General features: G+C 40.4%; 2 protein-coding genes, 1 long non-coding RNA gene and 2 pseudogenes across 4 annotated transcripts; 3 read left to right on the forward strand and 2 right to left on the reverse strand.

Moving 5' to 3' along the window:
- Nucleotides 1-24,277: 24,277 nt before the first annotated feature.
- LOC118151995 (small nucleolar RNA U13) lies at nucleotides 24,278-24,375 on the reverse strand (annotated as a pseudogene).
- Nucleotides 24,376-45,881: 21,506 nt separating this feature from the next.
- LOC144581408 (uncharacterized) lies at nucleotides 45,882-68,360 on the reverse strand. Its single transcript, XR_013532138.1, has 2 exons — nucleotides 68,077-68,360; nucleotides 45,882-48,571 (listed from the first exon to the last, which is right to left on the reverse strand). It is a non-coding gene; the product is annotated as an uncharacterized LOC144581408 (long non-coding RNA).
- LOC118152001 (5S ribosomal RNA) lies at nucleotides 46,298-46,416 on the forward strand (annotated as a pseudogene).
- On the forward strand, nucleotides 47,942-60,393 carry TMED7 (transmembrane p24 trafficking protein 7). Its single transcript, NM_001204342.1, is given in 3 exon segments — nucleotides 47,942-48,408; nucleotides 53,214-53,459; nucleotides 57,153-60,393. Coding segments are annotated over 3 exon segments (675 nt in total). The 5' UTR covers nucleotides 47,942-48,216; the 3' UTR covers nucleotides 57,390-60,393.
- Nucleotides 68,246-91,863, forward strand: TICAM2 (TIR domain containing adaptor molecule 2). 2 transcript variants are annotated; one of them, XM_008991631.5, is made up of 2 exons: nucleotides 68,246-68,385; nucleotides 89,212-91,863. In XM_008991631.5, the coding sequence occupies exon 2, from the start codon at nucleotides 89,271-89,273 to the stop codon at nucleotides 89,973-89,975; it is 705 nt and encodes a 234-aa protein (XP_008989879.1). In that variant the 5' UTR covers nucleotides 68,246-68,385; nucleotides 89,212-89,270; the 3' UTR covers nucleotides 89,976-91,863. The 2 variants fall into 2 exon arrangements, with proteins under 2 accessions (XP_008989879.1, NP_001191272.1); NM_001204343.1 differs by lacking the exon at nucleotides 68,246-68,385 and having other exon boundaries at nucleotides 89,271-89,975.
- Nucleotides 91,864-119,036: the final 27,173 nt, after the last annotated feature.

Below are 119,036 nucleotides of genomic sequence, written 5' to 3' on the forward strand. Positions count from 1 at the left end.
AAGGCAAAGAAGAAAGAAAATCATGCTCCTGTTCCCAAAAGGAGAGGGCAAGGAGGCAGGAAGGTGGAAGGGAACTTCCTGGTGCTGCAGCCTGAATCTCCACTTGTGCTGCTGTCTTCCCCACTAGACTGTAATTCCAGAAGGGGCTGGAGATGGGCACAATGCCAGCCTCTCCCTTCTCTCCAGAAGTATACCCCAACCCTGACATTCACAGTAACTGCTTCTTTCAGTTCCTTTCTTTTTTTTTTTTTTGAGGCAGGGTCTTGCTCAGTCACCCAGGCTGGAGTGCAGTGGTGCAATCATGGCTCCCTGCAACCTTGACCTCTCGGGCTCAAGCGATCGTCTCCCATCAGCCTCCCAAGTAGCTAGGACTACAGGCATGCACCACCATTCCTGGCTAATTAAAAAAGAATTTTTTTTTTTTTTTTATAGAGACAAGATCTTACTATGTTGCCAGGCTGGTCCCAAACTCCTGGGCACAAGCGATCCTCCCTTCTCGGGCGCCCAAATTGTTTGGTGTTACAGGTGTGAGCCACCATGTCTGGTCTCTTTCTGTTTCTTTAGAGTAGAGCTGCCCTAGTATGCATCTCTAGCCCATAACTGTTCCCCAGCATTGTTATGTCTTTTAAGCCTCTTTCAATCTCCAGGTTTATTGGCTGGGTGAGTGTTCATGCCTATAATCCTGACGTGAGAGGATCACTTAAGTTCAGAGGTTTGAGACCAACCTGGACAACACAGGGACACTCCTGTTTCTACAAAAACTAATTTATTATTTTTTTTACTCCACCCAGGCTGCAGTGCAGTGGTGCCATCTCAGCTCACTGCAACCTTCACCTCCTGGGTTAAAGCCATTCTTCTGTCTCAGTCTCCCAAATAGCTGGGATTACAGACACATGCGACCACGCCCAGCTAATTTTTGTATTTTTAGTAGACCCAGGGTTTCACCATGTTGGCCAGGCTGGTCTCAAACTCCTGACCTCAGGTGATCCGCCCACCTCCGTCTCCCAAAGTGCAAAGATTGGCATCACGGGTGTGAACCTCTGTGCCTGGCCAAAAACTAAAATTAAAAAACAGACACAATCTACAAGTTTCTCCTCTATCCCTTTTCCTTTATTTATTTATTTTTCTCATTTTTTTGAGACCGAGTCTTGCTCTGTCACACAGGCTGAAGTGCAATAGCACAATCTCAGCTCACTGCAACCTCCACCTCCCGGGTTCAAGTGATTCTCTTGCTTCAGCCTCCTGAGTAGCGGGAATTACAGGCACATGCTACTACACCCGGCTAATTTTTGTATTTTTGGTAGAGATGGGGTCTTTCCATGATAGTCAGGCTGCTCTCAAACCCCTGACCTCGTCTGCCCACCTTGGCCTCCCAATGTGCTGGGATTACAAACGTGCGCCACCACGCCCAGCTCTCTCTTGTTTTTTCTGTGGATTTTGGAAGATGTGATGCCGTTGGGACCATAGCATTTCTCAAAGTCTGAATTTCCCTGGCACAGGTGAACCCATTCCCTTTTGTATTTGTGGCAAATTTGCACCTGGATTGATGCTTGCCCGATCACATTAGCGTTTGATTGTGCTGGTAATATTCAATGGGTGATGTGATTGATCTCTTATTGGTGGTGAATACTATACTATTGTCTCTCTCATTTTGTCAATTTTTTAATTAATTTTTTAGAAATGGGGATCTCATTTTGTCACCCAGGCTGGAGTGCAGTGACTCCATCATAGCTCCCTGAAGCTTCAAACTCCTGGGCTCAAGCAATCCCCACACCTCAGCCTCCGGAGTAGCTGAAATCATGCTACCACGTCCAACTTCTTTTTCTTTTTTGAGATTAAGTCTCACTCTGTTGCCCAGGATGGAGTGCAGTAGCATGATCTCGGCTCGTTGCAACCTCTACCTCCCAGGCTAATGCGATTCTCCTGCCTCAGCACTCTAAATAGGTGGAATTATAGGTGCCTGCCACCACACCCAGCTAATTTTCATATTTTTAGTAGAGATGGGCTTTCGCCATGTTGGTCAGGCTGGTCTGGAACTCCTGACCTCAAGTGATCTGTCTGCCTCAGCCTCCCAAAGTGCTGGGATTACAGGCGAGAGCCACTGCAGTGCACCTGACCAATGCCCAGTTTTTTGTTTTGTTTTTTTTTTTTTTTGAGACAGAGTGTCATTCTCGTCGCCCAGGCTGGAGTGCAATGGCGCAATCTCAGCTCATTGCAACCTCTGCCTCCCGGGTTCAAGTGATTCTGCTGCCTCAGCCTCCTGAGTAGCTGGAATTACAGGCACCCACCACCATGCCTGGCTAATTTTTGAATTTTTTTTGGTAGAGACGGGGTTTTGCCATGTTGGCTAGGCTGGTCTTGAACTCCTCACCTCAGGTGATTCACCAGCCTTGGCCTCCCAAAATGCTGGGATTGCAGGCATGAGTCACCACAGCCGGCCGGGCAGCATTTTTTTTTTTTTTTTCAGTTTTAGTTTAGAAACGGATCTGTGTTGCCAGGCTGGTCTTGAACTCCTGGCCTCAAGCAACCCTCCAGCCTTAGCCTCCTGAGCAACTGGGACTACAGGCATGTAACACCATGCCCAGCTTGAATTTGTCTTTTTAAAAAAGAGTGCATTGAACATTGGTGTAAACAGTCAGGATCACATACATTGCACTTCCCAATGTGGAATTCAGGATCCGTGAGAGCACCTAGATATTCATAAGGCACTTCTGGAATCAAAAGCTGAAAGGCTGCGTCCTGCAGTGGATATTTCCACAATTTCTGGGCTCCTGAGCATCAGGGCTGCCTCTTTCCACCACATGGGTTGGTCTGCAAACTAAGAAGAAAGTCATTCCTTAGATCCAGTCATTCTAATAGTGTTTTTGGATATTTAAATTTTATTTCATGATACAGACTTAAAGAAGGTAGGAGGGAAGAAAGAAGAAAGGGAGAAAGAGAAAGGGCTAGGCGCCTGCCTTACACCTGTAATCCCAGCACTTTGGGAGGCTGAGGTGGGTGAATCACCAGATCAGGAGTTTGAGACCAGCCTGGCCAACATGGTAAAACCCTGTCTCTATTGTAAATATAAAAATTAGCCAAGTGTGGTGGCAGGCACCTGTAAACCCAGCTACTCAGGAGGCTGAGGCAGGAGAATTTCTTGAACCTGGGAGGTGAAGGTTGCAGTGAGCCAAGATTGCACCACTGCACTCCAGCCTGGGTGACAGAGCAAGACTTTGTCTAGGTGGGAAAAAAAACAAAAACAAAAACAAAGGAAGAAATTAAAGGAAGGAGAGAGGGCTGGGGGAGGGAGGAAACATAGTCATAAGGATAACAACTTGTGTTCTAACTACTCTTCAGCTTCATTCATCCTTTGGTATTTATTATTTTTTTCTGTCTCTGAGATAGAGTCTCTGTCGCCCAGGTTGGAGTGCAGTGGCACGATCTTGGCACACTGCAACCTCTGCTTCCTGAGTTCAAGCCATTCTGCCTCACAAGTAGCTGGGATTACAGGCACACACCACCATGCCCAACTAGTTTTCGTATTTTTAGTAGAGATGGGGTCTCACTATGTTGTCCAGGCTGGTCATGAACTCCTGGAACCAAAGTGCTGGGATTGCAGGAAGGAGCCACTGTGCCTGGCCGAAACAATTCTTTTTATAAAAAAAAAAAATTTGTTAGTTTTTAAAATTATTATTTTAAGAGACAGAGTTTCATGCCATAACCCAGGCTGGAGCACAGTGCTGCAATCAGCTCACTGAAACCTCAATCTCCTGGGCTCAAGTGATCCTCCTGCCTCAGCCTCTCAAGTAGGTGGGACTACAGGTGTGCATCACCACACCCAGCTACTTTATTTTTATTTTTTTTAGACAGAGTCTTGCTCTGATGCCCAGGCTGGAGTGCAGAGGTGTGATCTTGGCTCAATGCAACCTCCATCTCTCAGGCTCAAGCAATTCTGCCTCAGCCTCCCAAGTAGCTGGGATTACAGATGCCCACCACCACACATGACTAATTTTTATATTTTAGTAAAGATGGGTTGTCACCATATTGGCCAGGCTTGTCTTAAACTCCTGATCTCAGGTGATCTGCCTGTCTCAGCCTTGCAAAGTGCTAGGATTATAGGTGGGAGCCACTGTGCCTGGTCGAAATTTTAAATTTTTTTCTAGAGATGCAGTCTCCCTATGTTACCCAGTCTGGTCTTGAACTCCTGGCCTCAAATAGTCCTCCTGCCTTGGCCTCCCAAAGCTCTGGGATCACAGGCAGGAGCCACTGCACATAGCCTAATTTTTTAAAAAAATATTGTGTTTTAGGTTTTGGGGTACATGTGAAGAACATACAGGATTGTTGCATAGGTACCTACATGGCAATGTGATTTGCTGCCTTCCTCCCCATCACCTATATCTGGCATTTCTCCCCATGCTATCCCTCCCCAAGTCCCCACTCCCTGGTCTCCCCAGTCCCCCAACAACAGACCTCAGTGTGTGATGCTCCCCTCCCTGTGTCCATGTGTTCTCATTGTTCAACACCAACCTATGAGCAAGAACATGCTGGGTTTGATTTTCTGATCTTGTGTCAGTTTGCTGAGAATGATGGTTTCCAGGTCCATCCATCTCCCTACAAAAGACACAAACTCATCGTTTTTGATGGCTGCATAGTATTCCATTGTGTATATGTGCCACATTGTCCCTGTCCAGTCTATCGTTGATGGGCATTTGGGTTGGTTCCAGGGTTTTGCTATTGTAAACAGTGCTGCAATAAACATTTGTGTGCATGTGTCTTATAATAGAACGATTTATAATCCTTTGGATATATACCCAGTAATGGGATTGCTGGGTCAAATGGAATTTCTATGTCTAGGTCCTTGAGGAATTGCCACACTGTCTTCCACAATGGTTGAACTAATTTACACTCCTACCAGCAGTGTAGTGTTCCTATTTCTCCACATCTTCTCCAGCATCTGTTGTCTCTGGATTTTTTAATGGTCGCCATTCAAACTGGCATGAGATGGTATCTCAATGTGGTTTTGATTTGGATTTCTCTAATGACCAGTGATAATGAGGTTTTTTTATATGTTTTTTGACCTCATATATGTCTTCTTTTGAAAAGTGTCTGTTCATATCCTTTGCCAACTTTTGAATGGGTTTGTTTTTTCTTGTAAATCTGTTTTAGTTCTTTGTAGATTCTGGATATTAGCCCTTTGTCAGATGGATAGATTGCAAAAATTTTTTCCCATTCTGTTGGTTGCCAGTTCACTCTAATAATTGTTTCTTTTGCTGTGCAGAAGCTCTGGAGTTCAGTTAGGTCCCATTTGTCTATTTTGGCTTTTATTGCCAGTGTTTTTGGTGTTTTAGTCATGAAGTCCTTGCCTATGCCTGTCCTGAATGGTTTTGCCTAGATTTTCTTCTAGGGTTTTTATGGTGTGAGGTCTTATGTGTAAGTCATTAATCCATCTGGAGTTAATTTTAATGTAAGGTGTCAGGAAGGGGTCCAGTGTCTGCTTTCTGCACATGGCTAGCCAGTTTTCCCAACACCATTTTTTTAAACAGGGAATCCTTTCCCCATTGCTTGTTTTTGTCAGGTTTGTCAAAGATTAGATGATTGTAGATGTGTGGCATTGCCTCTAAGGCCTCTGTTCTGTTCCATTTGTCTATATCTCTGTTTTGGTACCACTACTATGCTGTTTTGATTACTGTAGGCTTGTAGTATAGTTTGAAGTCAGGTAGTGTGATGCCTTCAACTTTGTTCTCTTTGCTTAAAATTGACTTGGCTATGTGGGCTCTCTTTTAGTTCCATATGAAGTTTAAGGTGGTTTTTTTCCAGGTCTGTGAAGGTCATTGGTAGCTTGTTGGGGATAGCATTGAATCTATGAATTACTTTGGGCAGTATGGCCATTTTCACAATATTGATTCCTCCTAACCATGAGCATGGAATGTTTCTCCATCTGTTTGTGTCCTCTCTTATTTCATTGAGCAGCACTTCGTAGTTCTCCTTGAAGAGGTTCTTTATATCCTTTGTTAGTTGTATTCCTAGGTATTTCATTCTCTTTGTAGCAATCGTGAATGGGAGTTTGCTCATGATTTGGCTGTTAGTCTGTTATTGGTTATAGGAATGCTTGTGATTTCTTCCTGTTGATTTTGTATCCTGAGACTTTGCTCAAGTTGCTTATCAGTTTCAGGAGATTTGGGGCTGAGATGATGGGGTCTTCTAAATATACAATCATGTCATCTGCAAATAAAGACAATTTGAATTCCTTCTTTCCTATTTGAATACTCTTTATTTCTTTTTCTTGCCTGATTGCTCTGGCTAGAACTTCCAATACTATATTGAATAGGAGTGGTGAGAGAGGGCATCCTTGTCTAGTGCCAGATTTCAAACGGAATGCTTCCAGTTTTTGCCCATACAGTATGATATTGGCTGTGGGTCTGTCATGAATAGCTTTTATTATTTTGAGATATGTTCCATCCATACCTAGTTTATTGAGAGTTTTTAGCATAAAGGGCTGTTGAATTTTGTCAAAGGCCTTCTCTGCATCTATTGAGATGATCATGTAGTTTCTGTCTTTGGTTCTGTTTATGTGGTGAATTACGTTTATAGACTTTTGTATGTTGAACCAGCCTTGCATCCCTGAGATGAAGCCTACTTGATGGTGATGGATAAGCTTTTTGATATGCTGTTGCAAGCAGTTTGCCAGTATTTTATTGAAGATTTTTACATCTATGTTCAACATGGATATTGGTCTGAAGTTTTCTTTTCTTGCTGAGTCTCTGCCAGGTTTTGGTGTCAGGATGATGTTGGTCTCATAAAATGATTTGGGAAGGATTCCCTCTTTTTGGATTGTTTGGAATAGTTTTAGAAGGAATGGTACCAACTCCTGTTTGTATGTCTGGTAGGATTCGGTTGTGAACCCATCTGGATGTGGGCTTTTTTTTTTTTTTTTTGTAGGCTATTAATTGCTGCCTGAACTTCAGACCTTGTTATTGGTCTATTCAGGGTTTCAACTTCTTCCTGGTTTAGGCTTGGGAGGGTACAAGTGTCCAGAAATTTATCCATTTCTTCCAGGTTTACTGGTTTATATACCTAAAGTTGTTTGTGGTGATCTCTGATGGTAGTTTACAGGAATATCACTTGAAGCCAGGAGTTCAAGACCAGCCTAACCAACATGATGAATCCCCCTCTTTATTAAAAATACAAAATGAGCCAGGCTGGGTGACATACGCCTGTAGTCCTAGCTACTCAGGAGGCTGAGGCAGGAGAAACACTTAACAAGGGAGGCAGAGGTTGCAGTGAGCAGAGATCATGCCACTGCACTCCAGCCTGGGCAATAAGATCAGAACTCCATCTCAAAAAACAAAAGTAATACAACTGCTATTTTCTGGTTATAATCACAAAGTTCATGTGGAAAAGCTAGGCAACATGAAAAATTACAGAGTTAAAGTTTTTTAAAAATTACCCCAAATTGGATCAGCAAATCTTTTTTTTCTTTTTTTCTTTTGAGACAGACTAGGTCTTGCTGTTGCCCAGGCTGGTGTGCAGTGGCACAGTCACAGATGACTGCAGACTCAACCTCCTGGACTCCCTCTGTGCTCCTGCCTCCCGAAGAGCTGAGACTACAGGTGCACACCCGTACACCCAGCTAATTTTTTTAAACTGTTTTTATAGAGGCGAGGTCTCACTATGTTGCCCAGGCTGGGCTTGAACTCCTGGCCTCAAGTGATTCTCCCACCTTAGCCCTCCAAAGTGCTGGGATTACAGGCATGACCTTATTGGAGACCAGGTCTTTACAGAGGTCATCACATTAAAATGGGTCATGAAGGGGGCCTTGATCCCATATAAGTAGTGTCCTTACTAAAAGGAAAATTTGTTGCCAGTTCCCATATAACTAGTGTCCTTACTAAAACGAAAATTTGTTGCCAGTAAACAAAAAAGAATAAAATATTTTTTTCTGGAGACAGGGTCTTGTTTTGTCACCCAGGCTGGAGTGTAGTGGTGTCATCACAGCTCACTGCAGCCTCAATCTCCCGGGTTCAGGTGATCCTCCCACCTCAGCTTCCTGAGTAGCTGGTGTGTTCCACCATACCCAGCTAGTTTTCTGTATTTTTTGTAGAGATGGTATCTCACTATGTTCCCCAGGCTGGTCTTGAACTTCTGGACTCAAGCAATCCTCCTGCCTCAGCCTCCCAAAGTGCTGGGATTATAGGTGTGAGCCACTGTGCCTAGCCAAAGAGAAATTTGCACACAGAGACAGACATGCATAGAAGGACGATGGCCACTATAAGTCAAGGGATGCCTGAACCAGGAGAGAGGCTGGGACGGATTCTTCCCCAGAGCCTCCGGAGGGAGCCCGGCCTGCAGGCACCCAACTTTACACTCCCAGCCTCCCAACTGGGCGACAACAATTTTTTATTTTATTTTATTTATTTATTTGTTGAGACTGGGTCTCACTCTGTCACCCAGGCTGGAGTGCAGTGGCGTGATCTCAGCTCATTGCAGCCTCATCCTCCCTGGCTCAAGCAATCCTCCCACCTCAGCCTCCCGAGTAGCTTGGGAGCACAGTCACAGGCAACCATGCCTGGCTGATTTTTTTTTTTTTTCCTGAGATGGATTCTTGCTCTGTCCCCCAGTCTGGAGTGCAGTGGTGCAATCTCAGCTCACTGCAACCTCCATCTTTCTGGTTCAGGCAATTCTCCTGCCTCAGCCTCCTGAGTAGCTAGGATTACAGGCATGCACCACCATACCCAGCTAATTTTTGTATTTTTAGTAGAGACGGGGTTTCACCATGTTGGCCATGCTAGTCTCGAACTCCTGACCTCATGATCTGTCCGCCTCAGCCTCCTAAAGTGCTAGGATTACAGGTGTGAGCCACCATGCCCGGCCTTGTATTTTTTTAGTAGAGACAGGGTTTCATCATGTTGGCCTGGCTGGTCTTGAACTCCTGATCTCAAGTGATACTCTCACTCACCCTCCCCAAGTACGGGGATTACAGACATGAGCCATGGCATCTGGCCTGAGACAACAAATTTGTCTTGTTTTAAGCCACTTAGTTTGTGGTACTTTGTTACATTATCCCCAGCAAAGTTATACCCAAGGAATAATCCATTTCACTGTTCTTTTTTTTAAGACGGGGTTTCACCATGTTGGTCAGGCTGGTCTTGAACTCCCGACCTCAGGTGATCTGCCCACCTTGGCCTCCAAAGTGCTTGGATTACAGGCATAAGCCACCATGCCCGGCCCATTTCACTGTTAAAGGACACAGAAGCTCCTGCCCGCGGTCGTTTCTGAATGTGTAATTAGGTTTTGGCCAGGAGCAGAGGCTCATGCCTGTAATACCAGCACTTTGGAAGGCTGAGATGGGAGGATCACTTGAAGTTCGGAGTTTGAGGCCAGCCTGGCCAACATGGTGAGACCCCATCTCTACACACACTCAAATATCAGTTGGGCGTAGTAGCACACACCTATAATCCCAGCTACTCAGCAGGTTAAGGTGGGAGGATTGCTTGAACCTGGGAGTAAGAGGCTGCAGTGAGCTCTGATCGTGCCACTGCATTGTAGCCTGGACAACACAGGAAGGCCCTATCTCTTAAACAAAAAGTGGGGAGAGGGGGCTTGATCTTGTGGTTTTGTTTTTTTTGTTGTTACTGTTGTTTTTGAGATGGAGTCTTGTTCTGTGCCCAGGCTGAAGTGCCGTGCTTCAATCTCAACTCACTGCAACCTCCACCTCCTGTATTCAAGTGATTCTCCCACCTCAGCCTTCCAAGTACCTGGGATTACAGGTGTGAACCACCACACCCAGCTCATTTTTGTATTTTTAGTAGAGATGGGGTTTCCCCATGTTGGCCAGCCTGGTCTCAAACTCCTGACCTCAGGAGATCCACCCACCTCAGCCTCCCAAAATGCTGGGATTACAGTTGTGGGTCACTGCACCTGGTCGATTTCATGTTTTGGCTGGGTTGGGTCTGGCAGGTGTATGGTTAATAAACCAGGTCTAAATATTTCTAGACTACCAGTGAGTCAGGCAGGCACTGACAGCAATGTTGTGGGTGGTGATATTGGCTTCGAGCATGGAAGAAAACAACGTCTCCTTTTTTCACCTGGACGGTGTGGACGAGCTGATCTAGGAGATAACAGGTACATGAGGCCCCATGTACATCCTGGGAAAGGGGATGCCAACTGCTGGGACCCCAGCACCCCTGCCACCACCCAGTCCACCCAGCCAGTGGCTCTTCCATGTACCTTACAGCTTTGGAGACATTCGCTATTCAAAGGAGAATGAATCAAGGAAAATACAAGGCTGGGGCACAATCTTGTCAAACATGGTAAGGTATATGCTTTGGTTTAAGAAAACCCATGGCTGGGCACGGTGGCTCATGCCTATAATCCCAGGACTTTAGGAGGCTGAGGTGGGAGGATTACCAGAGGTCAGGAGTTTGAGGCCATCATGGCCAACATAGTGAAACCCCATCTCTACTAAAAATACAAAAATTGGCCAGGTGTGGTGGCACGTGCCTGTAGTCCCAGCTACTCGAGAAGCTGAGACCAGAGAATCCCGGCAGGTGGAAGTTGCAGTGAGCCGAGTCCATGCCATTGTACTCCAGCCTGGGTGACAGTGAGACTCCATCTAAAAAATAAAAATAAATAAGAAATCTTGATTCTTCTGCCAGCAATGGGGTCCATGCCTGTAATTCCAGCACTTTGGGAGGCTGAGGTGGGCAGATCACTTGAGGTCAGGAATTTGAGATCAGCCTGGCTAACATAGCAAAACCTTGTCTCTACTAAAAATACAAAAATGAACTGGGCATGGTTGCATGTGCCTGTAATCCCAGCTACTTGGGAAATGGAGGCAGGAGAATCGCTTGAACCCAGAAGGTGGAGGTTGCAGTGAGCTTAGATCACGCCCCTGTACTTCAGCCTGGGGGACAGAGCCAGACTCCATCTCAAGAAAAAAAAAAAAAGACAACTCAACCCCCATTAGTCTTCTCTATAAGCAGGCTCAGAGGGATGGCCATGGAATTTTTGGTCAACCAGGGGCTTGAACACAACAGAATGTCTTCTAATACAGGTGACCACTATAAGGAATAAAACAGGTCAGGTTTGGTGGCTGTCGTCTGTAATCCCAGCACTTTCGGAGGCTGAGGCTGGAGGATCACTTGAGCCCAGCTGTTTGAGACCAGCCCAGGCAACAGGGTGAAAGCCCATCTCTACAAAAAATGTTAGTCATGTGTGGTGGTGCACCTGTGGTCCCAGCTACTGGGAGGCTGATGCAGGAGGACTGCTTGAGCCTGAGAGGTGGAGGCTGCAGTGAGCCACAGCTGCACCACTGAGCTCCAGCCTGGATGACAGAGTGAGACCATGTCAAAAAAAAAAAAAAAAAATCCCATTGTAAGGATAAAACAGGCTGAGTACAGTGGCTTGCAGCTGTAATATCTGGACTTTGGGAGGCTAAGGCAGGAGGACTGCTTGAAGCCAGGAGTTTGAGACCAGCATGGGTAACATAGGGGAACCCAGTCTCTATAAAAAACACAAAAATGTTAGCCAGGCATGGTGGCACATGCTTGTTGCCAGCTACTCAGGAGGCTGAGGTGGGAGGATTGTTTGAATCCAGGGAAGGTGGAGGCTGCAGTGAGCCATGATGTCACCTGTGCACTCCAGCCTGGGTGCAGTAGTACAGTCAGAACTCAGTGCAGCCTGCACCTCCACAGAGTGAGACCCTGTCTCAAAAAAAAAGGCTGGGGGCTCATGCGTGTAATCCCAGCACTTTGGGAGGCTGAGGTGGGCGGATCATAAGGTCAGCAGATCGAGACCATCCTCGCCAACATGGTGAAACTCCATCTCTATTAAAAATACAAAAAAAAATTAGGTGGGCATGGTGGCACATGCCTGTAGTCCCAACTACTCGGGAGACTGAGGCAGGAGAATTGCTTGAACACAGGAGGAAGAGATTGCAATGAGCTGAGATCGCACCACTGCACTATAGCCTGGGATTACAGGTGTGTGCCACCAGGCCTGACTAATTTTTGTATTTTAGTAGAGATAGGGTTTCAACATGTTAACCAGGCTGGTCTCCAACTCCTGACCTCAGGTGATCCTCCCACCTAGGCCTCCCAAAGTGCTGGGATTGCAGACATGAGCCACCATGCCCAGCCTGATTTTTTTCAAGTATTTAAAAATATAAAACAATTAAACATTCTTATGCAGCTCATGGGCTGTATAAAAACTGGTCAGGCATCTGTGTCTCCTGTGTAGATACTATATGCCATGGTTTCCAGAACTCTGGCTGGATGTTTGTTTGTTTGTTTGTTTGTTTGTTTTGAGACAGAGTCTCTCTCTGTTGGCCAGGGTGGTGGAGTGGCATGATCTCAGGTCACTGTAACCTCCGCCTCCCAGGTTCAAGCAATTCTCATGCCTCAGCCTCCCTAGTAGCTGGGATTGCAGGCACTACCACACCCAGTTAATTTTTTGTATTTTTAGTAGAGATGGGGTTTCACTACGTTGGCCAGGTGTTCTCAAGCTCCTGGCCTCAAGTGATCTGCCTATCTCGGCTTCCCAAAGTCCTGGGATCACAGGCATGAGCCCTGGCTAGGTACATTTAAGGTATAATGGCATAGGAGGCTGAGGTGGGAGAGTCACTTTAGGCCAGGAGATCAAGACTAGCTTGGGCAACATACCAACCAGAGAGATCCTATCTCTACAAAAAAAATGTTTTAATTAACTGGGCATGTTGGTGGTGCACACCTATAGTCCTAACTACTTGGGAGGCTGAGGCAGGAGGATCATTGAGCCCAGGAGTTCAAGGTTACAGTGAGCTGTGATCATGCCACTGAATTCCAGCTCTGAGACACAGCAAGACCCTCTTTCTAAAAATTGTAAAACATGTTTTGTTTTGTTTTCTTGAGACAGAGTCTTGCTATGTCACCCAGGCTGGAGTGCAGTGGTGCAATCTTGGCTCATTGCAACCTCCACCTCCTGGGTTCAAACGATTCTCCAGCCTCAGCCTTCCAAGTAGCTGAGATTACAGGCATGCACCACTGGGTCTGACTAATTTTTGTATTTTTAGTAGAGACTGGATTTCACCTTTCACTGGGTTGGCCAGGCTGGTCTCAAACTCCTGACCTCAGATGATCCACCCATCTCAGCCTCTCAAAGTGCTGAGCTTACAAGTGTGAGCCAATGTGTCCGGCCTTGTAAAAAATGTTAGTGGCATTTTGATTATAGTTGAATACTTCGAAAAAAGTCAAATGTGCATGCATATGATTATTTTTGCCAGGACTAGGGGCCAGGACCTTTTCTAATGCCTTCACCTTGTGTTCCAGGGCCTTGCAAACAATAGGTGCTTAGCAAGTGCAATAGAAGGCACTCAGACAGTGCTTGATGTGCAGTACATACATATCATTAGGAAGAACATGGGAAAATTCAGGGCAATTGATCAGGTTGACCCCATTGTTACTAAAAATCAGAGGAGACCAGGCCGTGGGCAGTAGCTCATGCCTGTAATTTCAGCACTTTAGGAGGCTGAGGCAGGTGGATCACTTGAGGTCAGGAGTTTGAGACCAGCTTGGCCAAGATGGCAAAACCTCATCTCTACTGAAAATATAAAAATTAGCCGGACATGGCGGCAGATGCCTGTAATCACAGCTACTAAGGAGGCTGAGGCAGGAGAATCGCTTGAACCTGAGAGGTGTAAATTGCACTTAGATGAGATTACACCACTGCAATCCAGTCTGAGGGACAGAGCAAGACTCCACCTCAAAAAAAAAAAAAAAAAAAAAAAATTCAGGCAAGACCAAGATATCTGCAGATAATGTACAGTGCCACTTTCCCTGTGCACTTTTCCTGCCTCTTGGTAGACAGCTCCTAACATCACCATGAGATCCTGGTGAAGGAGGGGTGGATACTGGGGTTGCTTGCTACAGTTTAATGAACCATTTTTCCCCCAGAGATAAACGTTCATCTTCTGTCATATTCCTTTGAGTGTTTTTCCAACCCCTGCTGCAGGCTGTTTACCCTCAGGGCACTTTTCCATAAAGCCACCAGGTGGCGCCATTGCTGCAGAAATGAAACAAACTGCCCCAAGATTAGAACACTTCTATTTTCTTTGAGCTGGGTGGGGTGGCTCAAACCTGTAATCCCAGCATTTAGAGAGGCTGAGGTGGGTAGATCACTTGAGGCCAGGAGTTCGAGACCAGCCTGGCAACATGGTGAAACCCTGTCTCTACTAAAAATACAAAAATTAGCCAGGTATAGTGATGCACGCCTGTAATCCCAGCTACTCAGGAGGCTAATACAGGAAAATTGGTTGGGAAGTGGAGGTTTCAGTGAGCCAAGATCGTGACACTGCACTCCAGCCTGTGTAACAGAGTGAGACTCCATCTCAAAAATATATATATAGTATTCCTAAGGACTGAGAGGGGAAACTGAGGTACACAGACTGGAGTTGGGGTGGGGCTTGGTGAGAGAATGGGTTCAAGTAACCTGTGAAGGACTCCCAGAAAGTCACAGCAACTTAAAAATCATTTATTCTACCTCCCACTTCCACATTTTCCAGATACAGAAACCAAAGCTGAGAGGGGGAGATAACTATCCCAAAAGCACCAGGTTGGTGGGGAGCAGGATTGCCAGAGAAAACCCCGGACATCCAGTGAAGTGAGAGCTTCGGACTCTCAGTGTATGTCCCAAATAATGCACGAGACTTAAACTAAAACCTTTTTCATGCTTTGTCTTCAAATATAACTGGGCTAAGTCTGACACCCCTCATGAGGGTGAAATGAAGATTAGGAAGATTATTAAATTTAATAAGCAAACATGCAAAATGAGGACAACTCTGTTCCCATTTTGCAGACAGGGGAATTGCACATTAGGGAGGCAACTTGCCCCAAGGCCATACTCACAAGCCTCAGAGTCAGGATTTGAACCTGGTCCTGATTCCAGAGGTCTCAACTCCCCCCAGTCCCACTTCTGTGTGTGCAAGTTCTGTCTTGACTATAAAACCCTCTCCCCATCATGTAAGTAGGCCATTCCCCTCCCTGACATTGATATTGAAAGACCCCATCTTCAGCAGGCACCTCCTGACCCAGCAGACCCCCATGAGCCCAGATCCCTGGGACCTGGTGGCTGCCCTTATCACATTCCCTGACTCCCCATCTTAGGACTCAAGTCTGACCCCCTTCAGGATCTGCAGCTCTGTTACAGGAAAGGGGACCCATTCCGGACCCCAAGGGAGGGCTCTTGAATCTCGTGCAAGAAACCACTCAGGGCGAGTCTGTAAAGTGAGAGCACGTTTTTTTTGTTTGGCTGTTTGTTTTTTGTTTTGTTTTTCTTTTTTGAGATGGAGTCTCACTCTGTTGTCCAGGCTGGAGGGCAGTGGGATGATCTCGGCTCACTACAACCTGCACCTCCCAGGTTCAAGCGATTCTCCTGCTTGAGCCTCCCAAGTATCTGGGATCACAGGTGCCTGCCACCACACCTGGCTAATTTTTATATTTTAATAGAGATAGGGTTTCACCATGTTGGCCAAGCTGATCTTGACCTCTTGACCTCAAGTGATCCACCCGCCTTGGCCTCCCAAAATCCTGGGATTACAGGTGTGAGCCACAGAGCAAGTTTACTCTTTCCTAAAGAAGCAAGTTTTTTAGGAAACTAAAGATAGAATGGCTACTCCATAGACAGAGCAGCCCAGAGGGCGCTGGTGCCCATTTTTAGGGTTATTTCTTGGTGACATGCTAAACCAGGAGTGGATTATTCATGCCTGCCCTTTTTTAGATCATACAGGGCAACTTTCTGAGGTTGCCCTGGCATTCGTAAACTGTCATGGCACTGGTGGGAGTGCAGCAGTGAGGATAAGCAGAGGTCACTCTCCTGGCTGTGTTGGTTTTGGTGGGTTTTGGACTGGCTTCTTTCCTGCAGCCTGTTTTATTGGCAAGGTCTCTGTCACCTGTATCCTGTGCTGACCTCCTATTTCATCCTGTGACTTAGAATGCCTTCGCCGCCTGGGAATGCAGCCCAGGAGGTCTCAGCCTCCTTTTACCCAGCTCCTATTCAAGATGGAGTTGCTGTGGTTCACACGCCTCTGGCAGCTGAGCCTCTTGGGATCTCCTGACATCCTGTCCCCTCTGTCCCCAGCTCCTGGGCCCCTCCGCCCTCACTGCCATCGCTGTCTTCCTGAGCTTCCTGCCTCTGAATTTCATCATCACCAAGAAGAGGAATCACCATCAGGTTTGGCTTTTGGGAAAGGGACGGACCAGGTAGGAAGTAGGGAGGAAGACACAGGCCCTGGTGTGGGCAATGGGGAGTGCAGAGCTGAGTGGGAGCTGGCAGGTCTGGTTTTGTTCTCTTGTTTCTGTGAGTTGCCCATTGTGCAGACCTGCCCCGCTCCTTCCCCATCGCATTGGATAGTGGCTCCTCCCTCCAGTGTTCAGGCTCCAGGCCCTGGGTCAATTCAATGCCTTTTTCTCCCGCACCCCATGGGCAAGCAGATTTGCTTGGTGTCACCTTGAAAATGCATTCAGCATCAAGGCCCTGGCTCACTCCCTTCTTCTGCCCCACTCCCAGCCACAGGAGACCTGTGTGAGCCGAATCCATTGCACCCTCCTCTGCTCAGACCCACAGCAGCCCCATTTTCCTCAGTCTGAGCCAAAGGCCCCACAAAGGCTGGGGGCGATGAGGTCCGCCCTGAGCTGCCTCATCACCCCCAGCCTCACCTTCCACCCATCTCCCTCCATTCCCCACCTCCCCCCCTTCCCCATCCTCACACCTGCCTGATGTTCACACATCTCTCCAGGCATCTGCTTTAGCTGTTCCCTCTGCCTGGACCACCCTCACTCCAGAAAAGCCTTGTCCCCTCCATCACTCCTCTGCAGTCGGGGCAACCTCCCTCACCACTGTCCTGCAAGGACACGGCTCACCCATCCCTCTCCTCCCAGCAGCTCCTCTCCTTGGCCTGTCCTAGGTTCGTTTTTGCTTTTCCCCAGCACTTCCCACTTCCTAAAGGATCCTGCAGGAAGCGCCCGTCAGGGGCCGATGACCTCGCTCTCCTTAGACTGGAAGCTCCACAGCAGCAGACTCAGTATCTAGTTAGTGCTCAGCATGTGGAAGGTGCTGGATAAGTGTTTGAGAACTGTGAAAGAATGGAGGGAGGGAAGAAGGGAAGGAGAGAGGAAGGGAAAAGGGAGAGGAGGAGAGGAGAGAGGGAAGGAAAGATAGGAAAGGGGAGGACAGAGGGAGGGAAGGAGGGAAGGAAAGAGTTGAGAGAGGAAGAGAAGGAATGAGGGAGGGAAGGAAGCAAGAGAGGGAAGAAAGAAAGGGCAGAAGAGTAGAAAGAAAAGAATAGGGAAGAAAGGAAAGAAAGGCAGGAGAGAGGGAGGGAGGGAAGGGGGATGGAGGGAAGGAACTTATTTCCTCTCTAGGCCCAGCTGTCCAATGTCCATCTGTCACCTGGACTGTTTATCCAGACTCCTCCGGGCACTATGTCTCATGCCTGTAATCCCAGCACTTTGGGAGGCTGAGGCAGGCAGATCACCTGAGGTCAGGAGTTCAAAACCAGCCTGGCTGACATGGCAAAATGCTATCTCTATTAAAAAATACAAAGATTAGCTAAGTACAGGCAGGCACCTATAATCCCAGCTACTCCAGAGGCCCAGGCAGGAGAATCGCTTGAACTTGGGAGGCGGAGGTTACACTGAGCTGAGATCACACCACTGCACTCTAGCCTGGTAACAGAAAAAGATTCTATCTCAAAAAATAACAAAAAACCTTCTCCAGGCAGCTGCCTTCTGATGATGCCCCCTCCATTGGTGAAACACAGGAGACCCCAGACTCCTGCCTGACCCTAAAATGCCAAGTGACCCTGCCTACACGCTCCTGGGCCACACTGAGTGCCCTCCTAGTCATGCTGTTCCCTGGGCCTGGGTTTTTGCCACCCCCTGTCTCAAAGCCCTCCCCTCCCTCTTCCCGGCTCCATCACCCCATCCTCTGCCTGCTCAGCACCCACATCCTAGTCATTTAACATGTAGCTCAGGCTGTCATCCCAACATTTTAGGAGGCCGAGGGCAGAGGATCACTTGAGCCCAGGAGCTTGAGGCCAGCCTGGGCAACATAGTGAGATCCTCAACTTCACAAAAAAATGTAAAAGGAAGAAAAAAATATGTAGCTCAGACATCGCCCACCTCCAGGTAGCCTTCCTGATGGCACCATACCCAGGTGGGCTCAGGGGCTGCCTCTGTTCTCCAGGCATCAGAGTCTGCCTCCCTGGGGCGATTGTCCCGGGTCAGCTCCTGCAGGAATCCAGGCACAGGATGACGGTGGATGGACCAGGACTGAGGATCAGAGACGCTGAAAGGCAGACAGCTCTGGGACGCACTTGAAGAGATCAATGGGATTTGCTGCAGGCTGGCTCTCAGGGTGTAAAGGAGAATTCTGGATGGCCCTGTCTTCATCTCTCTTCCCTCCAATCCCAGGAGAGCAAACGAGGCAGAAGGACTTGCAGGCCTGGCTCACCAGCTCCATCCTCAGAAACCCAAGGATCATCAAGTTCCATGGCTAGGAGGGAGCCTTTCTGGAGAGAGTCCTGGGCATCCAGGGCCAGGAGCTGGGCACCTACGGACCTCCAGACTCCTCTTCTCCATGTCGCAGGTGTCCTTCCAAGCATCTACATTTCTGGTGATATCACTCTAGTCTCTGTGCCAAGCAGGACTGGGGAAGGAGTGTGGGGGTCAGTGGGTGAAGTAAGTAGGATCCCAGATCCTACCACCCTGTCCATCAAAACCCACACATTCGGGATCCTGTTCTATCGGGGTTCCTGCTGTCTTCTGCATAAAGGAATTAATCACATGATTCTGGTGAAGGTGGCAGTGGCTGGTGAGGTCTGCTGTTCTGAGAGTTCCAGGCTTCTACTGAAGTGGAGAGGAGGGTTCAGGTGCAGGCGGGCTGCAGAGGTGGAATCCAGGGTCTGAGTGGCTTCCCTGCTGCTGGCCAGCAGATGTCCATGGCCACCCTGTCACTGACATGATCCTTGTCCTGACGTTTTGTAATTTATTTCCGATGGCTGTCAGACCAACCTTCCTGAAGCTGTGCTTTCAGAAGAATTTGAAAATGTTGGTACATAGGCCAGGCACAGGGACTCCGCCTATCTTCCCAGCTCTTAGGGAGGCGGAGGTGGCTTGAACCCTGGTGGCGGAGGTTGCAGTGATCCGAGATTGTGCTGCATCACTCCAGCCTGGGTGACAGAGCAAAACTTCATCTCAAAAACAAAACAAAAGGACCTGAATGTGATGGAGAGAATGAATCCAAGCTGGAAAATACTTTTCAGGATATTATCCAGGAAAATTTTCCCAATCTAGCAAAGCAGAACACTATTCAACCCCAGGTAATACAGAGAACACCACAAAGATATTCCTCAAGAAGAGCAACCCCAAGGCACATAATCGTTAGATTCACCAGGATCGAAACTAAGGAGAAAATACTAAGGGCAGCCAGAGAGAAAGGCCAGGTTACCCATAAAGGGAAGCCTATTAGACTTACAGCAGATCTCTCGGCGGAAACCCTACAAGCCAGAAGAGAGTGGGGGCCAGTATTCAACATACTTAAAGAACAGAACTTTCAGCCTAGAATCTCATATCCTGCCAAACTAAGCTTCACAATTGAAGGAAAAATAAAATCTTTTATGAACAAGCAAGTACTCAGAGATTTTATTACCACCAGGCCTGCTTTACAAGAACTTCTGAAAGAAGCATTACACATAGAAAGGAACAACCAGTATTAGCCTTTCTAAAAATATACCAAAAAGTAAAGAGCATCAACATAAAGAAGAATTTACATCAATGAATGGATAAAATAGCCAGTTAACATCAAATGGCAGTAACCCTAAATTTAAATCGACTAAATCCCCCAATCAAAAGATACAGCCAAAACCTAACGGTATATCCAAAGATACACAAAGACTCAAAACAAAGGGTTGGAGAAAAATTTACCAACCAAATGGAGAGTAAAAATAAATAAATAAACAAAAAGCAGGAGTTGCAATTCTCACATTTGATAAAATAGATTTCAAAGCAACAAAGATACAGTGGTAAAAGGATCAATGCAACAATAAGAGATCTTAATACCCAGATACATAAGACCCATAACGAGATTTAGACTCAACGAGACAGAAAATTAATAAAGATATCCAGGACTTCAACTCAGATCCGGAACAAGTAAACTCAATAAATATTTATAGAGTTCTCCATTTTAAATACACAAAATATTGATCTGCCATTATTAATACCCATTTTTAGAATAAAGCAATATTCCTGTTCTCTCTCCCTCTTTTTCTTCCTCTTTCTTCCTCTCCTTCTCTCCTTTTTTTACTTTGGAACTAACTTAGTTTTTCTATAGAAGTTGTAGAGAATCTTTAAAATAAGAATCCTTAACAAACTGTAGCCAACCATAGTTCTCTACCTTTTTAGAGAACTTTTGTTTGAGAGGTTATTTTCTATGTCATTCTGGAAGAGTACTCAGGACTAATGTTCACATGCTATTTGGGTTATCACAGCAATTAGTGTTCCTAGCAAGGGCTTACTAAAGGCCCTAAAACAGGGTTAACAATGAATTTAGTGCTTGGCAGGGAACTCCATGAACACAGAAGGAAGTTCCTGTTTTTGGGGCCTACCATCTAGGTGAGCCTCCTAGAATGTCTCACTCTTCCTTGCTTTGACAAAACAAGCAAAGTGAGTAAAAAAAACGAAAAACAAAAGGACCACAAATGGCACCAACACCTAGAGCCTTCATGTGCTGCTCTCCCCAGGAGTCCCCAGGCTCAGCCCTCATGTCTGTCACCTACACAGAGAGGCCTTTCCTGACCACCTTCTCCACCACCACAGCGCCCCTGCCCATGCTAGTGCACCCTACACCCATACCTTTCTCTTTACTTTTTTTTTTTTTTGAAGACAGTCTTGCTCTGTTCCCCAGGCTGGAGTGCAGTGGTGCAATCTCGACTCACTGCAACCTCCACCTTCTGAATTCAAGCAGTCCTTCCACCTCAGCCTCCTGAGTAGCTAGGATTACAGGCAGGTGCCACCACACTTGGCTCATTTTTTTTTTAGTAGAGATGGCATTTTGCCATGTTGGCCAGGCTGGTCTTGAACTCCTAACCTCAAGGGATTCATCCACTTTGGCCTCCCAAAATGTTGGGATTACAGAGGTGACCCACGGCACCTGGCTGCACCTGCTTTCATATTTATTCTTTGTAATGCTTTCCACCCAATGTGCTGTCTATGTTACTGGTTTGTTTATGGATGGCCTGTCTCTCTCCCCCTCATTAGAATGATGGATCCATTGAGATAGCAGCAACTTTGTTTCGCTCCCTGCTGTTTCCCCAGAGCCTGGAACCCTGCTGGGTATATGACAAACAGATAGTAGTTATTAGTGGAATGAATGAATGAATGGCCGGGTGCTATGGCTCATGCCTGTAATCCCAGCACTTTGGGAGGCCAAGATGGGTGGATTGCTTGAGGTGAGGAGTTTGAGACCTGCCTGGACAACATGGTGAAACCCCATCTCTACTAAAAATACAAAAATTAGCTAGGAATGGTGGCACATGCCTGTAATCCCAGCTACTCGGGAGGCTGAGGCAGGAGAATTGCCTGCCCCCAGGAGGTGGAGGTTGCAGTGAGTCGAGATCATGCCGCTGTACTCTAGCCTGTCAGAAAGAGTGAGATTCTGTCTCAGAAATAAATAAAAATAATTTTAAAAAAGAATGAATGGAAGACAAGAAGGCCTAGATAAAAGGAATAAGTTACAGTAATCAATAGTGCAAAGGGCAATTACTGTGAATGAGAATTTATTTGTGTATTTCAAGGTAGCTAGAAGAGAAGGATTTTCATGTTCCCAAAACAAAAGTTAAATATTTGAGGTGATGACTGTCTCAGTTACCCTGATTTGATCATCACATATTGTCTACAGCTGGGGTACCAACACCCCTGGCCACGGATCAGTACCAGTCTGTGGCCTTTTCTGTTTCTGTTTTTTTTTTTTTTTTGAGACAGAGTCTCGCTCTGCGCAATGGTGCAATCTCGGGTTAATGTGACCTCCACCTCCAGGGTTCAAGCAATTCTCCTGCCTCAGCCTCCTGAGTAGCTGGAATTACAGGCATGTACCACCACACCTGGCTAATTTTTGTATTTTTTGTAGAGACAGTGTTTCACCATGTTGGCCAGGCTGGTCTCGAACTCCTTTATTCAGGTGATTTGCCCACCTCAGCCTCCCAAAGTGCTGGGATTACAAGTGTGAGCCATCGCGCTAGGCAGTGTTTTGTTTTTTTGTTTTTTTAGACAGAGTTTCACTTGCTACCCAGGCTGGAATGCAATGGCGTGATCTTGGCTCACCACACCCTCCACCTCCTGGATTCAAGTGACTCCTGCCTCAGACTCCTGAGTAGCTGGAATTACAGGTATGAGCCACCACACCAGGCTAATTTTGTATTTCTAGTAGAGACAGGGTGTCTCCATGTTGGTCAAATTGGTCTCCATCTCCCAACCTCAGGTGATCCACCCGCCTCAGTCTCCCAAAGTGCTGGGATTACAGGCATGAGCCACTGTGCCTGGCTTACCTGTTAGGAACTGGGCAGGCAGCACAGCGGGTGAGCAGCAGGCAGGCAAGGGAGGCTTCATCTGTGTTCACAGCCACTCCTTATTGTTGGCATCACCACCTGAGCTCCATCTCCTGTGAGATCAGTGGCAGTGTTAGATTCTCACAGGAGTGCAAACCCTACTGTAAACAACACGTGCAAGGGAGCTGGGCTGCGTGCTCCTCATGAGAATCTAATGCCTGATGATCTATCACTGTCTCCCGTCGCCACCAGAAGGGACCATCTAATTTCAGGAAAACAAGCTCAGGGCTCCCACTGATTCTACGTTATGGTGAGTTGTATAAATATTATAATAATAGAAGTAGGCCAGGTGCAGTAGCTCATGCCTGTCATCCCAGCACTTTGGGAGGCTGAGGTGGGTGGATCACATGAGGTCAGGAGTTCATGACCAGCCTGGCCAACATGGTGAAACCCCATCTCTGCTAAAAGTGCAAAAACTAACCAGGCATGGTAGCAGGTCCCTGTAATCCCAGCTACTTGGGAGGTTGAGGCAGGAGAATTGCTTGAACCCAGGAGCAGAGGTTTCAGTGAGCCAAGATCACAGCATTTTGGGAGGCTGAAGTGGGCAGATCACCTGAAGTCAGGAGTTCAAGACCAGCCTGGCCAAATGGTGAAAACCCTGTGTCTAATAAAAATATAAAAAGTAGCTAAGTGTGGTGGTAGGTACCTATAATCCGAGCTACTTGGGAGGCTGAGGCAGAAGAACTGCTTGAACCCAGGAGGTGGAGGTTGCAGTGAGCTGAGGACATGTCCCTGCATTCCAGCCTGTACAATAGAGCAAGATTCTGTCTAAAAAAAAAAAAAAGGCAAGCCAGTTACAATGGCTTAGACCTGTAATCCCAGAACTTTGGGAGGCCAAGGTGGGAGGATCACTTGAGGCTAGGAGTTCCAGGTAAACCTGGGCAGCATAGCAAGACCCCACTTCTACAAAACATTTTTTAAAAAGTTAGCTAGGCACAGTGGCATATGCCTGTAGACTCAGTTACTCAGGAGGCTGAGGCAAGAGGATTGCTGGAGCCCAGGAGGTCAAGGCTGCAATGAGCCATGCTTGTGCCACTGCACTCCAGCCTGGGTGACAGAGTGAGACCCTGTCTCTCAAAAAAAGAATTCAGAGTAGAGAAAGGTATGAATGGTAAGGTCAAGCATGCCATGTCCCACATTTCCTGCAGCAGTCTTGACACACACAGCATGAAATCTGCATTCATTTCTTAGCGCTGCCTTAATGAAGTACCCCAAACTGTGTGGCTTCAACCGAGGTGTATTCTCACAGTTCTGGAGGCCAGGAGTCTGAAGTCAAGGGATTTTTGTTTGTTTATTTTTCCTGTGAAGGCTGTGAGGGAGGATCTCTCCCAGGCCTTGCTCCTAGACTCTCACAGCCTCCAGAGTTCCTTGACTTGTAGGTGGCCTTCTGTCTCTGTCTTGACATCGTCTTCCCTTTGTAGGTGTCTGTGTCCACACATCACCTTTTTATAAGGACATCAGGCACGTGGGATTAGGCTTCACCCTCATCATCTCAGCTTAGCTTGGTCACATGTGAGGAGCCTATTTCCAAATAAAGTCACATCCGAAGACCCTGCGGCATAGGGCTTCAGTGTCTTTTGGGGAGACACAGGACAATGGGTAACACTATAGATTCGGAAATATTTTTAGTTTGGGTTTCCGGGTTCTATTTTTTCTTTTTCACATCAGATGGGTGATGCGATGATATCATAGCAAGTTTTAAGGAAGGCGCATATCACACAATAGCATGAAAACCTAATTGTCATGCTTAGGTTTTGGTTGTTTAATTTTTATTTTAATTTTTCTTGAGGCAGGATCTTGCTCTGTCACTCAGGCTGGAGGGTAGTGGTACAAATGTGGCTCACTGCAGCCTTGACCTCCTGGGATCCAGTGATCCTCCCACCTCAGCCTCCCAAAGTTCTAGCATTACAGGCATGAGCCACCATGCCCAGCTAGTCCCTATTTTTTGTTTGTACCTTGTTCTTTTTACTCAAAAATATACCTTTGCAGCTGAGCATGGTGGCTCATGCCTCTAATCCTCAGTACTTTGGGAATCCGAGGCAGGATCACTTGAGGTACTTGAGGTCAGGAGTTCAAGACCAGCCTGGCCAACATGGTGTAATGCCTTCTCTACTAAAAATACAAAAATGAGCTGGGCATGGTGGTGCGTGCCTGTAATCCCAGTGACTCGGAAAGCTGAGGCAGGAGAATCACTTGAACCCTGGAGGTGGAGGTTGCAGTGAGCCAAGTTCGTACTACTGCACTCCAGACTGGGTGGCAGAGCGAGACTCAGACTCAAAAAAAAAAAAAGAAAAGAAATATACATACTTATACATACACACACAGACACACAGACACACACACACAGACATACACACACATACCCTGGCAATCTTTTTATATATCAGCATGCGCTGGTACAATTTAAATTCTATAGATTTCATTTAGATTAATTCTATCTAAATACTATTCTATTAAGTTCTACAATTTAAAAAAATAGACAATGCATTTAAATGATTCAAAGTTCAAAAGCTATGGAAGGGTACAGAACTGAGTCTCCCATATGGCAGCCAGTGGCATATGTGTTTACTGAAATCTAAGTGAGGCTGGGTATGGTGGCTCATGCCTATAATCCCAGCATTTTGGGAGGCTGAGGCAGGTGGTTCACCTGAGGTCAGGAGACCAGCCTGACCAACGTGGTGAAATCCCATCTCTACTAAAACCACAAAAAGTAGTCAGATGTGTGGTGAGCCCCTGTAATCCCATCTACTTGGGAAGCTGAGGCAGGAGAACATCTTGAACCTTGCGGGGCAGAGGTTGCAGTGAGCAAAGATCATGCAACTTCACTCCAGCCTGGGCAACAGAGCGAGACTCCATCTCAAAAAAAAAAAAAAAAAATCTAAATGAATTAACATTAAAGAAAATGAAAGATTTGGTTCTTTGGCTGCATGGATCACATTCCAGGTGCTCCACAGCTGCAGGTGGCCCTGAAACATGGTCCTCATTGCAGAAAGCTCTATTGGTTGGTGCTGGTGCAGCCTTAAAACCTCTCCCCCACCCTTCCTGATTTTTTTAAGCAAGTGAGTTGTGGCAATTCATTAAGCAGCATTTCCAGCTCTGACCAGAGGTCTCAAGCACCAACCCCGGCAGTCATACCTATGGAAAACACCAAGTCCTCACATGCCTCTCCAGGCCTCCAAGAGACCTACTGTGGTCCCAAAGGCCCCTTAGGGTACTGTCACTACTCCACTGTCTGTGGCAGGAGCCACATGAGGACAGTGAGAAGAGGAGTGGCTGTGGAATTTGAAGCTTCTAAGTCCTGGCCCCCAGGGCCTCAGGTGTCTTACCCAGGTGTGCTATTAATGTGATGTATTGCTTGGTGTTAACCTTGGCTGGCTGGCTGGGTCAGTCTGTCAGGTTTTGGCACTGTAAAACTGTTACTCTTTTGTCCCCCTTTCCATTCTGGAAGAAGTCACTGTGCACAGCCCACACTGATGGAGGAAACATCTTAAACTTTTATTTACTGAGTTTAGCGACTCTGCCTGTCACACCAGCTCATTCCAAGTACTCCATAGCTCCATGAGGCTGCCAACAATCACATTAGACAGCGCAACTCTACTCTAAAACATCAAGGAAAAGCAAGAACCCACACACCACTCAGGTACCACTGTACTATTGTTTAACAGTTTTCTGTAAAAAGGCTCACTTTTTTTTTTTTTTTTTTGATATGGAATCACTCTGTCACCGAGGTTGGAGTGCAATGGAGTGATTTCAGCTCCCTGCAACCTCTGCCTCCCAGGTTCAAGCAACTCTCCTGCCTTAGCGTCCCTAGTAGCTGGGATTATAGGCGCACACCACCACACCTGGCTAATTTTTGTTTTTTTAATAGAGACGGGTTTTCACCATGTTGGCCAGGCTGGTCTTGAACACCTGACCTCAGGTGATCCGCCTGCTTTGGCCTCCCAAAGTGCTGAGATTATAGGTGTGAGCCACTGCACCCAGTCACAGGGTTTTTAAGAAGGGAACTTGATATCACTACCTTGCAATGGCCCAGTATCAAGGATGGCCCTGGACATCCAGGAGGTAGAGCAGTTCTATTCCTCCACATGGGCTTTTCCAGCCTTCCTTTCTTCTCCTCCTCAAAAGCCTGAGGCATGTGGGAACCCCTTGGTCCTGGTTCTCTGAGCTCCAGGGTCCCCACTCGAGGGAACCTTCACCAGTTCACAACCAGTGTCACAGGAAGCGCTGACCCCTCCTGTGCCCCAGGTGTCTCTGGGCCAGAAAGCTGTAGATCTGTGGTTGCCAAACCTGGTTGATGATGAGACTCACCGGAGAGCTTTCTAAAAGCTTAGACTTTCTTGAGCCACCAGCATGTGGATCCTAATTAGAGATATGGGTAGGGACTGGGTTAAAAACAGCCCAGGTGGAGCTGATAGTTAACTACGTGCAGGAGTCCTACACACAGGACAACCAGGCTTAGCTGTGCTCTGGGAAAATTTTCAACTGCAAGTAATGCACAGCTGGCCGATGGAAGATCCAGGGCAGGCCCTGACTCTGACTCTTTTTTCTTTTTTGAGACAGTCTCACTCTGTGGCCGAAGCTGGAATGCAGGGTCACAATCTCGGCTTACTGCAAGCTCCACCTCCTGGGTTCAAGCGATTCTCCTGCTTGAGCCTCATGAGTAGCTGGGACCACAGGCGTGTACCACCATGCCCGGCTAATTTTTGTATTTTTAGTAGAGACAGGGTTTTGCCATGTTGGGCAGGCTGAACACGAACTCCTGGCTTCAGGAGATCTCCCGCCTCGGCCACCCAAAGTGCTGGGATGACAGGTGTGAGCCACCGCGCCTGGCCTGACTCACTTTCTAAAATGAGCAGTACCTGCGGAAGGAAAGTGTCTAGCTCGGCCATCTCCCAAGCTCACAGGATGTGGAATTAGGTGCTGACCGACCCTTTGGAGAAACTGCTTTCCTGTCCTGTGTGACCAGGAGGCTTAGTGGTCTGGTATTTCTGGGTGTACAGCCTCGTTGTTTCTTCCTTATTTTTCTTGCCCATGTCACATCTCAGGTCCCTTGGATCAGGGACAGAACTAGATTGTACCCCTCTGGGTGGCCGCTCACTACACCTTAGGACCAGGTAACTGGTTTAGTGAGTTTCAGGTTCACAGAGGGAGAGGAACTGCTCAGGATGGATCATCTCCTGAGCCTCTCCCATGCCAGATTGAGTTGATTTAGGTGATGAGATTTAGAGCAGATTTTGGAATCTCAAGTTGATGTTATAATGAGATGAGGCCTTGGGGCAGGGTGAATGTATTTTGTATTTGGGATAACACACATCTTTGGGGTCTAGAGGGCTGACTAGGTAGGTAGAACGTCCCTTCTCACACAACGATGTCCATGCCCTAATCCCCAGAACCTCTGGATATAGCAAAAGGGTCTTTGCAGGTGGGATTAGCAAGTGGTTTGAGATGGGGAGATTGGCCTGGAAACCCAGGTGAGCCCAATCTAACCACACAAGTTCTTAAAAGCATGGGATTTTCTCGGGTTTAAACAGGAACAATAAGGAGGAATCGGAGGTCCGAGAAGTCACCACGCCGCACAGGGAGCAACCATGTGTCTCTTTCACCTCATGTATACCCAGAGCCTGGAACCCAGCAGGTGCTTGGCCACAGAAAGGCGAATAAAGTGAATGTTTGTGGTTTCTTTTTGTTTTTGAGACAGTTTGCTCTTGTTGCCCAAGCTGGAGTGCAATGGTGCAGTCTTGGCTTACTGCAACCTCTGCCTTCTGGGTTCAAGCAATCTTCCTGTCTCAGCCTCTCCAATAGCATGAGCCACCATGCCTAGATAATGTTTTTGTATTTTTAGTAGAAATGGGGTTTCACCCTGTTAGCCAGGCTAGTCTCGAACTCCTGACCTCAGCTGATCTGCCTGCCTCAGACCCCCATAGTGCTGGAATTACAAACGTGAGCCACTAAAGTAAACTTTTAAGCACTGGATTCCAGCTAACAGCCATGTGGGTGAATTATTTAACCTCTCTGACCCCATGTCATCCTGTTTCTATGGATATCAGAAGTAACGGCAGTGAAATAACCCACCCAAGGCCATCCAACGAATGAACAGTGGGGCTGGCCCCACTGCAAGCCTCTCAGAACCCATCTGGTTGCCAAATCCAGCACCCCCCCAACCCCACCTCAGCTTGGCCACAATGGGCAGAACTCCTGGGTAGACAGGGGTGAAGCTTCTCATAGCTCGTTTCCTTCCTTTGCTTCATTCTGTGCCTTTGTTTTCTGGTGACTGGTTGGCATCCCATTTCCTGAGCACAGACCAGCAGGGGGTGCCAGTGCCTGTGCGGAGACCATCAGCTCCCAGAGCTGCCCTGGGGAAGAGCTGCCATAGGGAAGGGCCTGGTCCTGGCCACCCCCCCACAACAAAAGTGTCCTTAACGACAAGGGGCACCTACTGGTTCATAACCTGGCTCTGCAGCTGGACAGAGCCTCTGGACAAAGGACTTCATCTCCATGGTGGCAGTTTTGGGGACAGGGGAAACAGACCTCCCAGGGGTACGGGGACGGTAAAATGAAGCAACTCATGAGAGGGCTTGTAGCACAGTCCCTGGCACTTAATTCTTAGTTGAACTTCCATTCTTTTTGTTTTGTTTTGTTTGAGACAGAGCCTTGCTCTGTAGCACAGGCTGGAGTGCAGTGGTGCAGTCTCAGCTCATTGCAACCTCCATCTCCTGGGTTCAAACGATTCTTCTGCATCAGCCTCCCGAGTAGCTGGGATTACATGCACCCCCACTCCACGTCTGGCTAATTTTTGCATTTTTAGTAGAGACAGGGTTTTGCCATGTCAGCCAGGCTGGTCTTCAACTCCTGACCCCAGGTGATCTGCCCGTCTCGGCCTACTAAACTGCTGGGGTTACAGGCATGAGCCACTGAGTCCAGCTAAATTTGCATTCTTTATGAAGAGACATTTAGTCAGTCTCGAGGGACTCTCATTTCAGATTCTGCCCAAACCACATGAATCATTTTTTGGACTTGGCTGTCTCGCTCCTTTTCCTCAATGCTTTTATGTCTTTACCAAGTCTTCCCTCTGTACTTAAAGAGCACTCCCCAACAGTCTGGCCATCACCCTCAGGCCCACTATAAACTATACAGAGGGCCCAATTCAAAAGGCTCTCAAATGAAAGGGGGCTCCTTTCATTTGAAAACTGCTACAGGCCAAGTGTAAATTCAAGACACTGTGCCTTTGCTTGTATATTTCCACTGTTTTCCAGCCTAAAACTCAGCCAGTCCTAACATTGACTGACTGCCCATGTATGTTACATAAGATCCCATGCTGGGCAGGGATACTGAGATAAGTAAGACACAGTCACACATCACTGAAAGCACCTCCAACAGAGACAGAGATAGCAACAGATGATTTCAGAACAGCATATGTGCCTGTCTACAGAGACCCACTCTCAGGAGGGGAAACCTAATTCAGTTCCCAAGAACCTACCAGGTACCACCCTTCAAAGGAAGAATTGTCTCCACTTCGCAGACTGACTTTCAAAGCCAAAGTCAGACAGGAACAAGCAGGACTAGGACCAGACCCCAGGGACGGCTGACATTACTATCTCCCTATTGCAAGGAGGCAGAAGCCACTTGAAGATGTCCTTTTGCATGAGCTCCAAAATATCTACTAAAAGTAGGTCATTATGGCTGAAAATGCATTTTTCCTCTTGTCCTGCAGCTGCTCTATAGGTTTGGGCTGTAGTCTGATGTTCAGCAACACCAGCCCTAGCCAACTGCTGGCCAACAGATTGCAGGGTTGTGACCCTTGGAATTGGAAGGCATTCTACACACCATATCTCTTCCAGGTGATTTTTCTTGGCAACCATTAAACCACAAGCAACAGGCCAAGTGGCAGCTTCTGTGACGGCTCTATCCTCTGACAGATCACACATTTTTGAGTGCTGAGTTTGTGCCAGCTCCTTACATCTAAACTATATTTATGTTTTGATGCAATTAAAGTTTTCATTTGTTATGCATATTGACACCAAGATTTATGCTTTGTCCATGTATTTTGGTTTCCTATTTTTATCCATCCCCAGACTTGACATGGGCACTATGAACATATTCCATATGAACCAATCACAAAAGACCTGTAGTCCAAATAGAGATTAGCTACATTTCTTGTTTTAAGAACAACTTGTTAATGTTATGTAATTATAAATTTTTGAATAGACATGCTTTATACATAGGAACATACATATACATAAGCTAGCTAATATTTCATAATAAATTTACCAGAGATATGCAAGATAATGCTTCATTATTTTATAACAAGCTCCTTTCTCTTTCCCCTTCTTTCTCTAAAAAGAAAAAAAATAGCAATACTATAAAAAAAATAAGCTAAATTACTCACCATCCAGTGGTATTTTGCAATTCCTTAAAATCATCTATCTCCTTAAATCGAAAAAATGTTCACACCCAGAATATTCAAAAGAATGTGCTATGAGTGATAACCAAGGAGGAGGTCAAGAGAATCTTTTGTGCCCTGGCGCATTGGTTTCTTAGGATACAACGCTAAGGGCAGAGAGGACCACACTTACTTTTGGCACAAGAGTTAAATCTCGCCTATCACTTTACGGTTGCCCCTCACATACATCCTTGGTTTACCTCCCATACCCAAGTTTTACTCTGCATACCGTCTTCCCCAAAGATTCTCAGTTTTCTCAACTGTTTGCAGCTCTAGTTGTGTACTGTGGCAGGACTTGTGACCACAGTTCCTCAAAAAGAGCTTCATTGTTTGAATTCTGCCCCTGAGCTTTTCTACCTACTGCAGTGTTTATTCTTGCATTTAGTTCATGGGAACATGCTTTCTTTTTATAAATCAGTATAAAGTATTATGTGTGAGTTTAGGGAAAACACAGCTTTATGTAGTACCGTATACAGATGACATACCATTAGCTAGACCAGAGTTATGCAAGAACAACATGTTGTTATGTTTTATTCCCAAGTATGAAGAAAGCTCATGTGAGATTATTCTCTGCACCCTAGCGTTTTATCATTTTCACCTTTAACACATTATCTTGTCCTATTTCTTTTTTTTCCCACGTCCAATTTCTGAAGTGAATTTTCAAACCAAATATATATATGTATGTAGTATATGTATGTATATGTACATATACATACATATATATGTATAGATCATAATTCAGAAACTGTCTTTGTCATAAACTTATGGTTTAGCCTGAACAAAAGCTCAATAAATTCACCCACTTTGAAGATTAATTATTTCATCACATGTCACCAGTGAATGAGGAATATGAAAATGAAGGAGGCTCATTTTCATCACAAATATTATAGCCTCAAAAATAAAAGTTTACCCTATTCGTCACTAGAATTATGCAAATACACAAAATACAAAGTATCCACACTTATTATTGAATATAATATATGTCAAATTATTGGTGGATATTTTTCTTCCTCTTGCTTAATCAGCTGTATGCTGGGAAATTTATACATTGAGCAGATAACAAATGATTACCATCTGAGGATTGCCAACATATCAAACTTTCTTCTATCTCTTCAGAAAGGTCAGTGTGCAGTTGTCTAATCATATTGATATTCCGATGGTGATTAACATATGTTATGTAATCTTTCTGTGCCTTTCTTAATGGGATCAGATTCTATATCATACAAGTCACAGACTTTCAAAAAGCTATTGTGAGGGTAAAGCTAAAGACAACAAAAGAATGAGTCATTAGTCATCGGGTTTTGTTTTGTTTCTTCCACATATGTGTATCATATTCTAAAATGAATTAAGGTGGTCAATTTCCAGATGAAACTCTGAGCTCATGTTTTTACACTGTCTGATGGCCTGAATTTTCACAAGGGATGGTCTGTTATTTTGTCAGGATCTTTGGAGACACATTCAAGACTAATATTTAGTTAGCATAAATACCAAAATGCCCAATAATAAAACATTTTATCCATTTGTTTTAATCACAAGCCTCTTTAATCTAAATGATTATTACATTATGTTTCATACATATTCTGTAAAGATCAAACTGAGTCAATGTCTCTAAAGAGGAAAATAAAATTTTAGCACTATAAAAAAATCTTTACGGTCAGGTTTATATTCCTATTATGAATTTAAAAATATTTCTTTGCTTTAAGCAATATTACCTCTTTGAAGTCATTATTGTCCTCAAAAGAAGTAAAATAATTTTCTATTTTCTAGTTTGCAGAAGAGAAAAGTTAATAGTTTCAGAGAATCATTTAACAAAAAGATACCAAGCTCTACTAATTTAACAAATTATTCTCCATTAGACTGGAACTACTCAGGAGATTCCAATTAGAAAATGTCTTCATAGCCATTTGTCCACAATAGCCTTAGCTCAGCCTATGGTCAGATTTTATCCTTCTCATATGTTAAACTGACAATCAACCATCATTGAAGGTAAAATGAATAGTAATGGGCACCTTTTGACCACAAGACACCTAGACATGCTATTTCTTCCAAAGGGAATACCCTTCCCTTTTTTTTTTTTTTTTTTTTTTTTTAGCACAATCTATAGTCCTTAGCTTGCTTTTCACTTCCTCCTGGAAGCCTTCTCTGACCACCCTGACTAGGTCAGTAACTCACTTCCACATTAGATGCTCTCATAGCATCTATTTTGCATCCTATATCAAAATAAAGTTTAAACTGTAATATTAGTGAAAGCCTGAAGGGAACTATCTATTTACAAAATACATAATTTTTTACTTTTCCCAATTTAAAATTCCTCATCTGTAGCATGGGGAGGTTTTCTCTACAGCATGCTGAGTGCCATTTTAGCTATGAGGCTGCAGTCAAGTTGGAGGAAAATATGACCATAAGAGTAGACAGCCCAAAGCTATAGGCCTGGGAAATTATGGGAAGAGAATGAAAAAGGCAGGGAGCCCCAGTTCTTCTCTATAAGCTTTAGCTGGAAGTGTGGTAGATGAATTAAGGGGCAGATGCTCGTCCAAGTCATGTTTGGAGCATGAAAGAGGCAATTATCTCTGTTTCCCCCTTACCAACAGGGAGGTTTGCTAATCTGTGGTTCTATTGTGTAGCCTCATTAGACAGAGGGAGGGCTGAGATTAACTTTCCCAATTCTCTATTAGTTCCCAGGTGGCAGGACCCCTAGATTCCTATATAACACAGGGGACCCTGTGAAGAAGGCTGTGTTGAGAACAGGCAGCCCTAGAGGGTGTTAGCATGGGGAGGAGAGAAGCCACCCTGCTTCAGAGGCTGTGCAGTAGACCTCTTAGATCAAGGTCTGGATGAGGCACGTGGCAGAGATTCAGAAGGTCTACAGCACTGGCAACAGCCCAGGTGAGGCTGCAGCAGAGGCAATGCCAGGCCCTGACACAACTAGAAGATCTGGACCAGTGGATCACAAACTGAGCTCCACCAGCCCCTGGCGTCAGCCACTCATGCCAGAAGGGCAGGATGTGGCCAGCACTCAAGAGACACCACTGAAGACACTCCGGAGGACACTTCCTGGATTCAGTGATTTCCTCCTTCTGCTAAAGCAGCTGGTTCCACACCCAGACCTACTTTTAGAGGTCACAGGAAAGAAACAATGCTCAGGAAGACTAAGCATTTACCTAAAGAGGATAGCATACATGCATGCACGCACACACACACACAGACTATATAAACAGCTCTGATGGTCTACTTATACTATTTAAAAGAAACTGAAATATCTTTTCTTTTCTTTTCTTTTTTTTTTTTTTTTTTTTTGAGGCTGAGTCTCACTCTGTCACCCAGGCTGGAGTGCAGTGCTGTGATCGGGCTGGAGTGCAGTGGTGTGATCTCAGTTCACTGCAGCCTCTCCCTCTCGGGTTCAGGCGATTCTTGTGCCTCAGCCTCCCAAGTAGCGGGACTACAGGCCTGTGCCACCACGCCCAGCTAATTTTTGTATTTTTAGTAGAGATGGGGTTTCATCATGTTGGCCAGGCTGATCTCGAACTCCTGGCCTCAAGTGATCCACCCTCCTCAGCCTCCTAAAATGCTGAAATTACAGGCATGAGCCCCCATGCCCAGCAACATCTTTCAATTGGCACATCTAAGGTATCCTCATATCCTAGATAAGGTATTACCCAAGAGAATGAGGGGGTTCATGAGGAAGGCCAGAGCAGAACAGTTTCAGAAAATGCAGCAATTCTGCACATTTAAATCCAGTGACAGGCACTAGGTGAGTGCTGGGGATACAATGGTAAGTAAATGTAGAAAAGTCCCAACTCCCATGGGCTTGCCAGCTAGAATACGTTAGACTGGCATAAGACCAATAAGTTGAGAAACAATTAATGAGTTGTGATTGTGCTCAACGCCATGTGCTCAGGGGAAATTATCAGAATTAGCAGAGAGTGAAACAGGGGAACTCCATTCATTCGTTCATGTCATCTACCTAGAGCAGTCTCTACTCAGAAGCCTTCTTGCCTAACTCCTGCTGGTTAAAATTGGATCCCAATCTTAACGTGACTTGCTTTTACCCATCCAGATACTGGAAGTTCACTTTTCCTCCCTAAAGATTTGCAACAAGATCTGAAAAATTAAAATTAAAGATTTGCTAAAAGCAAATATAACAATCCTGATCCTCCACTGCTTAAATTATTACAGATTTATGTCTACTAAGAAGCCCCCTGTGATTACAGGAATACCAACTGCATCAAGCACAGGTGGGGCCCAGTTTTAGAGGCATTTTCAGACTGTCAGGGTAGTCTCAAGGGCTAGACAGGGGATGTGGTAGAATCAGCAACCCCTTCTTTTCTGAAATCCACGGAACAATCATTGCAGGTCTAGCCTTACAGACCCAGGAGCTGAACCAAGCAAGGGAACTCAGGAACCCCTGTATCTGGGCTGAGCAGGTCATAGCCTCACAGAGTCCCTTAGCCAGGCTTGTCCTGTTGTCAGTTCCTTTGTTTAAGTCAGTGCTACCTTTCATAGAACTGGAAGGAGGCTGCTCAATATGCCACTGTGCTAAGCTCATTGGTCAGTCTCAGCCTGTAACATTCTAGCAGGCAAGGTGAGTGGAGATATAGTAGTTATTGGCTAAACTTCTAGCATCTGGACAAGTCAGAGATTGGCTGCCCTCTTTGTACAATTGCCCAAGAGGTAAGAGTAAATCAGATGATTTAGAACTGAAGTATAAGGTAAAAATACATTTCAATCCTTTGTTTTTGTAAAATATTTTCCAAAAATTACTTTGGATTGACCATGTAACAGAAAGTACACAATGAGTGTTATAATCTTTGCGTTTATAATAAAAAATTAAAAGGTCACTGTTGTGTCTGCATGCATGTGGGTGTGTATGTATGTTCACATGTATGTGTCAACTAGACTGCACAAGTCACTTCAGAGAACATCTTTGTCTTGTGATTCTGAAATGTACCAGTCATGAGACATTCCCCTCCTTTACCCTGCCACAAGAGTGGATGCTCCAAGCTAGGCTTATCATATGCTCTGGAGAATCTGAATCTTGAGTGGGGACATAAGAATTGAAGACTGCTGGACCTGAGTCATCCAATGGGAATACTTAGACATCTGCAGAGTTACGTGGGGCTTCCCCAATTCTGGTCCTTCCTGAAATCAAGTAGTGCTTTGACTCGGTATTCTTTCAGCAAATACCCTGTTCAGCTTAGGTAAGCCAAAGCTGATTTCTATTGCTTGCAGCCAAGGAACTCTGACTAATCCAGCTACTGATACCAAAGAGTTAATGGGAGGCAATAGTGCCCCTGGGAAACATGGTGTTTTTAAAAGGACTGATCGTATTAATTGATATATTTTTTAATATCATTCCTTTTCTTCAGGTTAAGAAAGAAATTCCCAGATTTCCAGAGGACAGTCATGTTGGATTGGATCTATAATAAGGATCCCTGCCACTCACCCTCTCACTACTATCACAACAGAGTTCAGAAGCTCTCCCTTTTCTCTTGCCATGATAATTAGATTGATGTGACAGGAGCACTGGAATCACTAAAATGTGCTCCATTGGCTGTCCTTAATAACTTGGAAAAGCTGGTGGAGGAAGCTGCAATGAGACAAAAAGCAGTGAAACTTATGTGCAGATTCCAGGATGTGAAGGTGACAGTCCATCGCAGGCAGTGATGAGATGGCTCATCTCTGACACTTTGTGTCCTGTGCAAATCTCTGGTGTATGGGGGCAGGAGATTTGTTCTTGAAGGCAGTAGCTAATAAAGTGAAAGAAAGGCACTCTCAAATCTTAAAATTCTTCCCCCGACACATAACACAATACTCAGAGCCTTTCCAATAATTGCTAGAGCCTAAGGTTCCTGAAAACCAAACCCAGACATTAATTATTGGGCTACCTTATTACAATGTTGATTGAATTCAAAACTTCACTATATCTCGTGGGTAAATTAGGACAATCATCAAGAAAAATTAGGATCCTGAAAATTAGAAGAGCAACATTGGGCACACTCAGAGCCCTGAAAATCTTCTGAAATACTCACCACTGCTTGCCTTACCTATGATAGCTCACCTCCCTTGCAGAAGAAAGCTAAGAATCATACCCTAAGTCTTACTGTGGCTTGGCTAGTAACCAGAATTCAAAACAAAGAAAGTACAGAACAGAGTAGAAAAAAATAATAATAAGAGTTCCATTCACAAGGAATTGCAGGCATTTACTAATTTGTGCCATAAAAAATCTGCAGAATATTAATAAAAATCGATTTTGAAGGTTCTTGGTTTGGAAGGGAGTTTTTCAGATAGCTTATGTTTTGATGCAGATGTTGCCATTCACTGAGCTGGCTCAGGCAATCAACTGTGATTCTAAAAGTGTGCTGGCTGAACCAGCAAATACAAGCCTGCAATGAATGGCTCATTAAGTGACATTACAAGGCAGCAAATTCCTTTTCATGAGGTTGAGAAAGAAATTTGAAGATTTCAGAGAACGTCCATGCTGAACTGAATATGATGAGCATTCCTCCAATCCACCTTCACCACTCTGCAGCCCTGAAGACTCTCCTTTCACTCTTGCCATGATAATTAGATTGGTGAGGTCTGTCCTTAGTAAGCTGGGAGGGCTTGAGGGAAAAGCTGAGTAAAAATGGGCTCTCTGAACTCAGGGGAATAAAGAGGATCCCCCAGAACAGTGCCCTAAAGAATGTGGTTCTGCTAATTTGCAAAGGCAGCAGAGTGGGTTTGTTAATTAGATCTAAAGAAGGGGATAATATGCAGAGATTTCTTGTTGTGGCTAATTCGTGGGGTCTACAGGAATAAAACTGATAAGCAACCTACTAAAGTCCTTGATTTATACAATCACAGAACTCCAAGTAAAGTGAAGGCTAACAGAAATCTGCTCTTAACCTCCTCATTAGAAAGTCCCAGTTCATGCAATTCTAGACCTGAGTCAGTTTCCACACCTAGAATGTTATGAATAAAAAGATGTTGAATATTCTTGAGAAAGGCCCTTTCCACGATCATACTGCTAGCCTTCCGCCAAGGGATTTTTCACCCTTTACCTCGGAAACCATGCACTGGAGAAATAACTTTAATTTTGAAGATTATTATTTACTGACTAGCTAACACCAATTCTTGAAACCCCAAAGATTCCTATGATTCATCAGTCAGAGCACAGGTTCACAGTGCCTGCGGTGCCATAGAAAAATATGCGCGGTGGTTCATGCCTGTAATCCCAGCACTTTGGGAGGCCGAGGCGGGTGGATCACGAGGTCAAGAAATCGAGACCATCCTGGTCAACATGGTGAAACCCCGTCTCTACTTAAAATACAAAAAAAAATTAGCTGGGCATGGTGGTTCGTGCCTGTAATCCCAGCTACTCAGGAGGCTCAGGCAGGAGAATTGCCTGAACCCAGGAGGCGGAGGTTGTGGTGAGCTAAGATCGCGCCATTGCACTCCAGCCTGCCTAACAAGAGCGAAACTCCATCTCAAAAAAAAAAGAAAAATATTTGGTCTTTGTCCCTGGTTCCTGATGCAGAGTTCCTAAAACCCTTGGAATTTCCTGAGTGATAGGGGAGTTAGTGGTATCTTTTGTTCTAGTGAGGTAACTCTTGGTGGGCCTCTACATAGCTTCAAGATTGGCAATGGTCACCAGAAAGATTAAGTCTTAATTAGAAGCTTGGAACTTTCAGCCCACCCCCAAATCTCCTGAGAGGGCAGAGAGGCTAGAGTTATCCCCAGTGACCAAAAAGTTAATCCCCAGTGACCAAAGATGTAATCCACCACTCCTACATAATGAAAACCCCAAATGAGAAAGTTCAGGAAGCTTTCATGTCCGTGAACATCTCAAGGTAGCGGGAGGGCAGTATGCCAGGAGGTTTGTGTGCCCAGAGAGGGATACTGCTCTGTATCCCCTTCCCTTCTTTGCCCTATGCATCTCTTACATTTGGTTGCTCCAGAGTTTTATCCTTTATAATAAACCAGTAATGGTAAGTAAAGTACCTTTCTGAGTAATATGAGCTATTCTAGTCAAATCTGAGCAGGGAGTTGTGGGAATCTCCAATATATAGAGGGTCAATCTGAAGTACAGGTCACCCAGAACTTGTGTTGGTGTGTGATGTGGAAGTAGTCTTGTGAGACTGAGCTCTTTAACCCGTGGGAACTGACTATAACTCTGGGTAGATAGCATCAGAATTGAATGGAATTATTGGACACCCAGCTGATGTCAGAAAGTTGGAGAAGTAGTGCACCTCTCTAAGTTAGTCTTCACATGGCAGCCAGAACGCTCTTCTGACAAAAGGAGTTAGGTTATTCCATAGTTAACACTCTTCCATGATTCTGCACTGCCCTAGGAAAACGCCCAAATTTCCTACATGACAGTTCAGAACTAGTTTTCAATGTAATTTTGTGATCCATTCACTGATAGCATTTTATTTTCCTCTCTATTTCTTTTATCCTGGTGCTTTTGGCAAGATTTTGCTCAAGTATTTTTAAAATTTTTTTTTATTTTCAAAATATTTTATAAAATATTTTAAATATATTTTATAAAATACTTATAAATATATTATTAATATATTAAATTAATGTTTAATATTAATTAATATATTGTTGAATATATTTTTAAATATTTGGCTATAAAATGTGTTATTAAATGTAATATTTAATAATTACATATATTAAGATATTTTGTTATTTATAAAATATTTTAAATATTTTAAGTATTTGTTTTAAAAATATTTTATATTTTCAAAGAATAAAGTAGCTGTGCTACTATAAATCTCAGCTGAAAAAGGAACAAGCTATTATTAGTTCTTGGTCAGAAATATTAGAATGGGAGCAGCACCCCCTAGTGGCCGGCGTGGTGTTGGTGGGGTACGAGGGAGAGCTGAAAGGGAGCCAATGAATATGAAAGCCCACAGAGTGGTTTCAGGTTCACTGGCCATTTACAAGAGAAACTTCTTCCTCTGTTGCTCCCTACATTTTGGAGAATGCAAAACTGGTTTTCTTAAGGAAAGTGGTGTGTTTGCAACTGTCTTCAACTTCCATGTTAGATGTGGATTTAAAATATTGCCCCCTAATATTATGCTTATAATCTGAAATCTTTACAATGTTGAAGAATTTCTGCAAGAAGATGAGCAACATGGTCCAACTACAGAGGTTTCTGAGGAGCTAACAATCTAGTAGACTGGATTCCTGGCTTCCAGAGATTTCACGTTTTTAGTTTCAGCCATTGATAAGTGGCTTTTGAGGACTAGTGGCTTCTGACAATCTGTTCTTTTCTTGAGACACAAATATGATTTGTGTGACTGGCCAACATCAGGGTTTCCTTGTGGTTTTGCTTTCTATTCAATACACTATCAAGTAGGCAATCACTCTTAGTAAGGCTCTGAAAATGTCACATTAATTTTTAAACCTCAAATGCATTGCCTGCTGTAGAAAAATCATATCCTGTAGAAATACTCATAGATGTGGGAATTCACAAAGGTCTGAAAATGCATCCTTTGTGTATATCTTTGTGACCATCTCTTCAAATGGATTAAAGAACTGTGAAAAATAATGCATTGATATGTCTATTTGGCTTTCTCTTAAATATCAGGGACATCAGACAATTCTTTCCTATGGAGTAATCTGTGGGAGCTGGGTAAAAATAATAGGTATCTTCCACTTTCTGAATTTTCATCATCTGAAGACTGCAAACAATTTCTCTGCAAATTCACTCTGAATCAAAGCCTGCTATAATGAATCTGCCATGCATCTGGCAGTCAAAACATGTACATTATCTTTGATTTCTAGAGGAGAGGATGCAGACTACACTGCAGACCTAGTTCCAACCTTTTCCTGAGTGGATGAGTCCCTGCTTTCATTATTTAAATGGATTGTACATTATAGATATCATCTTCTCCACATTATTAAATTAAAATATCTTCTAGAAAATCTGTTCTGCAATCAGTTCCTGACTAACAGTGTTTTGGAGGCAGTGATAATTTCAAAATAAAAAAATCACAGAAGTTGCCAAGGTTTATACTGTGTGTGTGTGTGTGTGTGTGTGTGTGTGTCTATAGTTAAGGAAAATGTTGAAATTTGTTCAACTGAATAATCACTGTTTGTCGGCAGAAGAGGAAGAAAAAGAAAAGCAACCCTGAATATTCAATGCCCAATGTTTAAAAGATATTTTAGAACATGCACAGGGAAGAATTGATGTCATAAATGGCAATGATTATGACATAAGCAGAAGTATCACACTCTGCTTCAAATACCTATTTACAGGTACAATCTTATTATTGGGAAATTTATAACTGCAAGCTAAGGGAATGCTGTCCATCTTGAAGGATTGTCTATTCAACAATAGGCAATGGGGATTTATCCTATTGCTGCAGGCCATGCTTCTTAGTCATTGACTGTTGAGTGCCAAGGTGAGAAGACTGTTTTATCTGCCCCTCAGATTTAGACCTGGACAAACTTCTGGCATGTACTGTGTGACTTAACTCCTTCATTTGCTCATTCTTCCTCAAACTTCACCCATCACCAAACTGCTACCAAGATCACAACCCCCTTTCTCTCTTCCCACTACCAAATCTCACCTGGGCAATTGGAAAGTAATCCTTCCTTTCTTTACTTCTTTGCTTTCCTTTCTTCCCTTTTCTTCCTTCCCTTTTCTTTCCTTCCTTCCATCCATCCTTCCTTCCTTTCTTTACTTCTTTTCTTTCCTTTCTTCCCTTTTCTTCCTTCCCTTTTCTTTCCTTCCTTCCATCCATCCTTCCTTCCTTTCTTTCCTTCCTTTCCTCCTTCCTTCACTTCCTTCTTTCCTTTTCTTCCTTCCTTCCTTTTTTTTTTTGAGACAAGGTCTCACTCTGTCACTCAGGCTTGAGTGCAGCGTTGCAATCTCAGCTCACTGCTGCAACCCCCACCTCCTAGGTTCAAGTGATCCTCCCCCCTTAGCCTTCTGAGTAGCTGGGGCTACAGGCATGTGCCACCACGTCTGGCTAATTTTTGTATTTTTTGAAGAGAAGGGCTTTCACCATGTTGCCCAGGCTGGTCCCAAACAAATATTTCTTAATTGCCTTTTTTATCAAGTTATTTTGGTATGATGTATCTTTAACATAGTGTGTCCTTGTTTATTTACATCACAGTGCATGTTCTTTGCAGTATAGAAGGAAAACATAATTTATATCTGATACTGTAGAGTATCCTTGAGTGCTGCATATGAACATACCATTAATGAGTTAAGTGTTGAAGAAATGGGATAATTCGTGCTTTAAATGCTTATACTGTTATGCATTACTTAATGATGGACACGTTTTAAAAAACGTGTTTGTAGGCGATTTCAAGTTGTGTGAACATCATATACTTACACAAACCCAAATGGTACAGCCTACTACGCACCTAGCTACATGGTATAGCCTACTGCTCCTAAACTACCAACTTGTACAGTATGTGACTGCATTGAATACTGCAGGCAGTCGTAACACAGTAACAAGTATTTGTGTATTTAAGCATAGAAAAGGTACAATAAAAATATAGTATTATTTGTTTATTGTATGAGCAGTGGCTCCTACCTGTAATCCTAGCACTTTGGGAAGCCAAGGCAGGTGGATCATGAGGTCAGGAGTTCAAGACCAGCCTGGCCAAAATGATGAAGCCGGATCTCTACTAAAAAAACAAAAATTAGCCAGTGTGGTGGCACGTGCCTGTAATCCCAGCTACTCAGGAGACTGAGTCAGAGTATTGCTTGAACCTGGGAGGCGGAGACTGCAGTGAGCAGAGATCGTGCCACTGCACTCCAGCCTGGGGGACAGAGTGCTATGATTTTTTTTCTGCCTACCTTCTTTTGCATCATGTGTGACATGGTAAAAGCCCCATAAAACTGCATACCTCAACCATACCATGGCTTTCTGTTGAAACTGCTCTCTGTAACCCTGATGTGATAGGCAAGCAGTCCAAACCCACGTCATCTTGGCCCCTGCAACTATTAATAAGTATCTAAGGTCTGTAATTTCCACCCTATCCAGGCAGTGTGTAAACTAATGCTTATCTTGACTTCTGTGAACCACTTAAGCATCAATCGGAATGTCCAAAGTCCACAGGCCTCGGAATGTCCAAAGCCCCTCACCCTCACCCCCGCCCAGGAGGTGGTTTACAGCTTGTCCAAAGTCCACTGGCCCTCGGAAGGTCCAAAGCCCCTCACTCCTACCCCTGCCCAGGAGCTGGTTTATGGGCATAAAAGGTCTTGACAGCCTCCTTTCGGGGCCATGGGTTGGAGAGACCTGAGTCCTCCATGGCTGCCAGCAATAAAGACCCTGCAATTTGGCATACTTTTTTCTTGGTGTTGACTTTCTATGCTTTCTCTGGTACAACACGTGTTTGTAAGATTCTCCAATGTTGTGCTGTGTAGCTACAATATCTTCATTCTGATTGCAATGTTGTGGTCCATTTTACGAATATACCTACATATACCTACACTTATAGATATTTGGGGTATTTCCAGTTGGGACTGTTACTAGGCTTTGGCTTTCAGTATTCTTGTATATCTGTGCATGAGTTTCTTGAAAGGAGTGAGTCTCACAGTTTTTAACCTCAGAATCTTTTTTTTTTTTTTTTTAATTTTTTATTGGATTATAGGTTTTGGGGTACATGAGCAGAGCATGCAAGACAGTTGCGTAGGTACACACATGGCAGTGTGCTTTGCTTTTCTTCTCCCCTTCACCCACATTTGGCATTTCTCCCCAGGCTATCCCTCCCCACCTCCCCCTCCCACTGGCCCTCCCCTTTTCCCCCCAATAGACCCCAGTGTTTAGTACTCCCCTTTCTGTGTCCATGTGTTCTCATTTTTCATCACCCACCTATGAGTGAGAATATGCGGTGTTTCATTTTCTGTTCTTGTGTCAGTTTGCTGAGGATGATGTTTTCCAGATTCATCCATGTCCCTACAAACGACACGAACTCATCATTTCTGATTGCTGCATAATATTCCATGGTGTATATGTGCCACATTTTTCCAATCCAGTCTATTATCAATGGGCATTTGGGTTGATTCCAGGTCTTTGCTATTGTAAACAGTGCTGCAATGAACATTCGTGTACATGTGTCCTTATAGTAGAACAATTTATAGTCTTTTGGATATATACCCAGTAATGGGATTGCTGGGTCAAATGGAATTTCTATTTCTAAGGCCTTGAGGAATCGCCACACTGTCTTCCACAATGGTTGAACTAATTTACACTCCCACCAACAGTGTAAAAGTGTTCCTTTTTCTCCACATCCTCTCCAGCATCTGTTGTCTCCAGATTTTTTAATGATCGCCATTCTAACTGGCGTGAGATGGTATCTCAATGTGGTTTTGATCAGAATCTTTTTTTAAAAAATGTTTTAAAGACAGGATCTGGTTTTGTCACCCATGCAAAAGTGCAGTGGTGTGATCATAGCTCACTATAGCCTCAAACTCCTAGGTTCAGGTGATCCTCCTGCCTTAGCCTTGCATGTGCCACCATGGCCAGCTAATTTTTAAAAACTTATTATAGAGACAAGGTATCACTATGTGTCCCAGGCTGGTCTTGAATGCCTGGGCTCAAGGGATCTTCCCACCTCAGCCTCCTAAAGTGCTAAGATTTTAGGCGTGAGCCACCATGCTCAGCTGGGCCTCAGAACTGTAAAAATTGAAGATTAAATAAAAGTTTTTAAGTTAAAAAATTTCCAGTAAAGGTTATTGAGACATTTTAAAATATTTGATAATTCACTTAAAGTAAACAATAATCCGATTACACATTGCATTAGTTTCCTGAGGATCCCCGTTACAAATTAGCACAAATGTGATGGCTTGAAACAACAGAAATTTTTTTCTCTTAGAGCTGTAGAGCCCAGAAGTCTGCAAGTAAGGTATTGCCAAGGTTGATTCCTTCTGGAAGCTCTGAAGGAGAAGCTGTGCCAAGCAATTCTCCTAGTTTCCCATAGCTATGGGAAATCTTTGGTGTTCCTTGACTTACGAACATATCATTCCAATCTGACTTACGAACATATCATTCCAATCTGTGTCTTTGTCTTCAATATGCCATTCCCCTCCTCCCACCTTGCCTCCTGTATCTCTGTGTCTGTGCATCTGAAATCTGCCCTCCTTTCTCTTTATAAGGCGTATTAGTCCATGTTTATATTGCTATGAAGAAATACTCAAGACTGCATAATATATAAAGAAAAATGAGTTAAATGAGTTCACAGTTCCATGTGTCTGGGGAGGCCTCACAATCATGGTGGAAGGTGAAGTAGGAGCAAAAGCACATCTTACATGGCAGCAGGCAAGAGAGTGTGTTCAGGGGAACTGCACTTTATAAAACCATCAGATCTCCTGTAGCTAACAGGTAGTCTTTCTTATGGTGCATTATATACATCTCATGCATTATGAACACTAATAATGTTTTATGTGAAACAAATGAATGGAAAAAACCCACCCCCATGATTCAATGGTCTCCTACCTGGTCCCTCTCATGATACATGGGATTATGGGAACTACAATAAAAGCATCAAATCTCATAAGACTTATTCACTATCACGAGAACAGCATGGGAAAAACCTGCCCCAAGGATTCAATTACCTCCCACCAGGTCCTGCCCATGACACCTGGGGATAAGAACTACAAGATGAGATTCAGGTGGAGACACAGCCAAATCATACCATAAGGATACCAGTCTTTAGATTTGGGGCCCACCCTAAATCCCAAGAAGACTTCATCTTGAGGTCCTTAACTTAATTATATCTGCAAAAGCTCTATTTCCAAATAAAATCATATTCACAGGGGTGGAGGGGTTGAGACTTGGACATATATTTTTTAGGGGGACACAATTCAACTCACTGCACACATTTACATAAATACATATTTTAATAAAAATTTTTTCCAAATAAAAATATAGCAAGAATTTTTAAAATAAATCTTTCATATCTAGATTTATAGAAGAAGCTGAGTGCTCACTTCCTTTGATACTCAATCTGTTATGTTGTTTGGTTGAAATACATAATGAAAATCCAGCTTCACACAGATCATTACATTCTCTCTGAAAGGGTTTCAAGAGGCCTCTCAGGGTCTTCAGAGCAACAATTGAGAACCACTGCTCTAAACATATCCTCTACAAGTATATGTAAAGTGGAGTTTGCAGGTTATGGCTATATTTCAGGCTATTGTTCTGTGTGTACATATATTCTACTTTTATTAGATAATGGCACATTGTTTTCCAACTTGATTGGTCAATTTACGCTAGCAGTGTATAAGAGGTTTTGTTGTCTATGGCCATACCACCCTGAATATGCCTGATCTCATCTGATCTTGGAAAGTAAGCAGGGTCGGGCCTGGTTAGTACTTGGATGGGAGACTGCCTGGGAATACCCTGTGCTGTAGGCTTACAAGTAAATAAATAAAATAAGAGGTTTTGTTGCTCTATAATTTGATCAATATCTGTTATTGTTACTCTGAATATTTTTGCCTGTCTAGTGGTATGTAATGTATTGCATTGGAATTTTATTCATTCATTTTGTTTGTTCGGACAGCCATTTTATGTATGAAGAAACTGAGGCTTATTTAAAAGACCAGTGTTACTTGTCCCAGGTCACAGAATTGGTAAATAGAACCCACGGTTCTATTTTCGAATTCAGCCTTCTTCCCACTCACTAATACAAATGCTTCTGTTTCTGACCCAATTCTCAGGAAGGCTCAACCTCCCCTAGATCCCCTCCCAATAACTAAGGAATTTGACTACAAATCTTCTCCCTTTATTTCTCCACTGGAGGCTTTGGGCACTACAGGCGGCTGGAAGACTGCACAGCAGCCCTGCATCTCCCTCCCTTCATACCCCACTACTCATCCACCCCACTCTCACCCTCTTCACTCCTCTGCCTGCTTCCTATCCGCCTCTATTTCCTTTTCATAAAACCCTCTACTGACTAAAGCCTCATCCAATCATTTATTTAAAAAAGAATATCTAATTCGTGTTTATAATGCATGAGAAAAATGTATAATGCACCATAAGAATCACCACCTATTAAAACGATTATTTCTTAAGCTCTTCAATACAAATCCGTGGTGTGATTATGGGCAGTTACTCAATGTTTTTGATCCTCAATTTTCTCATCAGTGAAATAAGCATAACAATATCTACTTCATGAGGTTGTTCGAAGCATGGAATGACATAATATGTGTAATGTGCTTAGCACAGTGCTTGGTGATAAGGCGTACTCTAAGATGTTTAATTTATTTAACATAAGTTCATGTAGTGCTTGCTATGTACCAACCACTTCTAGGTATTTACAAATATTGGAACTTTGTAATAATTCTCTGTAGTAGGCGTTATCTCCACTCTACAAATACAGACTGAGGCAGACAGTTTAAGCAAGTGGCCGGAAGTCACACAGCCAGTACGTGGCAAAGCAGGGATTAAGCACTGCAGCAGTCTGCTCTTAGAATTCGCGCTCCTTGCGCGGTTGCTTCTCCCCAAATAGTTATTATTATTACATATGAGAAAACTCTGCAAATTGCAAAACGCTCTACCACCAAAGATTGGTGGTAGGGCAAAATGAGCCCTTTACCACTCCCTCGATGTTCCCCAAGCGCTAAGTTCCCAGTGGACGTTGCAGTGAGCCCAGATCGCGCCACTGCACTCCAGCCTGGGTGACAGGATGAGACTGTCTCAAACAAACAAAAACGAAAAAGTCAGTAAGTGGAGCGTAGTTACCCCCCGCAACCTCCAGTACCCGCCGCGGCCGCCACACTCCCTCTCTTCGCCTAAGCAGCTCTCCGCCCACGACTCTGACCCCGCCCCTCGTCCCAGGAGGCCGCAGAGGCCTAGCCAACGCCTCGCGGGCTTCCACGTACGCACTCCAACGCCTCGCCCGAAGGAGAACACATCCGGGTCACTAGAGCCGGTGTCTCAGGCTCCGCCCCTTCTCCCCCTCACAGGGGCTAATCCCCACTTCCGACGATCCCGGGCCTTTTCCGCTTCTCTTTCCCCTCCTCAGGTGCGCCCCTCTGAGCCCCTTGCAGGAACCCGGCGGCTCGCTCTGATCCAGAATCTCCCCGAGGCGCGTATCTGCTCTGCGGTGTATCTTTGCGGGGCGCACTCCGCTGAGGCCTGCCGCGCGCGGTGAGTCCGCGCAGACCTGACCTCGCGTCTCGCAGCTCGGTTGAGGCCGCCGCTGCCTTCTCGGGATGCCGCGGCCGGGGTCCCTGCCGCGCTGGGCTGCCGCCGCGGGCCGTTGGGTCTGCGGGCTGCTCGCGCTGCTGTTGCTGGTGCCGGGACCCGGCGGCGCCTCTGAGATCACCTTCGAGCTTCCTGACAACGCCAAGCAGTGCTTCTACGAGGACATCGCTCAGGGCACCAAGTGCACCCTGGAGTTCCAGGTAGCAGGGCCTAGCAGTCCCTGGGTCCCAGCTCGCGGCTCCAGGGTTGAGGCTGTAACTTGAGGGGATGGCCCTTTCCTGTCCTTGTTTCCGGATTCTGGGGCTGATTCAAAAATCGCTTCTAGGTAGCTGATGCCCAGAATTTGACTTTGCTCTTTTAAACCTTGAGTGAGAGATGTGAAGTCCAAATGTTAAAATACATGAATTTCAGAAATGCTGCTTCTAGCCTTTCTTTGCATTCTCATTTTCAAGGCCTATTGAAATTTCTCCCTTAAAAGATTCCCTTTAAGGAAAATTATTTCTACTCTATAGTTCCCAGTGTCAATCCCCTACTCTCTAATCCGCACCTCCAATTTAATTGGATTTGAAGTGCTGCCAGTGTCTAACTTCATTGCTTTTCAGTTTTACCAATATTAGGACTATTGGTTAATGTGGTCCCTGTCGTTGGAAGAGCTCCATTACAGGTTGAACGGCCATTTGCCAAGGGTGTTGTAGAAAGAATTTCTGTGATAAGTGAGAGGCCCCTTCTGATCTCTGGGATTATATAAAAAAGAAACTTTATTTAACAGAATGTGGTTTCTTCAGTTGGTTAGAACAGTGTTTACTGAGTTTCAATTTTGGTTGGTTGGCACATTTAACATTTGAGTAGCTATTGAATACTAGGTGCTAGTAATACAGAAGTGGTCAAAACAGACAGGATCACTGCCATCATTCATGATTCCCCTACTCTTCTTAACTGGTACCTGCTCATTCATCAGAACTGTGCCTTAAGAGCAGTAAACAGGATCCACAAAGGCTTCCTTTGGAAAATTATTTTCAGTTGAACTTGAAAGGATGGGCTGTAAATACCTTGGTAAGGGAGGAGGGGGAATAGCCTGTGGTAGTAGTGAACACTGAGAATTTGAGGGCCATAGAAAAAGGTCCAGTATGGTTGGGAATAAGGAGCTAGAGCAAGGGGTCAGCGGGGGCAGGCCAGATAGTGTTTTGCTGACCATGTTAAGGATTTGTTTTTCATGAAAGCATGGGAAGCCATCAGAGGGTTGTAAGCAGTTCAGTGATAGGACCAGAGTATTCTTGGTAGCTACATTGATAATAACTTGTGCATGTAGAGAAGTGGTGGTAAAATGTTGCAGAGTGGATGTGGAAGGTGGATTAGGAGGCTATTGTGGTGGTCCAGACAAGAAATGATAGTGGCTTAGAGGAAGGTGATAGCAGTGGGGTAAGTGAAAAGTGAAAGGATTGGAGAGAATGTAGTAGGTAGAATCAACAGGACTTGGTGATTATATGGCTATAGTGGGTCAGGGAGGGGAGGCCAGGGATGACCCTTAGGCTTACTTACCTTCATGGATTAGCACCAAGGAACAGAAAAGAAGATAACAGGAATTGTGATAAAAAGTGTAAGCCAAAATTTTCTTTGTTTGAATTTAATAAGCATTTCCTGGATTTTTATGTGTGCAGACTCAGTGATTAGTGATAAGGATGCTACTACAATGGCTAACAAATTAGCATATGTTATGTGTAGACAGTATGCTAAGCGTATCAGGTGTATTCTCAGGGAAGCTCGATATGAAATTGATATAGTTCTTATTCCTTTTTTACTGATGAAACTGAGGTTTAGATCGGCTAACCTTGGATAGATCCAAGGGCACAAAACTTAGAAGTAGCTGAATCAGTAATGCAGTCCCAAGTTAAATTCTTAACTTTATTATACTACCTCCCAGAGACTGACTTTCACTTCAGAGAGCTTACATAAACATATGTAGTCATATAACGTTAAATGCAACAATAAAGGTATACACTAGGTATAGCGCTGACAGAAGGATCTTAAGGGGAAATTCAGCTGAGGAGCTGATGTTAGAGCTGAGTCTGAAAGATAAATAGGAGTTCCTCTATAAGGCTGCAGTGGAGAGAAGAAAGGGCCCTAGGCAGTCATGTTCATGACCGTTCCAGCAGACCTGAAATTAGCCTGAGTTCTATTGCTAACGTTTGTGCATGGCATTGAAATACACTGAATAATAATAGTTTTGTGACTATAGTTATATATATTAATGGTCACAAAACTACTATTACTAGCTTTAATATAAAGCTGTTATAATAGCCTTGTGACTGTGAGTTCAAGGGCTTTGGGGACAGTTTGTCAACATTATTTATTGATAACAGTGAGATTGACGATTTGCTCCTGGTCTCAGTGAGACTACACTCCCAACCTAGAGTTCTGCTGTTGAGACTGCCTACATAGCAGGAATATGCCTATGTGACCGATAACATATTTAAAAAGGCAGTCCAGACTCCATTTTGGGTTCCCTGGTTCCAAGGTGTTTTCTTTCCACACCTGGGTGGTTCCAGATCTGAGACGGTATGTGTCTGGCCACAGACCTAACAGAGGGAAACAAAGGAGCCCATACCTGACCTTTTCAAACCTCTTGCTGTGAGACAGCCTTTGGCTGTGATGTTTTATGTTATTTTCTTGTAATGAATTTGCAAACACTGTCATTTTGAGTCCTGTGATTGTTTAGCAAACCCATTGAATTGCCACTGTCAGTGCAGGTGTAAAGCAAAGACTTATTCAGAGAATTTCTGATAATCTGGTATTTTAGGAACATAAAAAGAGTAACGGTGTGAATAAAAGAGGTTCTGAAATTACCTGGGAGGAAGAACAGAATAGTGTGTCATTGTTAACAGGCTTAGATTTTTCTGCAGGCCACAGGTAATTATCAAAAGGTTTTAAGTGATTCCTCAATGGGGAATGAGGAAAGATGAGATTGGCACCCCTCCTTCCCAGGAAACATTTGGCATCATGTTGGGAGAAGGGTAATACCTGCATCCGGTGGGTAAAGACCAGATATGCTGCTAAATGTGCCACCATGCACAGGACAGTACAGGCTCCTACAATACAGAATTAGTCTGCTCAAAATGGGAATAATGTTCTAAGGTTGAGAAACCCTGAGTTAGAGGCAGAAGAGATTGGGAAGTGGGAAGACCTTTTAGGAAGTTGTGGCAGTAGTCCTGTCTGGATTGTGGTTTAGGAATGCAGTGAATTTGAGAAGGGCAAAAAGATTGAGAGATTTATGTGATCATATGGATAGACAGGAACGCTTAGTTTGGGATGATCCTCAGTAAGTGATTAGACAGGTTTAAAGTGAGATTACTTGTTTTAATGTTTGATGGAAGAGAAGTAGGGTGATGATAATAAGTTCTGGTCTTATTCAGTTTGTATATATGTGTTTGATGATTCAGAATACAATGGTCAAGTATGACTATTGAGTACAGCAAAATGAAGTTAGTATTTTCACTTCATGGATAAAAAGTGAATCCCTATCCCTTTTGGTGAGGATGGGGATTGGTAAATGCCCAATTGATAAGACAGTTATATCAAAACATTTTATCTTTATATTAACATTTACATATTTTTACAGTTTCCTAAGTGCATAATTATTTTCATTTGATTATCAAAATGATCTGTAACATAGTTCAGTTAGTCATCATCATCTCTCTGAAGTGGGAAAAGGTCACATAGGTCACAGATCTTTCTTTTAAGTCCAAAGTTTGAAAACTCTGTTCTACAGACCTAGAATGTCAGTATGCTAACCAAGAGGGTTCAAGGTTGAAAATAATCTTGTGCTACCCAATCACATGGTGGTCTGGGAACCCTTCAACCCAATGTCTCTTCCTGATCATGTCTTTCACAAGTGGATACTCTCACTATACTCTCACTCTGTTTCTTCACCTCTCTCCACTCCCTCTTTCTTCCTCCTCAGTTCTTTCTCATATAAGGAAGCCTTTCTCTTTAATCCTTTCTCCCTTTTGTCTCTTACAATATTGTCCAGTGACCACAGGAAAAATCTCACCCTCCTCTGTTTGTACAGCCCAAATGGCTGGAATTGTAACTGATTAAGCATAAGCCCTTGAAAAATAGATCTACAGTTCTGTTCAGACTCATGTCACCTACCTCCAGCCTTCCTTTCGGTATATTTCCCCTTAATACAGGCTTTCCAGATAAACAGACTTGTTTGCTTTTATGTTTTTTTGTTTTTGCTTTAATCACAAGTGTTTCAACAATATTTAATCAGTTTTGTGTCTCCCTAAAACAAGGTTGTAAATGATTATATACTTTTAGAATAGCCCACTCCATTACTCATCTCATAGTGTAGTTCAAAACAAAATATGTATCAAAGTCCATATATTTGACTATAAAAGAACTTAAGAAACACAACCTATATGTAATTTGGCAGTAAAATGAGCCTAATGATAGGAGTATGCATGGAGTGTAATCCTAAAGATTGACCTACCTTATTACTTCACTGTCTGTCTGTGCTTGGATGATGCTAATAGTAAAGTGGGTGAGAAAATTTTCCCCCACAAAATATTGGAGGCAGTAAACTTAGAGGTTAAGAATATGACTTTGGAGTTCAAGTTCTGCCTGTGCCTCTTACTAGATAGTCTTGAATAGGTTGCTTATTTAACATCAGTTTTTCCATCTGTCAAATGAAAGGAAGAAAAGTCTCTTGTAGAGTTGCTGGGAGAATTAAGTGATACAATAGATCTACATTAATTAGCACAGTTGTCTGGCTAGTTCAAAGTGAATAAAAGTTGGAGGAAACTTGTTTAGTTTCTGTAAAGTTTAGTTGAAGTAAAAATCTCCTCCCAAGTTCCATCCACTGGTGAAAATCAAAAATGTAAAATTGTCCGTGATAGTAAGTCCTTTGCTCATTACTTTATTGCCATTTTCATAGGAAATCTGATTAAATCTGATTAATTTTTCAAACTTTTCACAGTGACTTTTTTTTTTTTTTAATTTCTTACAGGTGATTACTGGTGGTCACTATGACGTAGACTGTCGATTAGAAGATCCTGATGGTAAAGTGTTATACAAAGAGATGAAGAAACAGTATGATAGTTTTACCTTCACGGCCTCCAAGAATGGGACATACAAATTTTGCTTCAGCAATGAATTTTCTACTTTTACACATAAAACTGTATATTTTGATTTTCAAGTTGGAGAAGACCCACCTTTGTTTCCTAGTGAGAACCGAGTCAGTGCTCTTACCCAGGTAAATAAAAAATCAATATAATGTTGGTATATTTAAAATGAGGAAAAAAGCATAATTTAATATCATGCACTAACTGATGAGCATGGAATTTTGAGTCTAACAATCTTTAAAATATATCTTATTTGTTACATAGTAGGCATTTCACAGAGAACTATTATAGTGAAAAATAATGTGAAAGCTTCTATGAACTTTTAAGCGTAAAGAGAGAAAGAAGCATTAAAATACGAGGAAGTCACTAGGTAGAAACATCAATAGTAAAAGAAGTTTGGGAAGGCTGAGCAATGTTCCAGTCTTCTGAAGCATTTTGTTTAATCCCTGAAGGAATATTGCTGTCATACTCATTAGACTGGTGTAACTGGAAGCAAAATAATGCCTAAAAAATTAGTAGATAAACAGTACCACATGATAGCCTTTATACCATTACTTAGTGTTTCTCAAGCTGCTGTTAACAGTAACTTGTGCTGTAACTTTAGGTGAAATAGTGAAGATTAATGGCAAGTCATTTCACAAAAATAGTTATAAAAGCTAAATTCAGTTTTGTTTTGGAGAAATAGAGAAAGATAGTGTAAAAAATTTAAACCTAATGAACAGCTATTGCTTAGGTGATGAGGACTGTTGTATTTCTAGTTCAAATACAGCAAAATCCAAAATGCTTCAAAATGCAAAACTTTTTTTTTAGCTCCAACCTGACGCTACAAGTGGAAAATTGTATATCTGACCTCATGACACATTGTTGAGAATATCATATACAGTTGCCTTAAGGCTATATGTATAAGGTGTATATGAAATGTAATTGAATTTCCTGCCTAGACCTGGGTCCCATCACAAAGATATCTCATTTTGTATATGTAGACATTCTGAAATCAGAAAAAATCTGAAATTCAAAACATTTCTGGTCCCAAACATTTTGGATAAGGGATACTCAACCTGTGTGGGCTTAGATCATATCTAAAAGTACCCAATTAGGCATGAAAAGGAATTATTTACCACCTATTCGTTAAAACCTTAAACTGGTATTTTAGTGTTCCCAGGTTCTATTTAGTCTCTTGGCCAAAGTCATGGTGAAAGAGGCAGTTTTAAGAATGTGTATAAGCCTTAATTCATAAACCTGTAAGAATCAGCAAGATGTATTCAAATACTCTTAATTTTAGAAATGTTCTCTTTATTTTAAAGTCCTGTGTGAAAGACATTTTGCTTTGTAAAATGATGTTTCTTTGGGATCAGTACCTTACCCTGTATCTATTCCTTCATCTTACCCTGTATCCATTCCTTCATGAGTTTTAACTTATATAAGGCGGCTTACCCTAAAAACCTAAGTGGGTAAATATAAGAAATGAATGGTAATAAAGCAGTGAGTGTCACATCCATACTACATTTTTTATTTTTCTTAGTCTCATTTTTCTACTTTCAAAAAGCTAATGTCTGGTATAATAGGGATATTTATAAAGCAACTTTTCATACTTTAAAATTGAAAATTACCAGCTAGTAAGTTCAGAATAAAATTACTGGCTAGTAATGCAGAATAAATGATAAGAGTTTTACTCTCACCATTTTTTACCCATTGATAAAATGATGGATTTAGAGTAGGCAATGATCACCAGTCACTACTAAAACCATTAAGTAAAAGGCAGGTGGGGAACTTTTTAGTGAGTGGATCAGACTGAATGATCATTCACAAATGGAGAGATAACTAGACATTATGAGTCTTGTGATAATATGCAGTAAGAAGTACACAACACTGACTACTAGGCATTCCCACCCAGAACATTGAACCTGAATTCCATCAAGTCTCTAGCTCCAAATGCCGATTTACAAGACATACAGAGGATAAAGGAACAGCATGGGAATGCAGTCAGCAAAATCCAGAAAGTGAGAAATGCCACAGGATAGGGGTCCTCTTTCCCCCAGCTTTCTTCAGTAAATAGGTGGCAAGGAAAAAAGAAAAAAACAAGCAAGAAAGCCTAAAGATTAACGAAGACTTAGCCAGATGATTATGTTAACCTTACTTGTATTCTAATTTGAAAACAAATTTTGAGACAATAGGGGAAATCTGAACAGTATTTCCTGACTTTAAGGAACTGTTTTAAATTATTTTATGTGTTATAATACTATTGGGGTTATAATTTTAAAAAGTCTTATCTTTTAGAAATAAAGTATAAAAGTATTTGTAGCTGCAGTGATAAAAAATCTGGGATTTGCTTGAAAAATAATTGGGTAAAATACTTGGGGAATGTAGATGATTAGCCATGTGCTAATTGTTATAGACATGGTAGGGGTTCATTGTATTTTCTCATTATTTTTGGATATGTATGGAAGTTTTCACTATAAAAGTTTCTTTAAAAATCACATCTCAAAAGTTGTATGGATGCATGTAGTTTAATATCTGTGATTTTCTCTAATCCAGTAGTTCTTAACCCATACCCCATGGAGTTCCTAAACATTCTGCATTTGCATCAACTCCTTGCTTGAATGTTTACTTTGCAGGTGAAGAATCCCTGGGCAACATGTCATTTTGAGAATACAGAGAAAGCAAAGAAATGCTAGAAGCACATCTCTCTGTAGTTTCTTATCACAAATTAGAAATCATTTTAGCACAGTTTTGCAAAGTTTTCATTCCTAGGGACCCAAACAAAGTAAGGACAACAAAAACATTTGACTCTTCTAATAGGTTAATGCAGTTTGTTTGCCTCCTAATTTCTTACATTTTTAAAAAGCAGTTTTAGTAGAGTATTTTAATAATTATTCCTTTCATACTTTGGCAGAACTTTATTAAATGTTATTTTCTAATGTCTGTTTTCCTTAACTAAAATTAAGACAAACTTAGATTTGTTGTAAAAACTTAATACACAGTTTGCTGCATAAAATAATAATAAAACATATATTTTACCACTAGGATTAAGTTTGCAGCAATAGAAAAATATTAAACATGGTATACAGAAAAATTAGTCACTTAGCCTTTCTCAAAACAGATGGCATAATAAATGTATAAAAAGGCAAGCTGTTATCAGCTAAAGGCTCACAAACTGATTACACAGTGAAACTGAAACTTGCATCCTGTTGGGAACATACATATTGGTTTAGTTGACTGGCATGAGGGAAAAGGCTGATTTAACAACTAGATAAATATTATAAAAAGTTATTCCTATTCTGATATATCCCTTTCAGATTTAAAAGTTACCTAACGATTTTGATGTGGCTGTTTTAAATATAGTTCAAAGAAAACTTTGACTAATTCAGCTTTTTATTTTTGTACCAAGTTTTGTTTATTTTTATAGGTATTTTGGCTTTGACTTATATATTCTCATTATTGGTGAAGTTACTGCCATTCTCTTCCTTCTAATTCTTTAAAGAACTTGGGGTAGAAATTCTGTAGTCACCAACCTTAGCTGATAAGTATTTCTGCTATTGTTAGCTTAGTGTTCCATCTGCCACCTTACTGATGCCATGGCTGTGACATCTCAGTTGGGGAAAACAGCTGCTTCATGAGATCTCTAGCCTTAACAGTTGTCCTAGTGAAAATAAGTAGGAAGGTTTCACTGCAAGGACAACTGGCATGAATGTATGAATGAATGCCAGATTAGTAGCATGTTAATCAAAAGAGGAATTGAGATCAAATTGAAAAAAAAAGCTGAATATGATAGATGAAGTCTACACAAAGTATTGCACATACTGACTGAAAATATTTCTCTTTAGATGGAATCTGCCTGTGTTTCAATTCATGAAGCTCTGAAGTCTGTCATCGATTATCAGACTCATTTCCGTTTAAGAGAAGCTCAAGGCCGAAGCCGAGCAGAGGATCTAAATACAAGAGTGGCCTATTGGTCAGTAGGAGAAGCCCTCATTCTTCTGGTGGTTAGCATAGGGCAGGTATTTCTTTTGAAAAGCTTTTTCTCAGATAAAAGAACCACCACAACTCGTGTTGGATCATAACTACGTTTTGAGAATTGATGCACCATTGCCACTGTAATTGCTGTCTTCTAATTTAGGTACTGAAGAACTTAATATTGACAACATTTTTAAAACCTTACTCATACACTTGTTGGGAGGGATGTACAATGCATATCCCCAAACTGTGGAAAGGACACCTTTTTTTATTTGTAAAGGTGGAAAAACTTTGGAACTCATTTTGGGCTATTCATGTTAAATAATCAATACCAATGATCTACTCTGTTCTTGGTTGTTTATATCTACTCTTGGCACACTAAACTTTGGTATTTTGATTCCTTTTAACCATTTAAAACTACTTTTCTTATAGGTAGTTGATACTTTAAAAACCTTAGATTTAATGTCTACATGTTATGGAGGAACAAAATTGCCTTTTAATTGTTTATAAGAAAACCAAATGTGATGAATTGTAGCCCAAGCCCTGTTCTGCACTGTTCAATTTTATGGAGGAAAAAAAATATACCACAGGAATGCTAGTTAATATTGATACATCATGGTATAATTTATTTCTCACTAGCTTAGAAAATGTCAAACTTTTGCTTTTTGCGTTTATTCTATGATTTATAACCAGCTATGCTGTTTTTTCATAAAGGCATTTGTAGCACACAGAAAACAGTATGTTTGAGTAGCATAATAGAGTTTATACAGGCCTTAAAAATCAGACTGTTTATAACAGGTAGAAACATTACAGAATAATTTAAGACACTACAATGGGGGCAAATGAAATAGGAAAATTTTTGTTGAGTTCCCTGTACTCATTACATTTGCAGTGCTTTCACAAAGAAAAAAGGAGATATGTTTAATTTTAATATTTTAATTGGGTGGCTCTTGCCCTTATATGACTTTAATGTCTGTGAGTCATTCCCAGCTTTAATGAACAATTGTTAATATTAGTATCACATAAATGCTATACATTCTATCCTCATAGGTGTGATGCACTGAAAAGTTAGTTGCTTTCCTTTTTTTCTTATTTTTTGTCTTGCATATTTTATTTCCATAGTTTCTGGTTAGCTACCCTAAAGTGATTTAAAAATTTAGAATGGTATGTGTTTCCTATTTGGTAATCTTCATTGACTGTTCTTTATTTAATTAGTATTAAATAGTGCATATTCTGTACACTATAGAGTTTACATTGTGTTTGCATCTTATAACTTGTATAGATTGAGCTGACTGAAATAAGATTTTGTTCTGAGTATTATCTGATAGAATACAAGATGATTCAAAATTGTATAGATATTTAAAGCTTTTCTGCTGTTTTTTTTTTTTTTAATTGCAACTGCTTTTCTGCCATGCCTGTCTTCTCTACCCAAAGGTGATGAGTTCTGAACAAGACTGTCATATTGTAGAGACTTTGATATGTGATACCATAGAATACAGATTGGATAGCCATCCTACTTAACTTACCGTTACTGACTAAAGTTTAACTCTTAATTCTAAGGTATCTTAAAATGCATATATATATATACTTCTTGCATGTAAGAGCAAAACAAATTCAAGTTGTCATGCTTGGTAATTTCAGATGCCACAGTATAGCAGAGTGAACATGTTTTCAACCCTTTAATTTTTTTAAGATTTTTGAAGACCAAATAACTACTCTTTAAATAATATTTATCAATGGATTAAGAAGTAAGGTTTAAGATTTTTCAGATTTATCAATTTTGGTTATTGTATTGAAGTTGTCCTGCAGCTTTATAAGTGTCCCTGTCTATTTAAATTTGAGAGTTGTAAGCACTAATGTTAATGTGATTGATCAGCATGGGCATATGTAAAATGTCCTTTTCTGGTTGCGCCTCTATGCTATTGTGTTCAGACACTTACACCATAATTAAACAGTAAGGTAGAGCTCTTGCTGAGTTTGGCATAGATAGTGCACTCATTTAATCTGTACCTCTCAAAACTTCATAATACTAGAATATTACCACAAATAATTTTTGGTGAAACTGTTGAGATATATTAAAATCTTTGAAATCACTACTGTTAACCTGTTATAGAAAATAGTGTGGGCTGAGTCTAGTTTCTATGTAACTGGTTAAATTTTGATGGTTGTTTATGCTAAACTGGATATGTATATATAAATTAGAAAATACATACCTATCCAGACATAAATGCTAAGTAATGTTTTCTTCTTCCTCCAACTACATGATTTGTAGCTCATCATTTTTCTTTAATCCTTTCCTAATGTGTTACAGCAGTTTGAATTTCCCAGATATTTATGTTTGGACATAATGGCTCAGAATACATATTTGAACATCATAGTTGTATATATTTTTAAAGTAGAATAAATAATGGAAAGCAACTTGATATATAAGTTTATACTAAAATTTCAACTGTGTGAAGATACATTTTAAGGTATTACTTTGCTAATAATCTACCCATTTTTTTTTTTTCTATTAAACAAATGGTTTGTGGTTCACAACTTTCATCCAAGCTTGGTAATAACTGAAAATACAGTGGACTGAAAAGCAAATTTATTCTTTTAAATCTCTGTACTATGCATTTTTGTTTTAGTTTGTAAATGTGTAACATTTATAGTTAAATAGGACAACGCAGGCCCTATGACTATTGTTTTCAAAAATTAAATTAATATATAAATAATTCAGAGGGGTTTTTCATTTACTTTTGAAAACAAGAAATTTCTTTTAACAGGATTGCACCCACCAATTTCTTGTAGAATAAAAAAAAAATCTTTCAACAAACTGACTTCACTTGTTTCTGTCAGGATTTAAATCTTATTAAAGCTCCTTACAAACTTAAATCCTGGAGTACAGTTCTATAATGAGAGTGATTATTCATTTGATATTTTATTAAAATATCTGAAGGACTGTTCAAAAAAGAAAGTGAAAGAGAAATACCATGTCTATGCTGCCTAATTTTTAACCTCCTCTTTACATTCCTTACTGAAAGTTTGTGTAGTTCAAAAGCATTTAAATCATCAGTTGTCCAAAGAGGTCTTAATTATTAAGTAAATTAACTTTAGGTTGTATAATACACAGTTGTATCAGTGTTTTTCTTAATAATGTGGTCAGAGGGGACAGTCTGGTTCCTGGGCACAATTCTCTAAAAACAACAGGGAAATAACTATAAATAGAGGTTAACATTTATTGAATGCTTACCTTGTGCTAGGTGCTGTGCCGAGTATTTGTATTGACATATTTAATCTTGCAATGATTCCATGCAATAAAGATATTACTCCCATTTTATAGATGAGGAAACTGAGGCATAGAGGGGTTAAGAAATCTCATCTCACACAATAATTAGCAGAGTTTGAATATGAACCATAGCAGTCTGGCTCCAGAGCCCTCTTTCTCAAGCACTATGTAATACGGCCTTACAAAAAAACAATTAAGGATAGATCTCTGAAGGCTTAGCTATCTTGATTTCACTATAGCTCAGCAGTGGTTCAGTGCTTCGGCTTTGGAGTCACAGCCCAATTCAAGTCATGGTTGTGTGACTTTGGATTTTATTAACTATATATTTCTGTTTTCCATCTGCTGCTAAGGTGTTGCCATCTGGTGTAAGTAGAATGAAATGTTTATGAAACACTGAGGATCAGTGCCTAGCATATACAAGCACTTAGTAATTCTATTTTTATCATTAGTCTAATTCTGGTCTTTTGATCTTTTTTTAGTTCCTAAAGTCCTTACTATGACTTCTATTCATGTGGCTCCTATATGAAGAATACATGACACAACAATGAAAGTGTTTGAATGTCTGTCATGCACATAATGGTCTGCTAGAAGTTTCAAAAATTAATGATAGGCTGGGCGCGGTGGCTCATGCCTGTAATTCAAGCACTGTGGGAGGCCGAGATAGACAGATCACCTGAGGTCAGGCATTTGAGACCGGCCTGGCTAACATGGTGAAACCCTGTCTCTACTAAAATACAAAAATTAGCGGGGCATGGTGGCACCTGCCTGTCATTCCAGCTACTCGGGAGGCTGAGGCAGGAGAATCACATGAACCCAGGAGGCAGAGGTTGCAGTGAGCCAAGATTGCACCACTGCAGTCCAGCCTGGGCTACAGAGCAGGACTTGGTCTCAAAAAAAAAAAAAATGAGTAAGACAGTCTGACTGCCAGGAACATAACCTAGTTGGTATACATGGGATAGCTGTATGAGCAACTAATGTTATACAGGTAATGAAGCAGAATGGACTCTTAGGGTCTACAATATTTACAGAGTACTAAAGGAATAAAAGAATATGAAGTTTAAAAGACTTATTCCTTAGGGAGTTTTACATCATCTCCCCACAGCCCTGGTTATGTGACTATGCCAGTAATTGAGTGGTTTATCTCCAGTTTATGGATACGGGTATTAACCAGTCCCTCTTGCTACAGATTGAAAAGCATGTTCTTTAATTTTGTTAACAATAAAAGTGATATTTGATCTCCTGACTAACTTCTCCATCTCAGGAGTTTCCAAATTCTGGAGGAAAATACAAGGATGTTATCCTATTTTTATCATTAGGAAGCAGCTTCCTTGCTGAAATTTAGATACAGAAGTGACACTGGTCTGGCATACTCTTTTTAGTGCTGGAGGATTCCTAATGATCACTACTATCTTGAAAAGGCAACAGTGTAAGAATTTGATAAGTAATTGTTCAAATAACAAAGTCTGCCCATAATTCCATCATTCTTTTTGGTGCATTTCAGTTTTTATAGATATTTGTGCATTTTTTAAAGAAATTGGTATTGTACTGTCTATAACAAACTTCTACACTTTTACATTTGTGAAATTATATAGACGAGCATATTCAGGATGTACAATTTAATGAGAGGAAAAGTTATAAAACAGATACTCACATATCCAATGCTCAGGTAAAGAAATATAACATTGTGAATACTTTAGAAAGCTCCTATGTATTCTTTCCTGGTCAGTTTCCTGAATCACCTCAAGAGAGATAACCAATGTTCTGCTTGTAATGCAAATAATCTTTTCTTTGTATTTTTACCAGTTAAGTATACTAGTTCTCACATTTTTTTTAAATTTCTAAATCATCATAAACTGATATTTTTGTAAATACACAATCATGTACTTGAATGTACTGACACTGTCAGATTACTGTCAGCATTTCTAAAGTTTATGCATGCTTACTTTATGTGCTTCTCTCTCCATCAACCAATGACAGGTGATCAATATGGGATCAGTATGGGACCACATATGGAGTGGTACTGATGTCTGCATTCCTTAAAAGTAGTCTAAACAATCAGAAGTAAACATTAATAAAATTTAATAAAGTATTAAATTATATTTAATAAATAGAAATGTCACTTTTTTATGGCTTGCTGAACGTTTAACGTCATCCATGATGATGCATATGACTATACGTTTTGTTACTGTGTTTTATCATTAATATACCACCGTTATATATCTCTTCCATGAAGGCATTTGGATCATTCTGCCTTTTTTGCTATTTTGAACAAAGCCACTATGAACATCCCTGTATATATGTCAGGTTGTACATGTGTATGATCTCTTGAGAATACATCTAGCAATGGAATTGGTGAGTCATATGGGTATCTTTAAATTTACTAGGTAATACCTAACTTTGCCAAAGTAATTAATCAGTGCTTTCACCAGCAGCATTAGAAGGTTCCACATTTATAAAACTTTGGAAAACCTGTTTTTTTTTTTTTTGAAAGGAAAAAAAGGAGTGAAGAAGGAAAATCTGAGCTTGTAATGGTACCTCATTGTTGCTTAATTTGCATTTCCATGAGGTTATTTTTTTTGTACAAATTTACTATTTGGATTTCCCCTTTTTGCTAAGTTGCTGTTTAAGTCATTTGTCCATTTTTTAAAATTTGACTTTTTTAAGTTAATAAAATTCCTTCATGTACGAGAATACTTAATCATTTGGTTATAACTGTTTTAAATATCTTCTCACAGTTCTTTATCTTTCTGCTCCTAGTGAAATATATCCATGTTTTTCTCTATTTTTGGTGTGTTTGTGTCTTGTTTAAAAAATACTTCCCTTAGGTCATGAGTATCTTCTATACTGTGTTCTAAAATATGCGTAGTTTTGTTTTCTACTTAAACTGAATTTTGTTTTGTGGGTGAGGTAGGTATCCAGGTTCTTTTTTTCCCCCCCTCATTTCTTGAAAAGTCATCTTTCTCAATTGGTTGAACATGCCATTTCTGTCATCTATGAAATGGTCATATTTACATGCGTCTATTTCTGGGCCCTCTTTTATTCCATTGCAGTTTGCCCATATATCAGTAACACACTGTCGCAGCTTTTAAAAGTCTTGATATTTGGTAAAATAAGTCTTTTTATACCTTGTTCTTCAAGATTTTGGCTGTAATCAGTTCTTTGCATTTTTATACAAATTTTGGAATTTCAACAAAACAAAGTTGTTAGGATTTTGATTGGGATTGTATTTTACCTGTGAACAAATTCTTTATAATAGGGCATATTTTGGTGAGTTAATATCTTTCCATTGTATCTTTGAATAAAATCATAATTGTCTACATAGAAATACTGTATATATATACTTCGTTAATTTTACTTTCTTGTATCTTTATGTTTTTGATGCTTTCATTATAAATGACATCTTTTAAGTTTTTAATTTTTTGTTGGTATGTGGAAAAACTTTAATTTTTCTATTCAGCAAACTTGCAAAAATCTTTAAGTCTAGTAATTTATACATTCTTTTGCACTTTCTGTAAGTAATGATAGATTTGTCTGTCTTTCTATTCTCTCTTTACTTTTTCTTGCCTAATTACATTTGCAGGGACCTCCAGTATAATGTTGAATAGGTTATGTGTAGGCATTCTTGTTTTGTTTCTGTTTTCTGGGAATGCTTTCAAAGTATCCTGTAAGCATTTTATGGTATTTTTATTAAACTTAGAAATTTCCCACCTATCTTTAGTTTGCTGAGAGTTTTTTATAATCATAAATGATATCAAAAAGTTCTATTGAGAAATTATGATTTTTCTGCCTTTATTCTCTGAATATGGTCAGTTACATGAACTGGATTCCTGTTGTTAAGCCAGCCTTTTCTTCCTAGGGTAAAAACAACCTGGCATGATGTGGTTTATTTTTAATAGCTGGATTTGTTTTAAGATTTTTGCTTAATATCAAGCCTGGTTTAGCCTTATAAAGTGAGTTGGAAAGTGGCTTTCTTTTCCTGTTTTCTGGGAAAGGTTGTATATAATATTTATGTTGCTTCTTCCTTGACTGTTAGGAATTGTAGGTACAATTAGAAATTGTAGGTAAAGTATGCTTGGGGTCTGGTGTCTTCTTTATAGGATGCTAATTCAATTTTTTTTTTATTAATAAGGTTCGGCTTTCCTGTTTCTTATGTAACATTGGTAAATTGCATATTCCTATGAATCTTTCCATTTCATCTACATTTTCAAATTTATTAGTAGTGTGTTTTTCTTGTATACTTAACATATGCCAGATCTATAAGGATGGTACCCTTTGTATTCCTTATATTGTAACTGGGATTGTTTGTATCTTTTTTCCTTGACTAGTCTTGCCAGAGGTTTATCACATTTATTATAAATTTTTTGAGCCAGTATTTTTGTTTTTCTTTTTTGTTATATTCTTTTCTGTTTTATTGATGTCAGCTTTTTCTTTCCATGTTAATTTGCCATATTGTAGTGGATGGTTAGCTCCTCAAATTTTCGACTTTCTATTCTCATTTACATATTTAAAGCTATAGATTTCCATCCAAGCTATTTTATCTCTTATGTTAGTTTTCTATGCTGGGTAACAAATTACCTTAGATTTACTGGTTTATAACAGCATAATTGTATTATCTTACAGTTTCTTGGGGTTAAGAGTCTTGGCATGGCTTAACTGTCTTCTGCTTAGGGTCTCACAAGACTGCAGTGAAGTCAGCTGAACTGCATTGTCATCTGGAGCTCACAGTTCTCTTCTAACTTAATCAAGTTGTTGATAAAATTTAGTTCCTAGAAGCTGTAGAACTGAGGTCTTCAGCTACTTAGGGCTGCTCTTCTATATAAGCAGTGCACAACATGACTGTTTGCCATTCTAAAGTCAGCAGAACTTCTGACTAGAATCTGTTTCAGAGAAGGCCAGAAAGAGTTCACTTGGTTAGGTCAGAATCACCTGGGATAATCTCCCTTTTGATGAAGTCAGAGTCAACTGAATAATCACTGCTGTGATGGCCACTTGATAAATGGGCCCATTAACCAAGGCCTGGGTTGGCTGGAGAAAAAGACTGACATCCACCAGACAATTCATCTTGTTCCCCTTATTGCAAATTTCCACCTGATGCATCCTGTTAGGCACTTATGTGGCACATGAATATATTAACATGATCTCACTACTCCAAGAGGCTTATCTTTAAGTCTCATCAACAGATCTTTTACACATTTTCCATTTCGTTTTTCCAAGAACCTAAAAGCTGGATGATCTATTAGACACTGCCTGTAAGTCAGTATATTTATCAGTTTGTCAGGTCATCCCCTCCTTTCTTGAATGGGAATAACCAGGTTTATAGCTAGAAATTGCCCACCAGGAAGATTCCCTGTCCCCATATCAATGCATGGATCAGAAATTGTCTCACTTCTAAATGTAGAAGGATTGATAGAGCTAAAAAATTACCACCTGCCAATCATTACAGTACTAGCTGATTCAGGCAAGAATCACTGATGGATGTAAAACTTAGTGGGTGAAAGTGTGCTGAACAGAATTCTTACATGGTCTCACAGTATCTCCCCATAAATTGCTTATAAATAACAGAAAAATAGTAACTTTACATTGAAGAAACGTGGCCGCCAACCCCTTGATCAAATGATCAATGTTCACCTCACCAGTAAAAGGACAAATCAATATCATGTACTTTGTGACATGATATGCTGAGAAAAACAAAGCATCCCTTCTATGCTATTCTAATGCATAACCTAAATCTGATCAAGGGAAAACATCAAAGAAACTCAAATTGTGTAACATTCTCCCAAATAAATGTCCTGTACTTTTCAAAAATGCCAAGGTCTTGAGTGGCAAAGAAAGATTAGAAGAACTGCTTCATACTGAAGAAGGGTAAAGGGACATGAAAATCAACACTACGTGTGTTCCTGGACTGGATAGTAGACTAAAATTTAGAAAAAGTTAAAAAAAAAAAAATTGTCTCACTTCTTTACGTATCTATCAGTCTGCCAGATTAGACTATAAAATCTCCATGAGAACTAGGGCTGTGTCTGCTGTTCACACAATATCCCTAATGCCTAGCACATTAGAATGTAATCTAAATATATGTAGCATAAGTGACTGATGCATTTTCTTGAACATTTGGAGAGAAAATGTTAAGCAATTAAACTTGCAACCAATTTAAGATATTTTTTAATACATGTGACTATATTATGAAGAACAATGAAAAATTTCGAGCAATTTAAAAGAAGATGGAACACTTCAAGTAAATTTGCCCTTGACACTAGTGACTTCAGGTTCTTTAATGCATGTGACCTAAGTGGTGAATAGGGAAGTACATATTTATGGAATCTGTCATGGGTGGTATTTGAGTGGAAAAGCTTGAAAAGCATTGATTTTGCAGGGTTGCCAGAGAAAGAGGAACGGCAGAGGAAACTGAAGAATGTTACCAAGCAGGATGGAGCATAAAGGCAAAGTGGGGTTGTCAACATCAAGGAAACAGAGTGTTGGAAGACAATGGTCAACTTTGTCAATCACCAAAGAGAGACTCCCAGGGAAAATGAGGGCAACAAAAGTATCAATTGGATTTAGGAGGCCACTGTTTACCCAAAGAGTTTAGGTAGAATTGTTGGGAGGTGGAGCAGTTGGAGAATCAACTGTGTGGATAATGAATTGTGTTGGTATGGTACATAATAAGGCATTTCTGACTACATTGCAGCAAACCGAGTAATTACGACCTGAAGTGCCTTTCAATAAGCCCTCCTGTTGTTGGATGGGGAAAGGGAGGAAATAATCCTTAGCTTTACCTGTACTGTGTTTCTGAGGCTCAGGTATGGACCTTCATTCCCAATTTATTACCCATGGTCTCATATGAGATTCAGTAACTGGGTCTCCTTTGGCCCAGTAGAGATTGCCTGAGAATTAAAAGGGGAGGGAGATTTCTGAAGTGGGGCTCTTAGATTATGACTAGAATTGGGTGCCTGAGGCAGCAATGGTAAGATGAAGTTTGGGGCTTTATAAGGCTTCTTGCGCTTTATTTACCTAATTGCTTTTTTGTTCTCTCTTGATTTTCAGTGGCGTTCCAATCTGTTCGGTTGTGGAGAACGAACCTGAAAAAATGGGATCTTTCCCAGGGTAGTTTTTGGGAGCAGGGGCTGATGTGCTGCACACCCTAGTCGGGTATGGTTCGCTGCGGTAGTCAAGTGAGAGAGCCGTAAAGGGACAGGAAAAGTCATTAGACAGTCTCAGGGAACCAGGAGAGTCTCTGTACCTCCGAAGGGTCTAGGGGTTTGTCTGGTCTGTAAGGGGCAAACACGGTGGAATTCCTTTACAGACTTTTCTGGCCCTTGACGTCCGGCTTTGGGGTACATGCCAAAGAAAAAAAAAAAGCAGGGAGAGTCCACTAGCCTTGGTGACAGTTCCCCATTGTGGTTTCCCCTCCTCCACCCTTCTTTGCGAGCTCCTTCCTTCTGCCGAGTGTTCCTGCCACGTTAACCCCTGACCCGCAGCTGTACTACCTCGGCCCTCAGCGCCACGTCTCGGGTGGGGCCTACCTTGGCAATGCAGCAGCCAGCCCTCGAGCGACCCCTCGGGAGCGGCGGGGCAGGTGCCGACTGCAGTCAGGCCTGGTGAGCGAAGGCCTCCAAGGCTGAGGCAGCGCGTCTGCAAAGGCGTGGGGCCGCCGACTCACGAGCGAACTGCTCTGCGAGCGCGAAGGTGTGCAGGCTGCGGTGGCAGCGGGGACGGGGTTGCTGCCCGCCGCGTAAGAGGTGGCCCCAGCCTCAACGCCCGGAGCAAGACGCCCACCGCCTGGTCGCGCTTCGCCGGAAGGGAAGACGGAAAAGCCGCGCGCTCACCAGCAGGCAAGTGCGGGGCTCTCGGGTCAGGGCGCGGGGTGGTCTGGGGGCCAGGCCGCTCACACTACTTTCGGAGCCGAAGGAGAAGGTGCAGGCGCTGCTGTCCCCGGGGGGCCGGCCCGGCCTTTCCATCTCTTGGCTTACTCTGAAGGGAAAATCCACACAGCTGGCTGCCTTTTTGTTTCATTTTGACTAGAAAACCCATTTTTGAAAAGACACCTCAGAACCATAAGCAAATAGCCCAGAGTCTTAAATGCTCTAAAGAGTCTGTGTCAGGCATGCTGAGCCAGTGCTGGAGTCTTCTGCATGGGGTTTCCTACTTGTTTTTTTGTCCAAAGCTAATTAAATAAAAATAATTTGGACTGGCAGCTGTGACCTAGTTTTCAGTATATTAGTTAGGACCTCTCCAGTTTTCCACAATAGTAATTTTTTTTAAGAAAGTATTTAAAAATATTCTTACATTTACTATTTTTTTTAATTATCCTTTTAATTTTGGGCAACAAGGGTGAGAAAGGCTACATGATCTGGAGGTAAAAATACACCATTATATAGACTTGAACTGTCATCCCCTGAACCCATATTGCACGTATACAAAGTAGGAGAAATTGTCTTTCTCCAAGTGTTTAGTGTTCCTTAGATTAGCGAGGAATATTAAAAACAAGCCTGATGGTAAGATGCATTTGGGACTTTTGTTTAAAATGCATACCCCCCACCTCTGAAAGTTTTAATTTGGTAAGCTCGATTTCCAGAATCTTTATTTCTTTTATTATTATTATTTGATTTGATTCGATTTGATGTTCTGGGATACATATGCAGGACCTGCCGTTTTGTTACGTAGATAAACGTGTGCCATGGTGGTTTGCTGCACCTATCAGCCCATCAGTCCTTACATTTTAATATTTTAAAGTGGTTCATTACAAATCGAGTTAAGCAACTCCATTTTATATCTCGTTCAAATCAGAAAATAGATAAGCAAGTATAGGATATTGACACCTACATTTGAAGCAAAGTGAATGTGACATGTACGTCTTACAGTATGGGACTTGAAGTATAAACCATGTTTACACTGTTGAATCATGTACACCTATCTGTTGAGTCATTTGTTCCTTATGGTATTCTTAAAACCTATTAGTTTAACAAATATGTGCTGTTAAATCTCTTGTCTTTAATCCTCCCTAGTCCACACTTCCCATTCTAGGTCCCGCTACACTTCTTTGCTTCTCTTTATAACAAATAAAAAATCCTCTCTGAAGGATTTGCCTCTAAGTCTCTATTTTCATTTCCTCTGTTTCTTCCTACCTGCTCTCATCTCTACCTGCATTTTGTCCCCATTAACCCCTACATGGTCCTGACGTTGCTAATGACTACAAAATCCAATGTCTGTACACAGTTCTCATTTTTCCTGACCCCTCAGTAGCATTTGATCACTCCCTCCTCCCTAATATTCTTTGTTCTTCACTAATGTTCTTCACTAATATTCTTTCTCCTTCAATTGGCTTCCAGGTTACCACATTCCCCTGCATTTCATTTCACTTCATTGTGTTGCCAGGCTTCCCCACCACTAAATGTCAGTGTGCCACAGAGTTCAGTTCTTGGCCATACTGTGTCCCAAGGCAATTTCTATCCCAAGCCATATTCCTTGGCTATAAATATAACATCTATAAGTTGATGGCTTCCAAAATTTTATTTCTAGCTTTACTTCTCTTCTGAGCTCCAGATGTGTATATCCATCTGTTCACTCAGCATCTCCACTTGTAAATCTGATAGGCATTTAAATTTAGTATGGACAGACAGAACTGATGCCACACCCATCAAGTCCTCCCTCGGTTTCCCCTCAATATCTCAATAAACTGCCTCAGTTACTGCCATTCAAGTAGGCTGGAATTCTAGGAAATAACTCTTGACTTCTCTTTTTAGGTCAGACCCTGCATCCAAGCATCCAACAAAGTCTGTTGACTACCTTAAACAGAAGATCCCAAATCTGCCTACCTCTCCCTTACTCTCTAAGCTAAGCCACAGTCCTCTCCTACCCACATGATTGAGAAGTCTTTGCTTCTACCCTTGCTCCTCTATAGTATTTTCCAAATAGCAGTGATTTTTGTCATACATACTCATTTCATTCCCTTCAAAACCTTCTAGTGGCTTCTCATCAGAATCTCACACACACACACACACACACACACACACACATACACATACACACACGACTTACAATGGCTTTAAAGCCCTGTGTGATCTAGCCTATGACTACTTCTCTGAAGTCATCTGACTTCCCTCTCACCCACTCCACTGCAGTAACACTGATTGTGCTGCTGTTGCCTTTGCCTGCAGCAGGTCTCTGCTAGACCATTGCTCACTGTACTCCCTCACTTCTCTGTTAGCATGCTGCCTCGGGGGTTACTGTGCTATTGCAGCAAGATCATTTTTGCTGCTGGCCCTGTGGAGCGGGTTGCTATTAAATACTGAATGCTACACTAGTACTCCATGGAGCTTATGGTACCTTTAAAACATTGTTTGTTACTGGAGTTCTCTGATATTAAAAATGCACAACCATTTTTCTTTTGAGCCTCATTTTGGTAAGATAGACAGTTTGCCTTTAATTCTGTGTTTTTATAGAATCTCTTCCTGACTTGAAGATTTGCCCTTTAACATCAGTTTTCATTTTTAGATACAGAAAATGGAAGAAAAATATCCAGTTTATTGAAAAGAATATGTAATAATATTTGCTGGAGGGGGGCAGTTACTTTGCCCTCCTCACCCCTGCCAGTTGGGGCAATAGGAAATAGGAAGCAATAATCTAACATTTGGAGACTCTTTGAATGGTACCAGCAACAGGTAGTTTATGGAAAGAAGAAAAATAAAGAAGTTTGTTCAGAGAATAATATATAAGTTTTTAAGTCCTGTAGTGACTAAGCCAATATCAGGGTTGTCAAGATTTCATAAGATATTACATAAATTCAGTTTGTGTTTGCTTTTTTTTTTTTTTAAGACAAAGTCTTGCTATGTTGCCCAGGCTGGCCTTAAACTCATAGACTCAAGCAGTCTTCCCACCTCACCCTCCCAGATAGCTGGGACTACAAGCACATACCACTGTACCTGGCTCCAGTTCTCTTTTGAGAAGTATGTGGAAATGAAAAACAATATTTTTATCTTTATGAAGAGGTGTAGCAACTAAAAGATTGTTTAATTTATAATCCTTCTCATTTTAATCCCAAAGAAGTGGTTCTGTTATCAGTAGCATATGTACTATCATCCCTTCTTTTACAAGAAAGGAAGACAATTTTTCTCATTTCAAAATTAGAATTTAAGATACTTTAATAAATACTTTCAATATAAGATTAAATAAAATAATACGTGGATTTGGAATATGGAACAAAGAGAAGAGTAGGAGGGTGAAGCGGAAGCCAGGAGTGAAATTATTAATAGTATCAAAACACCTGCCATAAGCTTGTGTCCACTGGCCAGAGAGCACTCATTAACCTGGAGCTCCCTAGCAACTAAGTGAAGAGATAGGGTCCATAAGATGAAAAAGCAGTGCCCAGGTGAAGATCAGATAGAAGCATTTTTTTAAATGTTTACTTGCTCAAGGACCAATTTTAGGTACTATGAAGATGAATGTTCGGTCCTCTGGTACTTAGAATTAAGAAGAGTATTGGAGAAGCCCTATTTGGTTTAGAGTTAGCAAACCCATGCTCTTAGAATATTTACATATAAATAAAAAACAGATGAAATCAAGTTAAACCTGGAGATAGGCTAAACTCATTTGGAATGTACAGATAGATCATGTAAGGAAGACATTTACCAAAGGTGTTGGAAAAAATATACATAGGGAAGATACTATTTAAATGGAAATCATATTAACATTGATATTTAAAAATATAAAACCTAGAAAATAGATTTTTATTTACTAAAAATCTATTTTTTCAGATTGTATGATCATTGTTCAAAAAGGTGAACATGTATGTGTATATGTGTGTACATGTGAAGAACATATGTGAGTTCACATATATATGAAAGACTATACATATATACACATTTATATATTCTTATGCATATACCATTCACAGAGTATCAGTGTTAACTCTTTGGTATTCACTTGGCCCTTGAACAACACAGGTTTGTATCATGCGGGTCCCCTCATATGTGGACTTTCTCCAACCAAACATGGATTGAAAATGCAGTATGCCAGGATGCAAAACCACATACAGAGGGGTGACTATTTGTATAGGCAGGCTCTGCAGGCTGACTGTGGGACTTGAGTGTGCTTGGATTTTGGCATATGCAGGGGTCTTGGAACCTCTGGAATCAGTCTTCCCTATCCCTAAGTATAATGAGAGATGACTGTACTTCTTTCCAATCTATTTTCTCTGGATTTTGTTTAACAAAGCTGAGATCATATTCCATATACTATTTTATAGACAGTTCTTTTGACTTTAATTACATTTCATTTTTGTGTCATGAGAAGCATTTTCTCATGTCATTAAAATTTTAAGATTCATAAACATTTTTAATGGTTTAATAGGATTCAATCATATAATGTGACATAATATTGTCATTCCCCAGTTTGGGGATATTTTGATTTTTACCTCCAATGGAATTTTGACTGACTTATGATACTACATACAAGATCTCTTATGGTAATAAAATATAGTCATATAACTCATACTTCAAATTTACAAAAAAATGTCTCCATAGATTGCATGATAAGAGAAAGCTAAGCAGTTTGAGAAACTGACAAAAAGGCCTGTCCACCTAGACAACGGGGAGGGGGGAGCTCTTTAAAAGAAAGTAGCATTTATTCAGAAATGGGCATTGAAGTGGAAATATGTGTGCCATAGTAAACTGTGTGTACTCAGAAAAGTAAAGGCAGGCAAAGATTTTTAAAGTAAAGATGAGGACGTTTACATAATTGTTTTGAGATAATTATTTTTGGCTACATGGACAAATAACAAGGGTGGCACCAGTCTGAAGTTGGACAGGAAGTTGCTGGTCAGATGTTCTTGCAGAAGTATTTTTTGTATAGGACTGTGATGGTATTTGTGCAAGGTTCTAGTTTTTGCGGAGACTTTTTTTATAGTTCTGGTTACTAGGCATATGTGTATAAGAACCTTTCCTTCATGGCCTTTCCTGGCTCTCTGATTATCCAGTTTTTTAACACTAGTGGACTCCATTTTGATTCTGACAACTCTCACAGACCCATGAAGACCTATGTGCAGGGAGCTGGAGGAACAAACTGGAAAAAAGCATAAGATTAGGTTGAAGCTGAAGGAGTCAGGCTATGCAGGGTGTTATTTGCCATATCAAGCAATTTTTATACCAAGCACAGTAAGAAGCCAGTGCAGGGTTATAAATGGAAATAACTCAGACAGATGTTTTGAAATATCATCCTGGCTGTTGAGAGGAGAATGGGTTAGACTGACTGAAACAGGTGACCAATTAGGAGGCCATGCAGAAGACCAGGGTAGAGACATTGATCTAGAATGAAAATGTGCTAGAAAGAAAATGAAACAATTTGAGATTGTCTTTTAGGATTAGATACACAGGACTCGGTCATCACTTGGAAGTGCAGGAATAGGAGAGTAAGAGGAAGGTTTCATTGATACCCCAGATTTTGGGTCATGACAGGACAAATGATAATGCCTCTTACCATGATGGAGAAGTCTGGGAAAATGAGGTCGAAGCTACCTTCCAGGCCAGCAAGTAAGACAAATTAAGAGTGCTGTGCAATACTTGTTATAAGAGATGTGAACCAGATATTATGTGTATACAGAGGATGAGTACTTAATTCAACTTGGAGATAAAACGAAATGCAATTCTTGAGTAGTGTCTTGAATCATAAAAAGGAACTATTCACGTAGATGGTTGGGGAAGGGTATATTCTAAGATGGAACATGGAGGCAAGACATGACATTTGGAAAAACTGTAAGTGAGTGTATATTGGCACTCTGAAGAGTAATATGGTAGGAGCAAATGTTATGGATAAAAGGAGAGATTATATCCTAGAAGGCCTAGAATGTTATTCTAGTAAGAGAGAGTTTTTCTTGAAGGCATTAGAATATTATCAAAGGGGTCTTTAAGCAAGAGAAAAACAGGATCAGTTTTCCATCGCAGAAAGATCTTTCTAGAAATGTTGTAAAGAGGAAGAGACTGGAGGCAATGAAACCAGTTGGATATTATGGGAATTTGTAATCATCTAAGGAGGAATAATATAGGTCTTGAACTAAAGCATACAGAGAGAATGGAGGGAATGGGAAAAGAGACAGATACATTAGGAGACAGAGTTATGAGTAGGACTTAAAGTTTAGTGGGTGGAGTTGTGGGGTTTGTTTGAATGGATGGAAGAATATGAGAATGATTTCTAGGTTTCTGTCTTGATAGGTAGAAAGGATATTAATTTCATTGGCCAAGGCAGAGAAGATTGAAGAGGAAAGACAGATTGGCTGATTGATTGATTGATTGATTGATCCATCTGTCTGTCCATCTGTCCATTTGCCTTATACTTATTTAGTACCTATTACGACCCAGGTACTATTAGGTTGACCCAGTAAGCAAACTTTGGTCAACAGAGGGAATGACTGTACCAAAACCCAGTTTGATATCTGTCACTCGTATTAGTTCTTGTGGCCCAGCCTCCATTGGAATCATGTCAAAGTAGTGTGCAGAGTTAGGGGTGCTACAAACCTAGAGAAGGGAGTGCTGTTTGGAAACAAGTCACAGGCCGAATTGAGTCTGTATTCATCATCTCAGATGGGGATGAGCTTGTCTCTTAAAAAAAAAAATCTCCTAAAGTCATGATATGCCTTTAGCCATCATTTATTTCAGTTCATCCAATTGTTAGTCAGTCCTCCCTTCAGGCTGCAAGGGTATTTATGGTGCCTTCTTAATGCCAAAGGATTTTCACCAATTTCTAATTGCCTGCTATTTGTATCTTTTTCTTGGATCATTTCCTGAAGGTACTTTTAGCCAAAACATCCCTCATATATTTTTTTCTAACAGGTCTAGCCCCGGTCACTTTTATGTAGTCATTATGTGTGAAAACTGTTCACACGCAAATGACATTTTGGCACACAATATAAGCACCTTGTCAAACTGCCATTCAGACTGATGAAAACTTAGTAAGTTGAATAATGTTGTGTTTTCTGGCTAAAAGCCAGTGACAAAACTTAGTCTCCTAAACTGACTGATCTACTAGCAAAAAATATGTAACTCCACTATTTTGTATTTAAACAGACATACTTACATACATTTATTTATTTAAAATTATAAAAAAGACATCTAAGACAAACAGTGCTCCCATGAATTGGTATTGCATAGGAAAGCACACAACCGTATGTGTGTTTGGGTGTATGTGAATCGGTATGTATACATACATATACTTTTAAAGAACCATATGCAAAGATGCACAAATTCAGTGTAATTTTAACACAGAATTGGGATCATACTGTAAGTATTTTCATGTATTTTGATTTGAGCATTAAAAAAAATAAGTAGATAATGTTATAAAGGTCATTTCAGTCAGAAGAAACACATTTCAGGCATGTGTGAAGTTACAGAGCTGAAAAGGCTGGGCATCCTGGAGGAAGAGAAAAGACCAAGCATGATACTCAAATTTTTGGAAACGTTTTTATGTAGTAATAACATAAAACACAAAAGTGCATAGAGCAAAGTATGTAGTTGAATAAATTAAAAAACAATCACCCATGTAACCATTTTCTGGTCCGCATTTTTCCCAAAGATTGTGTTTTCCCACTACTCTGCAGTACCTCTCTTGTTGTATATCAGGTGTCCGTAAATGTGTGGATCTGTTTCAGAGCATCTAGTGCCATTCTATTAGCAATTCGTCTAACATTTTGCCATATCACATTGTCTTCATTGTTGTAACTTTATAGTAAGTGTTAATGCCCAATAAAGCAAGTCCTCCCATCTTATTCTTCCAAGTGTAAGACTGTTCTTACCCTTTATATTTCCTTAGAAATACTGGAATTGGCCGGGCGCGGTGGCTCAAGCCTGTAATCCCAGCACTTTGGGAGGCCGAGGGGGGGCGGATCACGAGGTCAAGAGATCAAGACCAACCTGGTCAACATGGTGAAACCCCGTCTCTACTAAAATAACAAAAAATTAGCTGGGCGTGGTGGCGTGTGCCTGTAATCCCAGCTACTCAGGAGGCTGAGGCAGGAGAATTGCCTGAGCCCAGGAGGCGGAGGTTGTGGTGAGCCGAGATTGCACCATTGCACTCCAGCCTGGGTAACAAGAGTGAAACTCCATCTCAAAAAAAAAAAAAAAAAAGAAATACTGGAATTGAACCTGTAAAACCCAACTAACAAAGTCTTGAGATTTTGATTGGTATGGCATTGAATATTTAGATCAATTTAGAGAGAATTGATATCTTTACTATATTAAATATTTCAAATAATGAACATGATGTATATGTGCATTTATTTAGTATTTTCCTTTCATATTTTATCTCACTAATATTTTGTAGTTTTCTGTGTGGAAATTTTGCCCCCTTTTTTGGTTAGATTTATGTCCAACTATTTGATATGTTTTGATATATTGAAAAATGACATTTTTTTGTAATTTTATTTTTTATTTTTGTTACTGTATTCAAAAAAATCAATTTATTTATGTTGATCTTACAGCATTACAGCATCCAGTGTTCTTCCTAAACTTTCTTATATTTTAGTAGTTTTGGTAATTTATGAATTTTCAGATGATAGAAGTCCCTTTTATTTCCAGTTTGCTAAGAGTTTTTATAATGAATGGATATTTAATTTTATGAAAAGATTTTTATATTTTATTGTCAGTGTGATTACTTACATTGGTTGATTTCTTTTTTTTTTTTTTTTTGCAACAGAATCTCTTTCTGTCACCCAGGCTTGAGTGCTGTGTCGGGATCTTAGCTCACTGCAACCTCCGCCTTCTGGATTCAAGTGATTCTCCTACCTCACCCACCTGAGTAGCTGAGATTACAGGCATGCACCACCACACCTGGCTAATTTTTTGTTTTTAGTAGAGATGGGGTTTCGCAATGTTGGCCAGGCTGTTCTTGAACTCTTGGCCTCAAAGTGATCTGCCTACCTTGACCTCCCAAAGTGCTGGGATTACAGGCATGAGCCACGACACACAGCCATATTAATTGATTTTTATTTGTTAGATCAACCTTATATTTCTAAAATAAACCCAACTTGGTTGTGATGTATTATCCTTTTTATAAAAAGGATCCATTTCTGTCATATTTTGTTTATAATTTTTGAATTAATAATCATGATGAGTTAGATTGATCTGTAATTTTCCTTTTTGTAATATTCACATCAGTTCTTGGTGTCATGGTTATGCTGGCTTCATAAACATGAATTGGGGAGTATTTCTTCTTTTTTAATCATCTTGTTTTATTATGTTTTTTCTTTACATATTTGATAGACTTCCCTCGCTACCATTTAAACCTGGAGTTTTCTTTGTGGGGAAATTTCCAGTTATGAATTTATGTTTTTAATAATAATTGAGAAAGAAGATTAGGAAAAATAGCTAATGAATACTGGACTTAACACCTAGGCAATGGGATGATCTGTGCAGCGAAGCATCTTGGTACACATTTACCTTTGTAATAATCCTGCACATCTTGTAAATGTACCTCTGAAGTTAAAAGTTGAAAAAAAATAATTGAATTCAGGTTATTTCTTCTGTTTCTGTTTCTAGAAACTTATCTGTTTCTAGGAATGTGTTTATTTCATCTCAGTTTTTACTTCTTATTTATGGTCGCTTATAATCTTTTATTACATTTTAATGTCTGCAAGATCATCACTGAGGTTCCATTTTCATTTCTGACATTGGATATTTGTGCTTTCTTTCATTGTGTATGTGACTGTAGATTAGCAGCTATTTTCTTTCAGCACTTTAAAAGTATCATTATTTCTCTTAAGAAACATTCTTATTGTTGCATCTTTGAAGGTAATCTATTTTTGCTTGCTGTTTTTAAGACTTTTTTCTTTGTCGTTGGCTCTTAGGAGTTTTACTGTGTTGAAGCTAGATGTGGTTTTCTTTTTATTTATTTTCCTTGAGGCATATAGGACATTAAAAAATGTGTGATTTGATGTCTTTCTTCAATATTGCAAAGTCTTCACATTATCTCTTAAATTACTACTTTGGTTTAATTATCTCGCTTTTCATTTGGGACTCCAATTTACACATATTTTTTATACCTTCTAATTGTATGTTGTCATGACCTGCTTTCTTGTATTTTCCATTCTTTTTTTCCTCTGCTATATTCTGAAGCATTTTTTTCTAGCTTGTTTTCTAGTTCATGAGTTCCTTCTAGTGATCTAATTTAATGATAAATTCATCCATTAGTTCTTAATTTCAACTATTATATTTTTCAATTTTAGATTTATTTTTTTCTTAAGTTTGCAGTTATTTGACAAAATTCTCCATCTTTCTTTCCTTTGTGCAATCACAGTTATTAATAGAAGTTTGAAATCCACATAGATTTATTTCTATTCTTAGCTGCTTTGCTGGTTTTCTTGTTTTCTTCCAGAGAGGATTTAATTTTTGCTTCTGCCAGGTTCCTGGTAGCAGTAACAGTCTGTGATCACTTTAATCTGATTTCAGCAATGGGGATTATTAAAAAGAAGGATTATATTCTTGGGAGGATCAATCTGTTTTTAGATCACCCTTACACCTAGGGTATAGCTTTCAGGGTCCCAACCCAAAGCACATGACTGGATCACACATTTGTCTCACTAACCATGAGGGGCTGTCAAAAAGCACAGCACTCGCTTTCCTTTTCTGGAATTGGAAAACACTCTAGGAGGAGAGTCGTCTCTGGGTTTCTGTCTTCTGGATTTGGGTTCCATAATTCTTTACTATGTCATTAGTTCTATGTGCTTCAAGCCTTTTATATATGCATATATATATATGGTCCAGCTTTTCTAGTTGCCCTCAGCAGTAGCATTGATCCAACTTACCTAGTCCACCAGTACTAGAGGTGGAAGCCGCAAATAGCCAAATTTGATATTTAAAAAACAGGCCAAGAAAGAGCATTTAGTAAAGGAGACTGAGAAGGAGGAGATGAGAGAGAGAGACAGAGACATGATGCTATAGTTAAATGGATCTTGGGAAATGCCTTTAATGACTTTACAGCCATAATAGAGAATTAAAGAACTTTTCATAGGAGTTACTTCCTCTTTCCATTGTAGCCTGTATCTTTGGAGGAGAAAGAAAGGTAAGATGATGGTTCTAAAGGGAAGGATATTAAATAAGTACAACGTGTGAGTAAAAGCAGGAGAGCAAAAGTAGAAACAGAAGAACCTGATACATCTTAAAGAAAACTGATTGTCAGCAGCTCAGACCTCTGTATACATCTGTATGCTAATAGATAAGATATGGATGGGTAATAAAGAAAGTAAACTTGAGTTTTTAATACAATGTATCCCCTGAAAGGATTTTCCTTGTTAAAAAAAGAAAAGAAAAACCAAAGCAATATAGAAAATGTACATTAATATTGCTTTCTATCAACAAGACAACCAACTTGTACAGAAATTTCTGAATCCAGGTATGGGAAGCACTATGGAAAGTTTCATGTTTCATTTATTGATAGTTAGAAAATGGTCCTTTGTCTACTTTGTAATCCTTTCTGCTTTTCATATTACATGTAACACATATGTCATGTTTATATTCATGTAATTTTTTCTTTTTTGAAATAGTGCCTTGCTCTCTTGCCTAGACTGGAGTGCAGTGGTGCAGTCATTGCTCACTGAAACCCCAAAATCCTGTGTGCAAGTGATCCTCATGCTTTTTAAATTTATTTATTAAATGTTCTTTGTAGTCATCGGGTCTTGCTGTGTTGCCCAGGCTGGTCTCAAACTCCTGGCCATAAGTGATCCTCCCAGCTCAGCCTCTCAAAGTACTGGGATTACAGGCATGAACAACTGTGCCAGGCCTTATATTCAGATAATTTCTTAAAATGCACATAATTGCTCATTTTAAAAATCCAACAAAATATATTTGGATTGATTACTTTCTATTCTGATTGAGTCAATGATTTATGTAATAGGGATGATCAAAAGCTATCTGTTTGGCTATCTTTCTAAAGCTATAGAATTCTGTCAGTCATATATTTGGAGCTGTCTAATTTATTCATTCAAAGGTATTTCTTGAATATGCTAGGCTCTGGGGGAGACAGTGATGAATAAGACAATTTGATCCTTGTTCTGATCAAGTTTACAGTCTGAAGGGAAAGATGAGAAACTAAGCAGATAACCATACACATAATTAATTAATTGTAGTTTTGATTAGTGCCATGAAGGAAAAATACAGAGTGCTAGGCTTTGATAGATCCCATAACTCTAACCTTTCTAATGCAAGATCTAATAGCTAGAATGAAAAGTATAGGTACTGGCTTACTCTAACTGTAAATAAGTGCCAATAGGTAATATTTGATAATCCTTTTATTTAGATTGGGCCTTTGCCATCCTTATTGATTCTCTGCAATCCCCTAAAGAAAGAAAACAAATGATAGCTGATTCTGAAGAATGTTATTTCAATCTAAGATCAAGTTGGACTTAAATTCTACTCATCTTACTCCTGAAAATACTTATTACTTTTCTTGGGATTTTTAAATATTCCCAGTGTCTAAGAAGTCTAAGAATAGTCTACATGTTTCTTATCTGGCTGCCATAGATCTGTTCTGCTGTGTCCTGACAGCTTGGCAGAGCTTGGCACTCCTATGCTGTAGTTGAGGGATCAGCAATCTTTTTCTGTAAAGAGCCAGTGAGTAAATATTGTAGGCTTTATGGGCTATGTGGTTTCTGTTGCAACTACTCAATTCTGCCTTTGTAGTATGAAATAAGCCAGAGACAAAAATGTCAGTGAAGGGACATATCTGCCTTCCAATAAAAAATTATTTACAGAAACAGATAGTAGAGTGTGTTTTAGATATTATATCGATCACAGTTTAGTTGTGAACAGAACTTTGTTAAGCCAAAAGGTAAGTATTAAGAGGTATTACGAGATGTACAGTATCATTGGAAAGCTGAAGAGCTGCACTCTAGGTTGGGTTTCTAGACACACCTCTCAAAGCCACATAACAGACTTGTCTACTGGCCTGGGGCTTTTGGCACACTCAGAAGCCTCCTGCCAAATCAGGAAGCAGCCAGCTCCTTAATTACACCAACTCTACCAGAATTTTAGCCAGCAAAGGAATTGCCTCATGTTCAACCTCCTTGCATATTAAACTCAGACATGTAAATACATCTGATTGGTTAACTTAGATTACATTTAGGAAACCTAGCATTGAGGGTCTGGGAGATAAAAGTGTTTAGTACTTGTAGTATAGGAAGAACAGGAAGATACAGTAGAAAGAGACTGAAATAAGTTTTAGATGAACAAATCTTCAGAACACTCTTTTGGCTAATTAACATCATCGACACCCTTCTTTTCAAACCTAAACCTCTAGACAACAGCAATAGCTATGATGGCATAGCTATGATAGCTATGATGGCATGCTATCTCCCAATATAATGCAGCTCTCCTTCGTACAAACAGAAGTACACTCACCTTCTCTCTAAAAGGTACAGCCTGAAGTCCATTAGGTCACTGTATCATCTGTAATGTTCATCACAGACATTATCCTGCTACCCAGCACACTCAGGAGTTAAGTGGCCTGTTCCTATTCACAAAAGAAGCAGTGGTAGAGAGACAGAGCAGTGCCCAAGAGGATAAGAACTTAATTCTAAGAAGCTTCCACACATATATTTCACCCTCTTTCTTTTTACTAACAAATTCCCTTCAGTTCATAAGCATTCCAAGTATCTCTTCTCTTAATGAAAGCCTCTCCTGACCCTGCATTTAGTTGTGACTATTGGTCTCTCCTTTCCCTCTCAGCCAAGCTTTTCCTCTGAATGTCAAGATGTTAAATGCAGTGGGTGCTGACTTCTTGGCAGCCATGGGTGCTGACCACTGCCAAAGCACTGTCCTCCCTTGGCTTTCAGACCCCATTCTGTGTCTGATTTTCTTGCTGCTTCCAGCTCACTCCTTCTGCTCCATTATGGGTCCCTCACCCTGCATATGCACTTCAGTCACTGGTTCTGTCTTTAGCTCTCTTTCCTCTGTTTTCGCTACCTATTCTCAGTTACTCACATGATTTAAGCAAGAACCTAACTTGTATCCCCAATCCGAGATGCTCTTTTATGCCCCAGATCTACATGTTCAAGTGCCAACTAGACAACTGTTGGAGGCCATGGGCACCCAAGCTCCATAGGTCCCAGACTGGATTACTTGGTCACCCCCACCCCACCTCATCCTGATTATATTACTTTTCTCAGTGAATGGCACCACCACCCACCAAGTTACATAAGGCACAAGCTTGGGAGGCATCCCTGACTCTTCTCTCTCTGCCACCCCCATTACCTACTATGTGTCTTTGTCATCACTACCACTTCCTCATTTTGGGGCTCTGCTTTCTCACCTAGACTATTGTAGCAGCCTCTTTTTTTTTTTTTTTTTTTTTTTTTGAGGCAGAGTTTCACTCTTGTTACCCAGGCTGGAGCGCAATGGCGCGATCTCGGCTCACCGCAAGCTCCGCCTCCTGGGTTCACCATGCCCAGCTAATTTTTTGTATTTTTAGTAGAGACGGGGTTTCACCATGTTGACCAGGATGGTCTCGATCTCTTGACCTCGTGATCCACCCGCCTCGGCCTCCCAAAGTGCTGGGATTACAGGCGTGAGCCACCGCGCCCGGCCCCTGTAGCAGCCTCTTAACTAACTGTTTTCCCAGTCTAGGATCTTCCAGTTCTGTAGCCTAGTTTCTTTACAAATCTAAACTTCCAGACAACAGCAATAGCTATAATGGTATGCTGTCTTCCAATAGAATACACATCTTTTTCACATTAACAAAAGTGCACTCACCTTCTCTCTAAAAGGTACAACCCAAAGTCCCTTAGGTCACCATATCATCTGTAATATTCATCACCAACAATTTTAGACTATTTTAACATGCATGAAGTCAGATCAGATCACTCCCATTTAATACCTACCAGGGGCTGTCTGTCTGCCAACATGTTGAAAGCCAAAGTCCTGAGCAAAATGCTTTAGCTTCCTTATACTCATTTAATCTAATTTACCTTTCCATTGCTTTCACCACTACCTGCTTCCTCTTTTACCTCCTGCTCTGTGGACTTGAGCCATAAATGTCTAGTGCAAAATGATCCTAGCATACAGCACTTTGCTCTCTGGTACTTCAATATTTTTTCAAATGCCGCGCCCACTGCCTAGAAAATGCCCACCTGTCTTTGTCTTGATAGTGTGGAGTGTCTCCTGCTGCAGATGGCCCTCCTGAGTGCTTTCATGGCACCTGATATTCTGTATAAAGCACCTGTGTAGTCAGTCCTAATTGTCTTGTCTAATTGTCCTGGCTTCACATCTCTAAAGCCTAGCATATTTTGTTGCAGAGTGAGTTTCCAGCAAAACATTTGTTAATAACGGAAACATTTATTAACAACGAAACTTATTAATTGAACTCAGGAATTTTGATTTTACAAATATTTGCCACAAGATGGTGCTGTTCAGATATGAAAGAAAAAGGCTCTCCAAGGCTGAAGAGTTCAGTACTATGTGAAATTATTTTAAATATGTTAAGATTTTAGTATTGCTACATTCATTGGTCACCCTACTTGAGCAGTCATAAGCATTTGAAGTCTGTTAAACACTTTTCCTCTTGAATTGTTTTCTTTCCTTAGCAGCTAGGGTTTTCTCTACTGGTTTTCTATCAACCTTCCTGACTAGTTCTTTCTGCCTCCTTTGCTGGCTCTTTCTGTTCTTTTTTTTTTTTCTTTCCAACACTCTACTTTTATTAATGTTTTTTGTTAATTGTTTATGAATTGTGTGTTGTCATTAGCAGTAATAAGTAAAAGTGACTAACAAATTGCCATAAATCTAACCTGAAGACAGATCATCAACTATCAAAAAATCATTCACTGCAGGAAAAGTTAATAATAATGACAACAATAACTCTACCTTCATAATGTTGGAATACCATAGAGCTTGGCCTTTCTTTTTCTATCTATACTCACCTCCTTAATATTCCTGTATAGTCCTTAATGATCTCATATTGTCTTTTTCAAATACGATCTATACAAAGATAAAGGCCAAATATGCATCTCCCCACTGGATCTTTCCCCTACACTCCAGACTCTATATTCAATGCCTAGTCACATCATCAGCAAATCTTCTCAGTTCTACTTTCAAAATATGCCCCAAATTTATCCACTTCTCACTACTTTTACTGCTACCATCCCAGTTCAAGCCATCATCATTTTTCCATTGGGTTTCTGCAACAGGCTCCTAACTAGTGTTCCTGCTTCCACCCTTGCCTTCCTGCCTTCTATTTTTAATGCAGCAACCAAAGCGATCCTATAAAAAATAGTCAGATCATGTCATCCCTCTGCTCAAAATCCTCCCCTGGTTTCTCCTCTGGGTTATCTCCTTCTAGGCTACCCTTTGCTCCCTCCAGCTCCACTGCACCCGTTTGCTGTTCCTATTTTTTCCTAATAGTGTTTGGATCCTTGCTTTGTCTACAGCCTTCCTTTTATCTAATTCTGTTAATTTATCTCATCTTTAATATTTTTGTTTCACTGATTACATATTCTTTTTAATACCTTCTAGAGCAAGGTTACTTAAAGTGCTTGTTCATGATATTCTAAGAAACATGCCCCAGAATGTAAACCATGCTGCTTCCTGCACTGAGAGTATCTTGCTAACAAAAAAATGTCAGCTGAACTAAACAGCATACTTAACTGCTATAATTAATTTACATCCTGACATAATCTGCTTATCTTCTCATTGGTAACACTTCAGAGAATGGAAACTTGTTCAAGGACTACACTTTGAGTAGCACCATCCTAAAATATAAAAATTTGTTGTATAAATTTTTAGCTTCTTTGTTATATATTTCATAACAATAATAGTTGCTAACATTTATTGAGTACTTACTATGTGCCTGCACCATTCTAAGCCATTTTGATCTTCGTAAAACCCCTAAGGATAGGCACTATAATTATTTTACAGATAATGAAATCAAAGCATAAATGTATTGATTAAGTTGTACAAAATTAGTTATTTTATAGCAGGAAGGGGATTTACACTCAGGCATTCTGATTCCAGAGTGCATAGTCTTCATGAAATGGAATTTTAAATCTGTTTTTTGTATGCTTTCTTGTTTATATTCTTTTATATTTCCTGTAATATTTTGCATATTTGCCATAGCACATTTGCCATGTTTTTTTTTTTTATTCCTGTCCTGTTTAATATAGAGAATTCTATTGAGGTCCTCTTTTGCATAGATATAAAGTAGATACATAGATAAGGTTCCTTCTTATCTCAGACCTATTGATCTTCCCTTCAGAACTTTAGTTTAAGGGCACCATTTGGATTGATTATGTTTCTTCACATTTCTGTTGCCTGAGGGAATGGATATGATTCGCTCTGTCAGACTTTGGTCAATATTAATTGATAGTTTTTGTCTTATGTCTTTTCTGAAGCAAGGGATAGAGTTGGGGTGTCATTCTATCAAGTTATAAGTTTAAAAACAAATGACTCAGCCCTACAAGAGATTAATTTGACCAAATGAATCACTGTTACAAGTGGAAATCCCATTGGGGGAATTGTTCTATAGATAAACTTGCACGCAGATGAAGTGCTTTTTGTATAGAATTATCCATTACAGCATAGTTTGTCCTAGTAGTAGAATGGAAGCAACTCACATATCTAAGAACAGGAAGTGATTATGGGATAGCCACATGCTGCAAGATTATGTAGTTGTAAATAAGAGGAAGTTATCTATGTGCTGTTATGGAAAGCTTCAAAGATATGAAGGGAAAAAGCAATGTATACTAATGTTTATCCACTGCTGTTTGGCATTTATATGTCATATATACATATGAATAATGATACTGTTTTTGAAACGGAAAGAAAAACAAGACTATTCTTTCAAAATATTCTTATTTTGATTCTTGGGAAATTTTTGAAAAAAGGGAAAGAAAAATAAGAATATATATTCATAGAGAAACAGTGGAAAGATGCAGGAGGAACTGATAAAAGTGGTCACTAGCAGGAGACCATGGGGATAAGTAACAGGATGGATGGAGACATGTCACCACCTTTTTTAAAAAAAAGTAAGTGAAAATATGTATACATACACTTTTTTTAATTCTTATGAACAGTGGTCTCATGTGCATGTCTCCCAAGTGGCACCCTCACTCTTCTCCCATTTAGCTGAGACAATAAGGTGAAACCTGAATTTTTTAAGCCTGGTGTTCACTGTCCTGCTGAAGGAGGAGGACTTTAAAGGAAGCTTTCCAGGATTCTTTTAGCCAACCTTCCCCAGATTTTCTTCAGCATGCTGTGCCTTTCCTTTGTTCTAATAGAGCCCCTTTTATTGATGGAGTTAATTGGCCCACAGTGAAGCACAGTCATGTCCTCTTACTTCCTCCCCATCCTGAGAACCAAAGTGCACTGATGAATCCTGAACATCTCTCCATGTCTGAGTCACAGTGGTGGTGGGAACAGCACAACTTTCCATATCTTGTTCTCTTGGCAGCCTCCTTACTCCCTCCCTCCAGATTAGAAGGTTATGGTGAAGTTTTATAAACGTTGCCACCAGCTTTTTTCTCTCCATCTGATTTGGTGGGTAACACTGCTTGGAAGTTGGAACAACACATCATAGATTTCTGAAGTCTTTTGCTCTTTTTTGCTAATTGGTATTTAAGAAAAATAAGTCGAAGTTGTAATTCTTTGTTTTTATTTTAAAAGATTTTGTGATCTGCCTTGACATACTATCTTACCCTAGCAGTTTTTCATATTGTTTCTAAATAGCTGTTATATTCCTTCAAATGCACTTATCTGTACCAGCTAATGACTAAGATAATGGTGTTGAATTCAATGATAAGTGTAAATCATCTTAATTGACAGAAAATAAATGCCTCTGGATGGTTTAACAATTGTTTTCTTATTCAGGGGAAACTTCTTTCTACAACTTTGCATAGCAAAACCTTTTTTTTAAATAATGCAGCAACAAAAGTTAGCAGTGAATCCCATTCAATGAAGAGAGTCCAAATTAATGTGATTTTATTATTTTGGATGTATGCATGTCACATTTTAGAATTCTTAAGCCTTAGAATACCTCTTGGCAATTAGCACAATATACCACAGAGCCAGAACCTAAAGTACAGAGAGTGAATGTCAGCAATTTCCTCACTAGTCAGATGCAGCTGCAAACATTTACTCATATATATATTAGAATGAAATTCTCTATGTTTTTTTCCCTTGGTTTTTGTTCCCATGACAGTTTTCACCACTTTTGTTGAACAGTGTTAATAATTGAGTGTTAAACCTCAATTATTTAGCATTTGTAGCCATGTTACTTATGTTGTTATGAATGTTATTATAATTTCTTCTTGAGGTCTGGCCTTTGCCAATAAAGAGTAAGTAAAAATGCTCTGGAATATAGCCTGTGGCTCACATTTGACAATATGAAACCTATATTTATATATTCTAAATGTTCTGTCTTTTGATAAAAAAAAAAACTGCCATTTGTGGTGGGGGGTTATTAGGAATATCGCCAACATTTTCTGAAGTTATTTAAATTAGATTCATATAGTGTACTTTTCTTTCACAGTTGATCTAGTTCTTCTACTCCGAATTTAGAATTTTTTTTAAATAAAAGAACGAGTCTAGGCCTGGAATGGTAGCTCATACCTGTAATCCCATAACTTTGAGAAGGTGAGGCAGAAGGATTGCTTGAGCCCAGGAGTTCGAGACCAGCATGGGTAAAATGGTGAAACCCCATCTCAACCAAAAAAAAAAAAAATTAGCTGGGTGTGGTGGCATGCACCTGTAGTCCCAGCTGCTCCAGAAGCTGAGGTGGGGGTATGGCTTGAGCCTGAGAGGCAGAGGTTGCAGTGAGCTGAGATCATACCACTGTACTCCATCGTGGGCAACAGAGCCAGACCTTCTGAAAAAAAAAATATTAATAAATAACAACAACAAAAGAATAATCATACTTTGTTGATTGTTGAACTATAATCATTCTTTGTTGATTTTACTGGAGAAAGTCTCAAGTCTTTGTTTCTAGAATTCACTTCCAAACAGAGATGTTAATTTTTCCCTAGGTGAATAAATATATTTTTTTCAGTAGTTCCAGGATTCATTGGAAAAAGATATTTCTTACTTTTCACACACTCTTATTATAATTGATTCTCCATTAGTTCCCCATCAACACAATGCCTGACTCTGGACAAACAAAAAAACTCTGAACCTTTCAGATCTTCCATTTATGCTAAGTCAGTAGAGATGCTGCCAGTCATTGTTAGGATATTTGTGTTCTATTTTGTTTGTCCTTAATACAAAAATGTATTTATGCTTAATATTTAAATATTCAGTTTCCTTAGATTTTTGTTTCTAGTCTACATGGTAATTTGATAATGGAGAAATTAGATTTAAACTGCATAAAAAGTTAGAGTGTTATGTTACCTATCACGAAAATACCAACGTAATTTATTTTAATCTGGAGGTTTGTAATGCTAATATAATACCATTTACATTTTCTGAATGTCTCCTATTATATTAAACTGTACCCTTTAGTTAACACACCCTTTGCTGCCTGTGATAGCCCTTGTGAAGCTCACAAAAGACTAGTAGTTTAGCTTCCCAATTATCTGTTTGTCATTTATTTATTTGGATCTGTATATTATAATCTTTTTGAGCTTTTCAGGTTGAATGAAAGTTTCCATTTTTTATGTTTTGATTAAATTTATAATATTCTTCTGCTTTGTTACTTTTTAGATTGAAAAGAAATGCTGAGAAATACATAAAGTTTTCCTCTTCTGCTTTGGATATTTATAATGGGTATCGGGAAGTCTAAAATAGATTCCTGCCCTCTTTCTCTCTCTTGGGGTAAAAGGCACAGTGTGGATACAAGTCCAGGATACCAAGAGTCAGATTCCAAGAAGTCTAAAGATCTGTCCTTGTGTGATGTTGCTGAGCACAACAATTCAACAGAGGGGCCAACAGGAAAGCAGGAGGGACCTCAGAGCATGGAAGAGATGCTTGAAGAAGCTGAAGAAGAGGTGTTCCTCAAATTTGTGATATTGCATGCAGAAGATGACACAGATGAAGCCCTCAGAGTCCAGAATCTGCTACAAGATGACTTTGGTATCAAACCTGGAATAATCTTCGCTGAGATGCCATGTGGCAGACAACATTTACAGAATTTAGATGATGCTGTAAATGGATCTGCATGGACAATCTTATTACTGACTGAAAATTTTTTAAGAGATACGTGGTGTAATTTCCAGTTCTATACATCCTTAATGAACTCTGTTAACAGGCAGCACAAATACAACTCTGTTATACCCATGCGGCCTCTGAACAACCCCCTCCCCCGAGAAAGGACTCCGTTTGCTCTCCAAACCATCAATGCCTTAGAGGAAGAAAGTCGTGGCTTTCCTACACAAGTAGAAAGAATTTTTCAGGAGTCTGTGTATAAGACACAACAAACTATATGGAAAGAGACAAGAAATATGGTACAAAGACAATTTATTGCCTGAGATGAAACATAAAACACATGGCTGGCTCCTGTTTTGTAAACTAAATGATTAATCTTCACTTGAGAAAGCAGTTTCTAGGAAATGTTTAAATAAAAGAGAGTCTTATCCTTACAGAAACCTATGGAGCACAAGAAAGATAAATTTCTGCAGGACAATCTATAAAATTGTGGTACTTTTTGATGAATCAGTAAACATTACATTGTCAGAGTTTCAAGAATTTTTCTTTCACAGTTTTCCTGGTTCATGGATATGAAAAAGGAATTCTCAATCCATATTCCTCATATTGAACCTTGAACAAAAACTTGTATGACAGACATTTTAAAACATGTGGTAACACTTTTATTCTCTGAATTTTGATCTCAAAGGACACAGACAAAAATGGCCCCAGGAGATTTGACCATACTTCCTCTTGAGGCACCTCTCATGGATGTTGCAATAAGCATTCGGATGCTATCACCTAGAAATATGAATTGCCAGAATAGAACATTTAGCATGTTGAGTGTTGATGCATATGAAATCAGAAACAGATGTGAGAATGGTGGAACTTTTTTAAAAAAACTCAGTCAAATGTATTTTCTGCTGAAATCTGCATATTCGGAGACATTTCCCACCACCAATTCACAGCTCATTTGATAGTGTGGTAGTTAGGGACTTCATGGAGTGGTGTTCAGACGTCCCCTGGGGCTTGACGCTCTTCATATTAGTCATCATGTGTAACTAGGGCTTTATTTGCAGAGTTTCTAAAAGGTGTATGACTGTATGAGTGGCCAGATGTTCACTTTTAAAATCAATAACCACGCTTATGGAAGCTTTAAACAAGTTTCCCTCACACACAATTCTCCACTCAGGAAGTATTTCTCATTTAGATCTTCAGAGTAGCCTGACTGTGTGCATGTGTGTGTGCAATGGGTTATTTGTAAAAACTTGGCAAAGAAGGAGATGTATTTTATTACCTCCTGCTCTAGAGCCCCATGCTCCTAACAAGCCAGAGGCCCCAAACAGGTTTGTTTCTTTCCTCCACAGCCCTTCTGCCCATCTGCCCATCTGAGATTGACGGAGTCCACTTCAGATCAGGAATGGGGTGGAGAACAGGTCGTGTCATGTAATGAGAAAAGCACTCTTTGGGGTCATGAGACCCGGTTCTAGTCCAGTCTCTGCCACTGAGGATGAATGTGACTGTGGACAAACTATTTACCCTTCTTTATCTGTGAAATGAAAGGACTGAATTGATGGATCTCTGAAGGCCTTTGTCCTCTGTGAGGATGGGAAAAACTAGAGACCACAAAAGGGAACAAGCAAAAAAGTTAGGATTTGATAGTGTGATATATAATAGTTGCAGAAGGCTTTACATATGCTTATAATGAAAAGATCTTTGTATATTGACAGCATAATTGATTTTTAATGCTGTTATTACACTTTTAAAGTCACAGGAAAAAATATACATGCTTCCTCAGGTTTTCTTAAAAATACCTTTTTATAGAGATCCTTGAGTAAAGATATTTTGCTTAATTTTTTTCTTCTTATCCCCACTTCTGTATCCCCTACCAGTACTGGGATCTGCACACATCTTTTTGCAGTTCACCTCTTCATATCCATGAACCAAAATGTTCTATGAGGAACATGCAAGTAAGTCAAAGCTCCTGTTCCATTAGTACTTATTAGAGGAGGAGATTGTTTTCATTGCATAGTGACATTTTCTTTGCCTTAACATTCTGATACTACTCCCTTTTTCAGTTTTCATAGTAAGTATTCATTTTTCTGCAATAATGCTTCCTGTAAATCCAATTTTATATACTAATAAAACATGAAGTGCCCAACCTTCTTGCCTGCTAAACTTGAGGCAATTGATGCTAAATGGTATTTTTAAAATAAATGTTTTTATTCTTTACTCTTGACTAAACTTGTTTATTTTCAATTCCAATGAAGATTGTGGAAAAGTGTTTTGAAATGAAGCATTGATTCATTTCATAGAGCACCAGATATAATGTCTCACCCAATCTGGAGTTCCATATTTTTTTTATGGTGAAGAAAAGTGTTAAGTGCTGAATTCTGGTATACATTGAAATTATTAATGGTAACAAAACAGCTAAACTGAGGATGAAAATAGGTAAAGGTGTGGGCTTCATCATGTGTTTAAATGTATGTGTACATATGTGCATGCACACACACATCTAGGTACATATGCATATCAAGAAATCTGGGAAATTCTGCACCATGCTGTGGAACTTTCATTGTGAGTACTCTGTAGGCCTTATTGCCCACCCTGGAGCTTCACAGGGGAGAACCTGAGTGGAGCCTTATGTATCAGTTAGGAAAACCCCATGCCACATGGCCTAAGCCATAAGATAAAATTATTATCTGACTTAATAAGAGGTCTGTCAATGTATAGGGCTCAAAGATGTCATTAAAAACCCAGTCATATACTGAAATACTATTCAGTTCTACAAAGGAATGAAATTTTTATACATGCTACAACATGGGTGAACCTTGAAAACATTATGATAAGTAAAATAAGCCAGACACAAAAGGACAAATATTATATGATTCACTTATACGAGGTAAATTCACAGAGACAGAAGAGAATTTACCAGGGGCTGCAGGGAGGGAGGAATCGGGAGCTATTATTTAATGGGTACAGAGTGTCTGTTTGGGGAAATGGGTAATGGTGATGATGCACAACCTTGTGAATGTACTTAATACTGTTTAATTGTACACTTAAATATGGCTAACATGATAGATTTTATGTTATATATATTTTACAATACAAGTTAAGTATCCCTTATCCAAAATGCTTGGGACCAGAAGTGTTTTGAATTTTGGATTTTCAAATTAGAGATGCTCAACTTGTAATTTAAAAAAAGAAAAGGTAAAAAAACAAACCAGGTTCTTTCTATCTGTCGCTCTGCCATTCTCTGAGTTTCAGTTGAGCCCCCTTCCAAGTTGTAGCCTTGCTGCCCCAGTGTCACACACCGTACAGACATGACAGTGTCCAGCCTAATAAGACAATAGAAGTGATTCACTCAAATGGGAAAAAAACCCACCACTGCATTATCAAAAATTGTTGATCCCCAGTGATAATAAAGAGCCATCTGATTCCCAGCTGGTTCAATTATTTTAAAATTCTCCCTACCTCTACCCTGAGTGGACATCTCCCAGCCTCCCTACCTCCCAACATCTTATTTCTGTGAGTCAGACTAGCTGGATTTGAATTCCACCTCTGTCCTCTATAAAGTATATTCTTAAGCAAGACATGTAACATTTTTGAGTCTTAGTGTCCTCATCTAAAAATAAAGATCATAAATACCTCCCTGAAAGGTTATTTTGAGGATTAAATGAGCTAGTGCCTCACATATAGCTACCATATCTATGCTACTAGAACTATTTTTGTTGCCTACACAGATTCAATCTGCAGCATGGGTTGGCGGGGAGGATACATATGCATTTTTACATGCCCACAATCCTATTTTTGGAAACCTCGCAACTTGTAAAGAATAGATTTTAGACAAAGACAAAGGAAGATGCCAGGCCTTGTTTTCACGTGCAGTACAGTGCCTAGTCAGGCACTGAAAAGCAGAAGAGCCCCCTTGATCAACAAGAGATGTGTGAGCTGTTGATGAGAATGAGTGTGGAGGAAGCTGGTGGCATGGAGGATGCAAGACCATGGTGCCATGATTCTAACAAGTTGTAAAAGTTGGGCCATAAACTAGAAAAGCAGGAAAATGGAGTCTAGAAGTGCCAGCTTTGAAGGCAGTTAGGAGGAAGAATGGTTCAGACCTGGATACCTTCAGCAGAGTTTTGTTGCTTGTTACACTCAAAAACGGTGGATCAACTTTGTATTCATTTGATTTTGGAGGGCAGGGGGGGTAACCCATTTAATTTAGCTCTTTTCTTAGCAACTCCCAAATAATTTTGCCTCATTTGGGAATAGGCTGGATGAGTTTAGTTATACTGTTCCCCTTGGGTTGGGTGGAGAAGGGAGTAAGAGTATCACTAATCTGCTCTGCTCCTTTCTTTCCTAACTAACTTGAGGACTGCCTTGAATTCAACAGGCTGCTTGCTAGGGTTAACCCTTTCCAGCACAAGTCATGGATGTTTTCCACTTCAGTCCCTCATCATTCAATTGTGCAGATCCTAACGCATTGGTTGGCAATACCGCCTCAGTGCATAGGAGGTAACATTAGTCATAGGAACAACTTCCCTGGGCCCTCTCATTTGCAACAGCTCATTCCTAAGCCCCAATCCCAGTTGCTGATGGTGGATGTTTTTCCAGCCTGGAAAGCTTAATCACTTCCTCTCCAGTAACAAATGCATAGACTAGATTTCACTGAGCTATCTGTCTGCCCAGGAAAGGACCCTGCAAGAAAGAGATCAAAGTGGTTTTCACAGTATTGTTACAAGGGAAATCTGAGTTGGGGCCCAAGTCTCCAACGATGTAAAGTGGCTCAATATTAGAATCTAATTCAGGAGAATCATTTCAGTGCAGACAAAGGATCTCAAGTCCTTTATCTGTACATTTTGCAGGTAAAAAAACCTCAGTGCAGGCCAAGAAACAACATGTTATGCTGTGGAGTCAGGCTATTCCCAACTGTAGAGAAAGTCTATTGATCCATGACTGCGGTGCGGCTGGCCCCAGGGCCAGTGAGAAGCTTTTGCCATGGCTGCCTTGCTGGTGAGCTGGGATTCTGTGTGTTTGGCCTGAGCAATCTGTGCTGCCTCTATGGCTTTCCTCCTCTTCACAGTCTTCTTACGCTGCCTGGTCTTAGGTCACCTGCGGAGATGTCACAGAAAGTGACTGTACCCTCCATGCTTGTGGATGGTCTGAAGGGCAAGGAGGAAATTTCAGAAAGCTGTCAGGCAGCTGATGAAATGAAACCACAGCATCTGGAAGTCGATGCTTACCTCCTTAAGCCAATGACTAGAAGGAATGAACAAGAGAACTGGTGTTGTCCATGGACCTGATGTTTTTTATGAGATTCCAATTCTTATGAGATATTATGTATATAGCTCTTGTTCATATATATATGCCATGTGTGGCAATCCTCTTGTCAATTAACATTAAATTTGGATTGAGGTAAGTAGTACCTGAAAGTGCCATTAATTAATAACTCAGAGCATAAAAATTATTAAAAGCTCAACGAGTTAACTTGTGGAAAAAAAGAAAGACAGTTGCTCTCTCTTCTCCTTTGCCAATGAAGCTGCTCTCACAACTGTTTACTCCAACATCGATACTCCTTCACCGCACCCTTCTTTTCTTGCGTGATAAAGGATTTTTCTGGGGAAATCATTTCTTTAGCTAGTATAACGCTCCTCTCTTTCTCTTCACACAGAGTGAGTTCTGAGTCATTTTACTCTGAGGTGAATAAATAGGAATGCTTTTATTAGCAAATAACAGGAATCTGCATTTAAGCAGATTCAAAATCTAATTAGAGTGTTCCTTCAAGCTGCCTACTCAAATTACAGGTTTAAAACAAGAAAATTCGTTTTCTCTATTATTTGTAGGGGAGCTCTACAAACTAGCTCCTCCCAGAAGTTTCCCATGTATATATTGGGCAGGACACATAATGAGCTTTGCAGATTTCTGTGTATTTTATGTGTATTTATAAATAATGCTATCACATTAAAATGTTCCAACATTAGATTCTAGTGCTGGTTGCACAACTCTGCACATATACTAAAAACTATTGAGTTGTACACTTGAAATGGGTAAATTTTATGGTATGTAAAATATATCTCAATAAAAAACCTAAAAAATACTCTCAAGCAGAGACTACAGTAAAATGCTACAGTGATTTGAAAACACAATTTAGCAATGACTAGTAATGTTGAAGATGGGCATATCTTATGAATCTAGCAATTCTACCTCCGGATTTGTATCCCAAAGAAACTCTCTCACAGGTACCTAAAGAAGTAAGAGTGAGAAGGATGCCTATGCAGCATTATTTGTAATAGATGAATAACGGGAAACAATCTAAATGGCCATCAGTAGAGGAATGCAGGAATACATTATGGTAGGTTCATGCAATCAATACTGTAGGGCATTGAAAATAACTAAGAAAGCTACATATATGAAGATGGGTAAATTTCTAAAATGTAATGCTGGGGAGAAGCAAATTATAGAATAATATGGAAAGTTTGATAATATTTATATAAAGTTTTAAAACATACAAAACAGCTCCATATTTTTAACGGATACTTATACTGGTGATGGTATATTGTTTTTCCATGCTCTCCTGTATGTTTGAAAAAGTTCATAATCATTTTTTAAATTAGCATATACTTATAGTCTTGTTAAGTACTGTAAAAGTTTCTTACACATGCAATGATTTGGGGAATTAAAAAATGAAGACTGTCAATAGATTGAGAAATACGTTTCATTTTTTATCATCTACTATGTTTGGCACTTAACTTACATTATATCTAGTGTTCCTAAGATTCCCATGGGGCTAGTCTTACAGTGTCCAATACTGGGCCAAGAAACAGATGCTAGAGATATAATACATCCAATATCACAGGCTGGTAGATGATGGAGTCATTAAAATATCCAGTGGCCTGGCTCCAAAGCCTGGTAAGTCTTAGGCTTCATAATGCTGGTTCTCAATGTACCTGTCTGCTCTTCTCATGGTGGAAAAATTAGGAGAGGTCAGTAGTACAAAGAGAAAACCACAGCAATTTCTAAGTGAGAAAGAAACAGCATGGTGAGGCTGCCATAATTCTAGCCTTCTTTGCCTAGTAAGAACAACTCATAACAGAGAGTCAGGAACTACGTGTCCTAATTCCACTGTGCTGCTGTGGAGCTAACTTTTCTAATCTTCACTTTCCTCCAGAAGACTCAAAGTATTGCAGTAGCTGATTTCTGACTTTTTTCTAGTTGTATGATTTTTTTTTTCCCGAGATCTAAGAACTAAGGTCTCTGCCAATTCTAAAATGCTTTCCTTTTTCTTGTTGTACTTTCTTTGCTTCAGCTTTTGAACAAGCATCACTCAGCACTTTTGTGTAACAAACTTTCTGACCTTTGGAAATGGAAATGATGCTTTCGTAGTACATCCTGTCTATGTCTAGAGTGAGAAGAAGATGGCAGCGTCATTTAGCTCTGAACAAGAAGTCCACTATGTTTGGCATAGTAATTTAGAGGGTCATCAAATACTCTTGTTTTGTTTTGCTTTTCGTACTTTATTTGCTCATACTAGATGACGCAAATGTGAAATGAAACACTGCTTTGATTTAGAGGGAGGAAGAAACATGGGGGTCATTATTTCAGGAAAAATGTGTTGCTTAGCTCCTGGATGCATGTAATCATGTGTTTTCCTGTATTTCAGAACAAAGATGGTGTTTGGCAATATAGGAAACATTGACCAAAGGAAACAAATGCAGACATTTATATACACTGTGATTTGTGAGTTTCAGGATGGGATAGAGCTAGCAAAAATTATGTTTCACACTTAGATTTTATGTAAAACTACTACGATATTGAAAGCCATATGTTTTAATGAGAGTGCAGCCTGTGCAGCCCCATTATCTGGGTTAATTTTAGTTGTACCATTTATTTGTTTGGTAACTGGTCAAGGTTAGTTAACCTTTCTATGCTTTCAATTTGTAAAGTGGAAATCATAGGGATGACTACCTCACAGTGGTTCTGAAAAGTGAGTTAATAAAGTACTCAGGACAGGGGCACTCAGTAAGGCATTCTTAGAAGTCACTTTCATCCTGACCTTGCCTATTATTCAAGGCTGACTGCTAAGAGACTAGTTAAGCAATTAGATCCAGATCTTGACAGTTTCTCTATTTTTTCCCTTCAAGGCCATATGTGTTACTTTCCTCTAATAAGTTTGCCTAAAGCCGAAGAACAATCCTTCTACCACTTAAGGATAAATTTATTGCTTTTAACTTAAAAAAATAAAAGATCTCTGTAAGGATGTGCTCTGTCTTATGGTGGGCTTCATCTCTACTGCCTCCTTCTCATTGCAGTGGCTGATGCAGTCAAGCATCCAGTCACTGGTGCACAGCTGAGAGAAAACTCAGGGCTGGTGTTCTAAACGGGGTGACATAAGGATCTGTAATCACTGACCCAGCGACTCCAATACTGTCTTTGTTTCCCTGAGTTTTATGTTTGCCCAGAACTGGAAGGCTCCCAGCTATTCATTCACCAGTTCTATGTGTGTGCTGTAGTAGCTTCTCTGTTGCTAGCAACAAGAGGGAGCTGAGGACAGCTCTAGGCCTGATTTTAGCCGCCAAGGAAATTCTGGCACTGTTAGTGCCCTGCTGCATGGTTGGCATGAACAGTAGAGAAGCTGGACAACAATTGAGGACTTAGGGGAACAATAGGTCCTGGTTATTTTATTAGCCTTTTGCTGAGATATTTCTTTTAGTCTTCTTTGGACTGCCTCATTAGGACCCAAGCTATTTCTTGTGGTTATAAGGGCCTACTCAACTTACAACATGTAATTTAGTTCTATTTAATTAAAAAAATAGTTAATATGTTCAAATGCTTTGAATTCAGAGTAAAATGCAGCAACCTTGTTTCCATTCTCAAAACCATTTACTATTACCAGCTCCTTATGAGTTCTGCCAAGATGCCTTATGCATATACAGTCAATAACATATGTACATATAGTATATACAAATCTACACATGCCCATCTGTTTCAGAGGTCATCCCATACCAATCCATGAAGAACTTTTTCATTTCATTCTTCTTATTGACTGCCTAGTACTCAGTTGTTTCCATGTATTATAACTTCTTTTAATGAGTCCCCATTGATGGCCCTGTTTCCAGTCTTTTGATATTACAGCACCCCTGTAACAAGCAACCTTGTATGTGTGATATTTTGCATATGTATAAATGCAAAATTTCTTTTATCTTATGTCAGTAAGATAAAAGCCTAGAAGTGAACTTGCTGTGTTAAGAGCATGTGGATATGAAATTTTTATAGATACTCCACAAAAGTTGCATCAGTTTACGTTCCCACCAGCAATAAATGAGAGTGCCTCTTTTAGAAGAGTGGTCACCAAACTTCACCAATCTAAAGGTAAAAAATTATATTTCACCAAAGTTTTAATTGGCATTTTTTAAAGACATGAACATCTTTTTATATGTTCAAGAACCACTGACTGGTATTCCCTTTTCTTTGAAACATCTTTGCCCAAGTTTCTATTGGATTATTGGTCTTTGTATAACTATTATATGAGTAGGAGCTTCTAAGAGTAGGGTCTCTTTATGTGTTGGATAAATTAACCTTTGTCTGTGATTTAAGTTGAAAATATTTTTCTCAGTGCTGGTTTAGATTTTGCTTATGGTAGTTTTTCCCCATGGAGATATTTTTTATTTGGAAGTAGCAGAGTTTTTCTCTTATCTGAGGTTTTTTTTCTAAGTTTTATAATATGTTTTAATATCTGAGAAATCTTGTTCATCCTTATTTCTTCATTTTCAAAATTTTTTATTTCTATACTTGCTTATTTACTTTGCATATAAATGTGAAATATTAATTTTAATATATTAATATGCTTACATTGCTACAAAAATTCTTTTAATAGGGCTGCATTCCATTTACAGCTTAGCTTAAAGAGATTTAATATCTTTATGATGCTGTGTCCTCCTATCTAAAGACATCTTATGCCAAAGGGCAACACAGATATGCCATCTCTGGGTGCTTTTCCAAAAATGCAAAGCTTTTGTATATGTTACATGTGCCAAATGTTTAACGCAGGCCTTGTACTAGTGTACCAATATATTTTACTTTAGGACTTGAGGAAAAATTTTGACACTGTATTGCAGCTATATCTCTAAAGTTAACAGTAAACATTTCTAATTTAAAAATATTTATTAAGACCCTTAAAATATATATTATAGTAATTATTTTCCAAAGCAAGAAAACTAGAGATATGAAGAAAGCATTGTATACAAGTGCTTATATTATTTTTAACACAATAACAAAAATTATAAATGATGTAAATGCCAATAGTTGAAAATTTGGTTAAATTATAGTAATCCTTATCTTGAAATGCCTTTCAGTGATTCAAAATTTTTTTCCATATTTATTGACATAAAAATTCTAGCTATAATGTTAAGTAAAAGTATAAGAAACTAAAAATATATTTAGTATGGCTTGAATTTGTTTTAAAAAGTTGAATGTGTATATATTATGTGTGTTTGAAAAAAGACAAGAAGGTAGTAAACCAAAATGTTAGTTTTAGCCATCTACAATGGTTGGATTGGGACAATTATATTTTTTTCCTTCTGTTTTGTTGTACTTTCCAATTTTTCTACAAGAAACAGCATTATTTTATATATACATAATGAAATTCTAAAACATTAGCTTACATAACAAGGTTGTGTTTGAATAACAGGCATAAGAGGTGTATTGGTAGTTTAAAAATATAGTATATTGCCAAATCAGAGCAGCCTACAAATGCTGGATGTTTTCTTAATTTTATTTATGCTACAGCTGCCCTTCCTAGGGAAAAGCTTAGTGAAATCATCGATTCATTAATGAATGGCTGACATGTAAAAATATAACTTTAAAAATAGTGGCTTGTAGAGTTTCTTTTTTTGAGACGGAGTTTCGCTGTTGTTACCCAGACTGGAGTGCAATGGTGTGATCTCGGCTCACCTCAACCTCCGCCTTCTGGGTTCAAGCAATTCTCCTGCCTCAGCCTCCCAAGTAGCTGGGACTACAGACGCGCACCACCATGCCCAGCTAATTTTGTATTATTTTAGTAGAGACGGGGCTTCACCTTGTTGAGCAGGATGGTCTCGATCTCTTGACCTCGTGATCCACCCTCCTCGGCCTTCCAAAGTGCTGGGATTATAGGTATGAGCCACTGCGCCTAGCCGAATTTTTTTAAAGAATTTTTTAAAATGTGCATAATTGGAAAGAAATTATTAGACAGTTTTATTATTTGCAAGTAGCATAACTATACAGTTCTTGTGAAACAAAACTAAGTAACAAAAAAGAGAAATAATCCATTGTAATTTTACTGTCAAAGAAATCTTTAGCCATATGTAAATGAGCAAAAAGTTAATTCTATGATTGCAATATGGATCATGGGCAGATGAGAACATCAATATGTCTGCCCCGTTTTGACTGCCGCTGAAATATCTATTTTACCTAAAGCAGCATCTGCTTCCCACAGCGTGTTTATTTGCTCTCAGGGTGAGTGTTATAAACTGGCTGCTATTAATCCTGTGCTGAGGAGTTATGTTTCCTTTCCTCAGACACAAGGAAACTGGAGAACTTGAAATCAAATATAAGAAATGCACATTTCTTTTAAGTTTGGTTTTATTCAAAATGTTTCTAGAAGGCATTGTCCTCTTATTCCAGGAAGTATTTTATTACTGAATTTTAAAATGTTATTCCCGAGTTTTTAAAGTATTTCAGTTTTTAATACACATGTATTTTTCTGGAGACTTGGACAACGAAATGCTTGAAGCTGAAAATTTGTTGACACCTTACTATAAATTTTAATGAATGAAAGTACACTAAGGTTCAAAATGAAAGAGGTTTATGTAATAGTAGCCCTTCATTTTGGAGTTTGGGGAGAATAAAAAAACTTTTTTTTGAAAATATATAGCTGTTTAAATGCTAAGCCTGTCATGATAGACCTTCCTGTATAATATATTTGTAATCAAATGTTTTTCTGGAACATGATGATTTCTCTAATATTGAGAATAGAATTTATAGCTTCCAATTGTTGCACTATAGTGCTATTCCTACTCTTACCTACAGCTTCATGCAAAATATTTTATTGAGCACATACTATGCATCATTCATTGTGCAAGAGGCTGAAGATATAAAAATAAATAAGACATCATCCCTGCCTTCAAGGTTCTATATGAGTGAAAGATGAAATCCAATTAAGAGTATGGCCATAGTAACAAAGTGAATTCCACATACCAGGTGTTATAAAAGATGGGAAAAGAACTGAACAATGACCTAGAAGTTTCATACAGTGGGTGACATTCTCAGTGGAGTGGGGTAATAATGTTGCTCCTGCTGAGTGATGATGATGACAGCAGTAATAACATATATCTACATATACATCATGAATATATGTCATGAATTTAATCATCACCATTCTTGAATCAAATAGATAATACAATAATTTCTTTTTACAAATAAAAGATCAAGGTCGCCAATGAAAAGAGGCAGAGTCAAGATATAAACCTGAGTCCATCTGACTTGGAGTCTAAGCCCTTAAAGAGTTTGGGCATTGGAATTCTGCAGAGCTGGATTTGGATTCTAGTACCACATGTTCTAGCTGAGTAATTGTTGGTAAGTTACATAACTTCTCTAAGGTTCAGTTTTCTCCTTTGTAAAATGAAGATAACAGTTGCACCTGTGCATGATGCCGTTGGCTTCCTACCTAATAGTTACCCCTCCTGCCCTCTTTACTACTTGCCAATAAATTCACCTCCAATTACTATGGCTAAAAATTCCAGATCCTCATGATCCCAGTTGCCTTTGCAGCTAGGGCCTGAATACAACATGACATAGTCCTCGCCGATGGGATCCAAAGGGGGAAGTCAGCAGAAGAAACATTTCCTCTCTAATAAAAAGAGATGCTAGAAATCTGCTTTAATTACATATGGTCATGTGAAACCTGATACTACTCAAGCCAACTTTCACACTAAAATGGAAATATTGTGAACACACTGAGAATAAACTGCAGAAAAATGGTAAGTAAAGGAGTCTTTTTTGATATCACTGAGCCAATAAAATCATGGAATTATGTGAAACAGTAAATTTTCTTCAGTATTTATACTACTCTTAATTGAACATTCTGTTACTCATAGGTGAACCTATATAGTGAGTTTTAGATGAGCTAAATTGCATAAAGCACTAAGGATAATACTGGCATATAGTAACTGCTTAATAATAGAGGCTATTATAATATTCTTGGTCAAAGTCATCTAAGCATGGTGTTTATTTTGTAGCTTTTGATCATTATTAGTAAGGAATTCTTGCATTGCAATAAGGAAATACCTGAGACTGGGTAATTTATCAAGAAAAGAGGTTTAATTTGCTAATAGTTCTTCAGGTTGTACAAGCATGGCTCCAGCATCTGCTCAACTTCTGGGGAGGCCTCAGGGAGCTTTTTCTCATGGCAGAAGGTAAGGCAGGAGCAGCAGGAAGGGTGCCACTTACTTACCCAGATCTCATGACTACCCACTAACTATTGGAAAGATAGCACCAAGCCCAAAGGGATCTGCCCCCATGACCCAAATACCTCCTATTAGGCTCCACCTTCAATATTAGGGATTACAATTCAACATGAGATTTGACAGGGACATATATTCAAACTGTATCATTCTACTCCTGGCCCTCAAAATCACATGTCCTTCTCACATTGCAAAATACAGTCATGCCTTCCCAGTACCCCAAAGACTTAACTCATTCTAGAATTAACTTAAAAGTCTAAAGTCTCATCTGAGTCAAAGCAAGTTCCTTCTACCTATAAGCCTGTAAAATAAAAATAAAAGTTATTTATTTCCAAGATACAATGAGAGTACAAGCATTGAGTAAGCATTCCCTGTTCCAAAAGGGAAAAATAGGCCAAAAGAAAGGGGCTTCAGGCACCATGAAAGTCTGAAACCCAGCAGGGTAGTCATTAAATCTTAAAGCTCCAAAATAATATCCTTTGATTTCATGTCCCACACACAGGGTACACTGGTGTAAGAAATGGACCCCTGTAGCTTTGCAGGGTTCAGCCCCCAGAGCTGGTCTCACAAGTTGTTGAGTGCCTACTTTTCTAGGTGCAGGGTGCGAGCTGCCAGTGGCTCTATCATTCTGGGGTCTAGGGGATAGTGGCTCCCTTCCCATGGCTCCAATAGGCAGTGCACAGTGAGGACTCTGTGTGGGGGCTCCAACCCCACCTTTCACCTCTGTGCTGTCCTAGTAGAGGTTGTCCAAGAGGGCTTTGCCCCTACAGCAGGCTGCTGCCTAGATACCCAGGCTTTTCCATACATCCTCTGAAATCTAGGCAGAGGCTGCCAAGCCTTCACTCTTGCATTCTGTGCACCCTCAGGCTTAACACCACATGAAAGCAGCCAAGGCTTACATCTTGCACCCTCTGAAGAAGCAGCACAAACTATATCTGGGGTGCTCTGAGCCAAGGCTGGAGCCAGAGTGGCAAGGCTGTGAGGAGCAGTGTCCTGAGGCTGTGCAGGATAGCGCGGGTCCTGGTCCTGGTCCTGGTCCAGGAAACTAGTCAGTCCTCCTAGACCCCAGGGCCTTTAAAGGGTGGGGCTGCCTCTGCAATCTATTAAATGCTCTCAAGGCCCTTTCCTCATTATCTCAGTTACTAGCACTTGGCTCCTTTTTAATCATGCAAATCTCTCTAACAAGTTGTTGCTCCATAGTGTGCTTGAATTTTTCTTCTGAAAAAGCATTTTTTTTTCTCTGCCACATGGCTAGGCTGCAAATTTTCCAAACTTTTATACTCTGCTTCTCCTTTAAATATAACTTTGAACTTTAAGTTATTTCTTTCCTTCTGCATCTGAGCATAGGTTGTTAGAAGCAGCCATGAACATCCCGAATGCTTTCCTGCTTATTAATGTCTTCTGCCAGATACCCTAGGTTATTGCTCTCAAGTTCAAACTTCTGCATATTCCTAGGACATAGACACAATATAGCCAAGTTCTTCACTAAGCCGTAAGAGTAACCTTTGCTCCAGTTCCCAATAAGTTTCTCATTTCCATCTGAGACCTCATAAGCCTGTATTTTACTGTCCATATCACTATCAGCATTTTGGTCACCACCACTTAACCAGTCGCTGACAAGTTCCAAACTTCCATCATCTTCCTGTCTTCTTTTAAGCACTCCAAACTCTTCCAGCCTCTGCCTGTTACCCAGTTCCAAAGTCACTTCCATATTTTCAGGTATCCTTATAGTAATGCCCTACTTTTGGTACCAACTTTCTGTGTTATGCCATTCTTGCATTGCTATAAAGAAATACCTAAGATTGAGTAATTTATAAAGGAAAGAGGTTTAATTGGCTTATGGTTCTGCAGGCTATACAAGGATGGTGCCAGCGTCTGCTTGCTTGGCTTCTAGGGAGGCATCAGGGATCGTTTTCTTTTTATTTGAGACGGAGTCTCTCTCTGTTGCCCATGCTGGAGTGCAGTGGCATGATCTCGGCTCACTGCAACCTCTTCCTCCTGGGTTCAAGTGATTCTCCTGCCTCAGCCTCCTGAGTAGCTGGGATTACAGGCACACTCTGCCACGCCCTGCTGATTTTTCTATTTTTAGTAGAGACCGGGTTTCACCATGTTAGTCAGGCTGGTGTCAAACTCCTGACCTCATGATCTGCCCACCTTGGCCTCCCAAAGTGCTGGGATTACAGGTGTGAGCCACTGCACCTGGTCAGGGAGGTTTTACTCATGGCAGAAGATGAAGCAGGAGTAGGCACATCACATGGTGAAAGCAGTAGCTAGGGACGGGGGACAGGTGCCACACACCTAACAAGTCAGATCTCACAAGTACTCACTTACTATTGCAAGGATAGCACCAAGCCACGAAGGATTTTCCCCCCATGACTCAAACACCTCCAATTAGGTCCCACCTTCAACACTGGGGATTGCAATTCAACATGAGATTTCGTGGGGACCAATACTCAAACTATACCAATCATCATTTCTAAATTTACCAAATCTGAGCATATAAGTAATATATAAATCAAATAGTTGATGCTGTTTGGCTTCTCAAGAGATTAAACATAATGCCAAGTAATATCTAGATGAGTTAGCGCAGAGCACTGAACTACTAGGTGAGCTGCTGGGTCAATCATTAATTAGCTTTGCAGATACACTCAAGTTATCAAGTTTTATAACATATATTAAAGAACTGTAGGCATCTACATGAAAGAAACTTTCATTTAAAAAAATTAAAATAGCATACAATTGACCACTGAAAGCACACAGGTAACTGAACAAGGTGGGTTTATTACCTGTTGCAGAGAGGGAGACTATGGAACACCTCAGTAAATGGGTATGAGAAGAAACCAATTATAGGGCTGGACTTTGGCAAGGTAATTTGGGGAATTTTCTTAGTTGGTGAGGGTTTGTTCTAAATTAGAGACTGTAAGAAAGCAGGGGTAACTGTATATTGGGTATATCAATAAATCTTATCTATAGGCAGAGGAGGTTAGAATGAGTGTAAAGTCGCAATTGGTTAATAAGTAGTAGTCAATTATTTTGGCCAAGAGAGGAGACATTTTATATTTTGTGGATTGTATTTTGTATTTTTTTTTTTTTTTTTTGGTGTATAGACCAAATTATGAAGAGTCCTTATTTTGTCTGGTTTTATCATGGTGTTAGAGTAATCTTGTCTGTAATTAGTATTCTATGTGATGATTTATGCCTAATAGGAGAATAATATGGCCTAGTGTAGGGTGAGCTTCTGAATGTCACGGACTGTAATTTTTGTTTTCCTTTCATTGCAAAGTGCGACAGTATAAAATGCACATCTGCGTTTCTCTATGTATTGCCATATTTCAAAATTCAGATTTAAAAGCAATAAGGTGATGGTATTTTAATATAAAGGAAATAAAATACGGTTATTTTTATTAATGGTCCTCACTGGGGGAAGTGCTGTAGTTCTCTTTGGATGATTTAAGGAATTAGACTAAGAATACCACAAAATAGCAGAAACATGTTTCCTCAAAAGGCATAGTCTTAGACTGGCTGTATCCTTCATGGTGGTACAAATAAAAGATAATTTCTACCTTATGTTTTAGTCATTCCACGATTAACTTTTGGCAATCAAATCCCAATTATATTTACTTTTTAAAAAAATCTTTTTTTTAAAATATGATTGTTCATGAGGGAAAAAATGTAAATTAAATTAAAAAAATATTTTGACCATCCTTGGTCTCTCTTAGTATCTATTCATATTCATATATTTTTTAAAAAGATCATGGCAATAGCATCTAAATGTACAGGTGATAAGTTATAAATGAACTTCAGTTGTGTTTCAGTTCTAGAAATATTTGAATGCCATGTGACCAGTTGAAAAATAATAACAAACCATGTAGACATAGATGTAGGGATAATAAGAGCTGCAGTGTTTCTGAATTGCTAGCTGAAATATACACTACATAGAAAAAGTCAAGGAGACACAGTAAAAGTATTTTTGTAAATGCCATTTCTGAAAAAGAAATTTTAAGATAATACTTAGATGATAACTGGAACTACTGACCCAAGATAGGCACAAAACTCTCTCTGCTTTATGATATATCCATGATGAAAAGCAAGATGAGCAATATTTGGAAACTTGCTCTTCTCCAACATCCTGATAGACAGGCTCTAGTGTGAAAACAGAGGGAGCTGTATCTAGGCTAATGACTTGTTTCTGTGGATCTCAAGATGCTTATCAGTAAAAGGTAAAGGTGAAAACACTTGCTGTGGTTCTCAAACTTTATTGCATATCAAAATGACCCAGAGGGTGTGCTAAGACACAGCTTGCTGAGCCCCACCCCTAAGAGTTTCTGATTCCTCAAGTCTCAGTTAGGGCTCAAGAATTTGTATTTCCTAGTTTTGAGGTGATGCTGATACCGCTGGTATAGGAACCACACTTTAGAAAACATTACTCTATTGGAAAAGGAATTATTTAAAGCACTACCTGTTGAACTCCCTGCAAGGTGGGTTATATGTTCTTCCTTTTAGGACTAATCTTTCAACATGCTGAGATCAATTTGAGATGGCCTGGTGGATAGGGTTTGGCTGTGTCCCCACCCAAATCTCTAATTTTAGCTTCCATAACTCCCATTTGTTGTGGGAGGGAACTGGTGGGAGATAATATAATCATGGGGGTGGTTTCCCCCATACTGTTCTCATGGTAATGAATAAGTCTCAAGAGATCTGATGGTTTTATAAGGAGAAATCCCTTTCATTTCATTCTCTTTCTTTCATCTGCCACCATGTAAGATGTGCCTTTTGCCTTCTGCCATGATTGTGAAGCCTCTCTAGCCACATGGAAGTGTGAATCCATTAAACTTCTTTTTCCTTATAAATTACCCAGCCTCAGCTATCTCTTTATCAGCAACATGAAAACAGACTAATACGCCTGGCTTCAATTCCCTTCTTGTTGCTGGTGCCCTAAGTCTGTTTCCTGGACCTCTTATATAGAGCCTGAGTCCTAGATGCTAGTCTTCTTAGGCTGCACCTTCTCTTGGGCTTACCTACAGCCTGCCTGCCCTACCCACATGACTTGCAGTGCCTGCCAAGCCCCCTTCTATCTGCACCAACCATTCTTGGCCTGCCTTGTTCTATTATCATCTAAGTTCCTCATGAAATTTATTGTCTATAAAGCTCTGATTTGTTTCAGTTGCATTGCTGTGATTAATATAATGAAGTAGAATCTCTGTTGGGTGTTCAAGGAAAATAAAAGTGATTTGATTGAGTTTTAAAGCTGGAATATGTGAATTATTAGTGGTTAAATTGTAATAACTAATAGGACAATGAGCAACCGATGATTTGAATAGTAATTGACGTCCACTTATATGGTACATGCATTGAAATAGTCAATAAATATTTAGAAATTATAATTCCTTGCTTTATAACAAATTATTACAAACTTAATGGCTTAAAATGACAGCCATTAATTAGCTCACATTTCTGCCAACATCTGGCATAGCAGTGCTGGGCTCCCTGCTCAAAGTCTCAGAGGGCTAAAATTGAAGTGTTAGTGGGTTACATTCTCCACTGTTGGCTCAACTAAGGGACAGTCAATCAGTCTGCTTCCAAGCTCATTCAAGTTGTTGGCAGAATTCAATTTCTTGTGATTGTAGGACTGAGGTCCCTGTTTTCTTGCTGTCAGCTGGGGATTACTCTCCATGCTTGGAGGCCATTCCTTCTCATAGACTTTCTCATAACATGACAGTAACAGAACCCTCTGAGTTCATTAGGACAATCTCCTTTGAGTTTGAATCCCTCTAATTTTATTTACCCCTCTGCTGCCATGGTCCAGAGAAAACTCTTTGCTTTTAAAGGGCTCATGCAATTAAATTTGGTGAGTCTAGTTGGATAATTCCTCTTTTGACATATAACATAACATACTCATGGGGTTGATATTTCATATTTACAGGTTCCTGTCACATTCAAAAGCAAGACAATTGTACAAGGTTGAGAGTCACTGGGACAGAATTCTGCTTGCTACTGTCCACTCCCTTACCCCCAATAATCTACATCTGTTACACACGCAAAACACATCCCCTTCTAAGTTCCCAAGGGTCTTTTCTCTCTATATCGTCAGTTCAAAGTCCAAAAATCTTATCTAAACATGATCAGCTCCAAAGTTCAAAATATCATCATCTAAACAAGGTGTTGATGAGGCTCTTGGTTCTAGTTAATTCTGGACACAATTCCTCATTATTTATGGACCTGTGAAACTAAGCAGACAAGTTACCTGTCCCACACTGCCAACATACAATAGTGGAACAGGCATAAGATGACAGTTATGGGCATTTAAGTTCAAAAAGGAAGGTACAAATAACATCAGTTCAAAGAAGTTTTGGCATCTAGTGGTACCAACTCACTGGACTTCAAAGCTTGAGAATAATTGTCCCTGACTCTGCTTCATTCTCTAGGCTCTTGGCTTTCACCACCCAGGCTTTTGGTTCTGCCTTTTGGATGAGGGTCACTGGGGGTCATTCTTAGAATTCTGCCTACCTTAGCAATGATTCTATTTTTTGTGTAGTGCACATATCATATGTCTTAAAGAATTCATGGCAGATACATAGAAACATGTGATATAGTGACAAGTATGCTATAACTCAAATGTTTATAAAGCTAATGAAATGATACTGCAATTTTTAAGCATGATGATATTAACCACCATATGCCAGATTATGAATAAGTCTTTTGGTTATTCTCTAGCAGTGATCTCATACTCATAAGGGATGAGTTCTAAAACTAAGGCACCTCCTTCGGTAATGGTGATCTCATAGATGATTATCTCAATAATTAAGCATGAGGAAATCAAAGAACTGAGAAAAAAGTTGACAATAAATTTCTTAAACCAAGTATATTAGGGATCTTTTAAGCTAAGGTTTCTCTAAGAATAGTTAAGTGTCAACAGTAAGAAAAAGCCAACCAGATATCACTTGCAATTGGGTAGTCAACTTCTTAATATAAAATGAATCTTAATACAAAAGGGATCCCTAAGACTTAATCTAGGTAGAATGTCCAGTATGGGGAAGACTGCTCCGGGGAATTTTGGGAGTGGCATTTAAATCATGCAACCTTGGATACCACTTCAGTGTAAGGCTATTTTGGACAAAGTCATGAGAAGGCTGACATGACCAAAGAGAGAGAAAAGACTGCAGTTCATAGTAATTTATTGCATGTATCAAAATAGCTAGAAGAAAAGAACTGTAATGTTCTCAATACAAAAAAGCAATAAATGTTGTGGTGAAAAATATCCCAATTACCCTGATTTAATCATTACACATTTTATAGTTATATCAAAACATCATATGTACACCCAAATTATGTACAACTATTTATAGATCAACTAAAAGAAAGAGAGAAAAAATCTTTAATGAATTATGGCAGACGGGCCAAAGATAAAGACCACCTAATACTTGAAGCCTAGAACATAGTTATGTGTCTGATTTTGATTCAGAGGGAATCTCTGATTTCTGAATAGAGGTATTAATATTGCTGAAACAGCCAGCCAGAGATAAGGTTGGCAATAAAATAAAAAATGGGCTAGTGAATAGAAGTGAGAAGATGGTAGAAGAAGTTACAGTGATAATGTGGACATTTTGTTCTTTGTATATTAAAACAATGGCCCTGGCATGCTGTCAGCTCAGAATGTTCTCGAAAGCATTTTATGAGTAGTACTCATGAATTTGTGCTACCACAGTCATCATTTCTTGTCCAGTCTCTCCTTTGAACAAGGGCAAGGATGATAATGGATTGTTGTTACTACAGTGCATAGGGTTATGTGAAAATTCAGTTTGTGGTGAGAGAATCACATAAATTTAGGCAGCACAAATAGAATATGAACTCCAGATTCTAACCTGATTAGATAATCTAATGGATACCATTTATCAAGTGTCTCCTGTGTGTAAAACACTGTGTTGTTTGTTTTACAAATGTTATCTCATTTAGTTCACAAAAAGAATCCTTTGGTGGTACGAACTTCTAGCCCTATTTGAAAGTTGAGGAAACTGGGGCTCTGAGAGAGGTAATTATTTGCCCAAGGACACACAATTAGGAAGTGGTGGTTGCCTCTGTAGCATTCTGCATACTTTTCTTACTGTTTACCCGGTAAATTGAAGTTGCCTGTTTATGTGCCTGTTGTCCACACCAGACTATGAGGTCATGAGGGGAGGGACTCTGTCTTATTCTGATCCTGCTGCAGGCAACACATGTGTGTTGAACTGAATAATCTACTTCTAAAGCCTGTGATCTTATCATCTGGCACGATGTGCTGACTACCTAAACTCAGTAGCCTTAGGAACATGACAAAAACATGACAGGGACACAATTAGGGCCTAGAGGCAAGGAAAACACAGTAGTTTAACATTGAAAGGTCCAGAAATGACCTATGTCCTTCTCTTCGGAAGAATTCATTCTCAAAATTATTTGTTCATGCAAATACTTCCTGATGATAAAAGAAACTGGTCTCCATGAACAGTGCATACAAACTATTGTAAATCTTTCTTCCTTTAACTTCCTCTCACTGCTCCTCCACCCCACCCCACAGAGCATACAGAGTAACAAAAGAAATGTGACAGACATTGGTAGGTTCCTACGTTCCTGACACTACTACTGCCCGGCCCTAGAAGACAGGAAAGGATGCACGGAGCTCACGGATTCACAGATAGTGAATGAGGCATGACAACAGTGAAGATACTGAGGACTATAAGAATAAATTAGCGGGACCCAATTTAATCCTCAGGGTTAGGGCAAGTATGAGGAGCAGTTAAGTGGAGGCCTAGTGGCAGCGTCATAAGGTAGGCACCAGCCAGGAAAAGAGTGTGTGTGGGGCCTAAAGCCGAGGGACCAGCAAGAGGCTGACACACAAGCAGAAAGCAACACCAATACAGCAGCGAGGAGCTGTCAGGGAGGAGAGAGGTACAAATCAAGGATGTGGGGCAGGTGCAGGCCAGAGCCTGGAGGGCTTTGGAAACCTCATGAATATTTGTAAACTTTTCCCTAAGAGCAGGGAGAAGTTGCTGAATCTAAAGGAGCTTCATGACACAGGAGCCTTTCTCTCTGGGTAGCTGGGGGAAATTTGGTTAAGGAGGCAAGAACAGTTGTAGCAAAACCTGTTAGGAAGCTGATGTCTCCGTCTGGAAGGGTTGATGGGACCGTCTGAAATATCCCACTGCCTGGCACCACTACCACTCCTACATTCACCACCAAGTTATTTCTCTGCCAGGTCAAAAACACTTTGCATTCATCACTAGTCTGGATACTCCATGATTACAGAGTTCTGTGGACTACATGGACTGGTTCCTGCCTGCCCCTAGCCTGGAGGTGCCCACCTCTCCCTCTTATTCACAATACTCCACACATGTTGGCTTTCTTTTTACTTTCACAAGTGCACTGAGTTTTCTCACTTCAAGACAGGTCCTTAGTAAACAGTATTTAGTATCACCTGGACTCCTCCTCCCTGCTCTACTCTCTTCCTAATTAACTACTCCTCCTCTAGCTTTCACTTCAAGTGACACTTTCTCAAAGCAGCCCATGTTGACCCCTTAGAATAGGTCAGGGCTTCTGTTGCACACCCTCAAAAGCATCTGTGTTTCTTCTTTCTAGTGCTGACCTCGCTTTGTATATATTGTTTCTTTACGGTTGTCAGAAATCTTTTGATGGCAATGAATGAAATCCAACTCAAATCAGCCTAAACAAAAAACAAAAGCGTTGGGGAAGGGACGTGTTTATTCATATAACTGAGAGGCTAGGACAGGGTTAGCACGTTGCCTAACTCCGGGGTGCACCATTCAGTGATTCTGGAGACAAGCAACACAGTGGCGCTAGCCAGAGGATATTTGACTTCTGACATGGCAGGACCCAGGAGTTCAGACCATGCCATTGTTCCATCTATCCTCCCTTTATATTGATTTTGGCATGGACATCCTCATGGAGCCTATCATAGGGGCAGGGTTCAGAGGATGGGATTTTTCAGATGAAGTGTTTACTCAAAAAAGCTGGAAACAGCAAAACAAAAGGGGTAAGTGCAAACCATAATCAACATGAACCATCCACAAATGATCCGGTGGGATCTGGTCACACGTCAGATCTGAAGGGCAAATAAGTCTACAAATGAGCAGTGAATCTAGGGATTAGGAGTCCAGGAGTCAGGAATGGAAGGAGAAAGCAGGTTGGAGCAAGTTAGGGACAGCTGCTCGGGATATAAAACAAGACCAGGGTGGAGGGGCCCATTCTTGCTGGTGTTTCCCCAGTGATGGGGATGTGGTCCTGCAAGCTACAAGCTGCACGGTAGGTCCCAAATAGGTGGGAGTCTTTCAAGGAGACAACTATATACAGCAACTCAGCCCCAGGACCTAGAGACTGAGGGGGTATAGAGAATGGCAAATTGGAGACAGAAGACCCGTTACTGAGGAAATACATTGGGGAGGCAATGTAGTACCCACATTCTGGCGTCAGACTGTCTAGAATCAGACAAATTCCACCCTGACACTTACTAGCCATGTGAATTGGTTCAAGTTACTCAACTTCTCTAACTCTCAGTTTCTCCATCTGTATAGAAGTACTTACCATGTCTGTTATAAAAATTAACATAGCAATACTAAAGCTTTTTTGCACAGCCTCTTGCACACAGAAACACTAAAAAATGCTCACAGCTATTAGCCACAGCAAACTATAATACTAATTAGCAACAAAGGAAACTAAGAAACAATTTGGAAACTCAGCACAAGAGCTGTCATTGCTAACTCTGAATTGCCATGCCCCTTTCTTCTTTAGGACTTTGCATAAGGTATCCCTCATTCCTGGAACCTTTTTTCTCTTGTCTGCATCTGGCTAAAACTTCCACAGCTCCTTCAGATCTCAGCTTATACATTCCTTCCTTGAGGTTGGAGGTTCCTGCTGTTCTAGAGGTGCTGGCCTGATGAGTTCACTAATGTATACTTCTAACAACTGGATAACAAATTATTTTGCAAGTCAGATGATTTCCAAATAATTGCTTTGAACAAAGTACGACCTAAATATCACTGATATTAATTAGGAGGAGTTCAAAGAATTAAGTGATATTGACACTTAAGGTGGACTGAGTCTACACATCACTCATTCATTTTCATTATGCAAATATTCGCTGAGGACATCCTGTGTGCCATACATACTGCTGAATTATGGTGACTCAGAATTGAACATCCAAACATGGCCCCTGCCTTCCTGGGCCTTCCAGTTATATAAAGGAAATAATAGTTACAGCATCACAAGCTTCCTGAAAGAGGAAGTAAAGAGCACAGTGGCAGCTATGGGCAGTGGAGGAAGTAGGCAGGGCAATATGTGGCATCCAGTTATAACCAGGGAGATACAGAGGCTGGGAAATTGGCAGGGCCCACATCCACCTTCAGTCCACACGTAGACATTTTTCTTCAAAACGGGACAACGTTTTCCTGTTTTTGTCTTTCATCTTCTTCCACTTGCCCAAATGGGTAATTCAGAGGCTATCTCTGGTTGCTTTTCCCCTTTTCCAGTCTTTAGCTCCCACTTACAGACCCTTTAAAAAGAGTCTTCTTGTTATTCCCCAATAGCATTCTGTGGCTTTCAGGAAGACAGTAATTGCTGATTAAACCAAAGGTCAAAGTCTTAATAACCAAACCAATCCAAAGCAAACCACCAAACCAAACAAAAAAATCGGCCTTCCCATTGATGGACAGTAGAAAAAAGGTGGGCATTTAGAAACACAACGTAAAGTCTATATAAAAGGAAATTTAGTCGATTTTCTATTTAAGAAAAAAAATGTTAACAATTAGAACAAATGTTCTCACAATCTTTAGAAATGGAAACAACCTCCAATAGGGAATTGTGAATAAGTCTCCAAACATTTCAATTAAGTCTTCAAACATTTTTACACATGCACATGAGATGGTATCCACTCTCCTACAAAATTTTCAATTGTCATCTAAAATTTTTCATCGTAAATTTAAGTATTTGCAAAGGAAGCAATTTTCCACATAACATAAAAATTTACATTTTCAAATAAAACAGTCATGCTTTTAAATGAAGCCAATGAAATCTAAATATCATAACAGTTGTGCCTACCATCAACCATTTAAAAAAATATATGAACAAATTCTTCTTTACCTGTAGGATATTTTACTTTTACATAATTTGTTTTCTCTCCACATTTATAATTCAATTCCACATCCCATCCCTCAGGCATATATCTTAATTAATATAGTTTTATGTTTGACTATGTTTTTTGTTTTTGTTTTTGAGACAGTGTCTCACTCTGTTGCCCAGGCTAGTGAAGTGATGTGATCACAGCTCACTGAAGCCTCAACCTCTCAGGCTCAAGCGATCCTCCCACCTCAGTCTCCAAAGTAGCTGGGACTGCAGGCATGTACCTCCATGACTGGCAAATTTTTAATTTTTTTGTAAAGACGGGGTCTCACTCTATTGCCCAGCCTGGTCTCAAACTTCTGAGCTCAAGAAATATTCCTGCCTGGGCCTCCCAAAATGCTGGGATTACAGGCCTGAGCCACCATGCCTAGCTAAATGTGTTTTATGAATCACTCTATTATATTTCACTGCAATGAAAATACATATAAAGGCCGGGTGCAGTGGCTCACAACCATTATCCCAGCACTCTGGGAGGCCAAGGTGGGCAGATCATCTGAGGTTAGGAGTTCAAGACCAGCCTGGCGAACACGGTGAAACCCCATCTCTACTAAAAAATACAAAAATTAGCTGGGTGTGGTGGCAGGCACCTGTAATACCAGCTACTCTAAAGGCTGAGGCAGGGAGAATAGCTTGAACCTGGGAGGCAGAGTTTGCAGTGAGCCATGATTGTGTCATTGCAGTCCAGCCTGCATGACAAGAGGGAAAACTCCATCTCAAAATATATGTATATATAAAATACATATAAGTCGAAATTTTAAGTTTCTTATGACTAGTGATTGTAAGTTATTTTCTTCTAGAATGCGGCATTGCTGTATTTATGAGCAATTCTCAAGTGTTCAAAACAATATAAAATATAATTTTTTATTATTAAACATGATGTTTTACAATTAAGTACACACATTTATTGTTAAATACTACTTCTTATTAGAATGAGACAGAGTTCAGATTCAATGTTTTCTCAATTTTTCATTTTTATAAATTCTGAGAAAATATTTTCACATTAATAAGTAGATGGAGGCTGGGTTTGGTGGCACACACCTGTAGTCCCAGTACTTTGGGAGGTGGAGGCAGGTGGATCACTTGAGCTCAGAAGTTCAACACCAGTCTAGGCAACATGGTGAAATGCTGTCTTTACAAAAAAAAAATTTGCCAGGTGTGGTGGCGCATGCCTATTTTCCCAGCTACTTGGGAGGCTGAGATGGGAGGATCACTTGAACCCAGGAAGTTGAGGCTACAGTGAGCTGAGATTGTGTCACTGTACTCGAACCTGGGCAACAGAAGACACCCTATCTCAAAAAAAAAAAAGTAGTTGGGTCTATAAGGAGTTTTGTCATTATATCAATGTCACTTAATTCTTTAAACTCCTTCTAATTGATATCAGTGATCTTTAGGTCATACTTTGTTCAAAGAGATTATTTGGAAATCATCTGACTTGCAAAAGAATTTATTACCCAGTCATTAGAAGTATACATTCTCTAAACAGCCCAGTGTTTTAAATTTATAACGAACTGGCAAAGATAGCTGAGGTTTTTACAACCCAGAACAATGCCTGTAAGATTCTCAAATGTCTTTTTTTTTACAAATGGGAAATATACAGCTATTATGAAAGAGTTTGGAAAGGAGACACCTTGACCATACTCCTTTACCGGCAGATCAATTTTAGGAAATAACATAGGTGTAAATCAAAGATTGGGAAACTGATAGCCTTTTTTTTTGACAGAGTTTCTTTCTGTGGCTCAGGCTGGAGCGCAGTGGTGTGATGATGGCTCATAGCCTTGACCTCCGCAGCTCAGCTCAGGTGATTCTGCCACCTCAGCTTCCTGCGTGGCATGCCTAATTTCGTGTGTGTGTGTGTGTGTGTGTGTGTGTGTGTGTGTGTATGTATGTGTAGAGTTGGGGTTTTACCATGTTGTCCAGGCTGGTCTCAAACTCTCAGGTTTAACAATCCTCCAGCCTTAGCCTCCCAAAGTTCTGGGATTATTGGCATGAGCCACAGCAGGAAGTGGTAGCCTTTAAGCTAAGTGTCGATTTATCCCTTAACAATCCCACAGGGGATGCAGAGCTCAGTTTGAAGATGGCTGATGTGAATGTTTATATCTTATTGAATTAGATGAGAGAGACAAGTCAGTTCAGGTTAGGCCTTGGTTGGAACATTGTACACTAGTATCTGTACCCTGGAAGAGTATAGAACTGTGACTTATATGCTAGGAATAAAATAGCCAGTCCTCTTGGTTGGTTAATTTCTGTGGATGGTCAATCTTAGGCTTTATACTTTATTCTTTTATATTTTCTTCTCAGTGGCAATCACTTCAGTTTTGGGAATCTGATGTTGAGTGTAGTCTGATACTGACCACCTAAGGAAGTACTATGCTATACTTAAAAATGATTGACTGTAAAAACATAAGAAATGTTTAGAGTATAAAAGCAAAATATATAGTTAGTTGTATGAAAATTATTTCAATTATGCAAAACTACATAAACTTCTGGACAATACTATATGAAAATGAAGTTATAATTTTTAAATAAATGTTTTTAGTGTTACATGGCTTCTAACATAACGTTATTGATTACATTTATGATGCCGAGGTCAGACTGTCTACTGTAATATTCTCTTGCTCCTAGTGGTACTAAGGAATTATGTGAGCTTAAGTTCCCTCAAACAAAGTGACTGAAGGTCCACTTCAAGAGGTTGAAGGTCCATTTTCAAAAATTCTATTTTCTCATCAGGATTCATTATGGGTGTTATTCCCCAAACACATTTAAACATTTCATCCTAGTTTAATACAACCTAGGTCTTAGCATCACAAATTCCAGAGGTTGATCAGCTGCTGTATGAAGTAGTAATTCTTTTCATTCATATATATAAAACCTTTTTAGCTTTCTTTTATTTCCCAATTTTATTATTCAGAGCTGTCAATGTAAAGAACTTGACTTTACATTGCTCTTAGGGTTTACCATTCCTCATAGCCTTTATAGATTTAGAGACTACTTTAAAAAGAGAGTGAGGTTTGGCAGATTCTAAAACTAATCTCACTTTTTGAAATTTCGGTCTCCTCCGTGTGTTCTGAGAAGTAATTACGAGCTTGGTAATTTCCAGGGCCAACTAAAGGAAGGACAGAAGACTAATCTGAGGGCCTTCACGTGTGTGAGGATAATACTGGTCCCCACCCAAATTTGAATTTTAGCTCCCATGATTCCCACGTGTTGTGAGAGGGACCTATTGGGAGATAATTCAATCAAGAAGGCGGTTCCCCCATGCTGCTCTCATGGTAGTGAATAAGACTCATGAGATCTGATTGTTTTATAAAGGGTTTCCCTTTTCGCTAGGCTCTGATTTTTTTTTCTTGCCTGCTGCCATGTAAGACGTGGTGCCTTTCCCCTTCTGGCATGATTGTGAGGCCTCCCCTCTCCAGCCACGTGGAACTCTGAGTCTATTAAAGCGTTTTTTCTTTATAAATTACCCAGTCTCGGGTGTCTTTATCTGCAGCGTGAAAACGGACTAATAAACTACCCTTCTGGGGTCTCTGAGATGGAACCGAAAGATTCCCTAAAGGAGTACCCCGAAAACTGGAGAGGAGAGGAGCCAGCGAGATCTCAGAACTCGATCTGCCTCGAGGGACTTTGATGGGCACAGATCCGCCCCCTCGCAGCGCCCCGCCCCCTGGCACGCTGCACGCAGGCACGTCCTTCCAGCAGCTCGCGGCCCCGCCCCCATCTCCCCGCCCCGGTCATGACGCCCCG

This window comes from Callithrix jacchus, chromosome 2 (assembly GCF_049354715.1).
Source record: "Callithrix jacchus isolate 240 chromosome 2, calJac240_pri, whole genome shotgun sequence".
Taxonomy (NCBI): Eukaryota; Metazoa; Chordata; class Mammalia; order Primates; family Cebidae; genus Callithrix; species Callithrix jacchus.

Excerpts from the sequence above, each read along its gene's own strand:
- TICAM2 (XM_008991631.5), top strand. The coding sequence starts at position 89,271 with ATGGGTATCGGGAAGTCTAAAATAGATTCCTGCCCTCTTTCTCTCTCT.